Source organism: Canis aureus, chromosome 9 (genome assembly GCF_053574225.1).
Source record: "Canis aureus isolate CA01 chromosome 9, VMU_Caureus_v.1.0, whole genome shotgun sequence".
Classification (NCBI taxonomy): Eukaryota; Metazoa; Chordata; class Mammalia; order Carnivora; family Canidae; genus Canis; species Canis aureus.
In genome coordinates, this window is record NC_135619.1 from 52,985,145 (window position 1) to 53,126,302 (window position 141,158).

The 141,158-nt window shown below is 49.5% G+C and overlaps 3 protein-coding genes and 3 long non-coding RNA genes across 28 annotated transcripts in view; 4 read left to right on the plus strand and 2 right to left on the minus strand.

The window, feature by feature from the left end:
* The window catches only part of VASH1 (vasohibin 1), a 20,625-nt gene extending 12,976 nt beyond the window's left edge, over positions 1 to 7,649 (plus strand). For all 4 annotated transcript variants that reach the window (XM_077910121.1, XM_077910120.1, XM_077910119.1 and 1 more), the window contains 3 exons: positions 718 to 1,099; positions 2,665 to 2,777; positions 3,700 to 7,649. In XM_077910121.1, the coding sequence (XP_077766247.1) occupies positions 718 to 1,099; positions 2,665 to 2,777; positions 3,700 to 3,772 (568 nt within the window). In that variant the 3' untranslated portion in view covers positions 3,773 to 7,649. The remainder of the gene's footprint in view (positions 1 to 717; positions 1,100 to 2,664; positions 2,778 to 3,699) is intronic.
* Positions 7,650 to 11,192: 3,543 nt separating this feature from the next.
* ANGEL1 (angel homolog 1) lies at positions 11,193 to 52,845 on the minus strand. Of its 9 annotated transcripts, XM_077910101.1 has the most exons (12): positions 52,637 to 52,845; positions 52,302 to 52,480; positions 40,905 to 41,019; positions 35,910 to 36,485; positions 34,771 to 34,997; positions 34,238 to 34,307; positions 33,200 to 33,633; positions 30,916 to 31,042; positions 30,493 to 30,603; positions 14,919 to 14,988; positions 14,232 to 14,395; positions 11,193 to 13,270 (listed from the first exon to the last, which is right to left on the minus strand). In XM_077910101.1, the coding sequence occupies exons 3-12, from the start codon at positions 41,005 to 41,007 to the stop codon at positions 13,110 to 13,112; spliced, it is 2,043 nt and encodes a 680-aa protein (XP_077766227.1). In that variant the 5' UTR covers positions 41,008 to 41,019; positions 52,302 to 52,480; positions 52,637 to 52,845; the 3' UTR covers positions 11,193 to 13,109. The 9 variants fall into 9 exon arrangements, with proteins under 9 accessions (XP_077766227.1, XP_077766228.1, XP_077766226.1 ...); XM_077910102.1 differs by lacking the exon at positions 52,302 to 52,480; XM_077910100.1 differs by having other exon boundaries at positions 52,302 to 52,845.
* Positions 38,921 to 44,612, plus strand: LOC144320945 (uncharacterized). Of its 2 annotated transcripts, none has more exons than XR_013386563.1 (4): positions 38,921 to 39,174; positions 41,622 to 41,765; positions 41,856 to 42,143; positions 43,188 to 44,612. It is a non-coding gene; the product is annotated as an uncharacterized LOC144320945 (long non-coding RNA). The 2 variants fall into 2 exon arrangements; XR_013386564.1 differs by lacking the exon at positions 38,921 to 39,174 and adding an exon at positions 40,188 to 41,035.
* A 270-nt stretch (positions 52,846 to 53,115) lies between the features above and the next one.
* LRRC74A (leucine rich repeat containing 74A) lies at positions 53,116 to 87,565 on the plus strand. Of its 9 annotated transcripts, none has more exons than XM_077910112.1 (14): positions 53,116 to 53,297; positions 54,862 to 54,990; positions 58,220 to 58,392; positions 60,854 to 60,961; positions 62,351 to 62,447; positions 68,072 to 68,205; positions 68,590 to 68,671; positions 73,943 to 74,028; positions 74,460 to 74,654; positions 77,422 to 77,517; positions 80,211 to 80,357; positions 84,281 to 84,388; positions 85,005 to 85,087; positions 87,386 to 87,565. In XM_077910112.1, exons 1-14 carry the CDS (start codon positions 53,261 to 53,263, stop codon positions 87,408 to 87,410), a joined length of 1,500 nt encoding a protein of 499 aa, XP_077766238.1. In that variant the 5' UTR covers positions 53,116 to 53,260; the 3' UTR covers positions 87,411 to 87,565. The 9 variants fall into 9 exon arrangements, with proteins under 9 accessions (XP_077766238.1, XP_077766239.1, XP_077766235.1 ...); XM_077910113.1 differs by having other exon boundaries at positions 85,008 to 85,087; XM_077910109.1 differs by lacking the exon at positions 87,386 to 87,565 and adding an exon at positions 85,282 to 86,373.
* A 12,874-nt stretch (positions 87,566 to 100,439) lies between these two features.
* On the plus strand, positions 100,440 to 103,326 carry LOC144320152 (uncharacterized). Its single transcript, XR_013385718.1, has 3 exons — positions 100,440 to 100,579; positions 101,854 to 102,078; positions 102,774 to 103,326. It is a non-coding gene; the product is annotated as an uncharacterized LOC144320152 (long non-coding RNA).
* A 30,193-nt stretch (positions 103,327 to 133,519) lies between these two features.
* LOC144320947 (uncharacterized) overlaps positions 133,520 to 141,158 on the minus strand; it is a 13,435-nt gene continuing 5,796 nt past the window's right edge. Inside the window, exons 1-4 of one of the 3 annotated variants that reach the window (XR_013386566.1) lie at positions 140,085 to 141,020; positions 138,286 to 139,134; positions 137,325 to 137,496; positions 133,520 to 134,498 (exon numbers count right to left, since the gene is read on the minus strand). This is a non-coding gene — a long non-coding RNA (uncharacterized LOC144320947). Of the gene's footprint in view, positions 134,499 to 137,324; positions 137,497 to 138,285; positions 139,273 to 140,084; positions 141,021 to 141,158 lie in introns of those variants that run through there. The other 2 variants (XR_013386567.1, XR_013386568.1) reach the window with 2 other exon arrangements.

The window sequence follows — 141,158 nt, forward strand, 5'->3', positions numbered from 1 at the left end:
GTGCCTGGCTCTGGGCTGAGCCCCAGACATGCATCGAGGAACATGGTCATACAAGGTCCCTGTTCTCAGGAGTTTATGGCTAAGAGGGGCAGGCTCAGGTGGATGGGGGACAGCCCTCTGGCCAAAGGGAAGAGCTGGTGCCGAAGGTCCTGGGTGGGAAATCCTGGTGGATGGAGAGACTGAACAAGTGAGCAGGCGGGGTAGGAGGCCACGGGGGCGGGGGGCAGCCGGCCCGGGCTCCACTGGCCTCCCGGGAGGACCTGGTTGTGTGCAAAGGGCGGTGGGCAAGCACGTGTGTGTGTTGGGCGGCAGCAGTGAGAGAAAGAGCACAGAACTGTGAGCATCTGGGAGAAGTGTATGTGTGAGAGAGAAGACAAGACTGTGTCTGCGAGCGTGTAGGGGCGAGTGTGGGGAAATGTGTGTGACTGACAGGAGGGAGGGAAGGAGGGGGCTGGCAGCAGGCCTCCCTCATCCCTCCTTCAGCCGGGAGGACTCTGGAGGGCCCTGCGGTTTGCAGCGGGGAACTCACGGATAGCTGGTAACAGCTTGACCTCGCGGCAGCGGCCCTACAGGTTACTTTATTGAGCACCTACTGCATGCCAGGCTGCGGGGGGCGGGGGTCCTCCAGCCCGGGTCCCCGGGGTGCAGGGCGCTGGGGGAGGAGGGGAGGCCCCTGCACCCCTCGAGCTGTTTCCTTAGCTGGGCTGGCGGGGCCAGTTACCTCACCAACAGCATGCCCACCCTGGAGCGCTTCCCCATCAGCTTCAAGACCTACTTCTCAGGGAACTACTTCCGCCACATCGTGCTGGGGGTGAACTTTGGCGGCCGCTACGGGGCGCTGGGCATGAGCCGGCGCGAGGACCTGATGTACAAGCCGCCGGCCTTCCGCACGCTCAGCGAGCTCGTGCTGGACTACGAGGCCGCCTACGGCCGCTGCTGGCACGTGCTGAAGAAGGTCAAGCTGGGCCAGTGCGTGTCCCACGACCCGCACAGCGTGGAGCAGATCGAGTGGAAGCACTCGGTGCTGGACGTGGACAGGCTGGGCCGCGAGGACTTCCGCAAGGAGCTGGAGCGCCACGCCCGCGACATGCGGCTCAAGGTCAGTGCGCTCTGGCCCGCCAGCCCTGGGCGCCGGTCCCCTGGGGACCGCCACCAACACCCTCTCCTCGGCCCCCACCCCAGCAGCAGAGGGGCGGGGCTCTCAGGGAGGGTGATGGGGGTGGAGAGTCTGGCCCCGAGGGGCTTGGCTCCCTGCTCCTGTTGAGACCGTCCCCTTGGGTGGGCGTGGGCGGGCCAGGGAAGGCCCTGGAAGGAAGAGGCAGGTGAGCTGGGTGTGGGAACCGGGAGAGGGGCAGGGGTGCCACCCTCCTTTGGAGCCTTTGGTTGGGAAAGCAGAGGCTGTCTGGAGGAATAGGTAGGGCCAGGTGCAAGGAGCCGGCATCCACCCTAGGTATGCTGACCCTTGACCTCCCAGACCCCACGTTCAATAAAGAACCAGAAAGTCAGAAAAAGGAAGCCTTACATGGGAAGATGGTGAGGGTGGTGGTTCCTTCTCCCTCTTCCCCACTGTGATAAGCAGGAGGGCAGCTAGGAGGGGCTGTCCTACCCCAGCAGGTGGGCTGAGCTGCTGAGAAGCTTGCTCCTGGCAGCCGGACAGTGGGCACAATCCTGGCCTCTCTTTGGGTCCCCCTGGATTTCAGTGCCTTGCCTGGTGCCTGCCTGGCCCCTCCTGGGTGTTCAGCCCCTCCCCATTGCTTGGTCACTATTGAGCACAGGAGGCCAGCTGGTAGCTTGCAGGAGCTCTATTTTTGGGGCAGGAAAACCAGGTACAAGGGAGGCAAGGAGTTTGCTCACAGGCCATGAGGAGAGTGGGCGGGAGCTCAGTCTCCAGATGGGGAACACCAGGTGTGTCACAGGTGCAGGCACTGTGCCTGCAGGGCCTGTTAGAGCTCGGCTGCCCTGCCTTGCCCGGCAGTCACAGCACTTTCCCCCCGGGGTAGAAGCCAGCGGCAGTGACCCTGCACAGCTCCGGGGGCACTGGCCCTCCCTGTGTATCACTGGCTTCCCAGCTCCCTGGCTCCTGCCACTGGAGTCACACTGGGTCTTTGGGGGAGCACGTTGGACCTAGAGTTGGAGCTAAGAGTTGGCCTGTCCTTAGGCACTGTGATTCCCAATCTATTTGGCGTGAAGGACTCCCCATGTTATTTGCTCCTCTCTAGCATCCCTGCCATATACCCCATTTTTTGAAATTTTAGTTCAAGCTGCCCATGCCATATAAAAATGTTTTATTTGCTTTTCGCCTTTTTCCTTCACCATATGTAGCTGCCAGTCTGAGCATCTGCCCGGTGACCAGTGTCCTGCTTGGGCCTGGTGGGATCTCAGCCCAGAACTCAGACATAGGCTGCTTCCCCAGTTGTTGCATTTACCTGGCTCAGGTGAACGGCCCAGGGCTCCTTACAGTATCACAAAGCCTAGTGACTTCCCTTGACTGCATGCTCCCCTGCTGGGGAACCCTTGCCCGGCAGCTTTAGTTCCCAGGAAACAGGTTTGGGATGATCCTGGAGACAGGATGGCCTCGGGGCTTTTTGCTCCACCGTGCGGTGCAACGCAGGAGGGGCTCCGGGTCAGCTCTAACTGTGTCTTTGCTTCTCCTTCCCTACCAAGATTGGCAAAGGGACTGGCCCTCCCTCTCCCACCAAGGACCGGAAGAAGGACGTCTCCTCCCCGCAGCGTGGCCAGTCCAGCCCCCACCGCAGGAACAGCCGCAGCGAGAGGCGGTAAGGGATGGGGTCGCGCCTGGGGGGACTGGGTCGTGCGTGCGAGGTGCGAGGAGAATCCTGAAGGCTTTCCCTCTCGTCTTCTAGATCCCTGTGCTTTTCTCACCCTTTCCCCACCCTTCCTTTTTTGCCTCCACCAGAGGAAGGTGACCGGGGTTGGTGGGTTTGTGTGTTTCTGGGTTGACACCTCCCAGGAGCAGTGCTGTCCCATTTCCCTGGGGAAAGCCACATTCACTGGCCCCCTGGCTACCCAATGTGAGGCACTGGTGCCAGAGCAGGAGGGCCCACTGAGAGGGTGGGGGCAGCTGTGTGGGAGGGAGGCAGGGACGGGTGGGCTCCTGGCAGACGACGAGTTCTCCCGAGAGCATCACTGGGCAAGGTTGACATCAGATGGCAGCTGCTGGGCGGCTTTGAACATAACTTTGGCCCCTGCAAGTCTGGCGTTTGTCTCTATCTAGATGGCAGAAACAGCCCATTAAAATGCCAGGCCGCCTCCTCTCCTTGGTCTCCCACACGGCCGTCTGGCTCTTGCTTCAATATCTGTGTGGTTCAGGAACCACAGCTCCGGGATGATTTAGGGGCACAAGCAGGCCTCCGAGGTACAGTGTCTTTCCCTTAGACTCGGGAGGCTTTTATAGAGAACAGATTCCCAGGGCAGCTGGGGACAGCCAGCTGCAGGGGAGGGGGCCTCCGGTGACCAGCAGGGCCTGTAAGGGAGTGTGGGGAGCACAGCCGGGACAGCACAGGGCAGGGCAGGGCTCCAGGAACACACTTCCACGTGTCCTTCACTGCTGCGTTTGGGGCACCTTGGAGAATGGAGGGGGAGCGACCCAGGAGCAGCCCCTGTGGTTCCGCCCACCCCCACCTCCCTGCCCAGCCACTCACCCTTCCCCCCCTCACCCCCTTCTCTTTTTCCCTGCAGGCCATCGGGTGAGAAGAAGCCTTCTGAGCCCAAAGCCATGCCGGACCTCAATGGGTACCAGATCCGGGTGTGAGGCGCGCGGCAGTGCCCCAGCCTCACCGCATCTTGGGGCCAGGATCCCCCTGCCAGAACTGGCCTTGTTTGTGGGGGGGAGAGGGCCTGGTGGGGGGCAGGGCGAGAGGGCGGCAGGAAGAGCCTGTCTCAGCTCAGCCACCCCAGCTGCTGCCCCTCCCACTGGGCCAAGACCCCTAACTTTGGGCCAAGAAGCAGTTAGTATTTTATTTGGAGTTTTTAACCCGATAACTAAAGTTTAAAGTGTTTGGGGGAAAACTTAAAAAACTAATGGATCTGCCAATCACCAGAAGGCCAGTGCTTAGATCTGAGGACTACAGGGTTGGGCAAGGAAGGGACGCTGGCTCTGCTGGTATCTCTCTGGGGAGGTGAGTCCGTCCTGTCTCAGCCCCACTAAGCCTGTGGCTGGGTGGGGGTGGAGTAGGGGAGGGAGGGAGGTGTTCCCCTAGTTCTGCCTCCCCTGGGAAGCAGAATCTTGACCCAGGGAACGGGAAGCAGGGTAGAAATCATTCTGGGAAAGGTCTTTGTGGCCCATGGCAGGAGCTTGGCCCAAGGCCACATGGCCCAAGACCAGAGCCCCTGGCCCAGGAGAGGCCTCATGCCCTTGCAGCCTGTGGCCAGGGCTGTGGGGGCTGTAGGAGAGCCCAGGGGAGCCCGCTGGGGGAAGGAACCCCAGGCCGCTACCTGGCCTCCTTGCTTACTCCAGCTCTGCCTGGAAGGGTGAAGCTGGGGGTGCTCCCTGCTCCCTGCAGGGCGGCTGGGCTTTGCCACAGGCCCGGAGCTGTACCAGGCTTGGCATGACTGTAGGGACTGAGCAGCCTGGTGGGCCCAGGAACCATGACTGGGGATAGAGTGGGACACTCAGGCCCCAGGCTGTCCCCTGGCAGGCCCCAAGGGTTGTGGGGAGACACTGCTACTCCCCACCCCTTTTCTATTACCTCAGTCCTTGCTGTGAAAATGAAGACCAGATCAGGATGCTTGTGCCTCAGGCCTGGCTCCCCTCATGCAGCAGCCCATCTGGGTTTGGGGGTAGCAGTGACGGTCAGACCTGTGGCATGTGCCTTGTCAGGGAGGCATCTGGACAGCTGGTGTCTGCACAGTCTGCCTATCAAGTGTGAGATACCTGGTGGACACGTGAAAGTGGAAAGACGTTGGCAGGGTTGGGGGAAGGTCCTAGAGACTAAAGCAATGGCAAGTGATAGGGCGAGGGCGCAGCTGGCCACCACGAAGGAGCAGAGCCTGGGAACTGGGGAGCGTAAGTGAGAAAAGGATGCAGGGGAGAGGTTAGAAACAGGCTGCTTGGGAAATAGTGAGTTCCCTGTTGCTGGAAGTATCCAAGCAAAGCCTGGATGGCAACTTGTCGGGAAGCTGTCGAGAGGATTCAGGTTATGGAAGGGGAGCCGGATAAGGTGACCGGCAAGGTTTCTTTTCACTGAGAGGCTGTGCTTCAGCCAGGGGCCAGGCCCCGGATAAGGAAGGATCAGAACCAGGGTTGGTTCTGAGGGTTCACACGCCCAGAGGGCCAGGCAGGGGATTAACAGGAGGGCTGCAGTGAGGGCCGGGTGGCCAGTTAACGGGCTGCTCCTGCCCAGGTATTCTCAGAGTGGGGGCCATGCATTGCCAGATTGTATGATTGTTTCTCAGAAGCCAGAGCTCTGGATTTTTGTGTGAAATGACCTGATTTTTAAATGTTGGCAATCAGTTCGGACAATGTAAAAACCCAACATGAAAGAGAATGCCAATTTGTAATCTCTGAGGTAGAGAGAGCTTGTGCTGGGGAGAAGTCCACTGAGAGGTTTTGAGGTGGAGATCAAGAAAGTTCATCTAGGCTTCCCGGGAGGGCTGGGCCAGGGCAGGGTCCTCTCTGCTGAAGCTGCCCCAGACAAGGCAGCTGGCCCGTGTTTGTCCTCCTCCCCGTCCTTGCAGACCGGAGGCCTACCGGAGTCACCAGCAGGGGTGGAGTGGAGATTGCCCAGCGCCCAGCCTGCCAGGGAGATGGATGTGCGTGGGAAGCAGGGAGGGGTGGAGGGAGGGAGACACGATGCTTCTGCTGATGCAGGTGCCCATCAGGGAAGCACCAGGGGCTGGCAGCTCTTCACACCAGCAGCTTCTGGCCCAGAGCCAGGCCCGGCAGGAGAGTCAGCTGGGCAGTCCCTTGAGTTCCTCAGGGGCCGCCAGGCCCTGGGGAGGACACCTAACTAACCTGCCCCTGGACTACACTCCAGCCAGGCCAGTTCCAGCACCATTGTGGCCCCTGACTCACCATCCCATCCCATCCCAGGTCTCAGGCCATGGGGTGCTGGTCCCCACGTTTGCCACATTGGCCTGGGGCAGAGAGGACTCACTTCGGGAGATGTGCAGCTGACAGCGATGGTGGCCTTTTCTGGGTCTACACGTGGGTGCCACTTACCAGCAGGGGAGGGGACTCCCACATCCCCAGAGACCCCAGGTCTTAAGGGAAGACTTGACAGGGGACTGGGGTCAGAGAGATGGGAGGAAACCGTTCTACCCTTCTCCAAAGCAGTCTAGGGAGAAATGGGAGGAGGCCCACCCCTGTTGCTGCCCAGGAGGGAGCTGATCACCCTGAGCAGATAACCCCCCCGCACTCTCCCTCCTCCCTCAGACCTCGGGCCTGTGGAGGCCACCACAGGATACAGCGGTGCTTTTTAATTTATTTTTAACATTTTCTCATATGTAGCAAGCCCTCCTCCCCTCCTGGGCGTGTTTACACAGGCTCTGCTCCCTGGGGCTGGCCTGACTGCAGAGTTTCTGGGGAGGCAGAGGCAGGGACTTCGGGGCCTTAGTCACCATCCTTGGTTTCACCTCATGTCACTTCCTGTGAGGAACAGGGGCCTGGCTCCTGACTCAGGACTGCCTTCCAGCACTCAGTGGGGGCTCCTCTGCCCCCAGGGGTGGAGGCTGCTGGCCCAGGAGGCCCCAAGGTGAGGTTAAAAAAAAAGCTGCTTCATGAAGGTGGGCCAGGGTGGCAGTGATTGCTTCCCAAAGCCCAGCTCCTTGGGCTCAATGCCAGCTCAGAACACTGGGAACTGGGTGTAGAGAGCCCTCCTGCCCACCTAACTGCCAGTCCTCTCCCTCCCATGGCCTCAACACAGTCACGTTCCCCTCACCCATCACGCCAGACCCCATCCTTCCTGGGCATGGCCAGGTGAGGAGGGAAGCAGCCCTCTGGCCCCCGACGCCATGAAGCCTAGGGCCAGGCTCCAAGGAGTGGAAAGGGCCCAGGGGTTGGCTGTGTCTGGTTTCTGGCCCTCTCTGCCGGCACACGCCCCATTCCTTCCATCCTGGACTTGACCTGCTGGCTCTGAGATGAGGTCCAGTTCTGGTCAGCAGCATGTCCAGGGGCCCATGTGTCTGTGTGCACCTGGGGCTCCTGCCTGGGTTGTTTTCTGGCTTTGATGAACTACCATCAGCAGGCACACCCCTGGCCTGGAAGCACCAGGAAGGTACACACCGCTCATTGTGCCAGAGCACCCCCCCACACACACTGGAATCTCCATGGGTTCCCGCTCAGAAGCCAGCTGAAGGGTGGGAGGGGGCCTGCCTCAGGCCAGACTGCTCTGGTGCTAGCTTCGAGCCCATCAGTGTTGACCCCCAGCCACACCCTGGTGCTCCTGAGTCCCAAGTTCCCCTTTCTCTCGGGTATGCTTGGCCCAGGGGCCTGGGGACAGGGGGGCCACCCCTCCCTTAAGCTTTGTGTTAAGCTGCCTGTGGGACCAGACTCTGTCCTTCCTGCTCTTCCCGTGTCAGTATTGCTCCCTCCCCTCTCACTTTTACCCCTCTCATTGCTGTGCTTGCTTTTTTCCTGAAATGAATAAAGGCTCCCCGGCTCCGGTTGCACCGGCTGGGCAGAAACCACATGGAAGCCTTGTCTCCTTTCCCCTGGGAACTGAGGCCAGAGCCCACCCCACCCACCGGTGCCATCCCTGGTAGCTGTAGGAAGACCCAACCAGAGGTAAGGGGAGCCCCAAACCAGCCAACAGGAAGCCTACAGGCCCCCGTAGCCATCGTGAAACTTCTGGGGTCCCCTGTCACCCTCAGCCTGCCTAAGCCATTCCGCTCTTGTCAATCCTAACCTGGGAGATCTTTCCTGATGGCTGTAAATAAAACCTCTCCTTCACACAGTCAGCCTGAGCCGCACAGGCTGGCCCCAGCAGTCCCCCAGGGACAGAGGAGGGAGGATGAGTCTTCCCCTAGGAGGAAAGGTTATTTCAGGAAACCACAGCAACGGGGCTCTTAAGTCCCTTCTCAGCGCAGGTGCCCACAGTCTCAGCACAGAATCTACAGTGGCTAAAGTCACAGCTTCAGAGAACACATGTGGTTCCACCCATCGCCCCTGCTCCCTCTAGCGCCAGCCCCCTTCCCACACTTTATGACAAGCCTACGGCTGCAACCAGACTTGCACAGAAACAGCTTTTAGATCCACAGCCTTTGTTTTCACCCTCTCTGCTCTCCTTTCATTCAGCTGGACTTGGAGAAGAGGTAGGATATTTCCTCCTTCTCATTCCAGTCAATCCCCATAAAGTCCTGGCTAGAAATGTAGTTCAACACAGCAAGACCCCCTCACTTCCAGTGGCGTGGTGGTGAAGCACAGCAACTGGGAAGAGGCAGTCTGTTGGAATCCCTGACCATCTTAAGACTGTATATCGTCCAGAGAGAGGCAGTTTTGCTACCTACAGGCTCATTTAAGTCTTACTTAAATGATACCCAAAAAAGACTTTTCAATAAGGTAACCGAAATCTGTAAATAATATGGATTGTACACCTTTACCCAAAGGCAACATTATAATGTACACATTCAAGTGCAGCTAAAACACCCAGTCAAGGGCCTGTGGTGGACTTCAGTGACATAGGCTCATTCCCAGCAGGCCCCTGAATTGCTGGGGTACACAGGAGGGCTGGGTCGGTGCTGGGACCACAGTCCATCATGAGCCCAGCAGGCTCATTGGGGACACTGCTTAGAATTGAGAGAGAAATGTCATCATGGAGTTCCGGGAGGATCAGGACCCAACTTACGGAGGGTGGGAGTGGGAGGTTACCTCATTTCCTGCTGCCATATTTCAGGCTCTCAGCATGTCCCAGCCTCATTTAGGCACGGGACTAATCTGTGCTGGGACTTTTGGATGCAGGTGGCACTTTTTAGAGCCCTGAACATGAAGAGGTTGAAAGCCCTGTCACCCCCATCTGCCAGGATCTGACCTTTTGCCCACCACCATGGAAGGCAGTGGTGACAAGAAGAGGTGGTCATATCAAAGACCACGCCAATTGGCCCCGACGTGGGCTGCCTGGTAACCCAGTGTCTGCCAAGGGGGGAAGGGGACCAGCTGCTGAGGCTTGGCAGGTGGTGGAGATGAGCCACCTCAAGTCGGCTGGAGGGACAGCTCTCTGGGGATGTGCACTTCCTCTAACCCCCAACAAGAAAGAGCTTGATCGTGGGAAAGGCAAAAAACCTCCCAGAATTTAAGTGAAGAGATTCCGGTCTTCTCTCCACAGCTGTGTGCAGCCTCAGCAGCAGGGGACCTGAGGAGGGATGGGACTGAAGGCAGAGTCCCCTTGGAAACACGTTCAGCTCACATTCTCCTAACTGGGGTGAGAGCTGCACCGACCCAGGCTCTCATCTGGCTGGTTCTTGCCTGCAACAGTTTTGTTTTGCACATTTGCTCAGAATCAAGGGGAAGGCACTCCAGGTTGAAACTGGAAGTGTCAGGCCGCAGGTCCACTCTCTCCTCAGGCGGAAACTATAGGAGGAAGGCCCCTCCAACTCCCGGGAGAAGAGAGGCCAGACTGTGCATTACATAACCAATCAAAATAACAGCCCCCTGGGGCAGCCCAGGTGGCTCAGTGGTTTAGCGCCACCTTCAGTCAGGACATGATCCTGGAGACCCTGGGTCGAGTCCCACGTCGGTCTCCCTGCATGGAGTCTGCTTCTCTCTCTGCCTGTGTCTCTGCCTCTCTCTCTCTGGATCTCTCATGAATAAATAAATAGAATCTTAAAAAAAAAAAAAATAGCCCTCTGGTTAGTTGCTACACCAGGGCAAGACCTGGGGAGAAAAAGTTTAAAGACAAAACCCAGCAGCAGCAGGCTGGTTGGTCTTTTCCCTTCTTCCAGGCCCACCCACCATGTGTCCGCCTTACAAAATTACCTGTCTCTCCTACTCTGGGAAAGGCTGTGCTCTGAGGGCTGTGGGGTATCAAGGAACAAAGCAAAGGAGATCCTCAATTTACCTCTTTGCAAATTGTGTTTCCTCAGATGTAAATAAAGGTAATATATGAAAACCCACATTGCCACCTCACGGTGTTGACTGCTAGTGGATGTAGAAGCACTGTTCAAACATTAATAAATATCTGTGCAAATGTTACATGACTCAGGAAACCCTGCAGGGTGGGGGGTACACCTCAAAGCTCAGAACTGTAAAATAATTCCTAGCCAACGAGCAAACCATGCAGCCAGGCTGGAGAGAACTATTCACCCTCAACTCCTACCAGCGATCCTCTGAAATCTTACCTTCCCTTGCTTGCCAAAGCCCAAACAACACAATTTCAGATCTGAAAATTCCTCACAAATGGAAAAGGTTATTACTTTAATCCCCATTTCACCAAGATACGCAACACAACAATTAACTTACCCACAGTCATCAAATGACCAGGCCAACATGACAAGTGGTGTTCCTTACCCCTGGCTGTTTTCTTTCGGCCAAGTGGTTCAACAGAAGCACCAGGTAACTAAATAATTCCAGTTCTCAGAGGCCAATTCAGGAGTGTAGGGTCTGGGATTCTATTCAGGTAAGGCAGAAAGTCACACCTGGTTTCACGGCTTCCCCAGGGCACGTGGGCCTGATGGATCTGCTGCAGGAGGAGGCTGGAGGAAGACAAAAGTACCAGCGGAAGGAGGCCCGGGAGGGAAACCTTTCCATCAGCAGATGGCCCACAGTCCAGCTCTGATTCCAGCATGCAAGAGGTAACCAGAAATAGACACTGACCAAGAGGCAACCGCCATGCACATCATGCCTCACGCAGCTGCGATGGCTCTGACAAGAAAAATGCTTCTCGCCCCATGTTCGACAGAGACCCTCCTGAAATGCACGTGGACCAGGGGAAGGAATGAGGGCAGCAGACGGAATAGGAATGATACCAGCTGAAGGAGCTGTTCTGCTCCTGTGAGGAGGGAGAAGAGAGCTGGACCCCAACAAAAGGCAAGGGAGGAGGCTTCTTCGGGCCCTGTTCCTCCCAGGCCTCAGAGCAGCAGGGATATGTGTCAATTATCACAGGGTGATTATACCTTTCTCAGGTCAAGCTTTAGGACCTGAGAGCCCAGCCCAGGATTAGTCTCTTCCTCTTGCCCACCTCACTCTCCAGGCCTTCTCTCCCCCATGCCCTTCAGGAGCCTAACAAAATGATCAACAGTTGGGGGGAAATGGTAAACCTTTATTTGGAAAAGACAGCTCAAATGACCACTTAAAACCCCCATTTCATTTCTAAAACAGAAACAAATAAGAAAACAAGGAAAAGATCATCTATAAAACTCCTGCCCTCTGCCATCTTGAGCCGTTAAACTGCATTTCCTGGCAGAAGAGAACAGTGATGGGCCATAGTCCTGAAAACTAACAGGGCACTGACTTGAGACCATCTCAGGAGGTGCCCAGGGAGAGACAAACACAGTGAACGATGGGTGGGGTGTGGACAGGTGGGCCTGGGGCTCAGACAGGCACATGCCCAGTACCCAGGATACAGTGTTCAAAAATATACACGCACAGATAAATTCCCCAGTACCTAGGCACAGAAAGCTTATAACCATGAACACAGCAGCAGAATTCAAGCTGGGTCTTTGGCTTCCAAAAATAAGGGGAGAGAACCTCTGGCTAACTGTCCCTAATTCCAGCCTCTCCACTATTCCTTTCAGTCCCATTCCCAAGGCCGAGCCGGGCAACAGCAAGGCTAATCTGCAAGGACCAGCAGCTACTCTGAGTTGAAGGCGATGTGAGGAGCTGTGGGCCCAGGAACACCCAGGCTGCACCCCAGCTATGAAAGATTAAGGCATGCAGGTGATACATGTGGGCAAAGGGCCCCCTGAATGAGCCAGGGTAGCCCTGTGCTAGGAGGGGAAGCACTGGCAATGAGCAGCTGAGGCCTTGCTGGCCAGAACAAATCCTAAAGCACTGCCACCTCCGGTTCTTGGATAGGTTTAACCCAAGGCCACCTTCTGCAGAGAGAGTTTGGCCTGAGCTAAGTATCAGGCTTTTCTAGAAGGAAGTGGAAAGGAATGGGGGAGGCAGGAGATAAAAGGTGGTGGGAGGAAAGGAACAGAAAATGGCTTCTGAGGTGTGCAGAGGAAAGAGAGAGTCCCTGAGGTCTTGGGTCCCAGCTGAAACAGCTGTGCAGCCTGCTTGTTTTTACCTCTACCAGGACTCCCACCCTTGCCCCAGGTCTGCAGGGGACAGAGTCCAGTAAGACAAGTTTCCTGAAGGTTCTCTTTCGTCCTTTTAAACCTCAAACTCCTATTCCAGTCCACTGACCCCACACAGGGGTTCGCACTTTCACCTCTCTCACAGTGGCCTAGGGAAAGGGACAAGCCCTAGAGAAAGTGTGTCAGGCCTATGCGAGCTCTGGGTTGGAGGCTTGGAGGCTGCTGGGGCAGGCAGTACATCCCTGAATCTGCTGCTCCAGGCCAGGAGGCCCGCTCATTTCCAGAGGCCAGAGGAGGAGTATGCCCTGGGTGGCATGATGAACACCTCATGAGACACAGAGGATAAAAGGGGAGAAGGGCCCATGCCCCTGCTGCTGCCTGGCAACATCAGGTCCTGCTCTCGATCTGTCCTGAGGCCGATAGGCCAGTGCAGAGGCAGGAATGGCCATACAGAGCAGTCTCACCCTGAGAGGACACACTCATACTACACACCTCACATGTGTATGCCTAACAAGAGGGCTGGGCCCAGAGGTCATGAAGGCAGGAAGATTGGGTTAGAAGATACCATCAAGAAACATCCTGAAAGCAAATAACCAATGAGATCAATAGCTCCCGCAACCCTGGTAATTAAAAATTAAGGGGGAGCGCTGGATACATGGAAGGAAAGGGGAACCCCCCTTCTGCCTCTCCCAGGGCCACTGAGTATGTGGCACAGGATTAGGAAGAGGTTGGGGCGGGGCAGGGACCACAGGCAGAGAACGTGGACAGGCCTGGAGAAAATCTAACCATGGGAAAAGGGAAATGGGGAAGGGACGTAAGTTCCTTGGATCTTAGTTTCCAGAAGCATAGGGTATTTCCACAGTCTCTGATCCAGTGAGCTCTTCTGGAAGAGAAGCTCTCTTCCCCTGGAAGCCCCATCATGGGGCGGTGACTTCCATCCCAAAGCTGGCCAGCAGGCAGAGGTGGTCTGAAGAGCAGAAGGGATTGGGTAGGCCATTGGCAGCCCAGAGAATCTCTTCAGAGAGGAGGGAGAGACGGCCCAGAAGCTTGAGAGTCCCATCTTGATACAGCCTGCGATCTAGGATATAAAGCAGAAGCCAGTGGGGAAAGCAGCCCTGGCCACTGCATAGGGTGGCTGGGGCCTGTAGGAGCTATGCTTTATGGAGGCCGCACCCCCTTGGCTACCCCCTGCCCACCCTCTCCTCCCCCCGCTGCCTCTGGCTGAGGCCTCATTTTCTCAGATACTCTGTGAAATACCAATGAACGAAGCAGGGTAGATTCAGGGAGACTGTGGCAACCAGAGAATGTATGCCTATGAAAACTTCAGACTTTCCAAGAAAAGCTGGAAATCCAGATTTCTTACATAAAATCTGATTTATTTTTTTAGATTTTTTTTATTCGTTAGAGACATGGGGGGCGGGGGGAGATTGAGAGAGAGAGGCAGAGACACAGGCAGAGGGAGAAGCAGGCTCCATGCAGGGAGCCTGACGTGGGACTCGATCCCGGGTCTCCAGGATCACGCCCTGGGCCGAAGGCAGTGCTAAACCACTGAGCCACCCGGGCTGCCCTAAAATCTGATTTTTTTTTTAATCTGATTTTTAAACATTGACAATCAGTTCAAACATTTTAAAAGACATGCTTTAACTAAAACAGGCATGAGGCTGGTAGACTGCCATACTGTGACTGCCAGTGCCGGGTGAAGAAACAATAGGGTTTCTGATCTAACCAAGTCCCTCACTAAATGGCTGCCACATTCAAAATCCACTTACCTCCTGATGCTCTATTTTTATCTCTTAAATAGAGGTAGGGCTGCTTCTGCCCACCTCTCTCTAATGCTGCAAAGATAAAAAGAGAAGGCAGGCAAGTGGCCTAAGGGAATTATGATGAGGATGTCCAGTGCCAGGTGGGTATGAAATTTGCTCTTTTGTGAGACAGGTTGCAGCAGCCCATGCCATGTGACCAAATACCTGACGTACCATCAGCTATTCCCAGGGATTTCTGAGGGTGGCTTCTACGAACCCAGGATCCACCAGGCTTACCAGTTCTGTTCCCATTCTCGCAGGACTCAGCTGAGAAGAAGATGTAATCCACCGTTGTTCCAAGACCCAAGGGCATTGTGGTGACCTCTGGGCGGCCATTCTGGGGCAGGAAATGAGTATATACTGAGGTCAGGTGAAGGCAATGCTGGATGGTACCTACAGTCCTGCAGGGATGAAGGAAAAGAGGTCAGTCAACAAACATTATTGAACTTTTCTCAAAGTCATTTCTTGTATGGATTTTGTAAAAATTTTTAAGGGATGATCCCAAATAACTCCATCTCAGCAAATTCCTTCCCATGCTAATAAAAGGCAGATAGTCTTAGCTAAAATTAGCCTAGAAACAGATACATTTATACTCAGACTCCTGACTCTCCTCACCCCACCGCCACCCACTCTCCTCTTATTACATGAAGTATACATAATGTATCCTTTCCAGGGGTCAGCAAGTTCTTCTGTGAAGCCTTATTCTCTGTGGAAAAGTGCATGAGCTTTTCATCTGCAAGTACCTGGGTAGGTCACTTCTGGCCTCTGCACACCAGCCTTCCAAAAGCTTAACATGTATTAGGAGAAGAGAGACCTCAGCAAAAAGTGCCCCCCAAATCAGCCTCAGGAAAGCCAATGAGAACCCTCCCATATACCCAGATGGGGGCTGGAAAGCAAGCTGCAGGGAACTGGAAGGAAGATCACCTGGGGAAGACAGGCTCAGGCTCCAATGCGTCTTCCTCAAGAACAGACTCAACCCAGCCAGCAGGTCGCTCTGTAGAAGACCAGGGAGAAAAGGTTTTATTATTCACAGACAGTGAAGCAGGGTCAGAACCTTACACCCTGAAATCCTTCTCAAATCCTTGACTGGATTGCTCCAAAAGGGGGAAAGGGAAGAGAAGAGGTAATGGGATGAGGAAAATAATGGATCAAAGTCAAGAACTTGAGGAAGGCAGATAGAGACCTTGAGTGCACATTTCTTCCTTGCCTCAGCACCTTTTCAAATTATTTAAATTTATTCTTTAGAATAGGTAATTAGAGTCACATGGTACAGAAATCAAAATGTAGAGAAAAATATCAGTGAAAAAGTCTCCCTACCATTAAGTGGGGCCCCTGCCACTCAATTTCCCTCTCCTGAGGCAACCAATGTTACCAAACTCCTGGTATAAATCCTTCAGAGATTTTCTATCACACACCATCTGCTATGTGTGTATACATGTATGTGTGCGTGTGTATGTATATATACTGTATAACATGTATGTTATGCATTGTTAAATATACATAAATATATATATACACATTCATGAAAATATGCATTCCCAATATCAGGAAAGAAGGTAGGGATATTATTATAGATCCTACTAATATTAATAAGTGTTATGGACTGAATATTTGTCTCCCCAAAGTAAGGTGAAATTCTACCCCCAGTGAGACGGTATTTGGAGATGGACCTAATTATTTCCAAATAATTAGGTCACAAGTGTGGAGCCCTCCTGCATTGGATTAATGCCTTCATAAAAGGGATCCCCAAGAGGACCCTCACCCTCTTCCTGCCATGTGAGGACACAAGAAGTTAGCACTCAACAACCCAGAAGAGGGCCCTCATCAGAACCGGACCACACTGGCACCCTGATCTTATACTTCCAGCTCCAGAACTGTGAGAAATAAAATTCTGTTGTCAATAAACCATCTAGGCTGTGATATTTTGTTATAATAGTCTAAACTGACTAAGACAACAGGAAAATAAGGATCAACAAAATTGACAAACCCTGAGCTAGACTGAACAAGAAAAAACAAAATACTAAAACCAAGAACGAAAGAAAGGACACCACTACCAACCTTATACAAATTTTTAAATTAGACTATTATAAACAACTGTATACCAACAAATTTGATAACTTAGATGAAATGGACAAATTTCTAAAATGACACAAACTATGTAAACTGATTCAAGAAGAAATAAACAATCTGAATAGCTTATAAGCAAGTAAAAAAATTGAATTAGTAATCTGAAAACTTCCCACAAAGAAAAGCCCAAGACTAGATGGCTTCATTGGTGAATTCTGCCAAACATTTTTTAAAAAAGCAATACAAATACTACATAACACTTAGAAAAATTAGGATGGGACACTTACAACTCATGCTGTGAGGTGTTACTCAATCAAAATTAGACAAAAACATCACAAAGAAAACTACAGAACAATAACCCCTGTGAATGTACAGGCAAAATTCCTCAATGACTATGATATTATAATTTATAAGAAATACATATTTGCTCTTGTCCAGAGTTCCTCATAACTCTCCAAACCCTTAGAATTCCCTAAGAGATGAGAGTGATAAGGGTGTCCTCTGCTATGTTAGATGACTTTTGGAAAGCACCTAAAAATGGGGGCTGGTTACCAGAAGAACCAACCTGTGATTAATGGACTGGAACTTTCTGTCCTAACTCCCTACACCTCCTGGGAGAGGAGTGGGGCTGGAGCTTGAATGACCAACAGCCAATGATTTCATCAACCCTGCCTATGTAACAAAGCCTTCAGAGAACTTCTGGGCTGGTGAACACGTGGGGATTTGGGGAGAATGCAACATGAGAGAGTCCACAGAAGCTTCCCAACTACCTTGCTGTATGCATCTCTCCCATCTGCCTTGTTCCTGAGTTTTATCCTTTTATAATAAACTGGTAATCTAGTGACTAAAATGTTTCTCTGAGTTTTGTGAGCCATTAGAGCAAATTAATTAAACCCAAGGAAGGAGAGGATCATGGGAACCTCTGATTTATAATAGCCAGTTGGTCAGAAAGTTAACAATCTGGACTTATGACTAGCATCTAAAGTCCAAGGAGGGAGTTGTTGAAGCACAGGTTGGGCTTGTGACTGGTGTCTGAAGTTAGGGAGCAAGGGCAGTCTTACAGGACTAAGTCTTCAACCTGTGAAATCTGGTGCTATCTCTGTGTAGACAGTGTCAGAATTGAGTTGAATTGTTGGTGTGGGCAGGTGGCGGGGGGGGGGAACCTCTTTCTTCCCTGTGTTGGAAATTAAGTCTCAGGCAACCAATATTGGTTGTCTCAATAAACTGTCTCAACCAATTAAGTCTCAGAACAATATATTAGCAAACCAAATCCCGCAAAATATAAAAATGATTATAAACTATGATCAACTACAATTTATCGTAGGAATATAAGGTTATTTTTACATTTGAAAATCTATTAATGTAATATATGATATTAGTATAATACTGAAGGATAAAAACCATATGATCATCTGAACACAAACAGAAAAAACATTTGACAAAATTCAGTACCCCTTTATGAAAAAAAATAAAATAAAATAAAATAAACAACATAAAAAACTGGACACAGAAGATAACTTCTCTACCCAGATAAAGCGAATCCACAAAAACCCCAGGGCTCACATCACATTTAACTCACTACACACTTAAAAGCTCTACCCCTGGGCAGCCCCAGTGGCGCAGCGGTTTGGTGCCGCCTGCAGCCCGGGGTGTGATCCTGGAACTCAGGATGGAGTCCCACATCGGGCTTCCTGCATGGAGCCTGCTTCTCCCTCTGCCTGTGTCTCTGCCTCTCTCTTTGCTCTCTCTGAATGAATAAATAAATAAATTTTTATGAAAAAAAAAAAAAGAGCTCTACCCCTAAGATCAGGAACAAATCAAGGATGTCCACTCTCATCACTCAACATTAGAAAGGTCTAGCCAGGGCAATCATGGAAGAAAAAATAAAAGGCATTCAGATTAGAATGGAAGAAGTAATGCTGTTTCTGTTTGCAAGATGACATGATCTTTTATACAGGAAATCCTAAGAAATCCACTAAAAAACTATTAGAATAAATGAGTTATCAAGACTATAACATACAAGTCAATATACAAAAATTGCATTTCTATACACTAGCAGTAAAAATCCAAAAATGAAATTAAGAACACATTTCCATTTACAGTATCATCAAAATGATAATAAATTTCACAAAAGTGTAAGACTTCCACACTGGAAACTAACAGAATATGGAAAGAAATTAAAGATCTAAATAAATGGAAAGATATTCATGTTCATTGATAATATTATTAAAATGGCAATACTTCCCAAATTGACCTACAGATTTGTAGATCCCTATCAAAATCCCAACTAGCTTCTTTGCAGAAATTGACATGCTGAGCCTAACATTCATATAGAAATGAAATGGATTCAGAATAAACAAAATAACCTTAAAAAACCATAAAGTTATAGGATGTATACTTCTCTACATCAAACTTATACAGAACTAAAATAAGCAAGACACTATAGCACTGGCATAAGGATAGACATATAGTGAATGGAATAAAACTGAGCGTCAAGAAACCCGTATGGCCACGTTCAATTAATGTTTTTCACAAGGGGAGAGGTGAACAGACATTGACTGCTAATAGATACAGGGCTCCTTTTGGGAGTGATGAAAATGTTCTACTATTAGATTATAGTGATGGTTACACAATTCTGAATACAATAAAAGCCACCGGGTAGATTTTATGGTATATGAATTTCATCACAATAAAGCTATTTTTAAAAAACAAAAACAAAACAATAAAGCTGTTTTTTTTAAATGGGTTAAGGGGGGCACCTGGGTGGCTGTCAGTTAAGCATCAGCCTTCAGCTCAGGCCATGATCTCAGGGTCCTGGGATCAGTCTCACATGGGGCTCCCTGCTCAGCAGGGAGTCTGCTTGCTCCTCTCCCCCTGCCCTTCACCCTGCCTGTGCTCTCTCTCATTCTCTCTCAAATAAATAAATATATTCTAAAAAAAAAAAAAAAAGTAAGGGAATGTTATGGACAACTTCTTATCAATAAAATTATTAATTCAGACTAAATGAAATATTCCTTTATATACTTTACATTTTCCCTGTTGATTTTTTCTTTTGTTGGTATTATAAATAGGGTCTTTTTTATTATTATCTTTTAACAAATATATCATTATTTTTATATATGAATACTATTGTCTTTCTGTATATTCATACCATACAAGCTACTCTCCAGGATTATCTTAATGCTTATAAATAGTTATTGGTTGATTCTCTTGGATCACCAGTTATCTAACAATATGAGCAGCAAGTAATTAAACCCTCCTTTCCACTTTGTTACTTCTGTTTTCTTACCTTTCTGTTTCTAAATCTGTTGGCTGGCATCTCTGAACATGGCTGAATAATGAGAGTGGTCATCCTTGTCTTATTTCTGACTTTGACAGGAATGCTACTATAGTGTCTTCTTTAAGCCAGATGCGGATTTGTGGAATTGAGATAAATGCTGTGGTTTGGTTTGGTTTTTAATTTGGCCTGCAGTGGCTCCACTCCCCTCTTCCTGCACCCCACCTCCACGGTGCACTGCTGCTACCATACACTGCTGACCAAGATTCATTTTATGATGTAAGGGATTATGGGCATACCTCAAAGATATGGTGGGTTTGGTTCCAGACCACCACAATAAAGTAAATATCCCAATAAAGCCAGTCAACCGAATTTTTTGGTTTCCCAGAGCATATAAAAGTTATATTTATACTGTACTGTAGTCTTTTATGTAATAGTATTATATCTAAAAAAAACAATGTATATACCTTAATTTAAAAATACTCTATTGCTAAAAAAAAGTGCTAACCATCACCTGAGCTTTCAGCAAGTCATAATTCTTTGCTGGTAGAGAGTCTTGCCTCAATGTGGATGGCTGCTGACTGATCAGAGTGGTTACAAACGATTTCTCTGTAGCATGCAATCTGTTTGATATTTGATAGCATTTTGTCCAGAGAACTTTTCTTTCAACATCGGAGTCAATCCTCTCACACCCTGCTGCTGTCTTATCAACTAAGTTTATGTAATCTTCAAAATCCTTTGGGAGCACCTGGATGGCTCAGTTGGGTTAAGTGTCCAACTCCTGGGTTTGGCTCAGGTCAGGATCATGGGATTAAGCCCTGCATTGGGCTCCCCACTCAGCAAAGAGTCTGCTTGAGGTTCTCTATCTCCCTCTCCCTCTGCTCTTCCCCCCACTTACGAGCATGCAAGCACTCTCTCTAAAAATAAATAAATCTTTAAAAACTGTATATTCTAAATCCTTTGTTGTCATTTCAATAATCCTCACAGCATTGTCACCAGGAGCAGATGCCATCTCAAGAAATCACTTTCTTTACTCATCCACAAGAAGCAACTTCTCAGGGTACCTGGATGGCTTAATCAGGTTAAGTGTCCAACTCTTGTTTTAGCTCAGGTGATGAGTTTGGGGTCCTGGGATCGAGCCTCACATCAAGCTCCTTGCTCAATGAGGAACCTACTTCTCCCTTTCTCTCTTTGCCCCTCCCCCTGCTCATGCTCTGTTTCTCTCAAATAAATTAAAGCATCTTAAAAAAAAAAAAAAGAAGAAGAAACCCCTCATAAGTTCTATCCTGATATTGCAGCAATTCAGTCCCATCTACAGGCTTGACTTCTCTAGTTCTCTTGCTATTTCCACATCTGCAGTTACTTCTTCCACTGAAAACATGAACCCCTCACAGTCATCCCTGAAGGCTGGAATCTACTTCTTCCAAACTCTTGTTAATTAATGTTGGTATTTTGACCTCTTCGCAGGGGTCACAAATGTTCTTAGCAGCATCTAGAATGAGGAATCCTTTCTAGAAGGTTCGATTTACCCTGCCCAAATCCATCAGAGGAATCACTATCTGTGGCAGCTATAGCCTTACAAATATATTTTTTCAATAATAAAACTTGAAAGTTGAAATCATTCCTTGATCAATGGGCTTCATAATGAATGCTGCGTTAGCCTGCATGAAAACAATGTTAATCTTGTACATCTCCATCAGAGTCTTGGATGACCAGATACATTGTCAATGAGCAATACTATTTTGAAAGTAATCTTTTTTTCTAAGCAGTAGGTTTCAACAGCCTATCCTTTGAAGCTTTGAAGCCAGGCATTGACTTCTCCTCTCTAGCTATGAAAAGTACAGATGGCAATCTTCTTTCAATAGAAAGCTATTCTGTCTACACTAAAAATCTCTCAGGTGTAGCCACCCTCATTAATTATCATAGATGGATCTGGATCTTTTGGATAACTTGCTGCTTCACCTTGTACCTCTATGTTACAGAGACAGCTTCTTTCCTTAGACCTTATGAACCAACCCCTGCTAGCTTCAGACTTTTCTTCCGCACGTCCCTTACCTCTCAGCCTTCACAAAATTGAGTAGAATTATGTCCTTGCTCTGAACTAGGCTTTGGCTTAAGAAAATGTTGTGGCTAAGGTGATCTCATATCCAGACCACTAGAAGTTTCTCCATATCAGCAGTAAGGATGTTCTGCTTTATGATTCAGGTCATCATTGGAGTAGCACTTTTTTTCTTTCAAGAACTTTTCCTTTGCATTCACAGCTTGGCTAACTGTTTGGGGCAAGAAGCCTAGCTATTGCCTGTCTCAGCTTTTGACATGGCTTCCTCACTAAGCTTAATCACTTCTAGCTTTTGATTTAGTGGAAGACATGTGACTCTTTCCTTTCCCTTGAACACTCAGAGGCCAGTGTAGGGCTACTAATTGGCTAACTTCAATATTGTTTTGTCTCAGGGAACAGGGAGCCTAAGGAGAGGGAGAGAGAAAGACAAGGGAATGGCTGGTCGGTACAGCAGTCAGAAGACAAAAAACATTTATCGATTAAGTTTGCCATCTTATATGGGTGTGGTTTGTAACGTTTCACAATTCCAATAGTCGCATCAAAGATCACTGATCACAGATCACCATAATAAATACAATAATAAAAAGGGTTGAAATATTGCGAGAAGAACCACCAAAATGTGACAGACACAAAGTGAACAAATGGTGTTGGAAAAACTGCGCTAATAGACTTGCTCAGTGCAAGGTTGCCACAAATCTTCAATCTGTGAAAAACACGATGTCTGCAAAGTACAATAAAGTGAAGCACAATACAACAAGGTATGCCTGTATCTAGTTTTTCCTTAATTTAAGAAGGGTCTTTTAAAAAGAATCTAGAATAGATGTTGAATTTCAATAGTCTCTTGGACTATATAGGATATATTTCATATATTTTAATAGATTTCATATACATTTAGTATGTTAAGTTACATTAATGGATTTCCCAAAATCAAACAATCTGTATATTTCTTAAGTTCCTTTTGTTCATGGTATATACTACTCTTCTGATATGCTGCTAGATTGTTTCCTGATCTTCTGTTTAAATTTTTTTTTACATCAATATTTATAAGTGGAGAATATTAGCATCAATAGTTTCTTCTGTTTAACTGCCATCAGGTATCAGTGTCAAAATACTTGTATAAAAATAAGCAGCTCCAGGGATCCCTGGGTGGCGCAGCGGTTTGGCGCCTGCCTTTGGCCCAGGGCGCGATCCTGGAGACCCGGGATCGAATCCCACGTCAGGCTCCCGGTGCATGGAGCCTGCTTCTCCCTCTGCCTGTGTCTCTGCCTCTCTCTCTCTCTCTCTCTGTGACTATCATAAATAAATAAAAATTAAAAAAAAAATTAAGCAGCTCCTTTTTTCCTCTGTGTACTGTAATAATTTAAATAGTAATGGATTTATACTTTCTTTAAAGGTTTGATGATAATCTCTCATCAAGCTGAGCCTGGTGTTTTTGTGGGACCACATCTTTGAGAACTGTATGTATTTCTTCTCTATTTAGAGTCTCCTCTCTGTAATCTCTTTTACTAAATTACATTTTCTAAAATTAATATATGCCATCTAAGTTTTTAATTTCTTTTGTACTTAGCCGGGCCAAGAACCCCCTTATAATCCTATTAATTATTCTGCATCTAGATACTTTCGTTTGTTCCTTCCCTGACCTTTGAGATAGGTTAGCTAATGGGCCTACCTGACAGCTGCTTTTTGCCCAAACAACCAACTTCTAGAGTTTATTAGTTCCACTATTATGTTTTCTAAATTATTCCTATTCGTATCTTCTGTTTTCTTTCAGTTTATTTGTTCTTTTTTCTAATTTCTTGAGTTCAATGTGTATTTTACTTACTTTTAGCTTTTCCTATCTACTAATGTAATTCTATGATTCCAAATATTCTATATAATTCCATGAACTTTTCACTGAATGCTGTTTTAGCTATAACCCATAAATATACTGTACTTTCATTATTATTATTGTCTGGATACTCTGCAGTTTTAGCTTAAATATCACCTTTGACTCAAAAAGTTGTTTGAAATTTTCTAAGTATTCAGATGACAATGTTTTCTGTTTCTAATTTCTATTTTTACTGCATGTGTGATCAGAGAAAGACTATATGACTTCTACCATTTGAGATTTACTGAGGGTTTTTTTGGTAGTCTAATTCTTAAGAATTTCATATGAATACTTAAAAAGATGTCTTTGCTCTGCTTTCAGTATTCAGAGTTTGATGTGCATCAATCAGATTTACCATACAACATGTTACTGAAGTCTTCCACATTCTTATATTTTTTCTACTTGATCTGTTGTGGGCTGAGACAGATTAATTAAAACCCTTTACCATTAGTTATTTTCTGACTACTCTTCCTTATTAAAGCCTGCACTTTCACTTTGTGATTGTTGATGTAATATTATTTGGAGCATATATATTTGCAATAATGCTAATATCTTCATTTTGAGTCCTACATTTAACCATTACAATATGCCAGAAAAATCTCAGTGACTAGCAGGATACTAAAAATGGTTTACCTCAACAGCAGGTTCTGTCCACCCAGCACTGTGTACAAACTGCACTGTTCTGGCAATCACACAGGACTAGAGACCTCTGCGTGCCCCACCAGGCCATATGAGCACATGGGCCACAGATGCCTCTACCTAGGCGGCAGCATCTTCCTGACCCAGTCAGCACTAGGAGTGGTCAAACAAGTAAGTTCTTCTGCAAGTTCTTGGGAAGAGGATAAATTGTGTCCAGGCATGGGCCAGTGGAGAAGCTGGATTCAGAACTTTCCTGGTTAGAAAAATGATCCTTTGGTCCGTGGTCATCTGGTCAGTTTGTAAACAGTGGTTACAAAAATCATCTATTAGCATTTTTTTCCTATAATATACTGTATTGAGCATATGGTTTATTGTTATTAAAAGACCTGAAGGGGGATCCCTAGGTGGCTCATCGGTTTAGCGCCTGCCTTCAGCCCAGGGCGTGATCCTGGAGTCCCGGGATCGAGTCCCACATCGGGCTCCCTGCATGGAGCCTGCTTCTCCCTCTGTCTGTGTCTCTGCCTCTCTCTCTCTCTCTCTGTGTCTCTCATGAATAAATAAATAAAATCTTTAAAAAAATAAATAAAAATAAAAGATAAAATTTTATAGTGTTAAAAAATAAAAAAAATAAAAATAAAAATAAAAGACCTGAAGGTCCAGAGTTCAATGGAAAGAGGCAAGTGGTCATGAGAAAGAAAACACAGTAACCCCTTTCAGTGTCTTTAAGACCACACTGGAAAAAAGAAATCATTCATAATTGAAAATGCTTACAAGGAGGGAACTTAAAATTTAGATTCCCTTCTTTCGAATTATTCCCCCACAAAGGGAGCTGGGGAAGGAAAACCATAGCTGGGGGCATCACAATGCCAGATTTCAGGTTGTACTACAAAGCTGTGGTCATTAAGACAGTGTGGTACTGGCACAAAAAGAGACACATAGATCAATGAAACAGAATAGAGAATCCGGAAGTGGACCCTCAACTTTATGGTCAACTAATATTCAACAAAGCAGGAAAGATTATCCACTGGAAAAAAGTCTCTTCAATAAATAGTGCTGGGAAAATTGGACATCCACATGCAGAAGAATAAAACTAGACCATTCTCTACACCATACACAAAGATAAACTCAAAATGAATGAAAGATCTAAATGTGAGACAACATTCCATCAAAATCCTAGAGAAGAACACAGGCAACACCCTTTTTGAACTTGGCCACGCAACTTCTTGCAAGATACATCCATGAAGGCAAGAGAAACAAAAGCAAAAATGGATTATTGGGACTTCATCAAGATAAAAAGCTTCTGCACAGCAAAAGAAACAGTCAAAAAAACTAAAAGACAACCTACAGAATAGGAGAAGATATTTGCAAATGACCTATCGGATAAAGGGCTAGTATCCAAGATCTATAAAGAACTTATTAAACTCAACAGCAAAGAAACAAACAATCCAATCATGAAATGGGCAAAAGACGTGAACAGAAATCTCACAGAGGAAGACATAGACATGGCCAACAAGCACATGAGAAAATGCTCCGCATCACTGGCCATCAGGGAAATACAAATCCAAACCACAATGAGATACCACCTCACACCAGTGAGAATGGGGAAAATTAACAAGACAGAAAACAACAAATGTTGGAGAGGATGTGAAGGAAGGGGAACCCTCTTGCACTGTTGGTGGGAATGTGAACTGGTACAACCACTCTGGAAAACTGTGTGGAGGTTCCTCAAAGAGTTAAAAATAGATCTGCCCTATGACCCAGCAATTACACTGCTGGGGATTTACCCCAAAGATACAGATGCAATGAAACGCCGGGACACCTGCACCCTGAAGTTTATCGCAGCAATGTCCACAATAGCCAATAAAGAGGATGTGGTCTATGTGTACAATGGAATATTACTCAGCCATTAGAAACGACAAATACCCACCATTTGCTTCAATGTGGATGGACCTGGAGGGTATTATGCTGAGTGAAATAAGTCAATCGGAAAAGGACAAACATTATATGGTCTCATTCATTTGGGGAATATAAAAATTAGTGAAAGGGAATAAAGGGAAAGGAGAGAAAATGAGTGAAAATATCAGTGAGGGTGACAAAACATGAGAGACACTTAACTCTGGGAAACGAACAAGGGGTAGTGGAAGGGGAGGTGGGTGGGTGGTTGGGGTGACTGGGTGATGGGCACTGAGGGGGGCACCTGGCGGGATGAGCACTGGGTGGTATGCTATATGTTGGCAAATTGAACTCCAATTTAAAAATTTAAAAAAAAAAAAAAAAACAAAGGGAGCTGGGGAGAGTGAGAATCACAATGTTTTTATTACACAACTTGGGCAATACAGAATGCTCCAGTGCAGTGCAATGTCAGCCTGTGGGAAGGTTAGACCATCACTATCTAGCACTGCAGCTCCTTTTGCAACTCACATGCTGTCCAGTAAAATCAATGTCACAATCAAGTCAGCAAGTTCTGATGTGCACTGGTGGGTTGCATGAGTCTAGTATTAGACTGGAAATATTATTCATTAGCACACCTAAACGCATCTAGAAAAAGATCACATGTTATGATCTCCTTATTGTACTTCTTTCTACTCACGGTCTAAAAATGGTGGTAGATTTTTAGATTTGGAGTCTAAAGGACATTCATGAGATAAACATTTTTCCAAAGAAGACATACAGATGGCTAACAAAAACATGAAAAGATGCCCAATATCACTAATCATCAGGAAAATGCAAATCAAAATCACAATGAGATATCCCTTCAGTCAGAATGGCTAGTATCAAAAAGACAAGAAATAACAAGTGTTGGTGAGGATGTGGAGAAAAGGGAACCCTTGTGCACCACTGCTGGGAATGTAAATTGGTCACTATGGAAAACAGTACGGAAGGTGCTCAAAAAATTAAAAATAAATACCATATGACCTAGTAACTCTACTTCTGAGTATTTACCCAAGGAAGACAAAAGCATTAATTCAAAAAGATATATGCACCCCTATGTTTACTTCAGCCTCATTACAATAGCCAAGATATGGAAGCAACCCAAGAGTCCATCAATAGATAAATGGATAAAGAACATGTTGTGTACACACACACACAAGTGCACGCTCAGAATATTATTCAGTCATAAAAAAGAATGAAATCTTGCCATTTGTGATAACAGAGGTGGACCTAGAGGGCATTATGAGTGAAATAACTTAGAGAAAGACAAATACCACATGATTTCACTTGCATGTGGAATCTAAAAAACAAAACAAATAAGAACAAAATAGAAACAGACTCATAAATACAGAGAACGAACTAGCGGTTGACAGAGGGAAAGGGGCGAGGGAGAGGCAAAAACGGATGAAGGGGATTAAGAGGTACAACATTCCAGTTATAAAGTTAATTATAGAAATGAAAAGCACAGGGGCACTTGGCAGGATGAGCACTGGGTGTTATGCTATATGTTGGCAAATTGAACTCCAATAAAAAAAATTAAACAAACAAAAGAAATGAAAAGTACAACATAAGGAACAGAGTCCATATTATAATAATCTTTTGTAGTGATAGATGGTAACTACACATATGGTGGATGGATGTGTTTACCCAAATTTAATTTCAATTTTGAAAATACTATTATTTTGTACTATTAGTGAACTGGGTATTTTCCCCACATAATGATTCTACCTACAAAGTGATCATCAGTATGTATTTTAAAGGCTTTTGGTTTAATTTTGTAACTAAATTGAAATGCTTGTTTTATGTTTCAAGTACAATACTGTTTTATTTGTTTTTTAATACTCTATCTATTTTTTAACATGAAATGTGGGGTCCCACTACTGTTTAACTTTAGGATTTTGTAATTATAAAACACTGAACCACTGCTTCCCTGCCTGAGCCCACTTAATACCAGCAGTCATCTCAGTTCCTGGCACATGCTACCTACTTATGCATGGGGGCCATCATTATCATTATTGCTATCGTTACAGCAATATAATATATTCAGCTTTGCAATTAAAAAAAACTGAATCACTGAAATGTTTGTTGCTTTGTGCGAAATGCCAATTTGAATTAAATTCCTATAAGAAAAAATAAATTCATGACTTATCACCAGTCCTTCTATTTTTTTTAAATTTTATTTATTTATTCATGAGAGATACAGAGAGAGAGGCAGAGACACAGGCAGAGGGAGAAGCAGGCTCCACGCAGGGAGCCTGACGTGGGACTCGATCCCGGGTCTCCAGGATCACACCTTGGGCTGAAGGCGGCACTAAACCGCTGAGCCCAGGGCTGCCCATCACCAGTCCTTCTAATATAGTTTTTCCAGTCATTGCTTGGTTGTCTTAGGTTGTTCTAGCAATTTGGTCAAGAAAGGCTTTTGGTTGAGTATGAAATTCTTGAACCATATCTTCTTTCTTTGAAGCCTTATTCTCCTGTCTTCTACAACTGAATGATAACGTTAAGTAGTCTAAAACCAATCTGATCATTTTTACTCTTAAGAGCAGCCCAATCCTTTTTGGTTCAACTGCCCAATGGATTCTTTTATTTCTGACTTCTAGTAACTTCAGTAGGATGTCTTATTGTTGATTCTCCTATGTCATTTTTTACTGAAACATGGTACATCTTCTCAATTTAAAGACTCAAATCTTGGGACTCCTGAGTGGCTCAATGGTTGAGCTTCTGCCTTTGACTCGGGGCATGATTCCGGGATCCAGGACAGAGTCCCACATCGGGCTCCCTGCAGGGAGCCTGCTTCTCCCTCTGCCTGTGCCTGTGCCTCTCCCTCTCTGTGTGTTTCTAATGAATAAATAAATAAAACCTTAAAAAAAAAAAAAAGACTCAAATCTTTTAATTTGGGGAAAACCTTCCTTGAATCATACCTTTACATACTTCTTTTGTGTCTTTATATTGGTTTTCTTGTGAACTCTAATTATGTGTATGTTGAAAGTCTCCTTATCTTTCACTACAATCATTTCTCTCTACCCTCTTTTATCCTTTTACTTCCTTTTTATTTTGCTTTTTCTTTCATGGCTTCTGTCTCTTGTTTTGTTTTCAGCAGTATCTATTCCTATTCTTTCGTATGCTGTACCCAATTTTGTTTCATTTTATGTGATTTTTACATTTTTTATTCTTTCCTGAGCTCTGCAGTTTCCATTTAATTTTCTGATGTCTTGCAATGTGCCTGAACTTACTTTATAAAGGCAATTATTTTTGTACTCTTGTTTTAGAAAGTCAATTGCTTCATTTTTTTAATTCATGGGAAAATAATCATAATTTTTCATATATTTCATGGCAACAATTTTTATCTCTGAGGTAAGCATTCTTTATCTGCCTTTTATTTTTCCTGTTCCTTCTGCTTTCTTTCTTGCAGTATTCTAACACAGCTCACATACTGGTTCCTTTTTAGCAGCCCTGCTTTGAATTAGTTGAGGTTTTTCTGTACCAGCTATCTGTACAGTTCCTCTAAGGGAAGAACTGGGTATGCATTCCAAGTAATAGGGATATTCCTGATGACACAGTGTATGAGTCCTTTAATCTTTACTTTTCCCCAGCCAAAAGCGATATGCAGCTCTGTAAGTACCTCATCACCCCTGCCGCCATTCAAACAGACTGCTTAATGCAAATAAGCATTATTCCTTGATCAGGCTTTTCTCCAGTGCCTCTTAAGACCAAAACAGGTTCAGGCAATCTCCTACCATAACCTGTGCATCCTATTGTTGCTGATGAAACAAGAGATTTTGGTTTTGTGCCTTAAGGTACACTCCTCACCTTGGAGAAATGCACTGTGCTGGTTCTTTGTCCCCAGATAAGTCCCTGCATACTTCTTCCAGCACTGCTACACAAACTCCAGCGCTTCCGGCAGCCATTCTACCTATGCTGTGATTCATGGTTTAGGTTATATTTAGATCTCCTACTTTTCTACTTTTCTCAAAGGTGGAGTTTGCATTGCTTTTTTCCATTCTCTTTGTTGCTTTGTAATGGTTTCAGAGACAAGAAGGGGGGAACATATCAAGTATACTCTACCATGTTTGATCTGGAAGTTCTCAGTAGGAGTAAATTTTTATTACAAGCAGGACTACAATCACCTTATGATTTTCTTTTTTTTAAAATTTTATTTATTTATGTATTCATGAGAGACACAGAGAGAGAGAGAGAGAGGCAGAGGGAGAAGCAGGCTCCATGCAGGGAGCTCGATGTGGGACTCGACCCCAGGATTCCAGAATCACGCCCTGAGCTGAAGGCAAATGCTTTAACCGCTGAACCACCCAGGCATCCCACCTTACGATTTTCAAAGCCCTGTCATGTGTATCTTCCCTATATGCCGTACACACACTGGTTATCAGCAACTTAAACCTAAAAAGGTTACATGTCTCACTAAAGGTCTCAGAGATGACTGGAACTCAAGTCTCAATTCCAAGTCCATGTTCTCACTGAGCTGCACATCCAGTCACACATATGGCCACAGAACTCTACTGACCTTCCTTCTAAGCATGCTTACTAACGGAAGCTGACTACTAAGAATTTTACTTACAAAAAGACTAAGAAACCACATAACTGACAAATACCAGGGGTGAAGATGAAAGAAGAGCAAGAAAACAAGCTTAGTTGCCATTACCTGGCTTAGTATCTGTCACTCCTTCCATAAGAACCAATCCTACGGGTCGCTGACAGGCGATGTCACAGAAACGGAATTGCAGCAGGAAGTCTCGGCTATACTTTAGTCTCTCTGCAAACCAGGAAAAGCCATACAGTGAGAGAAAGGAAGAGAAGCCACATGCTGAAACCCCCTTAATACCGAAAAGCTTCCAGTGTAGGGACACAGAAGAAGCCTGGCTCTGAAGACAAGTTGATTTCCAACAGATAGGATTTAAAGTTGTCCATTTCACTGGGAGGGCTCATATGAGGACAACAGTGGGAAAAACAAAGGAACTTGTTAAGAGAATTGAGGGAATTACATTTTTCTCTTCACTATAAATACCAGCTTTCTCCCAAAATGGGCACAGAGGTATAGCCAACCAAGAATGTGGCACATGCTCACCTGCTCTCTTGGGGTGACAGGAGGTCAAATACTGACAGCAATCAGTGATGCCCAGGGAGCTGGGCCAGAGGGGGGCCTGCAGCTTCCTCTGGTAAAGCTGATGGGAGAAGTCTTCCTGTCCAGACACCTAGAAGGAAAGAGCAGGTGGGAATGAGCACACTAAGATGGAAAAAGAAAACAGCCCGTGACAATCACACACTGTATATATAAGATAAGCAAAACACATCAGTCTCAGGGGAAGGTTAAAAATAAGGAGCTAATTAAAGCCTTTTTTTTTTTTTTAACTAGAAGCACTGAAATGTCCACGAGGCAGAAATGAGGGCTACGAGAATGAGGTATGTGAGTCAAAGAGAATAGAACTGTATGAACATCGCCTAAATTAGCCCCATTCTATCCCCTAAATTTCACCTTAAAAAAATCTACATGAATCTCCACAGGGAACATCAACTTTCAGGGGCTTTAATTTGCAGTGGGAAAGAGTTTATCCTGATCTTCAGATCTTCTGGATCAAGGTCTAGCAGCCTAAGTCCATCATGAGGAAACCACAGGGTCAAATCAAATGGGAAATGCAACAAAGAACTTTACCGTATCTATGTCCCATCCTCAGTCAAAGCCAATGAGCAGCCTGGGAACGGACAGAACATAGCAGAGAAACGTTCGGCAACATCAGCCATCTGCATATCTCCACAGTGTGTAGCAAAATTCCCTTTATTTCATTTAACAACAACAACAACAAATATTTGGATGCCAACTATGTGCAAGACACTAGCTAAGTGCTGGAGAGAGCACAGTGAGAGATACCATCTCTCTGCCCTTGAAGGACATAAATTTTCAATATGCCATCTCAAGTAAGACAGAGCTAGAATATAATGACCATTTTCTAGCTGTCTAACTTTGGGCAAGTTAGTTAACTCTCTTGAGTTCAATATCCTCTATTATAAAATGGGATGATAATAATACCATATACAATTAAGAACCTTAATGATAACCAATAGCTGTCTGCTTCCTTTGAAGCAGGAACTAGAAAACACTTCACTATGTGTTATTTTATTTGATCTGCTACACAACAACAAAAACCCCCTGAAATGGGTTCCATTGTATCTCTAGGGTACCAATGAGGCACATGGGGCTTAAGGAAGTTAAGCAACTCGCATAAGGTAGCAGAACAGGGATCAGAACTCAGGACTGTCCGGCTTCCAAATGAGTGCTCTTAATCACTATCCCTAATGGCGATGGTCACGTGGTAGGCACTTAGTAAATTCTTTTTCCCATTTTCTGAGCTCCATGATTATAGCAGCTTTCCACCGGGATAAGGCCTTTCTCTGTACACTCAGGAATCAGGATATTGCTGGCCCTTGAGTAACCTCATTAAAATAAAAGCCCAAAGTGTTTAACAATATTTCAGCCATTTTGTGTCCTTTCTCCACTGCACCTTGCCAAAAGCAAAGCAGTAAGTTGGGCAGCAGTGGCCAAACAGAGGAACAGGGAGATTAAGTGACATATAAAGAAATCAGCACAAGCTGAATGTCTATCATCAGGGCTGAATATGATGAAACTATGAGACTTCTATCAACATTCAGCAGTTAAAAGGAATGAGACAGATCCATATATACATTGTTGAGTTAAAAAAAAACCCTACAGAATTAAACATACAATAATATGTTTATAAATACACACACAACAGATCACATATCAGTCGTCAGAAGCAATCACAGCACAGTATTGGAAGGCAAGAGCTCTGGGGCCAGACCACCTGGTTAGAGATCGTGGTTCTACCACTAGCTATCTACATAGCCTAGAGCCAGCAAACTGCCAAACTTCTCATGCAAAGTGCTTAAAATAGCACCTGGAACCCAGTAAGTGCCTAATAAATGTAAATTACAATGACAATATCACAGGAACATAGATATCACTATAAATGCATATGGAATATTCTGGAAGACCACTACCAAACTTCAAACAGTTACTACTTCATCCTAAAGGGAAAGGTGAGGAACGTAGGTAATAAAGAGGGTTTTGGTCTTATTTACAATGTTTGAATTCTTGTGAGTTTACTTACAAACTAAAAATTAATGATAAAAGCTGAAAGGACTATAAGATGCCAAAGGCACCCAGGAATTTCTAACATCCAGGTTTATAAACTATTCTACAGAACAAGAAAAAGCTGGAGGAAGCCAGAAAAGGTGTAGCTGAGGTCCCTGCCACAGAAGCAGCACTAGTTGCCAGTACCCAAATCTCTCCCTTGGCCATATCCCCACCCCCACAGTGGCCTCTCCCATTTCACCTTCCAGGCCGGCATCCCATGGTATTGGAGTTCTCCGTCCCTGATGAAGTTGTAGAGAGGTGAATCAGGAACTGAATTCAGGTCCCCGCACAAGATGATGGGGCAATGGCTGCCATCTGACAACCTGGCTACTTTGTCCACTTCAGCCAAGAGAATGGCCATCTGGGCCAGCTTGACATCACCCCGGCGTGGGTTGTACAGCACGTGGGTATTTGCCACACAGAGAGGGGCCACCGAGACTTGCCCCAGGCCTTCTGGGACTAGCGGCTGCAGCAGCAACACTAAGCCCACGTTGTCCCGATTGAGGAGCTCCAAGCCAGGCCGGAAGTACTCCACAGGGCTGGCACAGAGCAGACGAAATCTTGTGGGCTTGTAGCAGACAGCACAGCCATCTGTCTTACACCCGGTCCTCCTCTTATAGAAACAGGTAAAACCTGCAAGAACACCCAGCCAAGGAGATGGGTCAGAGTCCTCGAAGCCTGAATCCCTCCAACTAGTGGGAGCAGCCCAGGCGTGTGGGCCTATGGCACTGCTCCTGCTGCTCGGTAAAGGGGTTCCTGTCCTTGCCAACTGCTTGGTTCTGCCGAGGTTCCCTTACAGTTCCCTTACCAGGTGACTGAGGGGCTAGATGGGAAGTAGGACAGGAGGGTATGAAGCAACATAACTTGATAGGAAAAGCATGGATTCTAGAGTCAGACAAATTATAGAGTCCTAGCTCCACAACCTACTAGCTTCGTAGCCTAGTGACCTTGAGCAAGTCACAAAAATCTTTAGAACCTCAGTCTCCTCATTGCAGAAATAAGGATAACACTAACTCAGCCTCACTGGGGCAGAGGCTACTTCAAGGACTAAATGGCAGTAAATGTCAGAACTGCTTTAAAACTGCAGAACTCTTTCTTTCTCTCCCATACAAAGAGGAGACAGTACACAGGTGAGACTGAGGATTTACTGAAGCACAAGAAAAGATGGTGCCTTCAGGAGAGAACAGACAGGGCCTCAGGAAGCAAGACCAGTGCACGTGCCAGGGAGCTGCATTACCCATCATTCGCAGAGAAGGCTCCAGCTGCTCCCAGTAATGATCTTCCTGCACTTCCTGGAGACACAGGATCTGGGAAATTGACAGGGACACCAATCACTCCAGAGTTACCAAGAGTGCTGGAGAGGGACCCCTGCCCCAGGAGCAGACACTGGGGCCAGGTGGGCAGCTGTAGCTGGTCTCAGACAGGATCACACTGAAACTTCCCACAGTGCCAGCCCTGCCCAGACAGCCAGTGCCAGCAAGGACAGGCCTTGAGTGACGCTGAGCAGACTAGATGCAAGCGCAAGATATTCCTGCTTCTGGAATCCCTCAAGTCTCCCTCCTTGCATAAAGGTGCTGGGAAGCATGTACCCGTGAAGTCTTCTTAGCACCTGCCAAAAACTCATAGACTCCAGGCAGGAAAGCTCCAACCCTAGGCAGAATTCCAATCCTATAAACAACTATGGGGTTGAACTCATTTTATAAGTGCACGGGAAAAAACAGCCAGGTTCAAAACAAATACAAGATGGCACTTCCTCCCCTCTTCACTCACATCGGGGTCCCAGTGCTGGAATTCTTGCATGAGATTCGCAAAGCGATAGTTCCAGTTGAGGATGTCTGGGTGGCAATGCAGGTAGAGCTCTGAGCTCTGCTGCATCAGGTCCTGGGCCAGGATGTTATAGGACATCAGAGTGAACTGGAACTGAGGGCCATCCCCCGCCTCCAGGCCCTGAGCATCTGGCTGAGTGGAGAAATCCTCCCATTCTCGCCACAAGATTTCTGCAAAGGGGTTGGGAAGAAGAGGCCCACAACAAGTACATGTTATCCACAGGCCCTGCCATCTCTACTCCTGACTCAGAGATACTGTGCCTGAAGTTCCTTTTTTCATCTTCCCTGCCACCCATCCTTCTCTGTGGCTATTTGAGCAGCACCCTAAGGACATTTTCAGACTAGACAGTAAGCTCCGCAAAGCCAGAGACAATCTTAGCCTGTTAACCACTGCATCCTCAGTATCAGGCATAGTACCTGACACCTAGTACATGTTCAATAAATACAGGCTGACAATTTCTCACTTTTGATAAATCTAAGGTCTCTAGAGAATCACTCAGATCAATGTGCTTCATAGTCACCTGAGGTTAAAGACATTTCAAAAGTAATCTCGGCCTTGGGTATTTTCTAACCTTTAAACTCAAAAAAGCCTGTGGGGCTATAAACCACATGTCCCCATCTCCCCTAGAGCATGGGGCTACAAAGTGAATTTCAAACCTATTTGAGCCACAGAACTCATTCTTCAAATTTTAATGGAAGCCAAATATATAATATAGATAAAACCAGAAGATAAAATTCTGGTTGAGGCAGAGAGTGGAGGCCCTTAGATCTCTCCACCACTACCCCTAGAAACAATATCATGGAGAATGAGAACTAAGGTGTACTTTCAGTTATGTCTCTGCCTAGCTATGTGACTTCAGGCATGTCCTGCTACCCTCTGCACCGTGGTTGTTTCATCTGAAAGACCATGGGGCTGGATGAGACAATCTCTAAGGCCCCTCTAGATCTGATACTACAAGATTCTCAGAAAAACAGAATGCAGCAGCAGAGCTCCCTGCCAGAGAATATTCTTTTTAGCAGTGGCTCTGCTCACAATGGAGACAAGCTCCTGCCCTGGCTCACTCAGCCAGTTGTCAGACTCACCATGATATGGGATTTCCAATGGGGGAGGTTGCAACTGCCCAAGGCTCTCAAAAGGCCAGATGGGAGCCTCTTCCTGGGGCACAGGCTCGGGTGCTATGCTCCAGGCCACCATTGCAGGGTCCTCTTCCCACTGCTCTGCAGCCAGGGCACCCATTGGGAGGAGAGCACAGTCTGCATACTGGGGGCCGGTCTGCATGGGGACAGCTGCCCACATTGGGCCCTGGACCTCTGGCAGTGGCTCCTCTCCTAGCACCTCAGGGAAAGGCTCCTCCAGGTTCTCTGCTGCCCGCAGATCACTCAGCTGCCTGCTGGACCACTTGTCCTCTGAAGCAGCATCCTGTTCTCCGGGATTATCCATCAGGAGCGCCAGGCTGCTCTGGGCTAGTCCCTTATCTACAAGGGGACCCTCACTCGAAGTTGAGAGCACCTGGCTCGACCCTTCTTCTCGCCACTGCTGTAGCAGGCCCTCACACTCCTCCTGGTCGGGCCCCCGAGGGGCCATGGCAAAGTCACCCTCTACCTGGGTGGACGAGCTCTTCGCCAGGAGTGCATTTTTTCGACATGTGAAGAAGGCATCTAAGAAGCAAGCCAAAATACCATGTTATAAGATGACAACATCACCCAACCCATACTCTTCTTCCAAGTAGAATGAAAGTGCCATATAAGCAAGAATCATATGCTCCTTGCTCATCATTGTACCATCATTGAGCCTGCCCATTCTAGTACCTGGAACACCATCATTATTAGCATAAAGTGCTTACTATGAGCTGGGCACTATCCTAAGTGCTTTGTAAGTACTAACTAATTTGTATGGTAGGGATCTGATATTCAGTGTGTGAATGAAAGAATGGCTGTCCCACATAATCTAGGACAGAGATGGTCACATATAACCACTTCCCTTTTATCTGGAAGTTAAGACTCCTATTAAGCATCAGCTCTCTGGTTCTCAGGGTCACACTGAATTGGAACCAGCACTTGACCATGAATCAGAACTGTGGGTTATGACCTAGCGCTGAAATTTGGACAATGCCCCCAGTGATATGGACTCAGTCTTGACTATAAAATGGGGAGGAGAAGTTTGAACTACATAATCTCCAAGAGCCTTTCTAGTTCTATAAATCCCCTAGTCTGTAAACACATTGCAAAAGAAAAAGTCCTGAAGTAGACAAAAAGAGTGTCTCAGAATCTATACGATTCACTTTGTAGCAAAGGCCCCTGGTCTTTTTCTCAAAACTATTCTATTCATAAATCTTCACAAACTTCATTATCAGCCTTCCCATCCCATAACACACCAGAGGCTGTAAATCAGAAGGTGCCAACAAGTGACAGCAAGAGACAGCTGTCATCTCTCTGCTACAGCAGCCACAAATGACAGTCAACAGGCAAGAAAGCAAGTGGGAAAACTCTAAAATTAGAGCCCCCAAACTCCAAGCACAGTATTTTAGTGCAAGCAAACACCCACACTCACTAAATCACTTATTTACAGCACAGGACAAGTGACATGCACGATGCTCACCCTCAATCACCAGAGATTCATTTCATCAGCTCTATTTTTTAAAAGGCAAGAAAAACTTCAAAAGTGTTCATATGTTGACAGATACAATCTTATTTATGGTCTATGTGGATTTCTGTCCCTCTAAGCCAGTGGTTTTCAACCAGGGGTAATTTTGCCCTCGGGGCCATTTAGTATTGTCTGGAAACACAGTGGTTGTCAAAACTGTGGGGATGCTACTGGCATCTAAAAGTTAGTGGAGAAGGACACTGCTGAACATCCTACAGTGCAAAGAACAGCCCGACAATAAATTATCCAGGCCCAAATGTCAATAGTGCAGAGACTGGCAGACCTTGGTTTAAATCCACGAACTGGGCCGCTGGCTCTGATCTCAGGGATTTTTCTAATTCCTTGTCCCTTGAAACATCCTCTGCATGCTAGACGGCAGTGGTTCTCTGATTTATCTGTGTGAGGATACTAGTTTTCAAATTTAGCAGATTTTTGGTGGTGGTTGGCTTTCCAAAAGAATTATAGGAAGGAAGGACAGAAGGAAAGAAAGGAAGGAGAGAAAACCTTCTGGAGAAACCAAATACGCAAAGTTAAAAGAAGTGGCAGGGGATCCCTGGGTGGCGCAGCGGTTTGGTGCCTGCCTGCCTTTGGCCCAGGGCGCCATCCTGGAGACCCGGGATGAATCCCACATCGGGCTCCCGGTGCATGGAGCCTGCTTCTCCCTCTGCCTGTGTCTCTGCCTCTCTCTCTCTCTGTGACTATCATAAATAAATAAAAATTTAAAAAAATATTAAAAAAAAAAAAAAAAGAAGTGGCAGGATGCCTGTGTGGCTCAGTGGTTGAGTGTCTGCCTTCCGCCCAGAGCATGATCCGGAGGTCCTTGAATCGAGTTCCCCATCAGGCTCCCTGCAAGGAGCCTGCTTCTCTCTCTGCATCTCTCATGAATGACCATATAAATGAATCTTTAAACAACAACAACAAAAGTGGCACTACTTTAATGGGGGAAGGAGGGAGGGAGATGCTCCCTTCCCCGAGATCTCTAAACTCTGCGGGCCTAGAAACCTGTGGACTAGTCGGTGTCACTAAGGCTGCACCTTGACGCACATCAGAAGCTCCAGAAATGACAGCAACGTGGATGAAGGCACATGCTTTAATTCTCTGAAAACAAACACTTCCGCGGAGTTTCTCGTGGTGAACCGCGTGCCTACTATACTCCGGGCGGTGTGCTAGCACTAGAAACACAGGGAACAGAACAGGCATGGCCCTGCACCCCCCACCCCACCCCGGGAGCCTGCATTCCAGCGGCAGACACACAGGAACAGATGAATTTACACACCCACACACATCGTGTGAAGTTCCAGAAAGGGGGGAAAAAAAAAAAAAAGCACAGAATGCAGTTGACGGCTTATTCCTAGGAAAGTAGCTCTTGGTCTGTCCCGCCCTCTAAAGTCGCCAGAGAACATTCTGGGAGTTCTGCTTCTCGCAGAGGGAGGGGGTCCCCTAAGAGCCTGGGGAATTTCAAAGACCAGGCAGTGCAGGCGGATGGTGAGAAAGTGCAAGCATGACAGCCTTCCCCGCCCTCAAGGACCAAGCGGGCGTGGGCATCGGCTCCGCCCCGCCGCATCTCCAAGCGCGGCTTCCAAAGCGGGGGCTTCCGTGGTCTCTGGGTTTGGGGAGCAGCCGGCCCTTCCCAGCCTGAGGCTCGGCCGGAGAGCGGAGCGGCGGCTGGGAAAGGGGAGCGTGGAGTGACCCGGGAGGCCGCAGGTACGTGCGGGGCTCGGCTCACACCCCACCCCCACCCCCGAGAATTCAGCCCTCGCCTCGACCCGAGCTGCCAACGCCCCCGCCCCAGGGCAGTGCCCCGCGGACCCCCGAAACCTCTGCACCGCGGGGGCCCGGGAGCGCGGCTGCCGCCCCTTCTCCGGCCCCTCCCACGGTAACTGTGGCCCGACGCCGTCAGGCCGCAGGCGCGGGGGGCAGGGAGGCCCGCGTGGGGGGGGGTCGGCCAGGCCCGGGCCTCGCGGGGTCCCGGACCGGCACCGGGGGCCGCCTCCCCGCACCTGGGCCGGGGCAGGTGGTCGTGAGGCCCGACGCGCCGCGCGGGGCCCCGCCGACGTGGGCCCGGGCCTGGCACCCGCCTGCCGGGACGCGGGGCCGGTACCTGAGAGGGCGCGGAAGAGGCGCGCGGCCGGCAGCAGCAGGTAACACAGGCACGACGCGATCATGGCCAGCCGCCGCGCTCGCGCCCGCGCCCGCCTCCGCCTCCCCTCCTCGGCGCCTCCCGCAGGGTCTCCCTCGCTCCGCTCGGCCCCGCCCACGGCCCCGCCCCGGCCCCGCCCCCGGGCCGGCCCACGTGGCTCCGCGGCGCTTCAACAACAACTTTATTGGGAACGCTCCCTTGCTCCGCTCCGCTCGGCCCCGCCCCTGACCCCGGCCCCGCCCCCGGCCCCGCCCTGGCCCCGCCCCCGGGCCGGCCCACGTGGCTCCGCGGCGCTTCAACAACAACTTTATTGGGAGCGCTCCCTCGCTCCACTCCGCTCGGCCCCGCCCCTGACCCCGGCCCCGCCCCCGGCCCCGGCCCCGCCCCCGGACCGGCCCACGTGGCTCCGCGGCGCTTCAACAACTTTATTGGGAGCGCTCCCTCGCTCCGCTCCGCTCGGCCCCGCCCCTGGCCTCGGCCCCGCCCCCGGGCCGGCCCACGTGGCTCCGCGGCGCTTCAACAACAACTTTATTGGGAGCGCAGCGGCACGCGCGGGATTCGCGAGGGCGGGGAGCCTGTTTCCGCGGCAACGGGCGGGCGCCCAGCCTGAAAATTAAGCGAGGCTCGTTGGAGGCCGCGCGGTATCATCCCAGGGCCACACTGTCATTCCCCCTCTGCCATCTCAGTAGGAGTCCACCTGGGGCGCCCCATAACCTCTCGCCCCACAGATGACGACTTTGTCTCAGGCCCCCCCAGCCCTGACTTCTGTAATCTCTCTCCGCATCCCAGGGAGGATGCGCCTTCTTGGGAAGAAGAATTTATCCCTGTTCCTGACTCTACTGCCTTCTCTAGGTCACTCAGATTCTAGGTCCCAAATTAAGTCCACACCTTTGTCTCCTTTTCCATTCTATTCCAAATGAGCCTTCTTTTTACCTAATCTGGGGGAAAAAAAAGAAAAGAAAAAAAAAGGGCAGGTGTCCAGTTGGTAATTGAGTCAGGAAAAGTGGGTGGAGCAGGGGTGGGAAGCTCCACAAGGCAGGGACCAAGTCTGGTAGGTGGGCTGGTTTTCATTGAGGTGCCCCTCTAGTGCCCACAACAGTGTCAGGCACACAGTAGGAGCCAAATCTGTGTTGACCCAACAAAGCAGGTGTCACTGAATGAAGGCCCGGTCTTCTGTCAATTCTGTGCTACCCGAAGACCTCTTGGAGTCTCTCTCTTCCCCCATCCTTAGCCCTCAGTCCTACCCCGGCCACACTGGGATGCAAGGACGGTGTCATACTGCCAAGTTCAGTACCTAGTGTCTGAGTTGTGCGATTGCTGATTTGTGGCTGGAGCCTCGGTTGCTCGGGGAAGCCCTCCGGGGAGTCACCAGATCCAGGACCAGCTGGGTACATCATAACACTGAAAGGCTGAAAGAAAGAGAGGGTCAGTCTGGCTTCGAGTAACAGCACTCACGACCTTGCCTGAGATGCAGTGGGGGGGGGGGGGGGGGGGGGCAAGGGCAAACTGAAGGTTGGGAAGGAGCACATTCTTAGAAATGGAGCACACCAATGTTAGTTAGCTCTGCCTAAGGAGCCCCCAAAGCCAGGCCCACTTCTTTTATAGGGCTGAAATAAACCTTCCTTGTACCTCCCTTCCATTTTGTCCCAGTGGTTACCCAGAAGCCCAAGTTCTAAATCAGATCCTAAATCAAGGTACCCACCTAGAGACTCTGTTTATCGCTTTGTGAAATGAGGGTTCCCTTATCCATTTGGAAATGTTTTAAAAATATAGATTCCTAGGCCCTGCTGCCAGGGTTCTGATTTAACAAGTCTAGAATGGGGCACCGGTTATTCTGGTGTCTAGTATCTAGTCTGGGAACCTCTGCTAAAGGACCTGCCCTCGACTGCGCTGTCCGATGCATGTGTGTGCAAAATATGTCAGGCCAACCAATGCCATGCTCTCTCAGAGGGTTTTCCCCAAGGCCAAGTAAGCGAGACTGTCCTCTTTTTGTTTCCTAATCCATAATCAGCTATGTTGAAAAGTGTAGGCGGACGGGAGCATCACAAGTTTTGGAGTTAGACCACCTGAGTTCACATCCTGGCTCCGCCACTTCCCACCTGTGGAACCTCTCACGTTATGAACCTCTTGGAGCCTCAGTTTCCTCCAACCTAGGGTAAGCCCTTAGTGTTTACTTTTTTTTTCTTTTAAACCAAACCAGCTCTGGCTACTGCTAATTAGGGTCATCTTCTACAATCCTTGGCAGAAATAAGGGCCTTCCAAACTGTAATGCTAAACAAGACCTCGCTGCAGATTCCAAGGAGACCTGGCCTGGAGAAGAGGAAGCGTTGGGCTTCCCCGGCCAAAGGAAAAGTAGAAGTACAATGTGCACCATCTGCAGCCTTATCATGCCAGAAATATTCCAAGAAGAGAGACCAGATGAGTTCCTTGATTCATCCCTTGATTCATGAAGATGAATCCCTTGAATCTCCTTGATTCATGGAGATGATGATACACCACTGGGTGCTTACAAGGATACAGACCCTATCTAAGGGTAAGTGGAAGGTTTTGCAATACTTTAAGGGACACAAAATATTCTCTTACAGAGAAATATCCTGTATACAAGAACCCTCAAGGGTTCAAATTTTACTTATGTACGGAAGTTCAAGATGGCTGCCTTTATTAACTTACTGGTAGAACATGTGCATCATTCAGGCAGGCATAATCCTTCCTTTTAGGATTGCAGGAGCAACTGACCAAGGCCTAGAGCAAAGCTGCTCAGGTGAAATACAATATGAACTCCATATGTAATTTTAAAAATTTTAGTAGCCTCATATAAAAAGGAAAAAAAGCAGGTGAAATTCATTTTAATAATATGTTTTATTTAACCACTTCTATCCAAAAGAGTAGCATTCCAACACCATCAATCCTTTTTTTTTTTTAAAGATTTTATTTATTTAAAGAGAGTGAGAGCCAGAGAGATCACAGAGGGAGAAGGAGAAGCAGACTTGCCACTGAGCAGAGAGCCCAATGCGGGGCTCGATCCCAGGACCCTGAGATCATGACATGAGCTGAAGGCAGATGCTTAACCAACTGAGCCACCCAGGCACCCCCATCATCAATACTTTAAAATGAAATACATTATTTTTTTTCTTTTTTGTGCTAAGTCTTTGAAATCCAGTGTGTGTTTTACATGGATAGCACATCTCGAATTAGACTAGCCCCAATTCAAGTGCTCAATAGCTACAAAGGGCTAGTAGCTATCATAATGAACCTGTGCAGGTCTAGAGGGCTCAAACAGTCTCTCAGATACGATAAGCTGAAAAGAATTGACTGTGTTCAACTCTTATGATAACCTGAGACCTGTACACTCCTCCTAACCTGGCCTCTGTAATCCTAGTGTTTCCTCTGGCATCTCAGGATTTATGGCCAGATATTCCCAGAAATGTGCCAGCTTGGTCTGAGTTGATGCATTCACTTATTCACGGATTCATGCATTCGTGTATTCATCAGATGTTTACCAAGCACTCATCGATGTTTACCCCAACCTCACCCTGACTTTCTTGACCTCAGTCCCCCTTCTCCTCTTTCATTGCAGACTCTGGCCCTGGACTCAGTTTCTCCTGCCTCAAGTCCTCCTGTGCCCAATGTCAATGAGCAATCCCAAACCCTGGAAGCTTACTGTACTGCCTCCTCAGTGGCCTCATTCCCACTGTACTTCAGACACCCTTGGAGAATCATGGCTAAGTGCTGCTCCACCTCTGAAATCATAAGTTCACAAACCCATCCCAGTGGATCACACCTCATGACTTTCAGCCTCTCCCACTCTCACTTCTGCGCCAGCTGTTAACTCCATCAAACCCTGGAGCTCTCTCTTCTGTCCCCATACCTCTCCTCGGTCAGCATTTCTTTCTATATCCAGCATGGAATCCCCATTAACCATCTTTTATCACTCTTCCCATTATCAACTCTCTTGTCCACTATTCTTTAATGACACCTGCCTCAGTCAGTAAAACCATTCTCCTTCCTGGCTCCTACATCTGGGCTGCTGAGCACTGGTGAATAAAGTTACCAGGCCCTTGGACTGGAGCCAGTAGTGTGCTGGTCTCCAACCTCATTCAGCCCTCAACCCTCCCCAGCAATCCTTTGTTTTCAATTAGCTTTCTCTCCCATTTCCATGATGACCATTCTTCTCTAACTCGTTGTCCTATGATCTCCCTTCTTGTTCTCTGGAGATCATCTCCCTGCCAACTTTAGAGAAAAAAAATAGAACTACCAAGTGAAAACTCTCTACTCCTTGTTGCCACACCAACACACTGACCAGCATCCATAGCCACCTTTCTTCCTTCCCTCCCAACACAGTGGCTCACAATTCCACCATGCTTGGGATCCCTTCCTCCTGCCTCCTCAGAGATTATGCTCATTATGCTCACCCCATGCTTTTCTTTCCTGACTCCTTGCCATCACCATTTAAACATGCTTCAGATCTCTCCTATATGAAACTCTTGCCTAGCCCAAGGCCCCCTCCAGCCATCCCTCCATCTCCCCACCACTCCTTCACAGCCAAGCTTCTTGAGTTGTCTGCTCCTGATATCCATACTTCTTTACCTTTCATTCATCTTCATTCCACTGAAATGTAGCTTCTACCCTCATCACTCCACTGAGACTCCCCATCAAAGTGCCTTCCTGGTTGCCAAATATAATGGGCCATGCTCCAGGCTTTATTATTTCTTGAATGCTCTATAATTTTGCATACTTCTTCCCTTGTAAGATTTTCTTCCCTTGGAAGGAGCCTCGGTGTCCATCGAAAGATGAATGGATAAAGAAGATGTGGTCTATGTATACAATAGAATATTACTCAGCCATTAGAAACGACAAATACCCACCATTTGCTTCAACGTGGATGGAACTGGAGGGTATTATGCTGAGTGAAGTAAGTCAATTGGAGAAGGACAAACAGTGTATGTTCTCATTCATTTGGGGAATATAAACAATAGTGAAAGGGAAATGTGTGGGAAATATCAGAAAGGGAGACAGAACATAAAGACTACTAACTCTGGGAAACGAACTAGGGGTGGTAGAAGGGGAGGAGGGCGGGAGGTGGGGGTGAATGGGTGACGGGCACTGAGGGGGGCACTTGACGGGATGAGCACTGGGTGTTATTCTGTATGTTGGTAAATTGAACACCAATAAAAAATAAATTTATTTTAAAAAAAAGAAAAGAAATCTCACAGAGGAAGACATAGACATGGCCAACAAGCACATGACAAAATGCTCTGCATCACTTGCCATCAGGGAAATACAAATCAAAACCACAATGAGATACCACCTCACACCAGTGAGAATGGGGAAAATTAACAAGGCAGGAAACCACAAATGTTGGAGAGGATGCGGAAAAAAGGGAACCCTCCTACACTGTTGGTGGGAATGTGAAATGGTGCAGCCACTCTGGAAACTGTGTGGAGGTTCCTCAAAGAGTTAAAAATAGACCTGCCCTACGACCCAGCAATTGCACTGTTGGGGATTTACCCCAAAGATACAGATGCAATGAAACGCCAGGACACCTGCACCCCGATGTTTCTAGCAGCAATGTCCACAATAGCCAAACTGGAAGGAGCCTCGGTGTCCATCGAAAGATGAATGGATAAAGATGTGGTCTATATATACAATGGAATATTCCTTAGACATTAGAAATGACAAATACCCACCATTTGCTTCAACGTGGATGGAACTGGAGGGTATTATGCTGAGTGAAGTAAGCCAGTCGGAGAAGGACAAACATTATATGTTCTCATTCATTTGGGGAATATAAATAATAGTGAAAGGGAATATAAGGGAAGGGGGAAGAAAAGTGTGGGAAATATCAGAAAGGGAGACAGAACGTAAAGACTGCTAACTCTGGGAAACGAACTAGGGGTGGTGGAAGGGGAGGAGGGCGGGGGGTGGGAGGGAATGGGTGACGGGCACTGGGGGTTATTCTGTATGTTAGTAAATTGAACACCAATAAAAAATAAATTTATTTAAAAAAAAGATTTTCTTCCCTTGGTTTTCATGACATTCTTGTTTTCCTCCTGACACTGTGGAAATTTGTCCTAATGTCTTTCATTTGTGTTCCTCTGAGCACCCCTTTCAATGATGGTGCCCCTAGGATTTCATCCTTGGTCTGTTTCCTCTTCTTACTTTAAGTCCCTCCTTGAGAAATGCTCATCCCTCCAGTGGCTTCAGATACTATCCACATACTGACAACTCACATATCTGTTTTTATCCTTTTCCTGGGCCATATACTCATAAATTCTTTTGTCTGTGGACCTCTCCAATGGATGTCCCAGAGGCAGACAACACACCCAAAGTTGCATTCAGCACCTTCCCCCACTATCCTCCAAAAAACGACCACCCTTCTTTCCCCCCAGCTCTTCTGTCATCGTCTTTTGGAACAGCACAATCCATCTATCATGTTTTCCTGGCCTCTGGCTTTTTCTTCTTCCTTTCACCTTCATATCTGATCTGTCCCAAGTCCAAGTGCTTTGGCCTTCTTTATCTTTATCAGTGAGATAAAGATATACCCCTGCAGCCACTTCTAACTGGTGTTGATCCTCCTCCTGTCCTAAGTCTGCTTTCCACACTGCAGCCAGAGCAGTATTTCTACTCTGTGAATCATGTCAGGTCATGCTGCTGTTTAAAACCTCTCTGCAAACCCCCACTGTCCTCAAAATGCAGGCCAAACTCCTTTGCCTCAAAATGCAGGCCAAACTCCTCTGTTGCTGGCCTCTGCCCACCTCCCATGTCATCTCTCAGCTCTTCCCTTCCATCACCACTCCCCGAAGTAAGGATCCCACTCCAGCCTCACTAAACTACCCATGACTCCTTCAGCAGGCTACAGGAACTTTGTATGCTTCTTCCCAACCTCAAATACCTTTCCTCCTCCCCTGGGTCTGTCCCTCTCCCTGCCTTCACCTGGATACTGCAAAATGGAACTTCAAGTCTCAGCCTAGACATTTCTTCCTCGAGGAAGCTTTCCTGAACCTCCAGCACCCATCCACAAGCAAACATGCCACTGCCCTCAGTCTGGACCCAAAGCTTCCTCCTATTTGCTTCTCTCACAGCCTTGCTTACCCTGGATCCAACACTGTCACTGTCTCTTTACTCCTCAGTACCCCTCAGTAAGCTGTATATATACTTCATGAGGTTCGCCACTCTGCTCCCATTGCCTAAGCCAGCACTAGTACATTAAGCACATTGAACGAACTAAAGAACAAATGAATGAATGAATGAATGAATGAATGAATGAATGAATGAATAAAAAGTCCTTCTTTCTGAAGAGCTGCAGTTTCATAAGGAAACTGAACATAATAAAACCCAAACTTGCAAAAGTGGACACATAATGGGGAATTTCTTGCTTTATAATTCTGCAAGCACCTTTCTTTCAAAAACCTCCCCCCATATTTGAAATCCTACTGGATTTACAACTACCATTTTTTTTAAATGCCCTTGCATGAAATGAATATTATTACATCTGGTAATGGCATCTGTTTCTTTCTTTGGTTGTACTTCCTCATCTTGCCTCCTAATGTGGTTTCTGCCAACTTTCTTGGATTCTTTTCTCTCCATTCTTTCCTCGGAGAACTAAAACCATTATTGTCTTATGCTAATAGCCATTAAATGCAACGGCAAACTTTTTCCTAAAGGACCAGATAGGAAATATTTTTTACTTTGCAGGATGTGGGTCTTTGCAGCAAATGCTTGACTTTGGCATGTGGCTGTATGAAAGCAGCCACAGAAATATCTAAATAAATGATCATGACTGTATTTCCAGAAAACTTTATTTACAGAACAAGCCATGGACCAGATATGGTCCTCCGACTATAGTTTGCCAACTCCTGAAATACATCATCTGAGCCCAGATCCATCTGAGCCATGAACAGCAGTTGCCCTGAATGGAGAACAACCCTGTCATGTTAAATCAACAGCATGCAGGGCGGTGTAGAGAGGCATTGTGGGCTCTACAACCAGACTGACTTCCTTCATGTCCCAGCTCTGCCACTTTCCAGCTGTGTGATTTAGGGCCAGTTACTTAGCCCCTCTGTGCTCAGTTTCCTCCTCTGTAAAATGGGAATCAATAATAGTATCTCTTAATGGCATAATAATAGACTATTTAAATGGAAAGTTCATGGAACAGTGTCTGCACTTACAAGTGCTGTATAGATGGTACCTTATAGGATAATAAAGGGTCCCTCTGCCGTGTTCTCCACTAGTGGAAGTGTTGTAACAATAATACTGGCAACAAAGAAGGAAATTTTCCTTCTCTTAGTATTTGTCCATATCTTGCCCTGGATGACATTCTCTTTGACTTATTTCAAGTCAAAACCACATCTCCCATCCTCCCCTGAGACTGTCTCCTTTGTTCCTGCTCTGTGGATTACAGAATCAGTTTACCTCCCACTCCCGAAGTCCCTTATGCCTACCTCCCAGCACCGCAGTGGCTCATCTAGCTACAGAATGTACTTGTAGGGCAGGGCAGCCCAGGTGGCTCAGCGGTTTAGCGCCACCTTCAGCCCAGAGCCTGATCCTGGAGACCTGGGGTCGAGTCCCACGTCAGGCTCCCTGCATGGAGCCTGCTTCTCCTTCTGCCTGTGTCTCTGTCTCTCTCTGTGTCTCTCTTTCTGTGTGTGTCTCTCGTAAATAAAATCTTAAAAAAAAAAAAAGAATGTACTTGTAAAAGTACAACATTCTGATTAGATGGGACATCACATGCTGGTTGTATCATTTCTGAAATGCTAGCCCCACAAATAACCCCAAAAGGATACATACAGTCAACAGACTTTTGACCATGGTAAAAAGGCAATTAAATGATGAAAGAACAGTGTTTTCAACAATACTGTTGGAACATTTGAACATCCACATGCAAAATGAATCCCAATCCATACCTCACAAAGGTACCCTTTATACCTTACCCAAAGATTCACTCAAAACGGATCCTAGAGAAAGCTCTGCAGATGGATGACAGTTATACATCTGTTTACCATGGTGATGGTTATGCAATATCATTAATGTACTTAATGCCACTAAATTATACACTATAAAAGGGTTAAAGGGATGGCTGGGTGGCTCAGTGGTTGAGCATCTGCCTTTAGCTCAGATTGTGATCCCGGGGACCTAGAATCAAGTCCCATATCGGGCTCCCTACAGGGAGCCTGCTTCTCCCTCTGGCTATGTCTCTGCCTCTCTCTCTCTCTCTGTATCTCATGAATAAATAAACAAAATCTTTAAAGAATAAATTTTAAAAAGGGTTAAATGATAAATTTTATGTTAGCATATTTTACCACAAAAAAAATTTAATGGATTGTAGACCTAAAGGTAAAAGATAAAACTATAAAATTTCTAGGATAAAACATGGGAGGAAATCTACATGACCACGGCTAGGCAGAAAGTTGGTAATTTTTCAATTACGAATTTTGAAAAATTATTTGACTTGATCAAAATTGAAATGTGTACACTGTGAAAGACAGAGTTAAGAATAAGAAGCTAAACCACAGATTGGGAGGAAAATATTTGCAAACCACATGTCTGATAAAGGATTTCTACCCAGAATATATCAAGAACCCTCAAAACTCAGTAACACCCAACTTAAGAGAGACAAGAGATCTGAACAATAAGAAAGATATAGGAATGGCCTAAAAGCATATGAAAGATGCTCAACATCACTAGTCGTTAGGGAAATACAGATTAAAAGCACCAGAAAATAACATTACACAGTTCAAATGGCAAAATAAAGACAAAACTGCGATATCAAGTGTTGGGAAGAATGTAGAACAATGATGCTACCATATATTCCTATGGTAAATTCATATTAGCAGAGCCCCTTTGTACTTTGGGTAACAACATGATGGTGTCTCACAAGGTTAAACATACACCTGCTACATACATGCAGGTGAAGAGGGGGCACCTAGGTGGCTCAGTCAATTAAGCACCTGCCTTCAGCTCAGGTCGTGATCCCAGGGTCATGGGATCTAGCCCTGCATGGGGTGGGGGGTGACCCTGCTGCCCATCCCCTGCTTGCACTCTCTCTCTTTTGAATGAATAAATAAAACCTTAAAAAAAAAAACCAATAGTCTTAGCTATAAAAATAAAAAACAAATAAATAAAAGGTAGAGAGCAGGTTAAAAGGACACAGGAGACAACCTGAATGAGCTCCCATAGCCAAAGTTGGAACTTGAACAGCAAAATAATGACAGTACTGTATTGAATAAAATAAGCAGCCATGATCCCTGCTAATATAAACAACTGATTAAACCAATAAATAAGAGAAAGGGACCACTCTCTCCTACAAAAGAATTTCAATTAACAAACATAGAAGGACTGTGGGAAACAGAAAAGCACTGTTAAAACATGATAGTAATAATGGTTGAGGCAAGATCTCTGTAAGATCAATGGATGCTAAAATTATTGGGCAAAATAAATAAATAAAAGTATTGGGCAAAAAGTTGAAGCAGAAATAGGATATTTGCATAGTGCATCTTCTCTAAACTATATAATTACAAAGTGGAAAGCAGTAATTTCATAGTAGATAAACCTGGAAGATACCACCTTGGCCAAGAAATCAACGTAATCTATATTGACATCATGTGTCCTTGATATGCGCTGAGAAGGGCACATCAGCTCTGGCACCTTTCCCAGGAATCGTGACAAAACATCAGACAAACCCAAACTGAGGGACATTCCACAAAATATCTGCCCAGTACTCTTTAAAAGTGTCAAGATCATATAAGACCAAGACTGAAGAAATGTCATATTCTGAGAGAGACAGAGAGACATGGTAACACAATGTGAGATCCTGGACTGGATTCTGGAACAAAGAATGGACATTAGTGAAAGAATGAGTAAAATACAAATACGATCTATAGTGGAGTTAATAGCATTGTACCAATGTAATTTCTTAGTTTTGAAAATTTTTCTATGCAAGATGTAAATATGAGGGGAAGCTGATTGAAGAGTATATAGTCTATTATTTTTTGTAACTCTATACAATCTAAAATATTTCAAAATTAAAATTTTAATTAAAAAACAAAAGGATGCCCCTGGGGCACCTGGGTGGCTCAGACAGGTAAGCGTCTGCCTTTAACTCAGGTCATGATCCCAGGGTCCTAGGACCAGTCCCACGTTGGGCTCCCTGCTCAGCGGGGAGTCTACTTCTTCCTCTCCCTCCACCCTTCCCCCCAACACGTGCACACTCTCTCTCACTCTCTCTTTCAAATAAATAAAATCCTTAAAAAGAAAAGGGATGTTCCTCAGTAACAAACTTTTAAAATAACATATAAAAAGAAGTTGCAGGGGTACCTGGGTGGCTCAGTCAGTTAAGCACCTGCCTTTGGCTCAGATAGTAACCCCGGAGTCCTGGAATTGAGCCCCATGTTGAGGTGGGGGGGTGGGGGGGGTCCCTGCTCAGCTGGGAATCAGCTTCTCCCTCTCCCTTGACCCCTCCCCCTGCTTGTGCTCGCTCGTACTCTCTCTCTCTCTCTCTCTCTCTCTCTCTCGCGCGCGCGCGCACGCGCTCTCACTCTCAAATAAATAAAAAGAATAAAAAGAAGTTGCAGATATATTTTCTGATTTTAAAAGAGATACAAAATTTTAAAATTATGGCTCTTGAACATTTTTCCTTCTCCAGAATGGACTTTTTCCCTCAAATAAATATAATTGCTGCCCATCATTATAAAGAGGAGCTCTGATTCAGCCATGCTCCTGTTAAAGATCCTCAGTGGCTTCCTACTGACTTTTCACTGCATTGAATCGATTCCTGAAATTGCTGTAATCCCTATGGCCTCCCTTTTCCCTACTACTCTCTGCACCCTGTATTCCCCCAAACTCAGCTTGAGCTCTGTTGCCTTCCTTTATTCTGTATCCCTAGAAATGCCTTTTGCCAGGACTCTACTTATCCAGAACCCACAAATGCTCCCCAGCACGAAGAAACCTCCCCTTCCCTTGACCTCCCAGAGAATCTCCCTCCTGACCCTTACCAATTCCCAGTAGTGCCTGGTGTCTGAGCAGAGGCTCAGTGGCTATTTAGAGTGCTCTCCCTCAAATTTTCTAATTCTCCCTTTGTGCCTGAGACCATGTGGTGCTGTCCAGACAGAGCACCTAGAGTTTAGACCAGGACCGATATATATACTCTCCAGTCCCCTTTTTTCTCCTTTCAGGACACTTTCTTATCCTCTGTACCAGTGTGGAGTAGACAGATGTCCAGAGGGTCTCTAGGACTCATGCTTACCAAATCATCCTAGGAGTTGATCACTCCCTCTGGCCTGTTTGGTGTTTCTTTCAAGGAACCACATGGGATTGGGCCAGTAGAATGGTGTTGCCATGCTGATGTAGGGTGACTCAAGTTTGTTTTATGAACAGGAGCTCTGCCGAAAATACTTGCCCACCACCCTCACACCCTTCCTATCTTGTATTATATATGCCTTGAAGGGACCATGCCATAATCATGTCTGCATCCCTTCCCCACAGTGGTGCCTATCTTAGGGTCTTGTACATAATAGATACTCTATAATTTTTTTACAGAATGAATGCCTGAAGGAAAGGGTAACATCTCAGATATACATATTTCTTTCAGTCCAAGGTTCTAAGCATTGTTTCCCTACACAAATTCCTAGATCTTCGTCATTCTTCTGAGTGGCAAAGAGGGATCTCCATATCCCCAAGCCCTCCAGTCACTGACCTGACCGTTGATGTGCTGAAGGCTTATCAAGAAGGAACAAACACACCTCCAGATTCTCTTGAGAGCAAACTGCAAGTGAACTTCAACTCCAAGACATGTGAAAACAGCCACGCGTGTGAATGATGGTTGAGTGGTTTCAAGTTAGGCAGCCCGGTAGTTTGGATTAAACAATACTTTGGCTGCAATAAATTGTAGTGATAGAACATATGTTTGTTGTGCTTTGCTTTTGATCTTCTGCTCCAAGGTTGAGGATACTCTCTCGGGGAGGAAAGAAAAAAGGAAAGAGAACTGGGTAGAAGAAAACTGACTTCACCCATGACTGAAATATTTCGTACCTGAAGCACAACCACCTTGAGAGAAGAACATGGTGGCCGCTCTTCACAGTCACCTGATTAAGGAGCTTGGTTTTGCTCCTGCCACAAAGGGAAATCTAACACCACCGAGAGGCCCCCCCACAGCACCTGCACACTCACAGCCAAGCCTGGGCTTGGCCCCAGCAGACATATGAGAAAAGAGGACTGCCAGGGCCACCAAGAGGGGAGGTTGGCTGTTGCCAAGTTCACCCACATGGATCACAATGACTGCATGAGGTCATGGAATGTTGAAGAGATGAAATGAAAGTGCCCCCTAAGTCACAAAGTCGCAGGGGGTGCGCATCCTTTCGACGGGGCTCCCAGGAATAGAGCTGTACCACTCTCCCTGATGATCCTGGGAAGTAGCTACTTCCCCCAGACAGAGTTGGGGTCCAATCCATGCATGTCCAGTTCCCACCAAAGCCCACCCTCCCCAGGGCTTGCTTGGATACAAGGATAACTCTAGGCCCCACTGTGGGATTTATCTGTGAGAGGGCAGAGGTGCACAAAGTTTGAGACAGAAGTGAATAGACAGGTGTGCTTCTTAGGGAAGCAGCAGAAAGGTGGCAAGAAGCTGGCAGCAGCCCCCGAGAGGGCCCTGGCACCATGGACAATGATGAACCTCTTGAGCCTGAGACAAAAGGTGAACAGGCATCCCATCTCTCATCACTTGGGCCCTTCTGAACTGCTCGGTGTAATACCCAGTGATCACATGGACCCTGAAGACCCCTCCCCTCCTCAGCCAGGACCCTCTAGATTCTGGACAGTGGATTACATTGACTTGGCTTCAGGGCTTCCCAAACAGGGAGTGAGAGAGTCAGATGCAATGCTGTGCTGGAATTGGCTTGTACTAACTCTGGGTGACTTTAATTTTCATTTTGTGAGCTGGTTTATGTCATGTTGGTAGTTTGAAACAGCCATGTTGGGAATATTTACGCCACCTGAATTGGCTAACACTACAAATCAGGATTTTTTTTTTCTTCTGGATATCTATTTAAACATGTACTAGCATTCTGCTGGATGGATGGAATTCTAAAATTGTATGACTCAGGATATTAAGACTCAAAAAGTTATAACTTTTTGATGGCTCAGTTGGATGGCTAAGTTGCTGTATGTCTTCTAACTGCTGGGCCACTGCTACTTCTACCCCTTATCATCCAGACCCTGTCTTACAGTCTCAGAAATAAATATTGGAGCTTATGGATAATAAGGGTTTAAATATTGGGTTTATGGATAAGGACTGAGAAATCACAGACCTGCATGAACTTATTAGGAACCCCACTATCTTATAATCTGGGTGGTTAAAACTTGGGACCACTGCCACAAATGCTCAGCCCACCCAAAGAGTAGATTGGCCAAGTTCTGATGGGCTACCTGGTGATGGAGCATGGCTCCTCCAAACATTGCATCAAGTACATGTGGGAGGACTAGCTCTGGACCCTTCTGTGAGGCTTTCAGGAACCCATGCTGGTCCCAGATCAGTGATCCAGTGGCAGAAAACCATGTCCAGCAAGTGTGGGGACTGGTAGGAGGAAAGCTTAGGACGTGTATGTTTGATGATCCCAGCAAGATTTTGCAACCCTTCCTTCTTCATGGTCTTAAAATAAATGTTGGATTGGAAGGAAGAGAAGCTAGGTCAAATTTTCAGGAATCAAGTTATCTTTCTTTCTCCTTGGGATGCTTCCTGTCTCATTTCATTTCATATTTGACCCAAGTTGCCTGCCCTGCCCTGCCCTGCCCTGCCCTTTGCCTTCTGCAGCATGGTTTGTGCCCGCCAATGAGGAGGCCTAGGCATCGGCACACATCCTCTCCCTGAAAGCGTGAAGCAGACTCTCAACCCCACCTAAGCCAATGAGAAGGGGAAAAGTGAGCAAGGAGCCAATCTCCAAGACAGGCCCAAAGCAGGGAACCAGGCAGGCGCAGGGAGTCCCAGAGGACACAGGGGGTGTTTAGCACCAGACCCTATAGGTGACCAAGAGGTGGCACTGTGTCCCGTAAGGAGGGCTTGTAGAATGGTGTCCCCCTGTCAGGACTGAATGCACACTGTGGTTCTCAGCATGCTGAGCTGCATGGGGAGGGGAGGGGGCGGGTTTCACAGGCTGTGGCCAGGACGTAGCTTGCCAAGGAAGGGAGCATAGGCCAAGCTCTACGTGAGAGGCCAGCAGGTTTCATTGCCAGCATCAAGGAGATGAGTTTTTTTCTTCCAGATGAACCCGAAACCAAACCCACCTCACAGAACAGTGATGAAACCCTCTACTGTGAGGCCGAGGCCTCTGTGGCTGTGGAAAAAGAGAAGCCAGCCCGAGAGAGCTCAGAAACAGACCTGGAGATTGAAGGTGAGAGTGGACACTTAATAGGTGGGGTAGTAGCAAGCCTCGTTCCTCAGAGGCTGGAGGCCTCTGCTTTCCCAGGTTGGCCATGGCTCTGGCCCCGGCAGGCTGGCCTGACAAAGGCGTTCTTGGGGCCAGTTCCATGCCACGTCCTCTTCAAGTCTGGCCCAGTGGCAGCAGGTGCAGCTGCCCAGTGCCTGTGGCCTCCCTGGTGAGCAGAGTAGCCACATGGGCTTGTCCAAAGGTAAATCAATACACGAACAGGGATTTCTGGTTTTCTAAATGATTCCACCTGTGGCATCTTATGTCGTCTTTGAACGAGTTCCAGGAGGTAGTCATTATTATCGGCCTTTTCAAGAGGGAACTGAGTGTGAGTTGCCCAAGGCCACAGAGAGCTGCCAATGTTCGCTGGTGCCCTGTTCACCCCACCCTGCTCATCTGCCTTCGTGCTCCATATTGTGGGGGACCCTGCAGTGTCTGTGGCTCCCAGTGACTTGCATCCCAGTGACTTTCCCCTCTACTCATATTTGAGTTCTCAAGTTCTTGGTTCTCCTACTTGAATGTTAGCCCTAAACAAAGCAAGTGTGCCCTGGGAGGCTGCGGGGGGAGGGGGGGCCGTGGGGAGGACAGGGATGTGGGCAGGGTGGCAGGGGAGGGCAAGGGTGCTGGCTAGGCTGCAGCAAAGACTCTTATTGCAAACAATGCCTCCATCCTCCTCTCCCTCTCTTTCCCCGGGGAGGGAAGTGCCCAGAACAGCTATGAAACAACGTGAGCAAAATGCTCCCCCTGCCTGATGGGCCAGCCTGGAACTTCTAGGCTGAGGCTAGCCCAGTGGCTGTCCTCTCTCGTGTTCTGGAGGCTGGGTCAGTCAATTCATAAACCTCCCCACCCAGGGTTGACACACAACTTCCACCTCCACACATGCCTCCTTCCCACACCACAACCACCACCACCACCCCGCCCCACACTCAGCATCTTGTTGCTCTTTCTCTGACTTCTTTTCCGTGTCAAGGCTGCTGCTAACATACTAATGTGGTTTTTAGCACGGAATTTTAGGGTCACCTGAGTGGCTCAGTGGTTGAGCATCTGCCTTCAGCTCAGGTCACGATCCCAGGGTCTTGGGATTGAGTCCCTTATCAGGCTCCCCACAGGGAGCTTGCTTCTCCCTCTGCCTCTGCCTCTGTCTCTGTCTCTGCCTCTCTTTCTCTCTCTCTCTCTCATGAATAAATAAATAAAATCTTAAAAAAAAAACAACCCACAGAATTTTTGCTGGTTGGAAGGGGTGGCAGATAGAAACTGGATGCTTTGTCCCAGATTCCTGCTTCCATCCCATTACCCCCCAACTCCCCACGAGAGAATATAACACTGTTGCAAGCTGCCTCTAAAACACAACCACACTGACTACAGCTAGAAAGGGTCAGCAGAACAAAACAGAGCAGAACTAGTGCCAACGACAAAGGTGGAGGTTACCTATCCTGACTTGGCAAACAGGAATCTCTCATGGCAACTATGCCATGCTGGGATAGACACTCAGGGCCCTCTTGCTGGAGCTTCTAGTGACCCTGCAGCCAGTACGGAGGTGCTGGGAGTGGGCAGGGAGGGCTTTCTGGACAGGCCTGAGACATAAACCCATGGGGGGAGAGGGGAATAGCAAGCTGGCAGGGAAGCTGCAGAAGAGGAAGAGAAGGCAGGAGAAGTTGCTCACCTGCCACATGCTGTTTTTCCTATGCAACACTGGTTCTCACCTGGAGGCGATTTTGCACCCCAGGGGGCATTTGGCAGACTGGGCAGAGTGGGGGCAGGATGCTACAGGCACCTCACTGGCAGAGGCCAGGAATCCTGCTAAATATCCTTCACTGCACAGGACAGCACCTCACAACAGAGAATTATCCAAGTCAAAATGTCAGTAGGGCCGAGCTTGAAAGCCTCTGCTCTACAAACCTCCTAAGGAGAAGGCCAGGGAGTAGCTGTGCGGCAAAGTCAACTTCCTTGTAAACTTGTCCTTTCCACCAACAAAGCTCTCATTGTTGGCCTCAGAAATGTCCAGGGTGGGTTGGCCAAAGGCCCTGGCATCTGAAGGAAAACAGATGCAGGCTTTAGACCCCAGCTGGCCATGGGAGGCCCGGCTGTCCAAGGGGCTTGCTTCATGAGACAGCTGTGAGGGCGCACGGAATCCAGGGAGGCCCGCTGCTGCCCATTGACCACGAGCCAGGCAGGGCTCAAGCCCAGGGAACAAAGGCCCCGAGAGGTTGGAATGGAGACCTAATGTCCTCTATGTCCCCTGATGTCAGCTGGTTTGAGCGCTGATCAGCTGCATGTGATGTGGGGCTGGATTTGTCATCAGTAAATAGGCATAACGCTCCTTTTTGTGAGGAAACATGACCTGCAAATGTTTTTTTTTTTTTTTTAAGATTTTATTTATTTATTCATGATAGAGAGAGAGAGAGAAGCAGAGACACAGGCAGAGGGAGAGGCAGGCTCCACGCAGGGAACCCGATGCGGGATTTGATCCCAGGACTCCAGGATCATGCCCCGGGCCAAAGGCAGGCACCAAACCACCGAGCCACCCAGGGATCCCGACCTGCAAATGTTTGAAAGAGAAAAGTCCGCTCAAATTCAAGTTCACTTGTTTCCAATTGATTGGGGTTGGGGGGGTGGAGGGGGTATCCCTCCATCTTGCACCGATTGGCCACTTTGAGAAGCCCGCTCAGTCCTACTAGAGGGATTTTCAAGTTGGAGCCTCTCTAAATCTTTAGCAAAGCTTTACTCGCAGCTCTCATTTTAACAGTGGTGGTGAAACTAAAACAGAGGCTCCCCTCAACTATCACCAATCAGATTTTTGTCTGTTTGGCCTTTCAGAGCTGTCCCATGGTAGGCAAGCAAGCTAGGCCCTTATGTGTCCTTGATCTCATCAGTCCTGGATGTGGACAATCCAGGGAGGTGGGCATGGGCACACTGCTCCTTCTCCTAGGAAAGCTTGGGCCTAAAACCGGCACCCCTGTCTCTTACCCAAAGGGAGATGTCCATTTGGACCTTCTGGAATTTGGATCTCTTTTTCCACCTCCGGCTGACTTCCCGATTGGAGTTGCCCTCCTGTGCACACACTCATAGGGACATCCTGGGGCAGAGGAGACACCAGATGAATAGTGTCTGCAACTGGCCCAAGGCCAGAGGGGAAATAAGGCAAATGTAGAAGAGAAACCCCACCTCATCCACTTGCATCTTTTTTCTGTAGATACAGAGAAATTTTTCACCACCAGACAAAATGAGCTGTACCTGGAAGCCTGCAGACTGATGAGCGTGGTGCCTGTCTCCTACTTTCTCCGGAACATGGAGGAGTCCTACATGAATCTCAACCACCATGGGCTGGGCCCCAATGGTACCAAGGCTATTGCTATAGCCCTAGTGGTGAGCATGCCAATGGGGGCACTCGAAGGCTGGTAGAGGTGGGCCTTGACAGAGTGGTGACAGATCTCAGAGAGATCCTCCATGGGACCCTCAATTGCAAGCTTTATGCCCATCCTGCCCTAGACTCTGCTTGACTGCCAGTTGACTTACCGAACAGGCAGGGATGCCCCATTAGCTCCTGGGAAGGGGGCTGTTAGGGACCTTGGCCTTGCGAGTCTATGCTCTTTCTGATTCAGGAAGCAAAGGCAACAGCTCCGGGTAAGTGGCTGGGCACTAATGCAAGTGCTTGATACAAAATGTCAGCCTGGGTCTCAATTCCGAAGCTCACTTTTGCTATAAATGAGGTCGCTACTGAGCTATTCTATTCAATGTTTGCCTTTTGCAATGTTAATAATTCTTTAAAAATCACACTGTAGAATAGATCATGTTTTCCCACATGAATAATCCTCTCTCTCTCTCCCTCTCTCTCTCTCTTTCTCGGCTTGGCATGAGCAACCAAGGACTTGACCTTGAATTCATCATGGCTTTATATAATTAAAATTGATTATATACAAACCAACTTCCATCCCAGCAAAACAGAACACGTGACAACTGTATATCAGCACAACACTTTGTTCATTTAGGTTGGTAAAGAGAAAGTTTGATTTAAAAAAAAAAAAAGCACTCACTCATTTTGGGAAATAGAACATCATTTGCATTTAGCACATGCCCGTTAAGAGGCTACATGAAATGTGAGAGTGTGCTGCTTTCTGGAGAGGGAGGAAAGAGAGGAAGAGCAGAGAAAGAACAAAGCCATCTTGAAATTTATTGAGTGTTGAAAGACTGATTAATGAGGTGTTAGGAATGCACCATTACCTCATGAGTTTCATGGGAAAAAAAACAGATAATAATGCAATTCTCTCGGGACTTGGGCCACTTGTCTCTTAGTAACAGCAGTTTCTGTTTGGGGGGGGGGGAGTTTTTTCTTCTCTGATTCTCTGTGTCACTAATTTGACAATTAATCACTGTGACATGCCGGTGACTGAACTGTTATTTATCTTTTGCACTGTTTAGCTTTGCACATGTTGTGTTTCCCTGGCTTCGCTTAAAAGCACCCTGATAGTAGCGGTCCTACTTCATGTGTCGCGTCTCTCCCTCACCTGCCCGCCTCCACACCCTCATGGGTCGTGAGGTGCAGGGGTGTTCTCTACCCCCGTTGCTTCCCCAGCAGTTGGCATGGAGTAGCCAGTGGCCATGTGCCCTTATGAGACGAAGGTCGATAGGCCTGGGGAGGCGCTGCCCGCCGCCCCCCACACCGTGCTGGTTCCCCCCTCCCCCGATCCTGGACACTTCTAAGTGCCACCTGGCCATGTGAGCCATGACCCTTGCCTTTGAGCACGACGAAATTGTGCCTGCCTCAGCGAGCCAAGACCAGAGGGTGTTTCGAGAAGGCCCTGAGTCAACCATTCCACATTGCGGTAGCTGTGTGTCGTCTTTCCCTTTGCCCGGAGCTAGGGCTCCTTCCCGCGGCCTACCTCTCTTGCTGCTGGGCGCACGTTGAAAACGCTCAAATCCAAAACTGTGTCTGTTCTCTACATCTCTCCATACCAGGACCCCGAGGTAAGGAAGGGAAGAATGACAAACAGTGCCAGGTAGAGCGAACCCCTGGCCTTCATGCTGCAGGTCACTTCCCCTGCCCCTGGGAATGCTGACTAGCTTGGAAGTGCATATCTAAGATTGAAATTTAGGTCCTGGGGACGCCTGGGTGGCTCAGTGGTTTAGCGCTGCCTTTGGCCCAGGGCCTGATCCTGGAGTCCCGGGATCGAGTCCCACATCGGGCTCCCTGCATGGGGCCTGCTTCTCCCTCTGCCCGTGTCTCTGCCTCTCTCTCTCTCTCTCTCATGAATAAATAAATAAAATCTTAAAAAATATATATCCTTAGGGTCCTGGAATCAAGCCCTGTATGGGGCTCCCTGCTCAGCAGGGAGTCGGCTTCTCCCTCTGCCCCTCCTCCCCGCTCATGTTCTCTCTCTTGCTCTACACAATCTCTCTCACACAAATAAATAAAATATTTAATTAAAAAAAAAACTAAATAAATACCCTTATTAAATGTATCAAGTTCTCCTTAATCCTAGAGTAGGTGCCAGCTTCTCTCCTCCAGGCTAAATAGTTAACCATCTGTTTAGCCCACCCCTGTGTCCCGCACTTTCTCAAGGATCTCATCATTTTAATGTTCCCTTTCTAAGTTTCCCCACAGAGTTCCCCTTTGGTGGAGATACCCAGAATAAGCATGTCGTCCTGGCAAAACTCAATGGGGTGGATCATCCCTGTGCTTTCTCCCGTTCTGTCCATTCTCCAGAAGTGCTAGCATGCATCCCTGAAAAGGCTGGCATGTTCCAGAGAGGGGATGGGCTCCAGGCAAGGGCCAGGAACTGACTAGATCACCTCTGTCTTTCTCCCCCTCCCCCTGTGGCGTCTGAAGTCCAACACAAGTGTTGTCACCCTGGAGCTGGCTGACAACGGTCTCATGGAGGAAGGCATCCTGAGCCTGCTGGAGATGCTGCAAGAGAACTACTACCTGCAAGAGTTGGTACTGTGCCCTTTCCCTGGTGCTACTGGTTTCCACCCCCAGCCCCGGGCTCTCGGAACCCACCTGAGATAGGCCAGAGGCCCCTGCCCCAGCCCTAGCCAGCCTCCAGCTCCCTGTGATCCATTGGTCTAGAGGCCCCTTCCTCCAGAGGTGACTTCTCAGAGGACGGCTGCATGTCAGAGGCCAGCAGGGGGGCTGTGTTCCTTGTGGCCAGAGGAAACCCTAAGAAACGGATTCTGTCTGGACCTTATAAGCCCTTCTGCATAGATGCTTCTTTTTTTTTTTGAGATTTTATTTTTTTATTTGACAGAGAGAGGGAGCACAAACAGAGGGAGCAGCAGGGAGCCCGACACGGGACTCAGTCCCAGGACCCTGGAATAGACCTGAGCCAAAGGCAGTTGCTTAGCTTAACAGACTGAGCCACCCCGGTGCCCCTCCCTAAATTCATTTTAAAGCAACTATGCAGGGGCACCTGAGTGGCTCAGTTGGTTAAGCTAAGCATCTGCCTTTGGCTCAGGTCGTGATTCCAGGGTCCTGGAATCGAGCCCCACATCAGGCTCCTGCTCCGCAAGGAGCCTGCTTCTCCCTCTCCCTCTGCCTGCCACTCCCCCTACTTGTGCTCATTCTCTCTGTCAAATGAATAAATAAAATCTAAAAAAAAAAAAAAAGAGTGAACTTAGAGAAAATAAAGATGTGAAATACTTTCATCAAACACAATGTGCCTGGAGACAAATGATGATGATAGTTGCATAAGCATGTGAATATATTTCAGACCACTGCGCTGCATCCTTAAAAATAGTTAGGATGAAAAAAAAAATAGGATGGTAAATGTTGTGTTAGGTCTATTTTACCATAATTTTTTTTTAAAATGAAAAAAAAAAAAAGGAGAGGAGAAACAAGATAATAATGTCTGGTTTATATAAAAGTCCCTCCCACTAGCCCAAAAGGGCTGTGTCTATTTGCATCCCTACATGTTCCCAGCATAGTGATTCGTGCTTCAGGAATCAATGAATGAAATTTACAATGATGAATGACTCTGAACTAATTTTTCAGTTGCTTTATGCCAAACTTTCCAAATAAGGCTGTCTCCGTTAAAAAAAAAAAAGTACAGTGTGCTTATCTAAAGTACTAGGGCTAACCTGGAGAAGTAAGAAGTCACCAAAACCAACTTCAGAGAAGATTGAGACCAGGGGGAGAGCCTCACAGCCAGGCATCAGAAAAGTGAATACTCATCACCCTCCCTCCTTTGCTCTTCCTGAACCTTCCTACCCTTTCACCTTTGCCCTCCCACCGCATGCAGGCCTCAAGTAAGCTCCATCCCAACACTGTTCATTAATGAGGGCGCTTGGGTGGGATTTTTATACACCTAAGTGTGTTCTTGCCTTTTAGAATGTTTCCGACAATGACCTTGGCTTTAAGGGGGCCAAAATCATCTCTGAATTTCTTCAGAGAAATACGTCTTCTCTCTGGAATCTGCAGCTTTCAGGTAAGCCCATGGAAGGGGTGGGAGAGGACAAGGGAATGCAAAGGAGACACAGGAAAGAGCCAGAGAATCCAGGGTGGAATTGAGCCAGACCAGGCCCCTCTGAGTTCCAAGATCAGAACACCATGTCTTCGCCCTGCTAAACCCTCTGGTCATCCCTTCCTCCTCCCTAAGGCCACACTGGCTTCCTGGCTGTCCTGGACCAGAGACTTCTGACTCACTTGGCAGCATGCCTGCCTCTGCCTGAAAGTCTCTACCCTAGATATCTGCACAGCTCACTCTGTGGCTTTATTCCTGCCTCTGCTTAAATGTCATCTCCAGAGGGAGCACTTCTCTGACCTCCCCTCTATCCCCATCACTCTCCTATTTCCCTGCTTGTTTTTTTCTAATAGCACTTATTGCTACCTGACCCCCTATTGTACACTCAGTTCTTAATTAGTCTGTTATCTGTCTCTCTCAAAGAAAAAAAAAAAGTCACTTGAGAACTCTAGCTCTCACAGACTTGTCCTCGCTCAGGTTTGTGGTTTGAGTTTATATTATCTTCAGGGTCCTGGAACCCCTAAGAAATTAATCTAAGTGGTCCTGTGCTGCTAATACCCTGGGGCATGCATCAGGAACAAACAGAGTGCCTCATTGGAGGAAGAACCCCTGGCCCCAGGCTCCAGGCTGCTTGGGATTCCCACAGATAAAGCTCCACTAAAGATGGGCTCACAGTCCAAAATTGCAAAACAAGGAAACGAAACGTCAAGAGAGCTATCAGAGTCTAACAAGTGGCAGCATCAAGAACTTCAGAAAATAGAATTATTAGAAAGGAACTATAGGGGCACCTGGGTGGCTCAGTCAGTTAAGCAACTGACTCTTGCTTTCAGCTCAGGTCATGATCTCATGGGTTGTGGGATAAAGCCCCGCATTGGGCTACATGCTCAGCAGGGAGTCTGCTTGAAGATTCTCTCCCTCTGCTCCTCCCCCCACTCACTTGTGCAAGCGAGTGCTCTCTCTCAAGTAAATAAATAAATCTTTAAAAAAGAAGAAGAATATCATGCCAGGGGCACCTACCTGGATCAGTCCGTAGAGCATGCAACTCTTGATCTCGGGGTCATAAGTTAGAGCCCCATATCAGGGATAGAGATTACTTAAGGAAGAAAATCAAAGAAGAAGAAGAAGAAGAAGAAGAAGAAGAAGAAGAAGAAGAAGAAGAAGAAGAAGAAGGAGGAGGAGGAGGAGGAGGAGGAGGAGGAGGAGGAGGAGGAGGAAGAAGAAGAAGAAAAGAAGAAGAAGAAGGAAGAAGAAGAAGAAGAAGAAGAAGAAGAAGAAGAAGAAGAAGAAGGAGGAGAAGAAGAAGAAGAAGAAGAAGAAGAAGAAGAAGAAGAAGCAGCAGCTCTACCAGGTTACAATTCCACCAATGGAATATCTGTTTCCCTTGGTTATTAGCAAATTTTTTGTGAATCAGAGTAGAGTGTAGATGTTGAAATCACAGCATGTGGGTGCAAATCCTGGCTTTGACACAAGGCAAGTTATCTAACCCTTCTGTGACTCATTTCTCTCATTTATAAACTAAGGAGAATTATATTATCTACTTCAGACAGTGACTATGTAGATAAAGTGAATCGAAATCTAAAACACCTAGAACAATACCTGGGACCAAGTATTCAATAAGTGTTCATCATTATTACTATCTTTATTACATTCCCAAATTACTACTGAAATAAAACATCTTTTCCAGATGCTTATTTCCATTTTTATTTTCTCCTGTATGAAATGTCAATTGTCCTATGAGGTTGCTTGTATTATTGAGTGTTAGAAACTCTTTATATGTTATACATATTCACACTTGAATGTGAGGATTGATTCAAGCACACTTGAATGTTACTTATGATGTTTTCTTATACATATTTTGTATTATTTATTGTTGTCAAGTTCATCAGTCTTTTTTGTAGGTTTGGTTTTTGTAGTCCTGCTCAAAAAACTGTTTCCTACTTCAGACTATGACATTTTTTTCCTTAATTTTCTTCAAATATTTTTATGATTTTGTTTTTTCATCCTTAATCTTCAATATATCTGGAACTTACTATTGTTTGTGGCATGAGGTAGAGAAAGACTCAAACACCGTATTTCCAAAACCAATAGCCAGATGCCCCAGCATCTTTAGCTGAATATTCAATCCTTTACTGACTAATTTGAAATGTCACCTTTATTGTATATCAAACTCTCATATAAATACAGGTTTCTCTCTAGATTTTCTTTTCTGTTTTGTCAGTCTCTGTGTCTGTATCTATGTCAATGCCATACTATTTTAATATTTGTTTAGAAAATTAAAACTATATGCCACGTGTTATAATTTAATGATTAATTGTAATTAATGAAATATATTATTATTATATAATTATAATATTAAATATTATATTATTATAATATATTAAAATATAATAATTATAATTATTATAATTATTATATTATTATTGTAATTAATGAAATATATATATATAATTAATGAAATATATAGAATCATCTTGTCAAGTTCCATAAAAAAACAAAACAAAACAAAACAAAAAACTGTTGGCTTTTATTTAGAGTTATAGTTAATGTCCTAGATTAATTTAGGACAGAGTTGAAATATTCAAAATATTGAATGTCTTCATTTAAGAATACAGTACCAGGTTACAATTCTACCAGTGGAATATCTTTCCCTATACTGTCTCCATTCTGGCTCTCACCAAGTTACCTGTGAACCAGAATGATTAAATGTGTGGATGTTGAAGTCAATGCTTGGGTCCAAATCCTAGCCACTAGGTTTATCTTTATTTCTTCAAGTCTTTTTTTTTTAATCTTCTGCAATAAAGTATTATGCTTTTATTCCATTAGAAGTCTTGCACATTTCATATAGGTCCAGGTGCTTTATCATTTTATTCCCACATAAACAGAATGTTTTTTCTTTTTTCTTAAGATTTTATTTATTTATCCATGAGAGACACAGAGAGAGAGAGAGAAGCAGAGACACAGGCAAAGGGAGAAGCAGGCTCCATGCCGGGAGCCCAACATGGGACTTGATCCCAAGTCTCCAGAAGCATGCTCTGGGCTGAAGGCGGATCTAAACTGCTGAGCCATCTGGGCTGCCCCAGAATGTTTTTTCTATCATATAGAGATATTACTATCTGGTTATTAAGTGGTTATTACTGATATGTCTGAGAGCTATTGATTTCTGTATATTGATCCTATATCCAGTCACTTTATTTATGTATTTATGTATTTATGTATGTATGTATGTATGTATGTATTTATTTATTTATTTATTTATTTATTTATTTATTTATTTATTTATATTTAGAGAATGCCAGTCAGGGGTGTGGAGGGGCAGAGAGAGAAAACGGGAGAATCTCAAGCAGACTCCACACTCAGTGCAGAGCTTGACATGGGGCTCAATCTCAGTACCCTGAAATCATGACCTGAGCCAAAATCAAGAGTCAGTCATCCAACCAACTAGCCACCTAGGCACCCCCCCCCACCAGGTCACTTTATTGAGTTATCTTATTGGTTCTAACATTTTGTCAGTTACTTTTCTTGGATTATTTAGATAGGTGATCATGTCTGCAAGTAATAGTTTTGTCTCTTCTTTCTAATACTTATAGCTCCCAGTGATTTTTCTAGTTGCATTGGCTAAGGCCTCTAAAACAATACTAACATAATACAGAAATCTCTGTAAAAATACAAATTACCCAGTCCCATCCCAGGCTGCTGAGTCAGAATTTTTAAAGGGAGGGATCTAGGAATCTGTATTTTATCAAACTTCCTAAATGACTCTCTTACAGCCATCTCTGTTATTTGTAACCACGGATGTAAACACAATTTGAATCGCTAATAACCTAATTTTATACGTTGACCAGCTTATTGTCTCATTTCATTGCTCTGGTACAGATGCAACCAAGGTGCATTTATTCATTGGATTCATTCATTCATTCAGTAAGCACATATGGAGCACTGTTAGGTGCCAAACACTATTTAGGTGCTAGAGATACAAATATTATTAAGGGTTTAAAGGAGAAATTTAGGGATAAGTCTCTATATCATTTATTTTCCAGGAATCTTTTTTAAAAAGATTTATTTAGGGATCCCTGGGTGGCGCAGCAGTTTGGCGCCTGCCTTTGGCCCAGGGCGCGATCCTGGAGACCCGGGATCGAATCCTACATCGGGCTCCCGGTGCATGGAGCCTGCTTCTCCCTCTGCCTATGTCTTTGCCTCTCTCTCTCTCTCTGTGACTATCATAAATAAATAAAAAAAAATTTAAAAATCTTTAAAAAAAAAAAAAGATTTATTTAGGGATGCCTGGGTGGCTCAGTGGTTTAGCGCCTGCCTTCGGCCCAGGGCATGATCCTGGAGTCCCTGGATCAAGTCCTGCATCAGGCTCCCTGCATGGAACCTGTTTCTCCCTGTCTGTGTCTCTGCCTCTCTCTGTGCATCTCTCATAAGTAAATAAAATAAAATCTTTCTTTAAAAAATGAAGATTTATTTATTTGAAAGAGAGAGAGAGAGAGTACTCATGTGTGCATGGAGCATGGGAGGAAGAGGGAAAGCATCCTTAAGCAGACTCCCCACGAGCACAGAGCCCTTGAGGTGGGGCTCCATCCCAGGACCCCAAGATCACGCCTGGATCCAAAATCAAGAGTCAGACACTCAACTGAATGAGCCACCCTGGCACCCCAGTTTTCCAGAAATCTTTTAAACTGTCTAGCAGGGCTGGGGTGAGAGTGAGATAAGGAAGGCACACGCCTCAGTCATAGAATTTAAGGGGCACAAAAAAACTCAGTAACTAAGTAAATGATATCTTGTGGTAATGTTTGTAAAAATCAAAAATAATGTAAAAAAAAGTCTGTAGTGAACAAAATATCAACACTTAAAACAGGATCCACAAGGGACAGATTATGGTTAGGTTGAGTGCAGCCATGCAAGTGCAAGGTCAAATCCTGCCTTTATTTAAAACTTTAAACTTGGGGATCCCTGGGTGGCTCAGTGGTTTAGTGCCTCCTTCAGCCCAGGGCGTGATCCTGGAGACCCAGGATTGAGTCCCACGTCAGGCTCCCTGCATGGAGCCTGCTTCTCCCTCTGCCTGTGTCTCTGCCTCTCTGTCTCTCTGTGTCTCTCATGAATAAATAAATAAAATCTTTAAAAAATCAATAATAAAACTTTAAGCTTTTGTTCATCTTAGATGTTTTACATTATTTTGAGTTTTACAAGTATTGTATTAAGATATTACTCATGGCGATTACTGAGCTCAGATCTTGCACACAATGGGAGTGCCTCACTTGTCCCCCTCTGCTCCTGGCCCTGCTGCTGAATTTGTATTTTTTATAATGTTATAGACTCTAGGCACTAAGCTAGGGGTCGAGGCTGCCAAGGGGGGAACGCAGGGGATGATGTGTTGACTCCTGGAACTCCCCACACTATCACTATCACTATCACTATCACTATCACTATCAATCACTGGAACTCCCCCACATGTCACTATCATGACAGAGAGAGCAGAGAATGTTCAAGAGAAAGGCAAATAGTTGCCCTCTTTTCTCCTGTTCTCTTCCATGTCCATATATTTGCTTAAAGTACTTGTCACTTTCCTGTGGCTGATTGTTCCAAAGGGGAAGAGCCTGACAGGGCCAGGATACAGGAGGGGAAGGGAGCCCTAGTCTGGAAAGCATTGCAAACAACCCCCTTCACTGCAGGAAATAACTTCAGGGATGAATCTGCAGAACTGTTGTGCCAAGCCCTGGCGGTAAGAAGCGAGGGACGGGTGCCACCGAGCCCTGTGGGAGATGGCCCTGGGAGATATGGGAGGCCTAGAGGGTGGCTCCGGGTACAGAGAAGTGAGGTCACATGAATGTCTAGGAAGCTGGTGAGTGTCTGGACTCTGCCGATCCTGACCACAGCCACAGCAGTGGCCAGGCCATTTGGATGGGACTAGACCCTCCTCCCAGCAGTCATCATCAGTGATGATGCAAAATGCACAAAGAATGTCTTCAGTCTATAAACTCTCGTCCACCTGAATTTTTTTTTTTTGTATGGGAGCCCTCCATTACACAGCCCTGAGATGAAAGAGGTATTTGCAGCCAAGAGAAGACAAACATCACCTCTCTCTCTACCTTGTTTCTTTCTGCAGGCCAATTACCAAATCAAGACGCTGGATCTCAGCCACAACCAGTTCTCTGATAAGGGAGGAGAATACATGGGCCAGATGCTGGGTGAGTCCCCCATGGAGGCAAGGGGCGAGCAAAGGAGAGGCACTTGGCAGACAGTTGCCTGTCAGGGCTGCATCTCCTGTTTTTTACTGTTATTGAATGCTCGGATCATAAAGTGATGTACGCCACACCCCAAACACATTTTAAGTGGAGCCAATACCTGGATGTGGGAAGTAAAACTTTTAAAAAGATTAGAAAAACATAAAGAATTAACTTGCTGACCTCAGGGAGGCTAAGGATTATTAAATATGCACAGCGGGCATAAACTGTAACAAAAACCATCCATTTATTTGACAACAGGCATAAAATGTGCCTATGATAAAAGACAAGCAACAGAGAGGACATACTTGCAGCATTTGTATAATAGATTTGTGTTCAGAATACTGATACAAGATCCTATAGGTCCACTGGACAATGATAAATGCTCCCCAAAAAACAATGTTCAAGGCATACGGACAGTGCGAAAAGAAAGCCAAACACCTAAACTCTTTAGCAATTAGAGAAGTGCAAAATAAAACAATGAGAAGATCCCCCTTGTCATCTACCAAAGCTGCAGAAATTTCAAGTCAGACTATCTGGAGCAGTGAACACAGGGAGAAATAAGGACTCTCTGAAGCTGCTAGGTAAAGGCACTATGGAGAGCAACCTGACAGTATTTAGTAAAATTGAAAAGGTGCATATTCTGTGATACAGCAATTCACCCGTGCAGGTCTCAGAGATGCTCTCGCACGTACACAGAGATGTCTGAGGAGGTTCACTGCAGATAAAAAGTGAAAAAAAAAAAGAGAGAGAGAGAGCCTGGGATGGCTCAGTTGAGCATCTGCCTTCGGCTCAGGTTGTGATCCCAGGGTCCTGGGATCGAGTCCCGCATCGGGCTTTCTGCAGGGAGCCTGCTTCTCCCTCTGCCTCTCTCTGTGTGTTACTCATGAATTAATAAATCAAATCTTAAAAAAGAAAAGAAAAAGAAAGAACCTAAGTGTTCATTCCTGAGGAGATGAGTAGAAAAGGGGATCACTATTAGCAAGGGAGATGCTAGGTTAGGTGGGGTGGTGAAAAAAAAGCCCCCCAGGGAAGGTGGCTTTTCTTTGAAACCTGAGTATTAAAGAAGAGTCAGCTGTGCCAGGTTCTGGAAGTAGAACATTCCAGGTGGAAAGAGCCAGGGCCTGGTGTGTCCGAGAGTGAGGACAACGTGGCTGCCACAGAGCAAGCAGGAGAAGGGAACAGAAGGAGGAGGTCACCAAGGGGGCCCGCAGCCACTTGGGTGAGGCTTCATGGGCCATGACATCTAGGAAGTCTGAATGTGATTTCCCATGTGACGAGAAGTCAGTTCAGGGTGTCAACGTAAGGGAGTGACACGGTGTGATTTGCGTTTCAGAGGAACCATTTTTTGGAGACTTATGTGCTTTATGATGAACACAACTGAGGACAAAGCGGACTTTTAAATACAGAGAGCACCACAGAGCGTAGAGAGTACTGTCAATAATGCTGTAATAGTGTCGTGTGGTAACAGATGGTGACCACTAGGTAATGTATAGAATTGTTGGACCCATGTCATACACCTGAAACTAACATAACATTGCATGTTAATTAAACTTTAATTAAAAAAAAAGAATGGAAGAAGGAAGGCCCATCAGGAAGCTAATGCAGTAGTCCAGGCAAGATAGGACCATAGCTGGAGCTGAGGGAGGAGGTGCCAACAGAGAGGAGTGAATGAATCCAGAATGTACCTTGGAAGTAAAGCCAAAAGGACTCACTGGTGTGGAGAATGAAGGAAAGGGAGAGAGAAAAATAGATGTCTGGTTATTTTGTTTTAGGAACTGGCTGGATGGTGGTGCCATTTACTTAAATGGGGAAAAGTCAGGGAATAACAGATATGAGGGGACAGGAGTCAGGAGCCAAAACTTCTGTTTCGGCCATGTGATGTTTGCCATGTCCGTTTGACATCTACATGGAGACATCCAATTTGCTATACGGGTTTAGAGCTCAGTTTAGAGCTCAGTGAACAGATCAGGACTGGGAATATGCATCTGGGAGTTTAAAGGCATTGCAATGTATTTAAAACCGTGGGGCGGGATCCTTGGGTGGCTCAGCGGGTTAGAGCCTGCCTTTGGCCCAGGGCGTGATCCTGGAGTCCTGGGATTGAGTCCCACATCAGGCTCCCTGCATGGAGCCCGCTTCTTTTTTTAAAAAAAAAAAAAAAAAAAAGATTTTTATTTATTTATTCATGAGAGATACACAGAGACACCGGCAGAGGGAGAAGCAGGCTCCTTGCAGAGAGCCCGACGTGGGACTCGATCCAGGGCCTCCAGGATCACGCCCTGGGCTGCAGGTGGCGCTAAACCGCTGTGCCACCGGGGCTGCCCATGGAGCCTGCTTCTGCTCTCTCTTGCTCTCTCTCTCTTATTCTCGCACGCTCTCATCAATAAATAAAGTCTTTAAAATAAAAAAATAAAATTCTAAAAAAAATTAAAAAAAAATAAATAAAACCAGGGGGCAAGATGAGATCATCTAGGCAAGGAGTGTGGATGGAGGTGAGAAGGTGGCCATTGGGCCACTCTGACACTTTTAGGTGTCCCGGGGAGGGGTGGGAAAGGAGACCCAGCAGAAGTGGCCAGCCAAGTAGGGGGAAGGTGAGGTATCAAGGAGCCAAGTTCTTTCAGGAAGGGAAAAGTGGTCTCAGCTGGGTCAAGTGCTGCTTAGAGGTCAAATAAGATGAGGTCAGAAAAGTGACCACAGGACTCAGCAACATAGAGATAATTGGTGACCAGGACAAGTGCTGTGTTAGCGGTGGTGAGTGTGGACACCTGGCCAGAAGAGGTGGAGTTGAAAATGGGATGCAAAGAAGTGAAATGGCAACATGGGCACCTCCAGAAGCCCCACTGAGATGAGGCCGGGGCAGAAAGATGGGTCACATGGAGGCAGGAAGGTTTGTAAGGTTGGATAATGCTGATAGGAAGGAAAGAAGAAGAAACGGGTCGCAAGGAAGGAGGAGGAGATAGTTGCAGGAGCCGAGTCCCTTGAACAGGTTGGCGGCTGTGGGGCTGTGGCGTGAGGAGCAAAGGGGCAGGGGAGGCCTCAGGGAACAGAACTGAGAGAAGGAGGGGGCGGAGCGTGGGTGCTAGAGGTGGGGGCCTGGCAGGTGGGGGGGAGCTCTCTGGTCTCACTGCTACCACCCCCTTAGTGAGGGGTGAGCCACAGATTCCCCAAGAGGGAGGGTCCAGCCCAACAGGTCAGAGGGGAGGAGCAAAGTGTACGAGCTTTGTGCGGCAATTTGGGTCCATCTGAAAACTGATTTCCAGATACTTTAAAACTAAATTTTAGGGGCACCTGGTTGGCTCAGTCGGTGGAACCTGCGACTCTTGATCTTGGGGTTGTGGGTTCAAGCCCCATGTTGGGTGTGGAGGTTACTTAAAATATTTTTTTTAAAAAACCCTAAATTTCCAAACAACTTTCAAGTGAGACAGACTACATTCTGTTTTAAAATGGTTACCATCAGGCAGCCCTGGTGGCGCAGCGGTTTAGCACCGCCTGCAGCCCAGGGTGTGATCCTGGAGACCCTGGATCCAGTCCCACGTTGGGCTCTCTGCATGGAGCCTGCTTCCCCCTCTGCCTGTGTCTCTGCCTCTCTCTCTCTCTCTCTCTCTCTGTGTGTGTGTCTCTATGAATAAATAAACAAAATCTTTTAAAAAAAAAAAAATAAATAAAAAAAATAAAATGGTTACCATCATATCATATATGAGCTTTAAAAAATATTATGAAAGGGGCCAGTTAATAAGCGATTGCCACGTGACAGGCATCCTGCTAGACGTTTTACATCAATTCTCTCACAACACCTTGTATGGGTTAATATCTCCATTTTTACAGAGAAGGAAACAGAAGTAAGGGAAGCATAAGGAGCCTGCATGAGGTCACACAGCTAGCGAGGGGGTGAGGACAGACCTAAAATTTAAATTTGGCAGCCATTGAGGAGATGCAGGTGTGCAAAGCATAACTTAAGTGAGGGAATTAGCAGAGAAGAAGAAATAGGGGTAGAGGAGAATGAGGGAGAGAATGAAGGCGGGGGAACATTTATTCTCAAAATAATATAAGGTGTTGTGCACCTTACTGAAAGTCCATCCTGGTGGTTGACACAAGAGACGCACACATCAGTTCACAGCACATTGACCATGGAAAAGAAAATCGAGTCAGACCTCTTCCTGGGCCTGAGGCCTGAAGGCGCTGCCTCCCACCCAGTAAAGCTTCAAGAATGCTTCAGCCTCTCTCCAGCAGTGTCCCTGGCATATCCGCCCTCCCCTAATAAAAATAACCATGATGATGTGTTTAAACAGGATATCAAAAAAGGATCTTATTTTTAAAAAATAAATAAATAAACAGGATATCTCCTCAAGGCTTTGTAGCACGTAAGCAAAAGTTTTTTTTTTTTTTAAGATTTATGTATTTATTTTAGAGAAAGAGCGGAGGAGGGGCAGAGGAAGAGAGTCTTAAGCAGACTTCCTACTGAGCACAGAGCCCAAAGGGGGGCTCAAACTCACCCACCCTGAGATCACAACCCGAGCTGGAACCAAGAGTCAGACTGAACTACCCAGGACTCCCCCAAAGTATCTCTAAATTAAAAAAAAAAAAAAAGTGCAACTTGTATGCAAACCAGCTTCTGGACGAGCCTGGTGCCTCACCACTTAGCTTTCTGGAGCCACCTCTGTCCCCGTAGATCCCCAAGAAAAAAGCATCTCATGAGATAAATACCATCAGAGCCTCCCCCGTGTAAATACAACCCCTGTGTTCCATGCTGCCTCTATCTAGTTTAATGGTTGCATAATATTCCACCAGACGGCTGTTTATTATATATTTTACTCTTCCCCTGTGAGTCACAAATGTTGCTTTTATTAAGTGATGCCATGATAAACAACAAGCATGTAACTCTTCTCTTATCCTGCACTGTGTCCTTAGAAGAGTCTCGGAGGTGATATTGCTGTGTGATAGGGTGCGCATAATAGCGAAATATCTGTGACCAGATCACATTTGCCAACTAGATTGTAGCAATTTCACTTGCCACCTACAATATTGGAGTAAGATTGTTTTACTACATTGTTGCCAGCCTTAGGGATCATCTTACAATTTTATGTTTAAATGAATAACTGAAAAATTATTGCCCCAATGTCTTAACTTAACTTTGCATGAGCATCTTTATTCCCCAATGTCATGGACCTTTGTCAACTCCAAGAGTGGGTTCTCTGGGAGTTGGAGGACACTCACATGACTCCCTTTCTCCCCCAGCCCTCAATGTAGGGCTCCAGTCACTGGATCTGAGCTGGAATCACTTCTACATACGGGGAGCTGTGGCCTTGTGCAATGGTCTCCGGGTAAGATGCTCTCTGGCAAGGGTGTGTTGAGTCCAGGGAGGACGTCCAGCACCTCCCATCCCACCATCTTGAACCTTTTCCTCATGACCCCATTGATGAGAGCACACTGAGCTCTCATCAAATGCTTTCATGTTGTTAGCATCATTCCCACAACTCCTAGATGTGCTTTATTCTTTAGTATAAATCCTACTTTGGCAAATTCACCTTGCTGGGGCCTCGGTGGCATCTTTGGGGATACTTCAAGAGGGCAGTTTAATTAGGGGTAGGGAATGATCAGGTTCTGACTCCCACCACTGGGAGGGATCTGGAAAGGTCTCCCTCCCAGAGACTATTGAGCACCCGGACTGGATGGGGAGAGGAACCAGGGCCTCGTGGCTGGATGAGTCACATGCAACCTTGCCACTGGTGCTGTTCTCTCCCGTCCCCTGGAGGCTAATGGAACCCTGCAGAAACTGGATCTGTCTATGAACGGCTTTGGGAACGAGGGGGCCACAGCCCTTGGGGAGGTCCTCAGACTCAACAGCTCCCTGGTCTACCTAGACATCAGCATCAATGATATCAGCAATGAGGGAATCTCCAAAATCAGCAAAGGACTGGAGTTCAATGAGAGCCTCAAAGTCCTGAAGGTAAAATCTTTACTCAAGCTGGGAATGGGCCATTTTATGGGTGTGTCCATGTGCATGTGTGCACACCCATGCATCTGTGTGTGTCCATGTTTCCAGGTGTGTGTGCATTCCTGTGTGTGTTCATGCATCTGCGTATCCATGCTGCTGTGAGCCTGCACCTGCGTCCGTGTCCATGCATCTGTGTGTATGCATCCATGTGTCCATGTGTGTTCATCTGTGTGTCCTTGCATCCACTGTGTGCCCATGTGTGTGTATCTGTGTGTGTTGGGGTGGGGACAGCAGGGTGATGGGGTTGCATATTGCTGGAGAGAATCATTGGGAAAATTTACTTTGTGCTTCACACGTGCATAGGTTCTAGACTGTCTCTCTGCTATAACCCTAATGTCACCCTCTACGGTCACCTGGTGCATGGTGTCATCTCCTATACAGTCTTCCCTCCTCCCACCTGGGTCTCCTCCAGACTGCTCCACATTGAAGCCAGAGTATGCATTTTGAGCCTAAGTCCGGCTTCCACCCCCACCCGCAGCTAGTTTCCTTGAGCAGAGACCTCCATCTGGCTTCCTGTGGTTTCAATCCACTTCTCTCATCCCAGGGTGCTTCAACAACCTCAGTTTACCACATGCTCTCCCTTGCTGTCCAGCCATGGCCTCAGGGACTCCTTTCATCTCCCCCCCCCTCCTGGGGCCTGGCTCTCCCTTGTGGCCCTGACCTCAGCCTCACCTGTAGTGCCTTCCCCCACTGCTCCCTGCACCTACCTGAGTCACTGTCCCACCCCAGCATGCCGCTCTGGCAGCAAGCCTCTCACAGACCCTCAGATCTTGGCTCACTTCTTCACACAGAGCTTGCCAGGTTCCTCCTTATATTCGCATTTCAGTGACTAGTTGTCTGGTCACCTCCACTGGTGTGAGAGCTGCATGAGACCAAAGACTGTGTTTGGTTCTACCCGTTATTATACCCCTTGTACCTTAGCTCAGTGCTGAGCATAGAGAAGATGCCCAGTGAATGACCATTAATGAATGAATGAATACATCTTTCATTTCAAATCGATTGGCTTATAGGGGCACATGGGTGGTTTAGTCAGTCAAGCATTTATTTGCCTTTGGCTCAGGTCAGGATCCCAGAGTCCTGGGATCCAGCCTCGCATTGGACCCCCTGCTCAGCGGGAGGTCTGCTTCTCCCTCTCCCTCTGCTGCTCTATTTGTGCTCTCTCTATTTTTTTTTTTTTTTTAGTAAGGAAATTGATTGGCGTACAGATGCTAATGTATGACATAGAAGATCCTAGGCAGTTGGAAAACAGATGAAAGATGAGGCCTTCCATTACCAGTTCCCCTTTCTGGGGCTCCTACCATGAGGCAGGTGCACATATGGGCTGCTGCTTGCTCACAGCACAGCCCTCCAGTGTGGGCTCCACTAGCCCCTCCCGCCAGACCAGAAAGCCGAGCCCTGCAGGCCATGAGAGGCAGAGAAGTCAGCCTGCAGTCTTCCTGCAGTGACTCCAAATCCTTCAAGATATGAGGGGTGATTCGGGGGAACCACAGATGTGGGGGCTCTGGTGGAGAAGGACAGGAGTTAGAAACCAGTGACAATGAGCTGCCATCTGAGTGGACAAGCACCTCAGAGCTGCAAAGAGGAAGCCAGATTCCCAGCAGTGGATGGAGCAGGGTGATGGGCTGGGGACAGTGGGAACTGCGGGCGAGGCGTGGCCAGAGCAGGAGGAAGGGTAACTCACAGTGGAGACACTGATGCGGCCTGCCTGTGATTCAGCCTCTGGGGAGCAAGGAAGCCAGGGAAAGTTCAGAGAACCCAAATCTTAAAAGATGGAAGCCAGGGATGGAACATGGCAACAGGGATTTTCTTTTCTTTTTTTCTTTTTCTTTTTTTTTTTTTTTTTTAAGATTTTGCTTATTTATTCATGAGAGACACAGAATATGAGAGAGGCAGAGACACAGACAGAGGGAGAAGCAGGCCCCATGCAGGGAGCTCGATGTGGGACTCAATCCTGGGCCTCCAGGATCACAACCTGGGCTTCAGGCAGTGCTAAACTGCTGAGCCACCCAGGCTGCCCTAGGTATAGGGCATCTCAGCCCCACTGGGATAATGCCCTGAGCACTTAGCTAAGCCCGTGTGGTCCCCGTGATCTGCCCCACTCCAGCCCTGTAGCCTCGTTCTTTCCACTCCTGCTCATGAAATGTTTGCTATTGCCCAGACACCTCCGCACCCTTGCACTTGCCTACCCTTGTCTTCTCTGGTGCATCTCACTCCTTCTTCTGGTCCTGCCTCTGCTTCTTCAGACCAGAATAATCCCCCTTAGTTCTGCAAGGCTTAGCTCCAGTGTCCCCCTCACTGTGCCGGATGCCCCTTGCCTAGCTCATGCAGCAGCAACATGGACCTCTGTCACTGCCCTCACTGCACTTCTGATGCCATTTGCTTGTTTGCCTGTGGCCCCCTCTGGAGTGTAAGCTACATGTGGACGGAGACCTTGTCCTGTCTGTCTGTGTGTATCCCTTAGCACTTTTTCCAGCAACCAGCACATGGCAAGCTCCTAATAAATGTTTGCTAGCTGGCTGGATAGATGATGGGGTGAGCCATGAGATGGACAGCAGATGGATGACTGGACAAGCAGACAGGGAGGCAGATGCTTACAGAGAAGTCTGGGTGGAAGTCAGAGATTATGATTTGATGGGGAAAAATGGAAGCCATGCTCTGTGCCAGCCTCTCCTGTCTGTCTCCATGTCACCCTCCTCCTGTCTTGCCCTTCCTCCCACAGCTTTTCCTCAACCCTATGAGTATGGATGGGGCTGTTTTGCTTATCCTATCCATCAAGAGGAACCCCAAATCCAAGATGGAAGAGATTGACATTTCCGTGAGTGATCAGATAGTAGTTGCTGGTACCAGGAAGCATGGTAGTTACCATGGCCACGCTGTGTTGGCAGGTGCCAATAGCCCTGTCCCTCACAGGCCCTCACACAAGTACTCCATGAAAAGGTCACTCCTTTTGGAATACAGCTTGGCCCTCTCTTGGGGTCCTGTTAGTGGGAATAACCATTCAGTCAATAACTTTACAGTGTGAAATCACTGACCAGAACCTGAGTAGGTCTGAGAGCAGACGGTAGAAACAAAAGTGGGAGGACCCAGAGCAGACTTTGTTGACTGCCATTTCTGCTCATGGACAGCCCTGGGTCCCAGAATGGTTCCAGAATCACAGAACTTTTAGAATCTGAGAATTAACACATAGGCAAATTTGTATTTTTATTCCACGACTTGGCCTGCTGAAAGCAGAATTTAAGGGTTAACCTCCTGATGGAGGAGGGAGACTCGAGCAGGTGACATCACTGGGGCCACATGTTCTTGTCTCAATCCTCAGAGAGGTGGTAGCTTGTCCACCACTTTATACTGGCTTTTCCCCCAAAGTGATTTTACATGCTCCAGCTTCACCTGACCCCTACTCTGGGAGGTAGATAAAGTGCATTCAAGTCCTAGAGCTGCCCTTGACAAAGCACGACAATCCAGCTGGCTCAAACAATAGAAAGGTATTACCTCACAGCTCTGTAAACTAAAGCTCAAGATCAAGGCACTGGCAGGATTGGTGCCTTCAGAGGAGTGTGAGGAAGAATGTGTCCTCTCCTTCTCCCAGAGTCTAGTGCTTTGCCAGCAGTCTTTGGTGTTCCTCGACCTGTAGGAGCATCACCCTGATTTCTGCCTTCAGCGTCAGAGGGCGCTCTCCCTCTGTGCATGCCTGTCTCCATATCCAAATGCACCCCCCTTTTAATTTATTTATTCATGAGAGACACAGAGAGAGAGAGAGGCAGAGACATAGGCAGAGGGAGAAGCAGGCTCCATGCAGGGAGCCCAATGTGGGACTCAATCCTTAGACCAGATCACGCCCTGAGCCAAAGGCAGATGCTCAACCACTGAGCCACCCAGGGGTGCCCCAAATGCTCCTTTATACAAGGGACACCAGTCATAGCAGAAGATTAGGGCCTACCCCCATGACCTCATCTTACTCGATCATCTACAAAGACCCTGTTTCCAAATAAAGTCACCTTCACGGGCCCGGGGGATTAGGCCTCCAATATCTTTTTGGTGGGAACACAATCCAACCCATAACAAGAACTTTTCCTCATTTTCCGATATTCTATATAAGGAAACTGAAACAGAGAGGTTAGGTCACTTGCCCAGGACCACACAGCAAACAAGAAACACGACAAATGGTAAACCCAGGGCTTCTGCCTCTTGCTCTAGAGTTCTATAAATGTACATACGGTGTTAACGTCATGTTATATAAATGCCACACAAACATGATGTTTTGCCAAGATTTTAATGCCTTGCAATAAAATCGGTGATGATATTTTGAATATAGAAGCCCAAGCTCCTTGGGCTTGGAACTGAATAATAAGTAACATTTGGACTTAGGTTTGCCACAGATTATAAAACATTAGAAAAACATACCTGCTTTTCTTTTCACTGAGTTCTCTTGCCCCTTGCTCCCCATCCCAGGCTCCTCCTTTTGCTTAAGGTCTTCCCCCGCAGAGGCCCTCTGTCCATCCTCCTCCTACAGCTCTGACCTTGCCCCACCCTGCCTCTGGGTCTCAGTTACACACTCAGATTCTGTTGGCATTTGCTCTTCCTCCCTCCCCCACAGTACAGTTTGGAAGGCATGCATACAGGCACTGTCTCTTGGTGTCTGAGGGAACATTAGAAATGGTGCTGTTTCATCTAGCCCCAGATGGCACACGAACCCATGTGAGCTGGGATCACACTGCCACTTTACAAGCCTACCAAGGACAGACAGTCTGAATGGGCCTTTTCCTTCCCTTTTGTCATTTCTCCTGACATAGCTCTAAACAGTGTTGGGATTTCTTCATTGTAGATGAACCTTCTCTAGAACTTTCTCTAGAATATCTACAAATCAGGTTAAGCACAGGTTTAATTATTCGAAGCAGTAAGCGATTCCTCAGAAGCACATCTGAGGAATGGAGCAGGCTGACCAAACCAGTGAAGGCCAGGTTTGGTCAAACACTGCTTCACAGAACATCTCTTCTCCTGTGACCCATAACTCAGCTCTGAAGGCACTTCCAAAAGGGGAGTTTTGAGTCAGGTCAGAGTGGTTGGAAAGAGGAATCCTCGTCCAGAGCACCTGCTCCAAAGACCAATATGGTGGTGAAATGGACATTTCAGGGCTTTTGCCTCAGGACCAGCCTCCTAACCCCATAGCTGTGTCTCATCTGTCACATGCAGACAGTGATGCTCACCACCTGAGAGCAGAGCCGAGCCAACAGTATGTGACCGGCTACCGGCACTCAACTAGAGCATCTGATCAAAATCACGTGTGAACCTCACAAGTCAAATCACAGAGTCTAAGAAAGATCAACTACCCCAGTCTAGGAGCAGCACTACAGAAAAAGCTGGAAAAGACCAAAAAACAAACAAAAAAACAAAAAAACCATACACCTCTGCCTTTGGCTTGGATGGCCCTGGGGCTGGGGGGGGGGGGGGTGCGTCAAATGGTATGGGTGATGCCTTCCTCATGAGGGATCCCCTCTCTCCCTGCCTCAGAATGTGCTGGTATCTGAGCAGTTCCTAAAAATATTGGATGGGGTGTGTGCCATCCACCCCCAGCTGGACGTGGTGTACAAGGCAGTGCAAGGCCTCTCTGCCAAGAAGACGGTCCTCCTGTGGGTGAACCCCATGAAATTGATTCAGGTGAGCCCTTGCTTTCCTCTCAGAGACCCCAAGGACCCAGACTCTCCCCTCCTGCAAAGGGTCTGCACAATCCTCTCTGATAAGGAATATCTCAGACATGGAATATTCCTTGTGGATGTTGGATTTCCCCTCAGCAGTGCCATCCGACCCTGGAGGAAGGGGCGATCTGGGAACTGGCTGAAGCGGGAGGGGCTTGGAACAGAATGGTTTCTACCAGCCGGGCCCCTCCACTGGCTAATGTATGACCAAAGGCAAGTCACAGTGCCCTCTGGGTCCCAGTCTCTTCACCTGGAAAATGGGTAGAACAACAGGACTCACCCCAGGAGGGCTGCTGCAGAGATCCAGTTCTATATGACACACACAAAAGACTGAGAGCAATGCCTGACCAATAATAAGCATCCAACAAACCCAAGCTCTTTCCAATAGCTGGTAAGGATGCCAAGATACCTGGTGAGCACAGCTATTTGGTGGCTTTAGCTAAAGAGGAACGCTCAGATCCTTTATATCTAGGGGTAACCTGCTCTTGGCCCAAGTCTTAGGTCACAGGAGGGAGATGTTACCATGGGAATGAAAAAAATCAGACAATTTTAGAGCTGCAAGGGAGCTCACCTGGTCTGACCACCTCACAGAGTAGTACCCAGCCCAGGCAAGTGTTCCCACCCCCAGCACTCACCGGTGGCAGGGTTGATGGGCCTCTGCTGGATGCAGACTGGTTGCTATCTGGGGTGATGCCGTGCAGATGTAGGTTCTGCAGGGTTTGTGCCTCTGGGGCTGCTTCCTGCATCTTGATTGGTCTGCTCTGTGCCTTAGCTTCCAGGACTAAATAGGAGAGCTCTGCATGAAAATTATTGTTGTGTGGAAAGTTCTGGAAGGCAAGGGGGGTATTGACTATCTTCACAAGTCAGATGACATCAGACAGAACCAAGGGGAAATCTGTTTTTCAAGGGGCGCGGGATGCTCCAGGGAACAGGAACAGAGTTCTTAGGTGCAAAGTGGGGGCCCCATCCCCTGTTTAAAACAGCAAAGAAATCTCTAGGAATCTCAGAGGAATCTCAGAAACCAAACCGGATGTGCAACATAAAACATAGTCCTTCCCCTCGGGGCGGCAGTTGGAGGGAGGGTGGGAGCAACCATCTGGTTGAAAAGATGGAACAGATGCAATAACTTCTCATAGATATATGATAAATAATGAATGAGTGACAAGGGCAACAAATAGCATCAAAGTCCAGACTAGAGGCCACTGCGGGATTAAGGCAAACAGAAAAAGATGTGTCCTGGGGAAGGGCCTTGAAAAGCAGAAAGTCTTGAGGTGGGCAACGACAGGGAGGGAGTTCTGGGAATAGGTTTCCCACCCTCAAAGGAGCAGAAGTGGGTGCACACAGTCTGTTTGGGCAATGGGAACAGGACCACATGGTTCCAGGCTCCCGCAAAGCCTGTAAGTCAAGGCTGCACAGGGAGGCTGGGGCCGGATATGGTGATCCTCAGATTCCACACTCCACATGGGGGTTTGATTCCACAGGGGAGCATGGAGCCAGCGGTAGTTGCTGGGCAGCAGGTGATGGGACTCAAGCAGGACCGAAGGATAATTTTTCAGGCAATGGGGAGGAAATAAACTGAAGGGGGTAAAGATGAAAGTGGGAACACCAATGCAGACGTTATGGTAGTATCCTAGGTATGATAACTAGTGTTCTAGAATGAAACCTCGCCTGAGAGTGGCAAAGGAGGTGGAAGGACAGATGTAGGAGATACCACTATGGAGCATCTCCAGGATTTGCTGAGTGTTGGGGTATATGGTGCATGTGTGCAAGTGTGCATGTGTGTGCATGTGTGCGTGTGTTGGGAAAAGGAAGGCCGTGATGATAGGAGAGAGCCAAGGATAACCTCAAAAGTTCAAGTCCAAGGGACTAAAATAAAGGTGGTGACATTGCCAGGGGTAAGGAGGCCCTCTCCAGCCCCACCCTCCGTCCACCCCTCCCTACCCCCAGTTTTCCACGGAGGAACTCCACTGGATTTCTCCATTTCTTCACACCAGTTCTCGCTCAATCCCAGGCCTATACACGTTCATGTTCCTCTGCCTGGAACACCCTTCCTCCTGCCTTCCGTGCCTCATTCATTCCTACCCTTTCTCTAAGTCTCTACTCAAGTTCATGTCCTTGGGCAACCCTTCCAGATTCCCTAGTCAGGAGTAACTAGGCCCTCTCTGAACAACTCCTCCAGGGCAGGAGCTATGATGGGTCTCATCCATAGCACCTACCAAAGTAACAGGTCCTTGTACTGGTCAAAGTTCTTGTCGCTGACCGCCCAATCCACCCTAGCTAGGTTAAACAAGGAGGGATCTACCACCAGAGACAGAGCACAGAAACATCGTGGGGGCTGGAGAAACAAGAGTCTTGGTTTAGATTCTGAATATGGCTCCCCCAAACACCCCCAAGTGGACTGCAGGATGGCTGCTGCTTCGCCATTAGCAGGAGGCTACCCAATGGGGCAGCCTGGGTGGCTCAGCGGTTTAGCACTGCCTTCAGCCCAGGTCCTGATCCTGGAGACCCGGGATCGAACCCATATCAGGCTCCCTGCATGGAACCTGCTTCTCTCTCTGCCTGTGTCCCTGCCTCTCTCTGTGTGTGTGTGTGTGTGTGTGTGTGTGTGTGTCTCATGAATCAATAAATAAAATCTTAAAAAAAAAAAAAAGGAGGCTACCCAATGGAGAGTCACCCACTGAATCAGGACCACCCTCCAGCTGCCCACGGCCTGCTGTCTCTAAATCAGACCTCTCACACAAGAGTCACCCAGGTGCTTGGTGAAACCCATCCCGTTCCAACCCCTAGCTGAAAGGGGGTTGGGGGAATGTCGATGTCGTGCTCTGCAGCCTCAGCGTGGAAGAGCAGGGTGCCATGGGGGAAGTGGAGGTGTGTTGGCTCACCCACCCATGGTATCTGCCACGGCGCCTACGGTGTTGACAGCGTCGAGCAGACTGAGAATCACCTGGGATGTGTTGGACTGAGGTGCCAGTGGGTGTCAGCCTGGACTTGTGAGCAACTGTTGAGGATCCAGAAGTAGAGTCACCCCAGGGGGAGAGGCAGTGCACCCCAGAGTAGGAAGTGTGGGGAAAGGGGAAAGAAGAGGCAGGGGCCAAGAACTGGTCCCAGAGGAGTTCCCCTGTGAGCAGGATGCCTGCAGAAATGTCTAGCAGTATGGCTGGGCCTTACGGGCTTTTTGAGAGTGGGAGGGGAAGAGAAACAAAAAGATACTTAAAAAGGACCCCAGAGGAATGTTTTATGATATTGAGAAGGGGTTCACGATGTATTAGTACACTGTATTTTATAAAACACTATGTACAATAGAAAGTTGATGGATGGGGACACCAGGGTGGCTCAGCGGTTGAGCACCTGCCTTCAGCTCAGAGTGTGATCCCTGTCTGGGGATCAAGTCCCATATCGGGTTCCCTGCGAGGAGCCTGCTTCTCCCTCTGTCTGTGTCTCTGCTTCTGTGTGTCTCTCATGAATAAGTAAATAAAATCTTTAAAAAAAAAAAAAGAAAGAAGATGGATGGATGGATGGATGGATGGATGGATGGATGCATGGATAGATAATAGATGATAGGTAGACAGAAAGAAAGATAGGTGGGCCAAACAGCATGGACTCTAATCCTTCCCTCTTTGGAGCCACGTGGAGATCCTGCTCCGTGGAGTGGGGGCTCCTGGAAACTGAGCAAACCCACAGAACCATCACGGCACGCCGCTTGCCACACCTCACTCTGTGCAGGGCGGCTGCTAACACCCAGGAGACTCAGGCTCCCCAGTCGGCCTCCTTCCGCCCTCTGCTTGCCAGGCCACCCTTTGGTGGGAGGTGGCGGCGGGTGGGGGGTGGTATTAATAGATGTTATAAAATCAAGTGTTTGCTCCTGGTGTCTCCTGCTTCTCCCAGAGCTATGCCGACCAGCACAAGATCACAGTCTTAGACTTCTTCAAGAGCCTGAGCCCTGATGGAAAGATGACGATGCCTGTGGGCAATTTCCGGAAAGCCATAATACTGGTGTGCTGACCCCCAGGGGCTACAGCCAGTATCTGTGTGTCTGTCTTTGTCTGTGTGTCTATCTGTGAGTGTGTGTCTCTCTGTGTCTGTATGTGTCTGTGTATCTCTGTATCTCTGTGTGTGTGTCAGTGTGTCTCTGTGTGTCAGTGTGTCTCTGTGTGTCTGCATGCATCCGTATGTCTGTGTAACTGTGTGTGTCTGTGTGTGTATCTCTGTGTGTCTGTGTGTGCATATGTGTCTGTGTGTGTGTGTCTGTGTCTCTGAGTGTGTCTGTGTGTGTGCCTCTGTGTGTGTCCATGTTTTTCTGTGTGTCTCTGTGTGTCTCTGTGCGTGTGTTTCTCTGTGTGTCTGTGTCTGTGTATGTGTCCGTGTGTCTCTGCGTGTCTCTGTGTGTCTGTGTGTCTCTGTGAGTATCCGTGTGTCTCTGTGTGTCTGTGTGTGTGTCTGTGTGTCCTTGTGTGTCTGTGTGTCTCTGTGTGTATCCGTGTGTCTCTGTGTGTCTGTGTGTGTGTCTGTGTGTCCTTGTGTGTCTGTGTGTGTGTGTGTGTGTGTGTGGCCCTGGGGAGGGCTAGGCAGGGAGCTCCACTGACCGGGCCTGTTCCGTCCACCTCTTCAGCAGGACAAGGTCCCCCTCAACCTGTACCAGGTCAGGGAGCTGGTAAAGAAGCTGAGTGACAAGCCCGACACGGTGAACTTCAGGTCAGTCCAAGCCAGCGGCCACCCTCCCCTGCTTCTGCCCCCCGTGAGCCCCCACCTCTCCACCAGGCGCCCTGGTTGATCTGCGCCCCAAGGGCCACCGTGTCTGCCTGTGACCAGGGACGACCTCCGCCGGCTCCCTGGCTCCCAGGCGGCCCCACTGTCTGCCTCCGCACTTCCATTCACACTCCACGCAGAGCTTCAGCCTCCACCATGTGCTGCTGGCTGTGGGGCCAGGTTCTGGGGACATGGTGTCACAGCTGAACAGGAGGTGACGCAGCGGAGCCCGTGGCTAGGCCCTGGAGTGGTGACAGGTGTTTGCCGGGTACCCAGTAGGCCAGAGAGGATCTCCCGGGCAAGTACGGAAGGTGCAGGCCACTCCGCTGTGGACAGTGATGTCCTGTGACAGAAGCTGTGTTCCTTAAAGAGACAGAAAAGGGCCGGGACAGCAGCAATAAGGCAGCGACTCCCTCCGTGAGCCCTTCCCGCAGCCCCTTCCTCTGTGGGCACCGGGCCTGCCCACGAGCCCCGCAGCACCGTCCTCCCCGCCGTCCTCCCCTGCGGCCCAGACGATGAAGCTGAGCTTTGGAGAAAGGCAGCACAGAAGCTCAGCATGTGCATACAGGGGCAGCCGTGGCCTTTGAAGCCACGTCTATGTGCTTCCAGAAGCTGCCCCACCAGCTTGGGCTCCCATCTAGCCCTGCAGCTTTGTGTTCTTGCGGTGTCCTTAGGGAGCGCTACCCGAGCCATCCCCTCTGGCCCTGCTCCACAAGCCTTCCCCGGGTCCCTCTGTCCTGTGCCCCAACTGATGCCTCCGGTGGGGAGAAGCCAGGCAGGGACAGGCGGGGCAGACTGACCCATCTGCACACCCTGCTTCTAGTAAAGGGTGCAGCCGCACCCAGGGCTCTCAGTCTCCAAGTCTTCAGCATGGGGTTATGACCCCAGCACCCGAGAGGGTTTGTAAGGCCTAAATGGGGACAATGCATGCGAGAGGCTGGCACATGTCACCCAGCAAAGGGACCCTTCAAGATGCCTCGCACGTCCGCCACACCATTCCCATCTGCCCTCCCTGACGTGATGATGCTTCTTGTGCCTTGGGAAGTTGGTGGAAAGTGCCGGGGCAGAGCCTGAGAGACCAAGTTCTAGGTCCACAGACGAGTTCAAGTCGTCATCAGGAGGCAGTCCTGGGGCTTGGGTCCCCGAGTCTTGGGAACTGAGGGGAGGTCTCTGATGCGCCCTGCAAATTATCCCTCAGCTCTGTTAGTTCTGATTGAAGAGCAGAGTGGTCATTTTTATTGTCGCGTGGATTTTTTTATCTTCATTTTTGTTACAAACACTATCTACTCGTGAAAATTCTAAATCCACAGCAGTGTAGCAAGAAGAAGGTGAACGTCCTCTTTTATCTCCTCCCTACAGAGCACTCTGCCTCCTGGAGTACTCATGAGCAAATCCAGGGCACGTTTCCCTACCTTTCCCATGACCCACGATCAAGTGTGCACGTATGTGCGCACGTGTGTGCGTGTGAGATAGTGGTTTAGAACGTGGCCTCGGACGCCAGATCACCCGAGTCCCAAGCCCAGGTCCACTCCTGTGCAAGTCACTCGACCTCCCTGGGCTTCAGCTTTCCCATGTGTACTATGAGCTTAGAACACTACCCATGGCATAGGAGCTTCTGAGGAGTAAATGGATTAATGCCTATAAAGCATGTAGAACTTCACCTGGCATGTGGTAGGCCCCGCATACACATATGTTTTCTTCTATATTATTTTACCCTCACAAACACACAGTTTCTTATTTATCATAAATAGAACCATGTTATCACGTTCCTCTGAACTTGCTTTGCCTTCCAGGATGTCTTGGCGATCTTTCCGTGTTTGTACATTTAGATCCATCGCAGTCGTTTTAAATGTCGTTTTAAATGCCATGTGCTATTTCAATAGCACAGAAGGCTCATTATTTAACCTCATTTTTATGGGCATTTATTTCCATGGTCTTCCTACGACAAATAATACTGTAACCAGCATCCTTTTGGTGTTTGCACACATGACTCTCTCCGACAAGGGCTCGGTGGTGGGGAGCCGGTGTGATCTCTGGGTCAAAGGGTGTGCACATTCTAAATTGCCATCTAGTGCTAAACCCTTGCCAACAATGTAAACCAGCTCTCTGCCCTGTCGCCGAGCTGGCACAGAAACTCAGCTGTGTCCAACCCTCTGCCACAATGAGGGGCAGGTCCTCTAATGGTCTTGCTTGGATCTGAGTCTGCACTGGTACTCAGTGTCATCCCCTTACCTTTCAAACCAGTTTGTTGAAAACGGTGAAGCCCTAGCAACCAGTCTGGTCTGGAAAGAAGTCCTGGTGACAGAGACGTCCTGGCAAGTCGGATGGTGGCAGGGAGGAGGCGGAGATCTGTCTGAAACCTCCGTAGACAAAATTCAAGGCCAGACTGTAAGCGAGCCAATAAAGTCTGGCTGGGTCCCAGTGTCTCTGGGCTGCTGGTGGTGGTGTGCCCTTCCCCAGGGGCCGCACCCCCCTGCTTTTAGTGACCAGCAGGGGGTGCATCCTTGGCGGCCTTGGTGGGAGCTGCGAAGACAACTTGGGAATGCGATGGGGTTGCTAGGCAGCAGGAGAAAAGAGAAAAGCGGGGGAGTGGAAGGAAGAGGAGATCAATGCACAAAGGCGGTCATCAGAGCAAATGTAAACTGTGTCAAGGAGAGAGATTTCTGAGCTGCGGGAGGCAGTGGCTGAGGGAACAGATGCTCAGGACGGGGACCTTTAGAAGCAAATGCTGAGGGGCCATGTGGAGAGAGCCCAGGATGGGAGACAGAGGGACCTGGCATGTAGTCGAGGCCCAGCACTACTTAGCCACCTGCCCTTGGAGCCTTATGCTTCCATCTGAAAAGTAGGACAGCTGAACTAAAGGCTTTCCACTCTGTTCTGGGGATCTACTCTTCTGCGTTCCTTTTTTTTTTTTTTTTTTTTTAAGATTTTATTTATTTATTCATAGAGACACACAGAAAGAGAGAGAGAGAGGCAGAGACACAGGCAGGGAGAGAAGCAGGCTCCACGCAGGGAGCCCGACGTAGGACTCTATCCCGGGGTCTCCAGGATCACTCCCTGGGCCGAAGGCGGTGCTAAACCGCTGAGCCACCCGGGCTGCCCTGTGTTTCTTTTTAAAATTCCTTGGAAGCTAGGGAGACACCTAGCGTAGAGCAGGGATAGTCAGGAACAGCATGTGCTGAGCAGGCGGGGGTGGGGGGCAGTTGTCTTTGTGGATGAACAAGGGCATCCTCACATGTTTATTGAATTGTCGACTGCATTGTAGACTGAATAATCTTGTACCTCTACAGCACTGCATAGTGCCTGGCACATGATAGATGCTCAATAAATACCCATGGAATGAACAGACACAGTCACCTGGCAGTTATTTTGGGCAAGGGGTGGAAAAGTGGGAAAATTGGGGGATAACCGAGAACCGACACCTCAGAGCATGGGGAAGCCCTGGACCGGCATCTATGCATCCAGTCACCCACCCTTGGGTTTCACTTTGCTTCCCCAGGGGTGGAGCTGATGCCAAGGCCTCTCCGCCCATGTGTCAGGATTGTTATTTGAAATCATGTACGTGCCCCCTCCTCACAGTGCACCTTCCTTCATCAAGGTCTCAGCCTAAAATTGAATTTCCACTAATCTGGTGCCATATAGGAGCTTGGAGTCAAAATTCAGACCATAGAAGAAAATAAAGAAATCTAATAAGGGATTTGGGGGCTGAAACCCACATCTACCATACTCATCAGGGTATGTAGATGTCTTTTGCTCCACCCCACAAATAAATCGAATCCGCTTGAAGTCAGGCTGTGTCTTTTAAGTCTATTATAATCTATAAACTTCCCCCCATCAAGTCGCCTCCTATACTTGGACTTCCCCTCCCATCCAAGAACTGCTGGGGTCTGAGTGGAACCCTGAGGGTTTTGAAGTCACAAAGTACCAGAATTTGTGGACTATAGACTATGGATCGGTAAAAACAGCAAAGTTTTCTCAAGACTTTGTAATCCATCTCTTGCATAAAATGAAAAGGCAGCAATCTTCTGATCAAAGGTTACTTTTCGTTTGGGTAGCTTTGGGGAAATTATGGAGATATAGGGAAGCTAAAATCCACCCCCACCCCCACCTCCCACCTTCCAAGCCAGCCCCTGGACACACTGCAACCCCCAAGTGAGTGAAGGATGGCCAAGCCCACGTCAGCCGCAGCCGGGGAGCCTTCCCTAAATGGGACTAATTCCTATGATTGGCCACTAGGTGTCAGGTCAGCTCCAAAAGTCCTGGTGAGTACTTGGCTCCCAGAAATTAGAGACCGCTTTGCAACCCTTGCAACCTTTGCCGTGCACTTTCCACGGTTTCCCAAACCTCTGCCCTCCTCCCAAACCCTCCCCCCCCCCCCCCCCGCCCCCTGCAAGAACCTGACATGAAATCTGAGCCCTGATGGGTCCAGCAGCCTGACCCTCGGGCAGACCTCTCCAAGGCTCAGCGTCGTCATAGTAGATTGAGGCTTCTAACTACATTTACACCCTTGCTACAAGGAAGAAAATCGGAAGCTGGTAAAAACTCTATAAACAGTCCTGGGGCACCTGGGTGGCTCCGTGGTTGAGTGTCTCTGGCTCAGGTTGTGATCCCGGGGTCCTGGGATCAAATTCTGCATCAGGCTCCCCTCAGGGAGCCTGCTTCTCCCTCTATGTCTCTGCCTCTCTGTGTGTGTCTCTCAGGAATAAATAAAATCTTAAAAAAAAAAAAAAAAAAAAAAAAAGCAAAACAGTCCTCAGTCAACCCAGTCTGGAGCTGGGCAAGACCACAGGAGGAGACAGTGCTTCATTTGGATGGGACTGCCCAACTGTCATCCTCTGACTATTGGAACATGCATCCGGAGGCTGGGAGACCCAAGCAGGAGCCGCAAGCCCAAGGCGGAGGGAGAGGAAACTTGCAGAAGTAGGAAAGGCTGGTAGGTTGAAATGGCCCAGAGGCACTGGCTCGCACTGAAGGGGGGTCAGGCTGCAGCCGACCCAGGGAAACAGCACCCTGCCTGTGCCCCTCCTTCATACCCTAACTCAGCTTCGTGCACTAACTTTTTGCTCCTCATAGAAACCTTGTACAGAAGGTCTGGCCTTACTCCCATTTTACAATTGGGGAAATGGAAGCATGCAGAAGTTAAGCATCTCATTCAAGGCTTTTGCTGGCCAATAGGGAGGCTGAGATTAAGACCCTAACAATACAGCTCTGGCTCTCTGGGGTCTTAACCACTGTACTTCCTGGCCCTTGATGGCTTCCATGCTTCAGCTTCAGATCAAGACAGGGAAGTTTAAATGCACTTACTCTGTTTATATTCTTTCTGCAACATAGTGAGGAATAACTAAATTAATGAGCAAGCATGAGCTCCAGGCTGGACTAGCCAACAGGAGAGGGGCAAAGGCAGATGGTAATGTTCTATTACAGCTGTTCCTCAAGGTCAGGTTGATAGGCTTTCCCTGTCCCCAGTATTATTCAGAAATTGCACTAAGGGAGGTACGATGGGAGAACAGAAGGAAGCGTGTGGAAAGTTCTGTGTATCAGCATCATAAAGTGCTTAAGCACACAGATCCTGGCATTGACGTTTCTGGGTTCGAATTCTGCTTGGCTTTACCACTTGCCCTTGCCGGCTCTGTGACTTTGAGCAAGTCCTCAGCCTCTCTGAATCTCCATTTCCTCATCTGTAAACAGAAACAAGAATAGATCCCCTCCCTCACAGGACTGTCATGAAGAGTTACTGAACTCCTGCAGGTGAAACACAGCCCAAGGCCTCTGGCACACAATGAGCGCTTCTTGTAAGGATGACCTCATTGCACTGGGTGTTCCTTTCCAAGAGGGAGGGGGTGAGAGGAGCCCTAGGTCCAGCAAACCGGGCAGCCGTCTTTGAAATACTCAAAGATATTTAATATCTTTGAATATTCAAAATATTCAAAATTACTGGTCCTTTGAAACACCATGGGAAGCATTCTAATCTCAGGCTTTGGTTTAAGGCTTGCATTAAAAATTTTTTTTAATTTGTCCAGAATCTTTTTTTTTTTTATTTTATGTATTTATTTGACAGAGAGAGAGAAAAAGCAAGGGGAGCAATAAGTGGAGGAAGAAGGAGAAGCAGGCTCCCCTGGTGGAGCCGGGAGCTCGACGCAGGGCTCGATCCCAGGACCCCGGGATCATGACCTGAGCCAAAGACAGACACCCAACAACTGAGCCACTCAGATGCCCCAGAATCCTTTTGAAAGATTATCTATCTATCTATCTATCTATCTATCTATCTATCTATCTATCTATTTATCTATTTATTTATTTACTTATTTATTTTTTTGAGAGAGAGTGTATGTGCCTGGGGAGGGGGGTAGACAGAGGGAGAGGGAGAAGCAGACTCCCTGCTGACTGCAGATCCTGACACAGGGCTCCCTCCCAGGACCCTGAGATCAGGACCTGAGCCCAAGTCACACGCTTAACCGAATGAGCCACCCAGGAACCCCCTGTCCAGAATCTTAAGGATTGGACGGATGTGGGGACGACCAGCAGCACTGTGTGGACAGTGCAGGGGACACAGCAGCCATCTGGCATTTTTCTCAGCTGCTGAGGTCTGAAGCCCTCTTCCTGGGCTGGGAACTCCTTGCCTTGGGGGAGGGACAGCTGGGACTTGCGGCTGGGACCCCGGATCATGCCCTACACCAGACACTGACTCTCTGAGCTAGATTCAGGAGCTGGCATCCCAAAGAGCCAAGTGATGTGGGAAACCAAGGCAGAAGAGAAATTATTAAATTTCCTCACTCCCTACAGGCCCTTGACAAGTCCCTAAAACAGGCAGAGTGACATTCCTCTAGGGACTCAGCGACCTCAATGTTGATACTTTGCTGAGGGCAAAAAGACAAACCTAGCCCAGCCCCCAGGATCCTATAAGTCTACTTTAATATATAAAAATTCCATTTTATTCCATATACTTATAGGAATAAGACTTATAGGATCCTATAGACTTATAGGATCCTATAAGTCTACTTTAATATATAAAAATTCCATTCCATTCCATAACATTTAGAAATGTTATCTCTAAAGCCCCTAAGATACGTGTTGGCAATCCTCCCCCAAGCATGTGACCCACCGATATACATCTGAAGGGTCTCATGACTCGGGTTTTATTAGACGGTAATAAGTGACCTTTCCCAACAATAGCCAGCCCCCTCAAGGTCCTGGGAACCTTACTTCCAAAATTCCTTAGAGACTACATTTTTCCTAACCCCCTCCCAACTTATCTCTAAAGGGCCACTCCTCATGACCCCGGTGCGGGTCCTCCTGCCCATGGGTCCTGTCCCTGTGCTTTAATGAAACCACTTTTTGCACCAACATCTCCAGAATTCTTTGTTGGCCGTCAGCTTTGGACCCTAATGTCTTTTACGTGGCAAGGACCACAGCGAATTCTCTGGAACAGCTGCAGCAGGGCAGCCAGATGAGCACTCGGGGAGGCGGCGTTGTCGGGGACACAGAGCCTGGGGGTCAGCCGGGTGAGCGCAGCCTCTGCCGCGTGGCTGTGGCTGCAGTGGCAGCTGCCGTGTCCTCAGGGGACCTGGCCGCCTTGCCAAGGATGGGGGCGGGAGGGGCTTGGGATTGGTTTTGTTTTGATTAGTTTTGTGTTAAACAAAATCAAACAATGATTAGCAAGGCAAGTCCACATCGGAAACACTGGCTGCACACCAGTGGCCTTGAGCCACAGGAAGGGAACACTTCTCCTTCGGGAAGCAGACGTCCTGGAGCGGGGTGGAAGCCAGGGGGGCTGGGAGGCCCACCTTGACGTCTCGTGGTTTGCCTTTATTTATTTTTTATTTTTTTGGATTTTTTTTTCCCTTTTAAGGAGGGTCAGTAGTATGGCCCTTGGAGGACTACCTCTGCGGTTCGGCCCCACCTGAGGGAGTGTGCGGAGGAGCCGGCTGCTGAGGTGGCCCGGATGAATAAGCCCTAACTCTTGTGCGTGTGTACGTGTGTTGTGGTATAATCAAGAACATCCTGGGTCTTTCTCCCAGTTCCTGCTACCAACTTTAAAAACTCTTGGGGGGGTGAGGGTGGCATACAGGGGACGCAGTCGGTTAATTGTCCAACTCTTGGTTTCAGCTCAGGTCAGTTGTGGTCTTAGGGTCCCCACATCTGGCTCTGAGCTCAGCATGAGTCTGCTTGAGACTCTCTCTCCCTCTCCCTCGGCCCCTCCCCACACCTCTCTCTCTAAAATAAAGGAATGTTTTTAAAAATCTCTTGGGGCACCTGGGTGGCTCCATCAGTTAAGCATCTACCTACAGCTCAAGTCATGATCTCAGGGTCCTGAGATAGAGCCCCACATTGGGCTCTCTGCTCTGCGAGGAACCTGCTTCTCCACCTCCCTCTTCCCCTCCCACCCTGCTTGTACTCTCTCTCTCTCTCTCTCTCTCAAATAAATAAATAGTCTTTAAAAAAAAAAAAAAGAAGAAGAAGTCTTGGAATTTCCTGAGTGGCAGGAGTGTCATTGTTATGCTAATGAGGTGACCCAGGGTGGGCCCCTTCATAGCTTCCTGAAGCTGGTGACCTGGAGGACCAAGCAGGGAGCAGAGGAAGGAACTTCCAGCCGATGGGAGAGGGGGTTGGAGATTGAGTTCAGTGACGCAGCCAGGGTTCAGTCATTCCCACCTAAGGAATCTCCCGTGGGAACTCTGGGCGGGAGCCTCAGGGGAGCTTCCTGGGAGGGGAGCGCCTTGCTGTGCTGGGCGGGGAGGGCACGGAAGCGCTGCATTCCCTTCCGGATCGGCCCTGCACACATCTTCAGGCTCTGGCCCTTGATAATAAAACTGTAATCCTAAGTATAGCACCTGCAGTGAGTCCTGTGAGTGTTCCAGGGAATTCTCCAGCCTGAGGGGGTCCTGGGGAACCCCCTTGCAGCTGGCATCTGAAGGAGCCTGTAGGGGCTACTGAGCCCTGAACCTGTGAGTCCAACGCTGGCTCTGGTGGGACTGCCCTCGCCCCAGGTGTGGTGGAAATGGAACCCGGGGACGTGAATGCATTAGCACGTTTGAATTATAGAGACATAAAGTGTGTGCTCAGATATGTCCGTGACCAACAAGAGGGTATCTATGCCCAACGAGAGGGGCTTCCTCGTGTCCTAACCCCCCGATCCACCTGCTTTGGATTGCGGGCGACCTGACCACCAAACTCAACCTGCAGCCCCTGCAGGGTTGTACCCCTCCTGGCTGTTCCTCCGATATCCCAGGAGAGGGCGCTCCAACCTCACAGGTCCTCCCCCTCCCGCTTGCTTCAGCCCTCTAAGGTGGGGTTGGGGTGCTGCACAGAAAAAAAAAAAAGATAGGACCCCAGACTGGCTCCAGGGAATCAAATACAGATGACTGAAGAGGGCAGCCGTGCCCCTGGCTGGCTTCAGTGACACTGGTCATACCAGAGGAGCGTGGGCCTGAGCTCTCCAGCCACCCGGAGAGCAAGTTTCTCCACCCAGGGCAGCTCCAGGTTCTGGGCAGGGCCCAGCTGTACCATCTCGCGGGACCTCTTCACAAAATATAAATTTACAAATACAATATGAGGAGGGCGCCTGGGTGGCTCAGTGGTTGAGCATCTGCCTTTGGCTCAGGTTGTGACCCCAGGGTCCTGGGATTGAGTCCCGCATCAGGCTCCCTGCATGGAGCCTGCTTCTCCCTCTGCCTGTGTCTCTGCCTCTGTCTCTCTCTATGTCTATCATGAATAAATTTAAAAATCTTTAAAAAAAATAATAAAAAATTGGGATCCCTGAGTGGCGCTGCAGTTTGGCGCCTGCCTTTGGCCCAGGGCGCGATCCGGGAGACCCTGGATCGAATCCCACGTCGGGCTCCCAGTGCATGGAGCCTGCTTCTCCCTCTGCCTGTGTCTCTGCCTCTCCCTCTCTCTGTGTGACTATCATAAATAAATAAAAATTTTAAAAATAATAATAAAAATAAATAAAAATAAAAAAATTAAAAATTTTTAAAAATATTCATGAGAGATACAGAGAGAGAGGCAGAGACACAGGCAGAGGGAGAAGCAGGCTCCCTGCAGGGAGCCCAACGTGGGACTCGATCCCTGGTCTCCAGGATCACGCCCCGGGCCAAAGGCAGGCACCAAACTGCTGAGCCACCCAGCATCCCCTCTCATGAATAAATAAATAAAATCTTTTTTTAAAAAAATACAATATGAGGTATAGTAACTTGATGTTTATTTGGAATGAGGGAAAAAAATCACAAAAGCCACGCTTTCTAAAAGCTGATAGTGGCCTGAATGTGAGATCCTCCCTGGGTCTTGGGAGAGAGTCTCACAAAGTGAGGGTCCCTGCAGCTCCAGCCTCTTCAGCTTCTTTACGGGTGCAGGTAACTCCACCACTGCCTGCATCTGCCCCCAAATGAGGAGTCCAGCCTGCTTCCTGAGCCCACCCTGCCGCTAAAATATGCTAGAAAGACGCAGCTCGAGCCAGCTGCCTGTCTGGGTCTCCACGCCTCTGTCCCGGCCACTGCCCTTGGAGCAGCCAGTTGTAGCCACACCATGACCGTGTGCATGGCTTGCTGCTGTCCCTTCCCTCCCTGCCACACCCCAGAATCGGTCACCTCCATCCCCTCCGGCTTTTGAGGCACAAGGTGGTTCCCTGGCTTCTTCCTCCTTGAGTCCTGGTTTCAGTGAATCCTCGGTCCACCTGCATTATCTCAAGATTGTAAAACTCACAGCCCCGATATGCCTTTCCTAAGGGCACTGTGATGCAGGAAATAACCTTTTTCTTAAAATCCGTGGTTTATGCGAGTGTGGGGGTGGGGTAGGGAGTGTAACTACATCCATTTGTTTATACTACAGTGTAAGTGACTTCAATAAAATTCAATAAACATTTATTAAGAGTTTACCCCATGTCCAGTGCTATTGTGGGTGTTTGGGATACATCAGCGAATAAAACAAAACCCATCCCTTACATGGAGTTTACACTCCAGCAGGAAGAGACTGACCACAAACAAGACATACAATCAATAAGTGAGTCATACAGTATGTGAGAAGATATTAAGTGCCATGAGTGGGGGGGAGGGGAATGAGCCGGAGAAGGAGGTTCAGGAAGGTCATTGCTGGGGGTGGGGTGGACTGGGAGAGGTTATAATTTCAGGCAGGTGAAGAGTGGTATTTGAGCAATGACTTGAAGAACACCTGGTGGAAGAGCTTTGCAGGCTGAGCAAAGACCCCAAGACAGGCGTGTGCCTGTGCAGGACTAGGGTGCTGGCCTGTGTAGCCGGAGCAAAGTGAGGGGAGAAGGCTGCTCGGTGTGTGGGGAGATGGGATGAGGTTGGAGGCAAGGGCCAGCCCAGGAGGGGTTCCCAGGGTCACTAGAGAACTCGGGGCCTGGGTGACATGTGCCTTTGCAGAGTTTGGGGCAGCAGGGGGCATCCTCAGACATCTTTTGAAAGGGTGTTTTGGGCTTTGCTGGGTTAAGATTGACTTTAAGGACTCAAAGGCACAATCAGGAGAGTCACTAGCAAGGTTATTACAACAATCCAGGCAAGAGCTGAAGGGGGAAGCTGTAGGGTGATGGGGATGCTGGGGGTGCCAGACCCTGGATGTATTTAATGATGGCGCCAACAAGATTCCCCAACAGAGGGGGTGCCTGGGTGGCTCAGTCAGTTAAGTGTCTACCTTTGGCTCAGATCATGATTTTGGGGTCCTGGGATCACTGAAGTTTGGGGCCCAAACATGAGGAAAAATAAAGTCTTCATCATCGACCTGAGAAAACCTCAATGGGGCAGATTTGAGTGTTGGGGGGTGGAGAGAAAGAAAACCAGAATTGATTCAGGGGTGTTCATGAGCTATGGCAAGGAGGAGTCACACAGGCATTCGGAATCCAAGAATGAGCTTTGGGGGCAGGATCAGGACTGGGGAGTGTGCTTGGGATTTCGGCGAGACAGTAGCTAATGCCAGGAGGCAGCCGGAGCACCTCATCTCTCCAGCCTGCAGAGCTGTGGGGAGATAAACCTCTGCTGCTTATACGCACCCCCTCCCCAGCAGCGTGAACAAACCGAGACTAAATGGGGCAGGGGGGCAGGTGCTCCCCCTGTCTTCTAGTCAGAGCTGAGAATGCCCGGCGCTCGCTCTCCCGGCCTCCCTTGCGGCTAGCCATGCTCCAGTGACCCAGGTGGGCTAGGAGATGTGAAGGGCAGGCCACTAGGGCTTGTGGGAAAATCTTTCCTCCTTGATGCAAGGAGCAGCGACAGGGAGAGCCTGCTCCTCCACTCCGCTTCTGGACCTGATTGTGCGAGGCTGTGGTATCCATCACGTGGCCGGGGAGGTGGCATCACAAAGATGCTGAGGACAGCAGGGCAGAAAGACGGGACGAGCCTGGCTTGGGTGACATCACTAGGTTGCTAGGCAACCCTGCCTCACACCTACCCTGTGAAGTGAACCAATAAATGTCTCTCTGCCCGGGCTTCTTGGAGTTGAGTTCTGTTACTTGCACCAAAGCATCCTGGGAGACACGGATCACCCTCCCCACGCTTCGTGTACGCACCGTCCCCGTGTGCCTGCTGCCTGGTGACGCGGGGCCCTCCCCTACCGGACTGTGAGCCCCTTGAACCTAGGGCCGGGTCCCCATCCGTGATCCCCAGCCTTGGCAACATGCCTGCGACAGAGGAGGGGCTCAGAGATATTTGAGGAGCACATTTGAAGAATGGAAGACAGGGTGCGGGATCCCTGCTCTCAGCAGCCCGGCTGTTGGGTTTCCCGAGAGCCGCTCCAGCAGGCACAGCACCCCAGCAGCCTGGCAGCGCCCGCGTGTAAACACGCCCGGGGTGAACGCCCACAGATGCCTCGGCTGACAGAAGAGTGGGCCTAAAGGCTGCAGCGCCAGCAAGGCTAGGAAGGCACGTATTCCCAGGGCATGGGGAACTGGGGACTGAGTTACTCCGTGGGGCCAGGTGGGGAGCGGCGTGCTGTAAATGCAGGCGTTTCTTCTAGAAAAGGCCTCCCCGTTGCCAAGACCCCTGCCTCACAGGGCTGGGGGTGCAAGCAGTCAGCTGGGAACCAACTGGCCCAGTGGGGTCTCCCACGAAGGAGGGGTCTTCTGAGACCTCAGAGCTAAGGACCTCCGACTGGGAGCTTGAGAGGGTGACAAGGCCCTTTCCTCCTTTCCCAAGCTCCTCCCATGATGCCAACATCAGTCCTGCCCACTTCGGGTCTGCTACAAAGACCCACATTAGCCCGGCAGAAGTATGTCAGGGGAGCCTCCGGGGAGAAGGAGCGAGGACAGTTGGGTGGTTTAGGGGCAGAGGCTCCGTGCCAGGCTGGCCTGTGCTGGAATGCTCACTCCGCCACCTCCTCCCTCCCTGCCTCCCCGCCTCGCCGTTTAGGGCGGTCCCTGTATGCGCTGGCCACTGTCTATGGCACCAGGGTGACAGCCCTAAGCATGGCAATTGCCCAGATGTGAACTCAAACAGCAGCTCTACTCGGGGCCATGGGGCTTAAACCCCAATTAGGGAGGCTCAGAATCAGACCGCCGCTGGAACATGGTAAGGACCGTGGTGAGGACTTCCGCCAGGAAAGAGTACCCGAGGACACGTGGCAGCCATGGGGACAGAAGCCCATCGTTCAGTTCATCAGACTCATTATTGTAACAGTAGGACCCACTTCCTGTGGCTTTTGTGAGAATAAATGGGACACAGTCCAGAGGCCACTAAGCCTCTTCCCAGGCCTAAGTGCTTCCTAATGGGATGGGTGGTGGCCATGGCCATCCGGAGGCCGATGACGGGCCTGGAAGCCTGGAGGTTTTACTTATTTATTCATGAGAGACACCGAGAGAGGCAGAGACATAGGCAGAGGGAGAAGCAGGCTCCCTGCGGGGTCCTGGGGTCATGACCTGAACCAAAGGCAGATGCTCAACCACTGAGTCACCCAGGTGTCCCAGAAAGAAGGTTCTTGCACGGGCTGGTGCCTAGGGCCTGTTGGGCCCACCTTCCCTCTGGCCTGGCATTCCCTTGCAGCTGGACGGGCAGGTTCCAGTCCCCAGGCAGGGCTTGCCTGCTCTCCGTGACCTTAGCTGAGCTTCGGCTACTGGAGTCAAAACCAAATCCCTGAGTCCAGACACTCCTGGACACAGGTGCCACCATTTCCCTGGCTCAGGTCCATGAACCAGCTACCGTGCAGTGTGACAAAGAAGAAAGCAACCAGGCTTGGCTGTGTGGAGGCCTGGTCTGGAGCTATCTGTCACAGCTGTCTGTCACACCCTCACCCCTCAGGAAGAATGGCACTAACAGGGAACAGAAGGCCAGGGCAGGAGCTTTGACACTTGTCCTCCCACCCAGAGCTCTGGGGCTGGCACACCATGGGCAGCCAAGGGGAGCTGTCACTGCCAAGCCCTCATCTCGTTGTCTGAGATGGGTGGTACTGCATGTGATCATAAAGCCCCGGGCTCCCTGCTACCTCAGTTTCCCTGGGAGGAAGGGAAACTGTAGGCCATTAGATACCACCACTGAGGACAGAGTGAGACAAAGGAGCAGAGCCGGTGGATGTCTGCTCAGACCTGCCTTCTAGCCAAAGACATGCTAAGGTCCAGGAGAGGGCTGGGCAGGGGCCAAGAGGGCCAAGGGCACTCTGGGAGCGGGGCTGGTTTTGTGGGTGCAATGTGTGTGGTCACACAGGGCCCTGTACTTGGAAGGGCCTGGGGCTTGGTTCTGTGGTCTCTTGTCACTGTCTTAAAATTCTTGATTATTTTTGGGGGCACCTGGGTGGCTCCGTGGTTGAACTATGCCTTTGGCTCAGGGCCTGATCCCTTTGTCCTGGGATTGGGTCCCCCACTGGGTTCCCTGCTTCTCCCTCTGCCTATGTCTCTGACTCTCTCTCTGTGTCTCTCATGAACAAATAAATAAAATCTTTTTTAAAACTCTTGATTATTTTTTAACAAATGCCCCTGCAAATTTTGTAGCTGGTCCTCTCTGAGGGAGAAGACTTATACACAAAGGGCATTCCTATCCAGGAACCCGAAATAGAGGGTATGGGAACAGCCAACCCACCATCGTCTCCCCACCAACTCAATGAAGAAACTAGAGTGGCCTCCTCTCTCAGACAGATGGAATATGTGTTTTCAGAAGAGTGGAGAGGTCAAGAATGGCCAGGACTTCAACAGGTTGCCCAAAAGGCCAAGAAGAAAGGCTAGGAGCCAGGGGAAGACCAGCTCCTCCTCCTGAGGTCCTGGTTGCCTCTTCCACAAATAGGGTAGCAGGGAGCACTGGTGAGCCCCCCCCGTGCCCCCCCCCGTCCCCCCCCCCCCCCCCCCCCCCGCAGCTGGGACTCGCCAGTGCAGGAGGCAGGCAGGCAGAGGGGAGCTAGGGAGGGGAAGGGGGGAGAGGTGGTTAGTCCTCAGAGCCAGGAGAGAGGCTCCTTAAGGACCTCAGCCAGCAGGGTCAGCCCAGGCCTGCTCCGACCTCTGGTCTCCAGCCAGTAAGTAATTGAGAAATTCCTCCAGAATGCTGCCGGGGCCCGCGGGCCTTGCCCACCCCTGCACCCCCGGCCTGAGCCTGCTGCTTGGTCCAGGCAGACTGCTAGTTTCCACCTCCCAGAGGCTGGCCAGAGGCTCCTGTGGCCGCCCCACCTCACTCACAGCTGATCCGGGGTCAGACGGTGCCGGGAAGGAACTGGCAACAGGGGAGCGGCCCTGGGTCCCAGACCAGGGCTGGGGAGAATCCAGGCTGGTTCCCAGGAAGAGGGGGCCCCACCCTGTGTGTGTTGTGGGGGGAATGAGGGAGACTTGGGGATCTGCCTGGGGCCCAGCCTAGAGCCTGGCCTGGTTCTCAGAAGCCAGGCCCAGGGAAGGGTGCCCTCCCTGGCAGAGACTGACCAGGCTAGGCAGGAGCCAGGAGCCGGGGCAGGGCCTGCCTCAACACCCCACCTTCGGTCCCCGAGGCCGAGAACTGGGCCACTTGAGACTCTCTCCTTGGCATCTGCCCCATTCCAGGCTGCTAATCCCCTCCCAGGAAAACACAAAAGGCCCTAGGAGGCCCCAAGAGAGGGCAGGCCTCCCGTCAGGCTTTCATCCTTCACACTAGTGGGAAGTTTGTGTTGTTCCAACCTCAAGTAAAACCCCGAGAAAAGAGCAAGGGAGGTCTTCAGTGAAATTGGAGGGCAGATGCTTTGGCAAGGGAGGAAGGATGGGCAGAAGGGGAACTTACCCATTTCAGACTTGTGTCCCGGGCAGGAGTCCCTGCGTGGGCCCAGTCCACAAGGCTCCCAACCTCACGCCGTCTCTACCTCCTTCCCTCTTCCTCCTCGGGCTCAGGCTGGCACTGCAGCTCCCAGGGTGGTGGGTGGGGGGCTGCCCTCCCACTTCCACAGACAGGGAAGCAGAAGCAGTCAAATGCCGGGTGATGTCAACAGCTAAGTGGCAAGAGCAAGGCTGCTGCTACCAGCTTCTCAGGGGTGCTCTCTGGACAGGGCAGTGACGGCCCAAAGCCAGGAAGAGCACTGGTCTCGGATCACAGCTTTGCCACTTACTGGCCTCAGGGCCTTGGGCCAAACATTTGACACCCCCTACCTGTAAGGGAGGGAGGAGCTAACGGCCCTTGCTGGGGTCACCTCAATGCAGACATCAATAAGGATGAAGGGGCATGGTACCAGGCCTGGCTGCAGAGACGACCTCGGTCAAGGGATCCTGCCCCTTTCCATGGCCGGAACTCTGCCCCCAACCCGGCTGCATCCCCCATGTTCCCACTGCCCAGGGCCTGCATCTCAGACTCTATGTTACCAAGCTAGAGGGGATCTGCAAGTGTGCTCCCAAGGGCTCCCAGGCCCAGCTGCAGTTCGTGCCACCAGCACCGCCGAGCCTGTTTCCCTCCCTCGCCAGGCCTCAGCAGTGAGTCCGGCCACCGCAGACGCTGTTAAAAAGTCCCAACTGTCCCTGGAGGCCCGATTCAAGTTCCTTCCATTGCTGAAAGGATCCAAAGGTAACCTGACTCATCCCCGGGTCTATCGAATCTGCAAGAGCTTCATTCATCATCTCCTTTAATAATAAAAGGGCCCCCCTGGACAGGCCTCCACATCCACGGGGCCTTTGAGGGTGTGAAGGCAAAGCACGGTCCTCTGCTTACCCCAGAGGACAACTCTGTCAGCTGTTCCCCCCTGACCAGATGATCCTCTGCTACCCTGGCCCTGGCCTGGCGCTCTGACCTCCACCACCCCCACCCACCTGCTTCTGAGAAACCTCAACTAGCTCCCTGACTCAGTTTCCCCTAAGCTGATCTACTCCCTAATTGTGCACATGTCCTGGTTTGGCCTCTCATCTTGCCTGAGGCCTGACCTTTGGTCCCAGACCTCCAGCCATGAGCTCTACACATCTGATCTCACACAAACACACACAAACACACACACACACACACACACACGGATCTGCTGACCATTCCCACCTGTCACCTGCTCTTCCTGATACTCACCTCTGGTCACTAATGCAGGACCCAGGGTCTCTGCAAAGTGCTCCTTAAGTCTTATCCACAATTGCAGGAGGAGATGTCCCTTCTTGCTGGGCCTCGCTCTGTAAAAGCTCCCAAAGTAGGGCTGCTTGTGCTCCGAGGGACACAAACCATTTTTAATAAGATAAGTCTTCCCATTGTAATTTCCTGCACCCCATCTATGTCTACTTCAGGTTTCCTCCTGGCTCAAGTGTGAGAGGGCGCCTCATCACACTCCCTGGGGACCCTCAGAATTCCCTCTACCCCCGGATGCCTCTCAGTCCTAGCATGTGGGGCCTGACCCGGTCCCTGGAGAGGAGTCATATCCCACACAGCCCTCCACTGCTCCTACAAACAGATTTCTAGAAGGCCTCCCTGCACAGATGTGTCTTGGGCTGAAGCTGGGACCCTGCTACACAACCATCAGTTCAGCCCGGCTCGCAACCCCTCCACCCGCCTGGGACTCATACCCTTCCATCTGATCCTTCCCCAAAAGGGCTCCAGTCCTTGATCCTTCAGCTTTCAAGACATTTGAGATTCGTCCCCCAGCTCAAACATGGCCCGTGTGGAAACCCACATGACAGATCCCCCTCCATCCCTCTCCGTCCATGTTCCTGCCTCTCCCGTGTATTATTTCCTTCTACACATCGAGGCTCCTAGAGACAATGCATCTGTTCCCATGCTGGGTGTAGAGCAAGTGCAGAACACTAGCTCTGAGGTTGGCTGACTCCATGAATAAAACGGGAGACCTGCCCCGGGGCCTCTTTCTTGTCCATCCACTCCCCACACCTGCCCGTCTTGGGGAGAGCCCAGGTGTGGAGTGTTTACTCCCCAAAATGACTTAGAGATACTTCAAAAAGAAGGAGAATTGCTGTCTTCTTACCACGGTGATGGCACTTCCCGTGTCAACTCATCTAGAAGGTGGAACCACCACCCCTCACCAAAAACAAACCCTGCAAACGTAATGCTTACATGTGTCCTATGCAAAACTCCATGGTGAGCGGCCCGTCAGGTGACACAGATAAAGCCCTTGTCCTTAAAATGCCTCTTAATATGTTCAAGGAGGTAGATTCTTCTGAGAATCTGATGAACACTCGATAGTTGCCCCAGAGAAACGCACCCTCCCCCAATTTTGCTCATAGTTCCAGGAGGTCTGCTGACCCTACGTAGACCATCCTCGGACCTCCCCAGGGTTCATGCTGCCAGGATTAGGAATCCTTCCTCGAGGCAGCTTGCAATCATCCACAGAGGCACACCAGAGGGGAATTTCAAAGGAACGTGGATTGAGGCCAGCCCTGCGTACCTGAGAAGCAGAGCACTGTGAGGTTGTCGTGGAGGAAGGCACGACTCTCCACAGAATGGGCTGGCCCTGCTGGACCCAGCATGGGGGGGTGGGAGGGTGGGGGAAGTGGGGAGACCACAGGTTGCTGAGCATCTGGGCTCCACCCCAAGCTGAGAGGGAAGCAGGAGGTGATAGGCCTTGATGATTCTGCAGGGCTAGAGAATTCTAGATTGTAGCTGCAAAGAAAGATCTCTATCTGGATGCCCTCGGGGAGAAGACTGGAGAGTTCATTAAAGCACACGTTTGCTTTCTCCAAAGTTCTCCAACTTTGATGTAGGTCAGAATCAGCAGAGGAGGGAGGCCTGGTAAATGTGTGGGAATAAGCCCTCTCCCCTCCATCCTAGGGCCCCAGGATCTGCATTTTGCACCCAAGCGGTACAGCTGACCCACGCACCACAGGTATTCCCATTGAATAGGGGGGAGGCTCCCACATGCACAGGGATTCATCTGTCAAGGTTCCCTTTCTCTCTGCGAGCCCAACATGGCACACACATAATTTGCCACCTCCTCCCACGGGAAAGCCCATGGCCTCCTGGGTGCATGGGACTTGGGGCTTCTGATGGAAAGGTGAGGGCAGGATCACCTGGCTTGCCTTGCTCTCAGGGAACAGGGGAGCTAGGAGTTCCGTCTCTGCCAGCACCCCAAGACAGCCCGCTGCCTCCTCCCTCCAATCTCCTCCCCTCCAGCAGCCACAGACCAGCACTCCTTCCTAGCTGGTCACACCCCTCCAGGCCCCCCTCATCCAAGCCAAACCAGGGGTCACCTCATTTTAAAGCCTGAAGGCATGGAAGGCAGCAGGTCTTGTCACTCTTGGAGATGAGGCTCAGTGGCAAGGAAATGTGATTCGCCACCACCAGCCACACACACACACACACACACACACACACACACACACACTTGTTTTGGAGAAAGGATGGAATCACAGGATTCTATTAAAGCCTTTAGAGATCCCCTGGTCCAGTGTTTCATTTTACAGATAAACTGAGGCCCAGAGAGGAGGAGGACTGTGTGTTCAAGGTCACATAACTTACTGGTGACAGAGCTTGAGGCCAGAGTCCCGCCTTCCCTCAAAATGCTGCTTCCTCAACACAGAGACAATAGGCCCTACGAGATGTGATACTCAAATATTTTAACAACCCCAATGGCACAGCCTCAGCAGTCAGAATGAGTCTTGTCCTTGGCACTAAGTCAGGTCCTGGAGACCCCAGGGATGTCCCCATAGTTGTGGGATCCAGGAGAGGTTCTTGGGTTCCCAGGGAGAGTGACTGGGATGGTAGTGGGAGGGTTTGGAGTTGAGGAGAGGATGCAGGGGGTGGGCAGCTGGGGTGGGGGGATGCCTGGGCAGCTGGTGACCAACTGGCATGTAACCATGCCAATGCTGTACCAGTTAAACGTCAGCCAGGGAAGCCAAGAGTCAGAGAGCCCCCCTCGCCCTTTAGAATTGGTCTCTTGGGAGGGTAAGCACACACTTCCCTCCCTCTCTGTGAGCCAAGTCCCTGGCTTGCCAGGCACAGTTGGCACCCACTTACATGGGGTGGAGGAGGGGATGAGAGAAAATCAAATGACAGGAACCAGCCTTCAGCTTCTAGACGTCTGGCCAGGTCACCCAGCAATGGACGATCCAAGCCCCAGCCTTCCTTTCTCTGTAGACAGCAGCAGCTTTGTGTGTTCAACCCGGAAACAGCTCATAAAAGGAACATTTTCAACTCACAGTGGTCCCGGTGCCCCCGTGTGGCTGCTGGGTGGGGGGTGCAGTATGAGACCATGTGGCTCTTCTGTGCCCCCAGGCTGTAGGGTGCCTGGAGGCTGAGGTGACTCAGCTCAGCCTGGGGGGTCCCTTCAAGGTCTGTGATTCAGTAGGGTGCAGACACCCCAGAGAGGGGTGAGCCTCCAGTCCTCCAGAGAATGAGGGCCCAGAGGGCCTGGGCGGGGACACTCTGACCTCTAGTGAGGGAACTGAGGGAAGAGGAAAGGCACAGACCAACAGGGTGTAAATCCTGACTCAGCTGCTCACTGCTTTCAGGGACCTTGACCTCATGGAGCCTCTGGTTCTTCATCCATGAAATGGGAACAATCCTACTGACCTCACGGGTCATGGTGAAGAGGAAATGCTGGGCACAGTCCTCCAGTGAGGTGGTGACTTCACACGTGGCACTTGTCCCAGGCTTCACAACCTTTATACTGTCCGTGATGTCCATGATGTGTGTTTACCGAGCTGACGTGGAGTCTAACAAGGTTCTGGAATGTTGTGACACATTAGGTTTCTCTCCTAACACGTCACTACCCCGTGGGGGGGGTGGGGGGGTCACAAGGTGTGCGTTACTGAGGGACGCATCAATGCAGCATCCTCCATGGGTTTGTCGCTCTTCTTCCCCTGCTGGCCAGAAAGGGTCCCTTGCACCTTGCAGGAAAGAATCATGAGGAAAAACTTGGCTTATCACCTTGGAAGGTCCCTCTGCTTCAGGAGATCCTCAGGGATGCCAGGGTGCCTGCCCTGGGGCTGAGTGGGAGAACTCAGCCTTTAGGATTCCTGGAGAAGGCTGGACTCAGTTTTCCAGGGACATTATTCCACATTCCTAACGCTTTGACAGGCAAACTCAGAAGTTTTCTTTTTCTCACTATTCAGCTTAATTTTTATCATCAGCTACATATTATCGAAGATAACATTTAATCTGATAACTTCCAGATAAACTTAGTCGCTGCAGTGATCTCTAAGTTGTTTCTTGCTTAGATTCCACTAAAATCAGGATTTCCGGGGAGCCTGAGAGGCTCAGTGGTTGAGTGTCTGCCTTGGCTCAGGTTGTGATCCCAAGGATCCTGGGTTCAAGTCCCTCCACAGGGAGCCTGCTTCTCCCTCTGCCTGTGTCTCTGCCTCTCTCTGTGATCTCATGAGTAAATAAATAAAATCTTAAAAAAAAAACCACAATCTTTTATTTATTTTTTTTAAGATTTTATTTATTCATGAGAGACAGAGAGACAGAGAGATAGAGAGAGAGAGAGAGGCAGAGACACAGGCAGAGGGAGAAGCAGGCTCCATGCAGGGAGCCTGACATGAGACTCGATCCCAGGCCTTCAGGATCACCCTGGGCTGAAGGCGGCGCTAAACCACTGAGCCACCGCGGCTGCCCACCCGCAATCTTTTAATTTAAAAAAAAAAAAAAATCAGGATTCCCCTCCTTACCCTCCCCTTCTCTAGGGCTGATTCCCCAGAGTTGGTGTGTTAGGGTTTGTGGTTCAGGGGTGATCTTCCCCATGTGGGCTCATGCTCTGTCCCATGGTGACCTGCCTCCCTCATCAGGGCCCTCCAGCCCTAGCCTCACCTTTGCATCATCCTTGTTCATGCAGAAAAACCTTGGGGTACATCTCATGGGGAGGGGGGACTCCCAGTGAGGCCATGTAGGATCCTGTGCAGCCATCACTAAATTTCTGGGACTGACGGACCCCCCAGAACTACAGCCAGCAAGCAGAGCACTCATCCCTCTACTCTTTTTTTTTTTTTTAATATTTTATTTATTTATTCATGAGAGACAGAGGCAAAGACACAGGCAGAGGGAGAAGCAGGCTCCATGCAGGGAGTCCGATGCGGAACTTGATCCCGGGACTCCAGGATCACCCTGTGGACCGAAGGCAGGCGCCAAACCACTGAGCCACCCAGGGATCCCCTCATCCCTCTACTCTTAATCCAACATGAGTGGGGCTCCTAACATCTGCCCTGCTAAGGATTCGGTGCAGCTAGGAAGACGTGAGAAGGTCCAGACAGGGTTCCCCACCCCACGCCCAGCCCAGATGTTACCAGATGTTAGCTATCTCACTGCCACGGCCTTCTTTCCCGCTGACCTGAAGACCTTCTCTCTCCGGGAAGCTTGCTAGGAAAAGGGGCAATTAGTTTTGCCCCATGGTATTCCCCAAATCAGTTTCATTTTTTAACCTTAAAAAATAATGTAAAAGCCCCAAGTTCATTCATCATCTTGCAGCCGGACAGCTGAGGAGTGTCCTAGGGTAAAACCACCCACGGGAGCCAGGCTGAGCAGTGGGGTCCCCCGAGCCCCGAATCTGAATGTGAACTGTGGCAGGAGAGCTGAGGCCTTCCTCTTTCCTCTTCAAAGGAGATGGAGGTGATGGTTGCTCTCAGCTCCACGCTCCCCTTAAAAGGACCAGAAAGAACTGCCCCGGCCACCCCAGGGATCAGCTTCCTGTCCCCTCCACTGGCCCGGCTCCTTTTGGACAAACACCTAGATCCCACTCTGGCCTCTTCTTCCCCATCCCCGCCCCCAATCACTCCAGGCCTCCACACCCCAGTAGAGAGCAGGGGCTCAGAGTGGGACAGACTGGGCTTTCCTGCCCCTCCCAGCCACCACCTGTGCGTGACCTCAGCAGGTCCCTTAAAACTTTGAGCCACAGTCTGTGTCCCTGTAAAATGGAATGGGTGTCCACACACCCCTCCCAGGGCTGTGACACTTAGAGCAGAGAGTGCCCATAAGGTGCTGCCCAGTGCCTGGCGCAGAGTCAGCGAGGCTGGTTATTTTTATTCTGGTTATCATTGTGCCACCGCAGCAGGGAAACAGGTTAACAACCTGCTCCCTCCGAGCTAATTACAGGCCCGCCGGGCGGCTGTCCAGATTCGGAGCCGGGAGGAGGCTGGCGCGCTGGGCGCTACAACGTCACCAGGCCCAACAGGACGGAGCACGCTGCCTTCTCCAGCACCTTCGGGGGGAAGGACTGGAGGCCTTCCTCGGGAGCCACAGGACCCTCCGCCACAAGCTGCCAATAGGGGTAGGGAGAGACTTGCGCCCAGGAATAGGGTCCATACAAGAGCTGTTTACAGGGCCACCTGCCCAAGAGGATGGTCTGGTCCCTGGCAGGGCGTTGGTTGGGGAAGAGAGGTCAGCAACCAGAGGTCACCAAACTGCCCGGGAGAGTCAGGGAGACACTGAAGCCAGGCCCAGCCTGCTCCCTCTAGCCCTGCTCCCCGAGGCAGGCCTCCGCCTCTCCTCCAAACAAATGTTGAATGAGCACTTAAATAACACAATGTGTGGGAACCTGGGTGGCTCAGCGGTTGAGCACGTCTGCCTTTGGCTCAGGTTGTGAACCCGGGTCTGGGGCACATCGGGCTTCCTGCATGGAGCCTGCTTCTCCCTCTACCTGTGTCTCTGCCTCTGTGTGTGTGTGTCTCTCATGAATAAATTTTTAAAACTATAAATAAATAAATAGCCATGTGTAGGCCTTGTGAACAAGGAACAGGCCAGGACACGCTTAGCCCAGCGTGGCCTGCCTAGCCCAAGGCCCCACTCTTTGGCCATCTTCTCTGAACCTTTCGCTGTCTTGCTCACCGAGGCTCTCTCTGGAGCAGGGCTACTCAAAGTGTGGTCCAGCACCCTGTGCAAGCTGCTTGCTCAGATCCAGGATGAGATAAGTACTGGAATTGTCCCCAGGCATTTAGATGCTTTCATAGCAATTCGACAGAGTTGTTTTATGTCTGTAGAATCTAATAAAAAAAACATTGGGGGCGTGTATTTTATGTCCTTTGTTCATTTCCTTATTTTCCCCCCAGCAAGTCCTTTGTGTTATATTTTACAGAAGAAATAGCCCGTCATTGATTAGACATTAAGCAAACAATTGGCCCTTGACCACAGAGAATTGGAGAAGCTCTGCTCCAGATGCTTTTTCATGTTAGTCTTAGAAACCCTCACGTCAACATATTACATTAATATGTGTCATTTGGAGAGCTGGTGCCCAGGGGGCGCAAAACACCCCATTGCCACCACCCAGCAACACACCTGACCCTGGTCAGCTCCCCACCCCACCTCAGCCGCCCAGCTTCACCACCCCGACCTCCCAGCCCCCTGCCTCCCGTTCACAGCCCTCTCTCCTCCCCTGGAACCCATAGGACTTTCTGTCCCCGCCGTTCATTTGGAGATTTAGCCAATTAAAAAAAAAAAAAATCAAGTGCAAGGCTTTGTGTTATGAAATTAAACATGCGAGTCCTCCAGCTGGCCTCTGTGAGTTGCCCTGTGTGGCCAGTTTTCGGCCTTCGCTGCCGACCCATGACTGCTGGTGCCTGGAACCCTCCCCTCCTAGCTTCCAGGCTCCAGGGGTGCAGCGCCCACCTCCCACCCTTAGCACTCCGCCCTGTTGGATGCTGGGCGCTGCAGGAGGCAGATACAGAAATGTAGGAATAGACTCACAGGGGACCTGCCCAGGGGGTTGGCCATGCAGGGGAAATGGAGAAGCAAAGAAACTCCTTTCCCCTTTTCTCCCTGTTTACTTCCAAGTACCAGAGCATTTTTCTTTTTGTTTTAAAAACATGTTGATTTTTTTTTAAGTTATATAGGCAGAAGTTAAAAAATTCAAAACCTACTGGGGGCGCCTAGATGGTTCAGTGGGTTAAGTGTCTGACTCTCGATTTGGGCTCAGGTCATGACCTCAGGGTGGGGAGATCGAGATCTGCCTGCGTGGGGCTCCGAGCTCAGTGGGGAGCCGGTTTGAGATGCTCTCCCTCCCTCTCCTTCTGCCCCTCCCCGCTGCTCAAGTGTGCTCTCTCTGTCTCTCAAATAAATCTTTTTAAAAAATTCACAACCTATGGAGGGCACCCCAGGTGGCTCAGCGGTTTAGCGCCGCCTTCAGCCCAGGGCACGATCCTGGAGACCCGGGATCGAGTCCCACGTCGGGCTCCCTGCATGGAGCCTGCTTCTCCCTCTGCCTGTGTCTCTGCCTCTCTCTGTCTCTCATGAATAGATAAATAAAATCTTTAAAAATAATAATAAAAATTAAAATAAAAATTCAAAACCTATGGAGAATAGATAGTAGGAAGGTTATATGCAGACCACCAGCTCCAGGATCCCACTTCAGAGACAACCACTCCTACTCTCCCTTCCAGGATGTTCTGTGCACCTGCGGGCACTATTGTGTAGATCTACCCCGTTGTTTTCACACCCATGGAAAGGCACCACATGCCCCTCCTGCACTTAACTTGTTCTAACAAGAGATCTTGCAGCCAGTGACCCTGTTCTCATGTGCTTTTCTCAGAATCTTTCCTCATAGACCTAAACTGGAAGGTTCCTCAGAAGGTTGCTCTTCCAGGGAGGCTCAAATGGGGCCTCAGGAGCAGGTGTGGCCTGCTGCGTCAGAGTCACCTGAGACAGGTCTGGGGCCACACCCCTGCGGGGTCAGTTGGAGGGGCCCTGGGAAGCCGGGTGTCTTTAAAACTCCCCGGCCTGGGAGTCTCAGGGGAGCCTCAGGCCCTGCCGGATGTAGGACAGGCAGGGTGTCAAGTAGCCTCTCGTCACGAGTGAGGAAAGTAAGGCTCAAAGAAGGAAACTGATTGCCCAGGTCACACATGAAGTCGGGGGCGGAGATTCTCCCAGCCTGGGTGCCCTGTGGGCCGCCGCACTGAGGGCCCGCGTTAGGCGCCGACGGCTGCCATAGCCAGTCACCGCGCATCGCGGCCTTGGGACAACACAAATTTATTCTTCACAGTTCAAGATGCCAACAGTCCAAAATCAAGGTGCTGGCAGCGCCATACTCCTTCTGAAGGCCCCAGGGGTAGAGGGTGGAGGGGGTGGGTGTCTTTCCTTGCCTCTTCCAGCCTCTGGTGGCTCCTAGCCTTCCTTGCCATGTAGACACATCACTCCAATCCCCTCCTTGTTGTCATATGGCTGTGCGTCTCTGTGTGTCTCTGGGTGTCTTCTTTGGAGGATTCCGGCCTCAGATTTAAGGCCCATTCTAAATCGAGGACGATTATACCTTGAGATCCTTAAGTTATTACATCTGCAAAGGCCCTGTTTTCAAATAAGTTCGCATCCTGGGGTTCCAGGACAACATGAATGTTGGGGGGGGGGGGCATTATTCAGCCCACTACAAAGCCTCTTTTCATAACAGTTCCTTGGGCAAACTGCAGGCCTGTTTTGGGCTCCCAACCCCCAACCTCAGGCTTCCGGCAGCCTGAACCCTAGGAGCCAGTGGACCCAGAGGGGCAGCATCAGGCCAGGAGCGGTGCATTCAAGCTGCTGGACATAGTGACCCAGATCCTCGTGCCAGGCTGGCACCCCCACTCCCAATGCAGAGGGTGTGAGATGCTGACAGCTGACCCCTTCTTCTGAGAACTGCCCCTGGCCTACTGGAGCTGCCCAGCCTGAATACCGGTTGTTTCCTGACCAGGTGGTGACACAGAAGGCCAGCCCTCTTGCCTCAAGATTTGACCAGTTTTGTGGTGCTGCTCATACCTCAGAGCTCACCAAAGAAACAGCTGACACGACACCCCAGCCCAACATACCAAGATGCCAACCATCTTCCCTGCCTGCTCCTGCTCCTGTCGCTCTCTTGCCCTCCCTCAAAAACTCACTTGTGCAAAAATCTTCACCTCAGACTGCTTCTAGGCAACCCGACCTAAGACAGTGGGGGAACGAGGCCGCATGTGACAGGTAAGGGAACAGATAGGGTGGGTCTCCTTCCTGAGTCAGCAAGCCACCCAGCCCTCCCCACCCAGCAGTCCCTGTGCATTCACCAGGGAGGCACACCCTGGGTATGGGGCACCGATTGGGAAGAGAGGCTGGAATGGGCACAGTGGAGAAAGAAGGGGTAAAATAAATAGGTTTCACCACGGAGCTTATGTTATGGAAATGAGATGCACAGACATGAGCTGACTTGAGAGTGATTATAGAGCAACATGTCATCATGCCTAAACCAACTGGTATCTCTTGGTTATCTCAGGGACAAGTCACAAAGGGTTGCTGAGCGGGAATTCATTTCCAGGTACCCTCGCTACCCTCTCCCCTCAGCTCTATTCACTTTGTCCCAATCCCAGGAGGTGAGGATCACTGGTGCCAAGTAGAATCTATCTGCCACAGACCCCACAGGTTGTTGGGCTAACCTTCTACCAGTACCCATACCCATTCTTGTTGGTCGATTTGTTGGTGGGCTAATTAGCTGGTTAGTTAGAGAAAGCAGAAAATGTGGGTCAGTCCAGGCAGAGAGAACAGTATGGACAAGGGTCCAGAGACAGTATGGCCTGGTTAAGGAACTGCCAGTAATTCCATATGTGAAGGACAGTGAGAAGTGTCGCTGGAACAGGGCCCTGGAGCTAGGCAGAGATACCACATGGAAAACAGGGCCCTGAGTGCTGAGCAAAGGAATAAAGACTTTACCTTGAAAGTTGTGGCTAGTCACTGCAGGGTTTTAGAACCCTGCCACAAAATTACTTGATCATGGGCAAAATGGGTAACAAGGATTAAGATGTACTTCCAATTATAAAAGAAATAGGTCGGGATGCCTGGGTGGCTCAGTGGTTGAGCATCTGTCTTTGGCTCAGGGCATGATCCTGGGGTCCCAGGATCGAGTCCCATGTCAGGTTCCCTGCGGGAGCCTGCTTCTCCCTCTGCCTGTGTCTCTGCCTCTCTCTGTGTATCTCTCATGAATAAATAAATAAAACCTTTAAAAAATAAAAATAAATAAATAAAAGAAATAGGCCATGGGGGTTGAAAGTACAGTGTAGGGTGTATAGTCCATAATATTGTAATATACTTATGGCGGTGAGCATTTTGTAATGTATGTGTGTTGAATCATCATGTTGCATGCCTGAAACTAATTTAATATTCTATATCATCTATACTTCAATTAAAAACATTTCTTAAAAAAAAAACATTTCTTAATTACTTGATAAGGTTTTCATTTTAGAAAGACTGCTTTGGCAGTGGTTTGGAGGGTAATTTGGAAAATGGTGTGCTAGTAGTTTATTGATGCATAACATATTACTCTGAAACTTAGCAGCTTAAAACCATGAACATTTATTCTCTGACATTTTCTGAGGTCCAGGAACCTGGGAACAGCCTAATCCAGTGGAACTGGATGAGGGTCTCCCCTGCGGTTGCAATCTGTGGGAAGCCTTGACTGAGGCCGGAAGATCTTCTTCAAGATGGCTCTCTCACATGCTGTCAGCAGAAGGCTTCAGATCCTCACCATGTGGGCCTCTCCTTAAGGCTACTTACAACATGGCAGCTAACATCAGAACCAGTGATCCAAGAGAGAGCAAAAGGAAGGCCAAAGTGCTTTTATGACTTACTCACGTATAGCTACCTCTGCCATATTCCGTTTGTCAGAATTGAGTCAGTAATTCCAGGCTACACTCAAGGGGAGAGGAATTAGCCTCCACCTTTTAGAAGGAGGAGTGTCAAAGATTCGTGGATATGTTTCAAAACTGATTAACCTACAGGTTAGGAGACTATAGGAGTATTCCAGGAGAGATTTGTCATGGCCTGAACCAAGGCAGGAAAATGGAGAGAAGAGTATTGAAGAGTTATAATGACATGGGTGGCTCACAGGTACAGAGAACTATGATAGGTCAGGAGCCAGTTGGCAGGAGCAGCCTTGGACACAGGACCCTCCACATGCAGGGGCAGCCTAAACTGCCTCCCCCTGAGAATAGGAAGAGGGTGGCAGGTGACCAATGGTATCCAGAAGTGTTTAGATGTAGTAGATTTTTGTAGCATCTTGGTGAATGGAACCAGTGCTAACCAGGCTGAAAGCTTCCTGGAGTCCAGTGGTGAGAGTCTTTTGGATCTATCCCTCTAGAATAAGGTTAGGGTAAGAGCCCTATCCCTTACAAAACACAGAAACCGTGGGTGGACAATGATGATAGCAGAGCAACAGGCTCTAAGTCGTTATGGCAAGTTCTATAGCTCTACCAACCATCCTAAATGTGACTAGCATGCCTGGGTTCACTCATTCATTCAACAAACATTTGCTGAGTGTTACCATGTCCCAGGCATTCTGGTAGGCCCTGGAGAGAAAAACTAGGAATTAAAATGGCATCAGACCTCTCAACAGTGACGCTGGAAGCTAGAAGACAACAGAACAATGCTCTCAAAGTTCTGAGAAAAATTATGTCCAGCCTACAATTCTATATCCAGCCAAACTATCAATCAGTGTGCAGTGAGAACACAAATGTTTCAGACAAGCAAAGCCTCAAAATGTTTACCTCTAATGCACACTTTTTCAGGAAGAAAGGAAGGATTTGTGTCACCAAAAAGAAAGACAAAAGGAATAAAGGATCCCCAGGATGATGGAAGGAAGGAACATTCTAGGATGAAAATGGACCCAACTCGTTCAATTTTTTCTTAAAGATTTTACTCATTTATTCATGAGAGACAGAGAGAAAGGCAGAGACAGAGAAAGAGGGAAAAGCAGGTTCCCCACAAGGAGCCTAATGTGGGACTTGATCCTGGACCCTGGGATCATGCCCTGAACCGAAGGCAGTCACTCAACCACTGAGCCAAGTGGGCATCCCCCAACTCATTCAATTTGAAGCAGGACAGGGGTCCAGAAGAGAGGCAAAAAAAAAGCAAAAAGCTAACCAAGCTTTTTGTCTAAAAAACCAAGCTTTTTTGTCTAAAAAAAAGGAGAACAGGCAAATTAGTAACTCCAAGTTGCATGAGAGAGAAAATGTGATCATAGTGCACTATAGGGTTCAGCTGTATACAGTTTCACGTGTAAGTACTACATAATGGTTGAAGCAAAAACATCATAGGAGGACAGGCGCATTGAGCTGAGGAGTAAGGTGTATGGTTAGAGAGCTAAATCCCAAGAATTCACTGCAGTTAATTGATAATAGCTACTATACATATACATATATATATGTATATATATAGTACATTTAGAAATTTGGAGCATAAATAGCATAAGAAATTACTAAAAAACTTAAATGTAGGGGCACCTGGCTGGCTCAGTGGGTAGAGCATGCAACTCCTGATCTCAGGGTGGTGAATTTGAACACCCCCCCCCATGCTGGCCATAGAGATTATGTTTAAAAAATTTTTTTTGATACAGTTAAATGTAGTTGCCTCTGGGAAGGAGACATCCAGGTAGGGAGGCTTCATTATAAGCCTCCTGGTATATTTGATTTTTAAAAACACACCTATTACTTTGATTAAAACAATAGAAATAGGGGTGCCTGGGTGGCTCAGTCAGTTAAGCATCTGCCTTCGGCTCAGGTCATAATCCCAAGGGCCTGGGACTGAGCCCCATGTCCAGCTCCCTGCTCGGTGGGGAGCCTGCTTATCCCTCTCCTTCCGCTGCTCCCCTTGCTTGGGCTCTCTCTCTGTGTCAAATAAATAAAATCATAAATAAATAAATGCAGAATGGCTAGCTGGGGAGGGAGTAAAGGCAGCATCCTGGATAATTCTTTCCTTTTTCGGTGCTGGTCTCCAGAACTCTATGAGTGAGATTTAAGTGGGCAGTAGAGTTAGAAGTCTTCTTGGCTGAGGGGCACCTGGGTGGCTCCATCAGTTAAAGGTCTGCCTTCTGCTCAGGTCATGACCTCAGGGTCCTGGGATCCAGCCCCACATCCGGCTCCCTGCTCCTCAGGGAGCCTGCTTCTCCCTCTCCCTCTGCCCCACCCCCTTGCTCATGTTCTCTCTCTGGGTATCTCTCTGTCTCAAATGAATAAATAAAATCTTTTGAAGAAAAAAAAAGGAAGACTCTGACAGTTTTGACCCTGTAAATGGCCACTAAGGCCAGGGCCTTGCTGTCAGGCAGTGTGAAAGGGGGAGGAGCATCCCTCCAGGAGACAAACGTCTGTTGCTTTAGCCCGTCCAGTATCCTATTCATCCTCCTGATGGGACTCCAGCCGTCCCTCTCTTCAGTCCAGGTAGAGCTGACATCTCACCAAACTCTGCAGGGGAAGCACATGACTCTGACCTAATCAGTGACAGCAGTGTGTCCTTGACTGCCCCGATTGGTTAGGAGTGGACATGTGACCTCGTGGAGCCAATGACAGCCCTCTTTAGCATTTTTTGCTAAATGATTGGAGAAAAAGTGCCATTTCACTGCTAGGGTAGCAGTGATGCAAGCCTGACATTGCTGGTTGCCATCTGGCCGCTGCCAGGTGAGAAACTGCCTGCAAATGAAGCCTGCTCAGGGAAAAGCAGCACTGAGAGAAGAGGTTCCGTGACATCATCTGTGCACCGGGATCCAGCCAGGCCTGAAAACGACCACCCTAGGACTTTTATTTGAGTCGATAATGCTTTGGGGGATCTCATACCACTTATAACTGAGAAGATTTTGAGTGCTACACCTCTTGGGAGACAACATGACGGCGGCGGGGTGGGGGAACCCCCAAGGGAAAACACAAAATCAGAACAACTGGGTTACCTAATCCAGCCACAATCCCTCAACCACTGTGATTCTTCTTCCAGGACTCCCCCAGCACTGGGATTTGGTTTATTCCCTTACATGTGCACATGGAAAAAGGCCCAGTGCACAGTCCTGCAAACTCATAATTAGGAGGGTCATGTGTTGACAGAGCCGAACCTCTCACATGCTCAGCTATGGAGACATCATCTAGTTTGCTTGTTATCTGATCCAAACATTGTTTCTTCATCTGGCCCCACTTAGGGCCATCCAGTTTCTGCTCAGACTCTCACATGGGTGAGGACTGCCCCTGACTCACTGTCAGCTTTTCCATTGAGCCAATAAACAAGAGCAGGGCTGGAAGGTTCGTCCTCCATCTGACTGAGCCAGTTTGTTTCCCTAAACCTTCTGCAGCCGCTAACAACACAGGAAAAGCCCAAACCCACTTCCAAAGACAGTACTTCAGGTGTTCAAGGAGCGCTGTTCCTTTTTACTAATAGGGATTGAGTTCAGCTGCCTGAAGCAGAAACCCAACAACAGAGGCTTAAGCCAAATGCAGAGGGAGAGATCTCTTTACATTACAGCAGGGCTGGGTGGGCAGCCCGGCGCTGGCGTGGCAACTCGAGGAACACCACTCCAGGGTTCCAGTTCCTTTCAATCTTTCTGCTCCGCCATCCTAATAGGTTCCTTCTACCCTTGTGGTCGCCTCAAGGTTGCAGAGTGGCTCCTGCACCTTCAGATTCCAGTCCACACTCCAAGCAGGAAGAAGAGAAAAGCAACAAGGAAACAAAACTTTCCCAGAAATAGCCAGCAGATTTCTGTGTATGTCACATAGGTCAGAATTGTGTCACCGGCCTCCACAAGTTGCAAAAGAGCAGAGGATGTCTTTTGTTTATTTGCTTAAATCTGGACACGTTGCTGCCTCAGATAAAACGATGGTACTATCGGTAAACAGAAAAGGGAGAATGCACACGGATGGGGTAGGCAACTGGAGGTCACTTCAAAAGCTTCCTCTGGGACAAAATTCGCCTACGGAGAGACTGAGACCTTGAGTTGGGCGGGGTGGTCAGACAGGCCCTCAACTCCCAGTCCAGCCCCACCACTTCCTTACCTGGATGATGTCAGGAGATATTTTTAAGCTCTTTGAGCTCCTGTTTGCTCATTTGTTTAAAGAGGATAAATGTGTTTTTCTCAAGGGTTTCTGAAGTGATTAAAGCACCTCCATGCGAAATACCTTAACTTTTAGACACTCAACCAATGTTAATTACTCTCCTACTTCCTGCGATTGCTCATGACATGGTTCTAATCCTTTCCTCCGGGACATGCTTCTTAAATCTGCTCTAAGGTCTCTTATTTATTTATTCATTATTTTTTAAAGTAATCTCTACACCTAATGTGGGACTTAAACTCACGATCTGGAGACTAAGAGTGACATACTCTACCAACTGAGGCAGCCAGGCATCCTCTAATGTCTCTTCTAAAAGGTAGTCCCAGGGAAGGCCTGAACTGGCTCGGTCAATAGGGCATGCAACTCTTGATCTCCAGGTTGTGAGTTTGAGCCCCATGTTGAGTGTAGAGGTCACTTAAAATAATAAAATAGGGTTGCCTGGGTGACTCAATCAGTTGGGCTTCTACCTTTAGCTTGGGTCATGATCCCAGGGTCCTGGAAGCGAGCCCCACCTCAGTCTCCCTGCTCAGCAGAGTCTGCTTCTCCCTCTCCCTCTGCCCTTCCCCTTGCTTGTGCCCGCTCTCTCCCTCTCTGTCAAATAAATAAATAAAATATTTTTTTAAAAAGAATAAAATAAATAGGGGCAGCTGACTGACTCAGTCGGAAGAGCATGAGATTCTTAATCTTGGGGTTGTAAGTTCAAGCCCCACCTTTGGTGTGGAGATTATTTAAAAATAAAATCTTTAAAACAAATAAATAATAAGATAAACAAAAGGCAGCCCGAGGATGGAACCCAAAACTCCATTGTGTATTCCCTGGGCACCATGCTTCCTTCTTGCACAACCTAGCCGTGAGCCCACTATTGTGGCAGGCATGAGGAGCTTGGCACGCACTTCTCCTGGGCTCTTGGACCATCAAGAAGAAACCAGAAGGAGCTAAGCATTGACGTGCCCACAAGGTTAGCTTTATTAGCATAGAGCTGGCCAGGCCTCCAAAGTCCTTGAAATCTAGACTCTGCACAAACTCTAACGGATTCTTCAACCAAAGGCGGAGAAACTGGAACTCTGGGAGCAAGGGCCTACCCCAGGGGTGTCATGCTGTCCCACCAGAATACTGCCTCTGCCTCCAGCAGGAAGAAGAAAGGAGGTGAAGGAGGCTGTGGTAGGTCAGTTGGTGCCCCCTCCCGTTACATCTTAATCTTCAGAACCTGGGAATATTCCCTTCCGTGGCAAAAGGGATCCTGCCGATGAGATTGTTAAGGGTCTTGAGATGAGAAATCCTGGATGATCCAGGTGGCCCTATGTCCACCTCAAGGAACCTCAAGGATCCTTTATAAGAGGGAGACAAGAAGGTCATAAGCAGAAGAAGGAGGTGGGATCATGGAATGCAGGTGGCCTCTAGAAGCTGGAAAGGCAAGGACACTCTGCTCGCCAGATGCCCTCTCCTCCTTGATTTTTTTTTAAAGATTTTATTTATTTATTCATGAGAGACACACAGAGAGAGAGAGAGAGAGGCAGAGACACAGGCAGAGGGAGAAGCAGGCTCCATGCAGGGAGCCCGATGTGGGACTCGATCCTGGGTCTCTAGGATCATACCTGGGCTAAAGGTAGCGCTAAGCTGCTGAGCCAGCCGGGCTGCCTTCCTCCTTGATTTTAACCTCATTTAGACTCATTTTAGGGGCAGCCTGGGTGAATCAGCGGTTTAGCGCCGCCTTCAGCTCAGGGCCTGATCCTGGAGTCCCGGGATCGAGTCCCACATCAGGCTCCCTGCATGGAGCCTGCTTCTCCCTATGTCTCTGTCTCTGTCTCTGTCTCTCTCTTGGTGTCTCTATGAATAAATAAAATATTTTTTTAAAAAAGACTCATTTTGGACTTCTGGCCTCCAAACTGTAAGAGAATAAATTTGTGTTGTGTTAAGCTGGCAGTAATTTGTGACAGCCGCAATAGGACCTTTACACAGGGGCTAGAAAGGGAGCAGACAGTGGGAAAAGAAGAAATCCTCCCAAGGATGTTGTCCTGCAGTCACTCAGGCCTTCCAGGGCTTTCCACGAGCTTGGGCATGTTCTTCTTCACCCCATTCTTCAAGGCTCAGCGCAAACATTGCTTTTCTGACCTAACCTGACTTGGTGGAGTTAGCTGTCCCCTTGTCCTGGCATGCACAGGGCACTCTTACCACTGCTCTGGTCATCCCAACTTGGTATTGTAGTTTCCAGTCCATGTGTCTGTCTGATTCCCTCGGCAGAGGTGAGCTCCATGGGGATTGGAGCTATGCCTGTTTCTCTTAAAAATACATTGGATTGGCGCATCTGGGTGGCTGAGTGGTTGAGCACCTGCCTTTGGCTCCAGCCGTGATCCCAGGCTCCTGGGATCGAGCCCCACATCGGGCTCCCTTCAGGGAGCCTGCTTTTCCCTCTGCCTATGTCTGTCTCTTTCTCTGTGTTTCTCATGAATAAATACATAAAGTCTTTAAAAAAAAAAACAAAAACGTTAGATTGAGTAGAACGAAGCCAGGCCCTCCCCATCCCACATCTGTGCTAAGCGTCTCTGCTTTCATTTCAACGCGGCCCAGACCCCAAACAACAGCTCTTCTTCTGCACCTCTGAGAGGCTGTCTTCCAGTGTGCAGCTTGGCCATCCATGTGTATGTCACCATGGATATCTAGTGCACTGTTTGCACACCTACCATCGCAGTCCTTCCCAGGGATCAGGGATGAAGACCAAGAGGTTCCAGCCCAAGCTGGTTGCTCCTGAATGGAGAACACATAGACTCAGCTACTGTTGTTTTTACTGGATATTTTCTACCCCAAGTCCTGTACATCCCAGAAAGCAGGCTGTGGTTGGGGAGAGAGGGACAGGAAGCAGAGGGCAGAGAGGGGAGGAAGGCCTCTCTGGGTCCCCACAGCCCTGTCCCTGGATTGAGTACATCCCTGAGGCCCAGTCGCAGGCCTGCCCTGGAATTCTTGAGATACTTCTGGGGTCTTTCCAATAGACTTCCTGTTTAGCTTAGCCCCGCCAGAGTGCATTTCCATTACTTGCAACCAAAGAAGTCCTGAAAAATCTGGAATGAGCAAGCCTGAGCCAAGAACAGAGTGCTGGCACATCACGCACATGGTACATTCCCAAACCAAATATGGTAAAGCGTCACTTACCCAGAGGTCACAAGTGTGACCCTCTTGCCTATGCAGGACCCTGTGGAAAACACAGAAGGAAGAAAGAGGACCTATTGTTCTCTCTGCCTGGCTGGGGGGGGCGGGGGCAGGAAGAGCCAAATTGTAGAGCAGAGTAAAGCATGGGGGATGGCCATGGACTGGAACATTGGGGAGCAGAAGTCAAAGAAGAGAAGCGGGCCAGGGTCCAACCGAGTTGGGAGGAAGCCACCCTTCGAGAGAGAGCCCCGTTGTATTTCCTGGTTTGTTCTATGTGTACGGACACCCCTTTTGAAGGCCCAGGACCCCTGTCACTGGCATTCCCTGCCTTTGCTAGAGCCACTGAGTCCCACGTCCCATTCAAAAGGCCCATCCAGCCCAACTCAGAGGCACAACATTCCTGCACCTGACTCATGAGCAGTCCACGGGGTTAGGTACCACACCTCTTCATTCTCATTTGGGAACCAGTCCCAGCAAGCTTGATTCACCAGTTCCTCAGCCCACAATGGACTGGAAACCCCACATTAGAAATGAGGGAGATGCCAGGAGAGGAATGACAATGATCGGGCCAGGAACTAATAAGCTGCAGCTGGGTTTCTCCACGTCAGCACTGATGACACTCCAGGCCAGTTCATTCCTTGTCACGGGGAGCTTTCCTGTGCATTGCAGGGCATTCCCGGCTTCTCTCCACCCACTAGATGCCAGTAGGAACCCCTCTATTTGTGTCAACCAAAAAAAATGTCTCCCATATTGCCACAGGTCTCTCTTGGGGACAAGATCACCCCAGGTGGAGAACCACAGTACTAGGAGAGAGAGAAACAGTCACAGTAGTCACAAGAACTGAAAAAGAACCACAGCTCAGGCCAGCTGGTTAGGGGGCAGAGCCCAGCAACTGTCTGTGGCCCTTAGGGATATGTTGTTTATGGCATGGGCCATAACTCCAGGCACACTGAGCCACTGGCCCAGAGACTCCCTGAGAAGTGACAGAATGGGCCTGTTCATCCCAATTAAGAAGGTTTTGTCTCAGAAAGAAAGTGGGAGGCAGCCCCAGTGGCACAGCAGTTTAGCTCCGCCAGTGGCCTGGGGTGTGATCCTGGAGACCCAGGATGGAGTCCCACAACGAGCTCCCTGCATGGAGCCTGCTTCTCCCTCTGCCTGTGTCTCTGCCTCTCTTTCTCTCTGTGTCTCTCATGAATAAATAAGTAAAATCTTTAAAAAAAAAAAAAAAAGTGGGGAAAAGTATGCCCCGAGGAGGGACAGCGTTCCCCGAGGAGGATGAGCCACACAGGATTTGTTCTCCTCCAAGTATTGGTTGAGTTAAACTCAATTTTAAAGGTTTCTACACTGATTCTGTCTTGCTTTGGGGGGATAGAGGTTCCCACCTTCTCTGATGAGATCTTCACAATCCTTCTGGGGCCACCTGCAATCCTGCTTCCTCTCCGAGGCCACACCTGCCTCCCTGCCCAGAGCCTCTCTCTCATGCCCCTTCCTTACCTCTCCCAGCTCTTTGACCTCCTACGTTTACCATGTGGGTTAAGAGGAGGTAAAGACCTCTTATCCCAGTCAGACCACTGTGTGTGCGTGGTGGACAGTCAGACAAACAGGGTGCCTCTGAGGGTGGGACATGTCGTGTGCTATTGGCAGCCCTCCTTCTCCCTCATCCTCCAAGGGGTCTGAAAATTGGAGCTACCTGTATTCATAATAAGGAAAGAAGTAGTGCAATCTTGCGGTCTCAAGTCATATTCTCCTCCACTTTTTCCTCCGAACATCATGACCAGACCTAAGCTGAGTTAGGTAAATTGCTAGCTGACACCCACATAGAGTGGTTGTGTGGTTGCATGCATGTGTGTGTGCAAATATGGGAGGAATGTGAGGAAATGCGTGTGTGTGTGCATGTGCAAATGTGTGCATGCACACGTCCTGTGCACAAGTTTTCTACTGAGGGTTATTTAGGGTCTGCATTCTGGTTGTTGGAAGCAAATATATCTGCTGAGAGGCCTTTCTTGTAGTCAGGGGTGTGGGCCTGGCCATTTCCTTTTGCAGTAGAAATGGGCGCTGTGATTACTCACACCAGTGGCTGGGCCCTGGGGAGACTTGGATGCAGAAATATGGCCCCCCAAGCTGGCCCAGGGCAGACACCATCAGACCTTCCCACAGGGCTAGGACATCCCATGGCAGGTGTGTGAGGCTTCTGGACCATGGCTGCTATCCAGGAGTGTCACTCTGGACATCGAGGTGGGAGCACACAGCCTGGTGTCTGCCCAGGGACCTGAGCAGACCTCTGCACTCACCTTGGAAGAGATGGGTAGTGAGTCATTCCTGCTAGTCCAGGAAATTTACATCATGGGAATTTCCAAAGGCTCTGCCCTGAGAGATCTCCTTGGAAGTTCAAACTCAGCCATGGAAGATATTGGCCTGGTTGGTAGTCCAATACCCACTGGGTGTAGTTTCCAGTCCACAGTCCATGACGAGCTCTAGTTCCTGCTGCCAAGAGCAGGGAAACAGACTCCTACCCTGAGAATGGTAGTCATGAGAAGACCCTGGGACCATCTTTCAGGATGGCCAAGATAAAAGATAAATGGCCAAGAGCTCCTAAACAAGCAGAAGGTGCAGCAGAGAAAGAGATGAAGATTTCACTTTGAGGCAACACTTTGGGAGACATGTCCCAGGTACTGTGCCACGCACTTCATCATACACCAACTTGGAGGTCTTCAAAGGAACACCCAAGGGCATTGGGGCACTTGACAGCTCAGTGGACACATGAGCAAACCGAGGCTCAGAAAGAGGAGGTGACTTTCCTGGTATCACACAGATATTAAGTGACCCAGCCAGGATTCAAACAAGGTCAAAAACGAGGTACAAAATGTCCAACAATCAATAAACCAGTTAAATAAATAATGGTTTATTTATAGAATCCTAGGCAGTCATTGACATTTCTTGGTAGTAGAATATTTAATGACCTGGAAAGATGTTCAAGATATATAGTCCTGTGGGGAAAGAAAAAAGTTACAAAACAACATGTGTTTAAAAAAAAATTAAATAAAATGCAGAAGTGTGATTTCTAAGAAAAAAATCAAAATGTTAGCAAGGGCTTTCTTTGGATACGAAGAGTGGGTATGATTTCTATTCTGTGACTTTGTCCATTTTGTCTTACAGAGATCCCTCTGTAACAAGGACAAACCTGACAGAAAGAGCCCGGGCTGTGTGTCTCTGGGGGGCAGGGGAGGGGTCTAGTCAAGACCAGCAGTGAGATGCAGGATCCCAGGGCTGAGCCTGCCAGAGGGTGTGGTGGGAAGCAACGCCCTTCCTCGGAAAACATCAGACTTTTTCTAGATCGGGCAACTGACAGGCGAGCCTGGGTGAACCTGGGTGCCTCCCTCAGCTGTGGGTGCCCTAGCTTGGAGGTCTAGCCCTCCTGGGCCTGTACTTGCTGTGCTGGGGGCTCCAGCCAGCTGGGGGCTGTCGAAGGTGGGAGAGGGCAGAGTGGACCCGGTTTACCCTGGGTGTGGGTGGAGGGGATGGGGAGAGCTGCTAAGAATTGCCTAAATGTATGCATTTATGCCGAGTCTTCAGTTGCTGGGGAGGGGGGGTGCCCTCACTCAAAAATAACAAGGGTGGCAGTATGATTCAGTGATCTAGAACTGTGCCTCTCAGCCCCATGAGCCCAACAACGCTCCTTTTAAAAGTTATTTTAGAGACGCCTGGGTGGCTCAGTGGTTGAGCATCTGCCTTTGGCTCAGGTCGTGACCCCGGGGTCGTGGGATCGAGTCCCACATCGGGCTCCCTGCTTCTCCCTCTGCCTGTGTCTCTGCCTCTCTGTGTGTCTCTCGTGAATAAATAAATAAAATCTTTAAAAATAATAATAAACTCTGTGTGTGCCCACAGTCATCTGATCTTCAGGACACTATGAGGTAGGTATTGTTATTAGCCCCATTTTACAGATGAGATACAGAGGCCTAGAGGTTTAGTTCCTTGCCCAAGGTGACACAGCCGGCAGGCAGCGAGCAGGGGAGCTGGGATTTGAACTAGTGGGAACTGGCTTTCCTTGGGGCCGAGGCTGAGCCAGAGGGGACGGGAGCAGAGCCCGGTAGCAAGCGGGCCGGGGAAGCTAACATGCAGGGCTTTTCAACCTCAGCGTTCTCATTCCGGGCTGGCTGCTTCTTTGTTGTGGGGGCCGTTCTGTGCCGTGTAAGATGTTTAGCAGCATCCCTGGCCTCAACCCATTAGATGCCAGAAGCACCTCCCTGCCGGTCATAACAACCAAACTGTCTCCAGACATTGTCCAAAGTCTCCTGGGGGGCAAAATTGAAGTGCAGAGCCAGTGGGTTAGAGCCAGCAAGGTAGACTCAGAGAAGACACAACCTGAGCCAGGTCCTGAGATAGGGTAGATTTTTCCAGAGCTAGAGAGAAGGGGGGCAGTGTTCTAGGGGGAGGGATGTGGATGACTTGGGTACAGCAGCAGGTGGGTGGTCATATAGAGGACATGTGCAAGCGGGTTTGGGTGGATGAAGAGGAAGCTGTGATCATGCAGCCAAAAGGAGGAAGAAGCTGTTCCCCTCCTGACCTGACGTCCTGCTCTGGGTAAGGACCCCTGATTAAGATGGGGCACCTGAAAAGGTCTCTGCTTGAGGGTTCCATGTTGATCAGAATTTACCAGGCTTTTCCAGGCTGTCTCCATCCCCCTAGGTTGACCTGTCTTTCAGACCCTCAGGTGACTCACTCCCACAGCAGAGACCCACCCCACCCCCCTGTTTCGTAATCTCCCCCCATTCTTAGCCAGCCTCCCAGCCCCACCTTCTCAGGTCCTGAGAGCCAGCGAGCAGCAGTCTCCTTGAAGGGGAGAAGCTCCTGACCTATAACCCCGAGAAGGCTGAACAGTACAAATGCCTTGACTGATGGGTAAGGAGCCTCCGACCATACCCTCCTTACCCCCTGGCTCTCCACTAAGCCTCCAGGGGAAGGGGAGATTCTCACAAAACCCCTTTGGCCACTGCATTTGGCTCTTGACTGGAATAATTAGAGATGGAGCCAGGAATGATGTCATGCCTCTGCAGAACACAGGATGACTTTGAGCAAGGCATTTACCTTGGCCTCAGCTCTCTCCTTTGTCAAGTGAGCCAGGGACTTGAGACGTTTTAACACTCCCGCACTGACATTCTGATTTGAAGTTGAAAGCCCCCTGGGCAAGTCCCTCTGAGAAGAGCAGCCACGGCTTTGCATACCCAACGCCCCTCCCCTCCCTCCCTCCAGGTGGTGCTGGTACAGCTGTCAATCATGGTGCCCTCCCCCCCTCCAGGAATGTAGGGGTCAGAAAGCATCCCAGGCCACCCAGTCAAAGGACCCTATGTTGATGGGTTCATTAATGGACATGCTCCTAAGCAAGTCAGTTAAGAGTCCTTCCTAGAATATGAAAGACAGAAATGTTTCTAGAGACTTATTAAGCTGGAAAAACGTGAATCTAAGGCTACTGGCTGTCACCTTCCTGACACAGGAAGAAAGCCCATCTGCAGAATAAAGCCAGTACAGAGTGAGACAAAGCTGAGAGCCAAGAGAAAGATAAATCCCTAACAACATTGTTTGAACCCCTGGATCGAACTATGCCTGAAGGTGATGCCCACTTATGTTAATAATTTCCCTTTTGGCTAGCTTGATTTGGAATTCTGTAACTTATAACTGAAACAGTCCTGACTAATATAACCCTTTAGTGGTAGGGGCTGTGAGAGAGGGTGTTGAGCACACGGAAGGTTAGAATCTGCCACTTTATGCCTCCAGCCCGGGGCAGCAAACCCTGACATATCTCTCCAGCCACGTGCTTTGACAGTCTCCTCGCTTCAGCCTTGGAGGGGAGCTCTCCTAACCTAATCCATGGTCAACACCACCGTGCACATTTCTCAAGCTCAAGTTTGACTTGAAAAAGGATATCCTGGGGATCCCTGGGTGGCGCAGCGGTTTAGCGCCTGCCTTTGGCCCAGGGCGCGATCCTGGAGACCCGGGATCGAATCCCACGTCGGGCTCCCGGTGCATGGAGCCTGCTTCTCCCTCTGCCTGTGTCTCTGCCTCTCTCTCTCTCTCTCTCTCTCTCTCTGTGACTATCATAAATAAATAAAAAATTAAAAAAAAAAAAAAGAAAAAGGATATCCTTGGCCTCCGGACATAGCACCCCAGGAAACCGGCAAGTGGAATCTATAACACACAGCCTATAGCATGGCCGGAGAGATGGGGAGCAGGGTCATCATGAGTGTGGTACACAGCAGTGTGGGTTCTACATTCATCCTCAACCCCACTATGGGGGGTCTGCATCCCCTGGCAGTGGGATTATGGGAGTCTGGGGCTTAGAAGAGCCTACCAGGCCAGGGAGATGCCTGGCAGGTTGCAATTATCTTTCTACTGCCTCAAGCTGCTGCCTGGGGAAACCAGCCCCAGCCACAGGGCCGAGAAGGGCCTGGGTCTTCGTGGCAACTGCTTGGTACACCTGCAGCATCTGGGTTCTTAGAGCTGGGCTCCACTCTGCTAGAGACTGAGTTGTGTACTCCCTAAATTCTAGTCTGAAACCCTAACCCCCACGGTGACCATATTTGTAGAAAGTCCTTAGGAGGTGATTAAGGTTAAATGAGGTCACAAGGGCAGAGTCCTGACCAGTAGGCTTGGTCTCCTTATAAGAAGAGAGAAAGATCTCTCTCTCCAAGAACGTGCATGGAGACGGCATGTGAGCACACAGCGGGAGGGCAGCTGCCTGCACACCAGGAAGAGGGTCCTCACCGGAACCCGACCATGTTGACACCCTGATCTCGGACTTGCATCCTCCAGAACTGTGAGAAAATAAACGTCTGTTGTTTAAGTCACCTAGTCCATGGTATTCGGTTCCGGTTCCGATAGCCTGAGCTGACCAAGATGGGCTCCCTGCCACCCCCACGGGAAGGCCCCACGGGCTCGCTCCTGGAGGGGCGGGGAAATCATTCTCAGCCAGGAGCTCCCAGCAGTTACCATGTGCCAGGCACTGTTCTGAGCACTTGCCATGCCTCAGCTCCCGGAATCCTCATAGCCACCCTGTGAGGTAGGCAGCATCGTAGCTGTTTTACAGATGGGGAGACCAAGGCACAGAGAAGTTAGGGAACCCAGGTCACATAGCAATGCTGTAAAAGTGAATCCCAGCCCCACAATCCAAACCCAGCAACCCTCAACGCTGAGAAACTGAGAGAAGGAAAATACTGCACCCCATCACCTGCAAGAAGAATCTGTGGGGAGGAAGCCATGGCCTTTCAGCTCAGCATCTAGGCGCCAGGTAGTGCTGTGCCATGGAGTGAACTCGGGCCCCCTGCCTCACACAGTTCTCTGGAAGTGACCTGCCACTGTGTGCCCTCCAAGGCTGTTTTCCACCCAGCTGGGTGACCTTGCCTAAGCCATGTCATGAAAAACTAGAGGTGGGCCACAAGGTTGTTCAAAACTCTTCCCGTTCATTCTCTGGTTCTAAAGTATATAGGCTCAGGCCCCCCTGTGCGTGGTGCTGTCAGGGGAATTGTGCAGAACTGTCCCTGTCAGGGTGGGTAAACCCAGGTCAGGGCCTGGCACAGATCCTGGCTCAGCCCTGGGAGGGCAGTAGAATCTACTCTCTACCCAGTCATCCCAGGGCACCGGAGCCGAGGGCCCATCCCAGGCCCAGTCTCTCCTAGGCCCTTCTCATCCAATCAAACCTCATCTAGCCCTAGGGACCAGCACTATGGTTTCACAACCTAGCCAGGCCCCCCCAAAGCCCTTGTGCGGTGGGGCACTGAATCCTTCCAAAGCTCATTCATTGTCTCCAGTGGTCCCCAGTGCCCAAGACTTTGGCCTGAGCCTAGCAATGGGGTTTAGCCCCCTGGGGGATTGGACTGGGACAGCAGCCCAGCAGCTTGGTCTCCTGGCTCACATGCCCCGTGGGATGCTGGAACCAGGGGCCTCTGGCTTCTTGTGACCACACCCAAGGCCCACCAGGTGTCGCTGTGTAGCCAGCAGGACGAGCGCTGAGGCTTTTCTCCAGTACCGACCCCGGGGGACTGGGAAGCAAAGGCAGGAAGCCTGTCCCCCTAGCAGTGGCTCTGTCCCCCCAGCCTCAAGGCCAGCAGAAGCATGTCTGTGAAGGCATGTGCCATGGTGTACAAGCCAGCAAAGGTCTCCATCCATGGCCAGAAACGAGGTGGGAACGAGGTGGACCTGTCTGCTGAGAATTGCTTTCCCATCGCAGCATGCCATGGGGTGGGACCCGAGGCCCCTCCACCCTTATGAGGCTCATCCGCAGGAGCTCCATCCAGCTTCCTGGGGCCCTGCCTGGAGCAAGCCCCAGCACCATCCACAGAAGCCGGCAGTGGACTGGGTAGACCCACCATGCACACTGATCGCTGACAGAGGAGGCATCTCGTCAGCTCCAGATGGCACCAACCCTACCATTCACCAGCAAACTTGGTTCAAGGTCAGGCAGGACTAGGAGATTCAGAGTGGTCATTCCTGGCTTAACCTGAGTCCAGAAGGCACGTCACCCAGAAACCAGCAGGCACTGAACACTGGCTTCCTTCCCATCCTCCTCAGGCCCAGGGAGGGAACCCACCTGTTCTAACCCTGAGCCCTGCGGCTCCATGGACAGGAGACCCTGGACATTGCAGTAGAAGGACTCTCCTCAGGCCCAGCCCACCTGAGGGCTGACGAGGGTCACCCTACAGCTCCCAGAGGTCCAGTTACAGTTCTGACACTTCTGGTACCCAGCTGGGCCTCAGTGGAGGGAGAGTTCAAATGAGGTAGTGCTAGGAACCCAGCCCCTCCAGCTCCGCTGGTCCTTGTCTCTCCAACAGCCACTCAGACATCTCCATGTGGTCTGGCTCTTACCCAAAGAGGAAAATCAAAAGGGGTCCAAAGGCAGTAGTCCAGTGAGTACCTGCACAGCTCCACGTAGAAGGAAAAGGAGAATAGAGTATGGACAGGGACACAAGAGAAGCAGGGGACACAGATGTCCCTTTCACAGTTGTTGGTAGATGGGGCTGGGACTTCTGGGTGAGGAGAAGGCTTACCCAGGAGGTCGTGGGTTTGGTCTGCGTGGGGTGACGGCTACTGATGGTATCACAGAAATAGTGGGTACATCTCACCCCTAAGTTCCATTAGCATAAATCATCCAGTATCTTTCCTTTATTCACCAATACACAAATACAAACTAATCAATCACCTGCTAGAAGCTTCACTGTGCCAGGCAATATAAGGAAGACCCCTGGAAACACCCTGTTCTCACGGGCACTAGGCACAGCCTAGCCGGGACACAAAACTCATGAACAAGAACACACTTGCACGTGCCTCACCCACATGACACGGGCTACAAAAGCCTGCTGATAACCACATGAGTGTGTGAGGCCCCAACTGTTAAATGTTTGCTCGTTCGTAGCCGCCCCTGATCATTCCTGATGTGGAAAATGCAACAAATGTGCAAGACTCCCAGAAGCCCTGCTCCATTCATAGAGTATCTACGACAGTGTGTGCGCGCGCGCGCATGTGTGTGTGTGTCTGTCTGACCAGGCACCTTGGTAGCATCTGTGACTTTGTGCTTGGGAGCCCTGGAAGAAAGGAATTCCTAAGAATTGTGTCAGAGCAACAAATGAACAGAGACGTCTCAGAGGCCTTCCTCACTGAACAGAGGGGGAGAAGAAAAGATCCAAGGGGTGGAGTCGTATGCCTTGGGTCACTCGGAAGTGAACAAGGAAATAAAACTGGCCATGAGGCTTGTCTTGGATGACACGTGAGCTCCCCAGAGGTCAGAGGCAGAACCGATGTCAGAACTGGAATATGAGAACACTGTGTCTTCTCATGGTGGCAGTAGTGTGGAAGGTGGGGACACCTGGTGTCACCTAGGCCAACCTGGAGCATAACAATCAGTGGAGGCAATGAAGGGAAGTGGTTAAGGGCTGGGCTCTGGAGACAAATTGCTGTGGCTGGAATCCTGGCCCTGTTGCTTATGAGATGTCTCTGAACATCGCTGCACCTCGGTTCCCCATCTGGAAAACAGGGAGGATGACACTGCCTCCCTCGTGGGGCCGTTGCGAAGATTAGATGAATGGATAAACTCAACAAATTTAGGGAGGTGCCTGGCGTGGAGGAAAAGCTGAATCGAGATGCACGGCAATGCAGATTTTCTGCACACACGCTGGCCAACAGGATTCCAGCAAGCCCGCTTCCGCTCGGAGACAGTGCTGGAACTCACAGACCACCGCCCTGGGCTTCTTTTTTTTACTGATTTACCTTTTCATCCCCAAACCTGACCAGTGGGCAGCTCCTACAGAAGCTCTAGCTCCCTCCCGGTGAAAATGAGGATGTGTTGGGGGCGGGGAGCTGTGGGTGCAGCTCTGTCCTGTGGCTGGGGTGGGGGCATGGCCGGACCTGGAGCGCTGGGCAGCAGACTGCTGCATCCGAAGTTGGGACGCTGGTGTCTGCGGAACACGGTGCTGCCCGTTCTCTTTCCTGCCTTGGGATTGTTGACTCGATGCAGGATTCTTGTGGTGGTATACAAAATAAGCGTTCTAGAGAGTTCCTGCGGTTGGAGCTTCCATGAGGCTGTTGACATCCACACAAAGAGATGTCTCTATGTGCAGCTCATTTTTATATTTGTCATTTGCTCTACACTCTGAGTTTTACCCCGCCCCGGCCCGCATCATTGCGTGTCAGAAGCAGCAGGAACCCTGGAGCTGGCCTCGTCTTCATTTTGGGACCGGGGACCCTGAGCCCAGACGGATATTTTTCTCGGAGCTGGTGTGAGCTTTGCCGAGCCTGCTGAAGCCAGGCTGGCCGCAGCTTCTCCCTCAGGGCTGGGTACCGGGCCTTCCTTAGCAACCGCCACTGAATCACAGCAGAGAGCAGCTCATGGGACCAGCCCCTGGGGTGGGTGCGTTTAAAGCAGCCACACTTGAGCCTGAGCCCAGGAGAGCTGGCGAGAGGAGTGTGGGCTCCACGCTGGCGTGGGGCCACCTGCCCCTCCGCCTCTTCAAGAACCCGTGACAAACAACCTCGCCTGGTGCCCAAGCTCTTGCCAAGCCGTGTCGCAGTAAAACCCTGGCAGACTCAGCAAGGAGTCCAATTTCAGCCCAGCGGGTGGGGAAACCAAGGCAGCAAGAGCCCAGTGTGTGCAAGGTCATACATCGTGCTGGCAACCAGAGGCCCGGCGTCCAGGGCTGCATGCTGAGCACTGAGCACTCAGGCCCACCCCGGCCAAGGCTCCGGGCCCCGAATGCAGGGGGAGCTGACATTTCCTGAATCACATCAGCACAGAGCCCAGAGAAAGGCCCAGCACTTTCCATCCAGGAGTCCTCACAGCAGCCCCCTTTGGCCAGCAGAACAGAGGCACTGGAGCTCCCTAGAAGCCCCCTCAGGGTGTCAGGTCCAGGCCAGGAATCCAGCTCTAGAGGATTCCAGCTTCCAGCTGAGTGCCTGGAACACCAGACATCAAAAATCTGGCAGGCCGAGGGAGAAGGGAAGATTAGATCATTAGGGCAGAATGAAGGAAACCGAGGAACCAAGGGAGGGGAGGAAGGACAGAGGCCAAGAATGTTTCAAGGCAACCTGAAAGCTCCTTCGGCCTCAGGCAGGCCCAGACACTGGCAGCTTCCCCACTGCCTCCCTTACTCCGCCTGTGGGGACCCGGCGCGCCTCCGCCCCTCCCTGGGCTCAGTGCTGGTCCACACACGTGTGCACGCACGAGCACCCGAGGGGCACGACGGCGGCCTGCTGCACACGCACGCACGCATGTGCAGGTATCCGGGCTAGGCGTGCAAGGCCAGAGGAGGATACGTGTGTGTTTGTGTGCAGTCTACAAACATGTTTTCACCAAGCTCAAGGAGAAGCAATCAGTCATCTCCCAGGAATCCTAGCAACAGCCGTCCCCAGGAAGGGCTTCTGCCAGCTGGAGCAGCCGTGAGTCAGCAGAGGCTGCCGCGGGAGGAGGAGAGCTCTTGCCCCCGGGCCGGCCGCTCCCTCTCCCGGCCTGGCTGCCTGGCTTGGGTCACCGCTTTGGCACCGATGGCCCAGAACACATTCCTGGAACTGGCCAGCACAGGCGGCTGAAGGGTTTTTCCCTCCTCCTCCCTCGCCCTCTCCCATCCTGTTCCTCCCCACACTCGCCCTTTTTTTCCGCCCTCCCCCCCCCAACTCTTGCTGCAAAACCCAAACACCGCATTCACGAGTTCAGGAGCTCCAGCCAAATGGCAGGAGCCGGCGGTGGAGGGGATGGGACCTGGGGCTGCCCGGGCCTGGGAGGGCCAGGGTACAGGACACCTCCTGCCGGGCGGCGGCCGAGAGGGCCCTGCTGGGGACTGCTGAGCTCTGCTGAATTCCTACGGGGCAGAAGCGTCATCGCCCCGGGGCTGCCGGGCACTGGGGTTCAAGGCGGCGGCTCCCGGAGCACCCGACGGGGCCTGCCTAGGCCCGGGTAGCAGAGGGGCTGACACAGGACCGGGCGGGAGGGTGACCGAGGGCAGGAACCGAGAGGCCGATCACCAGCGCTGCCTCTATGACCTGAGTGCTTATTTCAGCCCCCTCGGGGCGATAGGATTATCTCCTTCTACCTACAGACGGGGAGATGGAGGTGTAGACGGGTAAAGGGGCCGGCCCCAGGTCACACGGCTCTTAGCCACAGGAGCCAGATGGGGCGGCCGGGGCTCCCCCCAAGGGCCGCACGGCCTCTCCTCCCGCCGGCGCCTCTGAGGTGTGTGCCCCGACGGCGGCACCTAGAGCAGATCCATCCACTAGAAACCACAAAGGCCGGCTCCCCTGGTGCGGGGCAAGCGGATCTGGGTGAGGAGCAATCTGCCATCTCAGCAGCCGCGAGGCAGGGGCAGCAACAGCCTGGCCCAGCCCGAATCCCTGGCCTCTTTACTGGAGGCAGGAAATGAATAAAAGCTAAATGAGTTTGAAAATGCCAGGAGGCAGTGTTTATCCCCTTCCCCCTCCCCCTCCCCCTGGCAAGGACCGTGTATAGTTACAGTTTAATCTTGGAAATGCCAGACAGCTGTTCGCCGTTGCTAAGAGACTGGCCCACATTATGCAGATGTCAGGGACCTCAAATGTCTGCCGGAAATTACAGATCATGTTGGAGGAGCAGAGGGGCCTTCTCTCTGCTGGGGAAGCGCAGCGGGAGACCTGCTGGGGGGGGAGGGTGGCAGAAATTAGGGGCCTGCCCCTTCCCGGGTCCCCCCTCTGTGGCTCTGGATCCTTTACTGTGCTTGCTCTGCCGCCCTGGCTCCCTGCTTCCTGCAGCTCCCACCCCACATCCGGGCCTTCTTCCTTTGACGACGGGTGCTGAAGCCCAACTCCACCCTCCCCCTCCAGTTTTCCTTCTGGGGCATTTTTCTTCAGTCCCGTGTCCCTCTGTCTGTCTTGCAATCGTTCCCGCCTCTGGGATGCAGCTAGGCCAGCTGGGACTGAGCTGAGATGGGCTGACCCCACCCTAGGAGGAGGGGATCTCACCCTTTGAGACCCCCTCACCTGGGGCTGAAAAGGGACACACACACACACACACACACACACACACACCCTCCCCAACATCCCCCTCCCACTGCTCCCGCTGAAACCCAGGGAGGGCCACCATGGCAACTGCAGGCTACCAAGACTGCTGCATCCCTGGGGAACTGCCAGGGATGGGGTAGGTGGGAGAGGAGGAGGGGAAGCGCTGTTCCAAAGCCCACACCCTAACATGGACTCTGATTGAAGGTGACAGGGGAAGCCACCAGGGCCCTGGGGCAGGCAAGAAGCAGGCACAGCTCCTCACTCAGGCTGGCAACGACGTGGAAGGCTGCCAGGTGGTGCCAAGGGAGCAACTGGCATCCACAGTGTCTGCAGGATGACACCTGGGTATAGTGGGGGTGAGGGTGGGCTGAGGCCGGGTAAGGGTGTGGAGTGGGTACTTCCTCTAGAGCCCACAAGGTACCTGGAAAGCAGAAACTTTATGCTACTGCCCATGCATCCAAATGGTGTCCACGGTCCCTGGTGCCAAGTGTGTGACCCTAGCTTCCCCCAGCCATATAAAATAAAGCCAGCTGCACACTTCATGTGCTGTGGAAGATGGCTGTGAAGATTAAGAATGTAGTGCATGTGTGTGTGTTCACCCATATATGAAAGCATTTTAGAAAGAGATTCGTGGGAGCCCCCATGAAAGCAGGGCCTTATGAGCACCCATCTGGCCTTCCTTAGAGATGCCGATGAGGCTGGTAAGAGGGGAACACCATTTACATAGCTCTATCCAGGTACCCAGGTCTTCCTCCCTGCAAATGGATACCACCCTCAAGGAGCGTCTCCCTGGCTTTGTGTCCAGGCTCCTCCGGTCAGCTTCTCATCGGGCACATTCCTACAGCAACAGTGATGTTGGATTCGAAAACTGAGGCATAGACCCATCTGAGACCTGCCATTGCAGACATTAGCTTTCCGTGGGCCCTTGGAGCTTCTAATCCCCTATCCGACCCTCCCAGCCCTAGCAGGACCATGACCTCTGTCCCCACCAGTTAGATGCCAAGGTGTCTCCTCTTGTCAGCTACATGAGCTGGGCCTTTTCTCTTCTAGAAAATGGAAACAGATAATAGCACAGACCTCTCAAGGTTGCTGTGAGGATTGAGTGGGATAAAGTACAACCTGCTTAGCTCCTGCTAAGCTCTCAATACATTTTCCTTCTTTTATTAAGGTGGAGCCGCTCCTGGGCCCTGCCTCCTTAGAAAGGTGCCAGGCTTCAGCAGTGAAAGAGGGGGATTTCCTTGGGCTACATATACACCTGCTCCCACCCCACCCCAGCCTCCCAGCACAGTGGCTGGTTTCCCCCTCTTTAGAAGGTTCCAGAAGTGTTCTCCTGAACAGTGCACCTGGGAACTCTGAGGGCAGGCACCAGCTACCAGGCAGGTGGGGGTTTCTTGGGGCCTCAGAGAAGACGCTGTTCCTGAGAAGGGGTGGGTGGTGGAGGATGTGCCCCTTTCCCCGTGGAAACTGCTGAGCCAGGAAGGATTTGGCGGGCAGGAGCCGCGGAGACTGAGTCATGGCTGGCTCCCAGCTCATTCAGCCTCTGCGGCCCTCTGAGGCCTTCGCTTGGCGGGAGGGAGGACGCGGCAGCTGCTCAGCCCCGTCTTTGTTCCTCGTTCTCTCGCTCAGCCTCTCCCACCCTGCCATTTCCTCTCCCCGGCTCGAGCTCTCCCTCATTCACTTTCTTGGCCTCCTCCTTTCTCTCATTCTCCCACCGACCTCGGTTCCCTCCCCCTTTCATCCTGCCCTTGAAGCGTATTTCTTGCTTTCTCATCCTTTCTTCTCCCTCGGAGCTCAGAATCACACTTGGCAGTCTCCCCTCCCACCTCCCTCCCCTCCCCGGTGTCCTTCCCTCCCCCCTCCACTCCCTCCCTCCCGTCTCTCCTTCCTCCGCCCCTTCTCCTCCACCTCCTCCCCCAACCTCTCTGTCTCCTCTTCACCTGAAGGAGACACTTCAAGTCCCCAGGCTGACAAAGCCAGGTCAAGGTCATCTGTCAAGCCCTCACCAGCCCTGGCCTGGAAGACTGGGGTCCAGAGACCAAGGTCAGAGCTGAGCAGAAAATCAGAATGAGGTGGGGAGAGTTTGTTTCAGAGTCCAGACAACCCCTACCAGCACTGGCACTGGCTCCCTATCTGGAGATTTCTATGCCAGGCCACCTGCTTCCAGCTCCCTTCTGCCTAAGCTCCCAGTGCAGCAGGCCTGTCAGAGTCCTGACTCTCCCTGGTTCTGCTTACTTCCTTACTCTCTGCCCTGGTGCAGGAAGGCCAGGTGAGAAAGGCAAGAAAGAAATCAGAAGCAATAATAAACTGCTTTCAATCAGAAGGAAAGCGGCTGGGGGCAGATTGTACCATATATGAGGTGCACGTTGTAGTAACAAAGTGCAAGGCTTTGAAACCAGACAGGGTGAACTTGAATCTTGACCCTGCTTCTTATTAGCCAATGAACTTGAGCAAGATACTCACGGCACTTCAGAGTCCACCTCTATTGAATGTGGATAAGAAGAAGAACACCTCCCTGCCAGGGCTGTTTCGAGAATGCCAAAATGTGCACAGGAAGTGCCAGCATGGTGGCTGCTCCTAATCCCTAGTTCCTCTGTAGAGAAAGGAAGGCTTCCTGGAGGAGATGGAGCTTGTTCTGGGTGTGGAAGGAGAGATAATAATAGTAATCATATTTCCATTCTTGTCCGTACCAGATGGACAAGTTTCTTGCAGTTCAGAAACTCTTATATTTATTATTTTTAAAATATTTTTAAATAATATTTTATTTATGTATTCATGAGACACACACAGAGAGAGAGGCAGAGACATAGGCAGAGGGAGAAGCAGGCTCCCTGTGAGGAGCCTAATGGAGGACTCGATCTTGGGACTCTGGGATCATGCCCTGAGCCAGAGGCCAACACTCAACCACCGAGCCACCCAGGCGACCCTGTATCATCTCTTTCAATCCCCAAGTAACCCTTTGAGGCAGTTATTTTCTTATCCCTGTTTCATGGAAGAAGCAGTTGAGGCTCAGCAAAGCTAGGCAATTTACCCCAATTCACACAGCAAAGTGGAGAAGCAAAATTCTTATCTCCTCTGCTATGAGTTGGGGCGGGCAGGGGGACATAGCAAAAGTGACAGCAGGCAAGACCCAGCACAGTGCCTAAATCAGGCAAGAGCAGGCGGAGAACAAGGGTCTGTCTGGATGTGGCCATGGGGAAATTTTAATTGAGCCCAGTGCAAACCCAGCTTAACTCCCCGGTCAGATTTGGAGCTTTCCTGTTTCGGTCAGCCTGCCTGAACTCTTGCTCTTGAACCATGGCGGGGAGAAGCAGGGTGGGGTCCAAGTTCCCATCTCTGGGGCACCACATCCCTGAGGCTTCCTCTCCTTCCTCCCCACCCCCACATCCTATAATCCAGATAATCCCTGCGGTAATGTCCCGACCTCCGTATGGCAAAAATGATCTCTCTTGGTTTTTTTGCCACCCTCTGTTGTATAACAGGGATAATCGCTTCTTCTCTGGGGAATCAGGACAGGGCCCGTGGGGCTACTGCCTGTGATCACAAACAGGCCTGGGTACAGAGGGCACTACGACAATGACGATGGGAGACAGGTCTCTTGTGGGGAAGAAGGGCAGTGAGGCCTCGAAATCTATGGTTTCTGGTAGAAAGAGGTGAACTAGGGGGACCAGAGCCAAACAGGTGTAGTGGCCCCACCTATGGATCCCAGCCCTGGCACCCTTCCCCCAGCCATCTCAGATTACACCCAGCACTGCTTTCAAAAAGAACTCCGCAGTTTCCATGGCAACTCACCCACGTGGTCTCTGCCTTGGAGGCTGAAGTGGGGAGTGGTGAAGGGCAGCTGACAGGAGGCGTGAGGAGCTCCTCCAAGGTGAGGGCAGAGTCCCACCCTCCTGCCACCCGCCCTCACCTCCAGGCCAGGCGGAGGCCTCACATTGCTCCCCAGGAAAGAGGAGTTGGAGCTCTGGGACCAAAAGGCAGCAAGGTCACTCCCCCAAAATGTGCCCTTGGCCATGGGCCCTAGGGCAGCCTCCTATCCCGCCTCTGGGCTCCTGGAGGAGAGGCCAGGTGAGGCCCTGGGCAGAAACACGCCTCTGGTTGTATCTCACCTTTCCTTCCTTTGAAATGGCGTTAGCTTTCCGTTCTGGGGCCAGGGCTCGAATTCTTGTTGGGCTACTGTGAGCTGTGTTAACTGGGGAGAGGGGCTCGACCTCTCCGAGGCTGTGTCCTCATCCTGACAGTGAGAACGCCACACCTGCATCAGCTGCATCAGCTGCATCAGAGGGGAGCAAGTGAGATCACATTTGGGAACGTGCCTTGTGAAAGAAAAAGCATAAAAGAGAGAAAAGTAGAGGTGGTCCTGGCGAAATGGGAGGGCACTCGGAGCCCAGCCTTTGCCCCCCTACCTGGCCAGCGCCCCAGCTCTGCTGCATGGAATCTTGCAGTTCAGAAACTCTTATATTTATTAAAACCCTGATTTGATAAGCCCTCACTTTCCTGTATTAATTGTGTCTTGATTAATCTCCCCCGAACTGGACTCCAACAAAAGCATCTCCTTCTGGCCAAATACGTCATCTAGAACCAGGTGCCCTGTGAATGTGACTTGTGGTCCTACCACTTCGCTGATGTCAGGAGGGCAGGGCTTTCCCTGGAGAAGACAGAAGGCTGCGCGGCTTTCTCTGGGCGTTTCCCATCCTTCCTCCCCTCCTGTCTCCACACTGGGAAGCTCCCTCATGGTCTCTGGCAATTTCTCTCTAGCCCTGCTGAGGGGGGATTCGTCTGAGCTTGGCCCCCTGAGGGGCAGCCAAACCCTCCTCCCCAAAAGAAGCCAAGCTTAGCAGAGGGGTGGGGTAGAGGGAGAAGAGGCCGAGGTGCCCGCAGTACACACACCTCCAGCTAAAGGGCCTTGCGCCTGGCCCTAGCCTCTCTCTTCCTTCCCAGTCTCCATGCACTGGCTGGTGAAGAACCCACAGGCTTTGCTCGGCCCTTCCCTTCTCCCGAGAGCCCCTGGGGGTCCCTGAGCTGCTCCCTCCTGCCCTGGGACTCTGAGTGAGCTGCCTGCCTTCTTTGCAGAGCCTCCCTCCCTCATCCATCAAGTGGGGGGTGATTCTGGAGGCCCCCTTGGCTCTAAAACACTGACTCGGCAATTCTCTGCAGCAGGCAGGAGCGCCTGGCCAAGCAGCCTCCTCCCCCACAGCCCAGCCCCCTCCTTCCCTTTGTCACCTCACTCGGCAGTGCCCCCAATCCCAGAGAGGGTGGCTTTCATTATTTTTTCTTTATTTTTATCAAAGGGTATTTTTTTGTCAAAAATTGTGTCTCCCCTGAGACAGCACAGCCTTTGAGCAGGCTCCCCTTGTTTCCATGGCAACAGCAGCTGGCTCACATGTGTGGTTGCCATGGAAACAAGGCTGGTTCTCCTCCCCTCCTCTCTCACTTTCCCTTCCTTCCTCGCCACCTCACTACCCCCCTCCTCCTCCTTCGCACCCCTTGAGATGCAAGAAAGGGCAATGGGTGGCCCCTGCCCTGTGGGAGCAAACTGGGTCCTGCCACCCACGGCCCACCGCCCACAGCTCAGTAGTAGCCACGTGGGCAGACCCCTGCGACAGGCCAGGGGGGCACGTCCTGCAGGGGCCCTTCCTTCCATATTCCATACTCTGGGGTGCGGCTTTTCTGGTCCAGGGCTTGGGGCGCAGGCCTACTTCAGGGCTCCAGACAGTAACCCCAAGGGATCCTGCCTCTGGCAAGAGTGGGGGCTGTGTTCTCGCCTGCCCGACACAAAGCTCACCCCAGACGTGTGTCCATCACCTTTGAGTCGCATACGGAGCCTGCCTCCGCCACAGCAAATACACACGAAGGAAAAGGAAGGACCCTTGGGGAGGAAGTCAACGGCCGGAGATGGAGACAGAGGAGAGAGCAAGTGTACGAGAGTTACGTCTTGTCTGTCACTAGACGTTACAAAGACCGTGTATCACGTTTCCCAGGGACATGTAAGCGCCTCAAGAGTGGGAACCCTCCTGTCTTGTCACTGATGAATCTGCGGTGTCTGGGGGGAGAGAGAAAAAATAGTGCGTACAACATGCTCGTGGTGAGGGTTTTTTAGGTGGCAATTCTTGTTATAGCCTTTTTGCTGCTTTTCCTCAGCGAACATGTATTAAATGTATAAAAAGAATAAACAACAGGTGTATTTGTTTGATCTGAGAGGATAAAGGGAAGGGAATTTGAAAGAGGCCAGATTGTGGAACAAACCAGAGGCAGCTCTCCCTAAAAGCCGTAGCGGGCGGCGATCTGTTGGGATCT

What these genes read in the sequence shown, in the direction of transcription:
- ANGEL1 (XM_077910099.1), bottom strand. Translation starts at nt 39,635, where the DNA reads ATGATCGCGTCGTGCCTGTGTTACCTGCTGCTGCCGGCCGCGCGCCTC. An exon ending in GCCTTCTCTGCGAATGATGG is followed by an intron (nt 33,634 to 34,237) that starts GTAATGCAGCTC and finishes GTGTTCTTGCAG; the next exon opens with GTTTTACCTGTTTCTATAAG. An exon ending in AGTGACAGATACTAAGCCAG is followed by an intron (nt 14,989 to 30,492) that starts GTAATGGCAACT and finishes GGTCTTCTACAG; the next exon opens with AGCGACCTGCTGGCTGGGTT.
- LRRC74A (XM_077910109.1), top strand. Translation starts at nt 53,261, where the DNA reads ATGGACAATGATGAACCTCTTGAGCCTGAGACAAAAG. An exon ending in CTATTGCTATAGCCCTAGTG is followed by an intron (nt 58,393 to 60,853) that starts GTGAGCATGCCA and finishes TGGCGTCTGAAG; the next exon opens with TCCAACACAAGTGTTGTCAC. An exon ending in AGAGCCTCAAAGTCCTGAAG is followed by an intron (nt 74,655 to 77,421) that starts GTAAAATCTTTA and finishes TTCCTCCCACAG; the next exon opens with CTTTTCCTCAACCCTATGAG.